At 43.2% G+C, this 140,807-nt stretch overlaps 2 protein-coding genes across 2 annotated transcripts; both read right to left on the bottom strand.

Annotated features, from left to right (window-relative positions):
* Positions 1-2,680: 2,680 nt before the first annotated feature.
* On the bottom strand, positions 2,681-33,086 carry LOC112233258 (voltage-dependent calcium channel gamma-7 subunit-like). Its single transcript, XM_024400761.2, has 6 exons — positions 32,885-33,086; positions 24,063-24,258; positions 17,462-17,551; positions 10,795-10,935; positions 7,426-7,571; positions 2,681-6,155 (listed from the first exon to the last, which is right to left on the bottom strand). Exons 2-6 carry the CDS (start codon positions 24,250-24,252, stop codon positions 5,685-5,687), a joined length of 1,038 nt encoding a protein of 345 aa, XP_024256529.1. The 5' UTR covers positions 24,253-24,258; positions 32,885-33,086; the 3' UTR covers positions 2,681-5,684.
* Positions 33,087-69,443: 36,357 nt separating this feature from the next.
* Positions 69,444-122,070, bottom strand: LOC112229855 (glutamate receptor ionotropic, NMDA 2D-like). Its single transcript, XM_042310455.1, has 14 exons — positions 121,696-122,070; positions 108,484-109,099; positions 102,861-103,127; positions 100,459-100,790; positions 86,817-86,931; positions 83,842-84,050; positions 81,968-82,136; positions 81,290-81,443; positions 79,520-79,645; positions 79,063-79,292; positions 78,231-78,391; positions 77,492-77,679; positions 75,273-75,505; positions 69,444-73,434 (listed from the first exon to the last, which is right to left on the bottom strand). The coding sequence occupies exons 1-14, from the start codon at positions 121,749-121,751 to the stop codon at positions 70,402-70,404; spliced, it is 5,889 nt and encodes a 1,962-aa protein (XP_042166389.1). The 5' UTR covers positions 121,752-122,070; the 3' UTR covers positions 69,444-70,401.
* Positions 122,071-140,807: the final 18,737 nt, after the last annotated feature.

Here is a 140,807-nt window from a genome sequence, read left to right as displayed (position 1 = left end):
TTCAATCCGCATCCATGCATTGGCTAAAATCATGATGTAGGACTTAGATATAATAGCACTCACAGCTTTCCAATATTTGGTTTTACATTTACGGTCTGTTTCTACTGAACAAAAATATAAACGCAATATGTAAAGTTTTGGTCCAATGTTTCATGAGCTGAAATAAATTATTCCAGAAATGTTTCATATGCACAAAAAGCTTATTTCTCAAAAATGTTGTGCACACATTTGTTTACATCCCTGTTAGTGAGCATTTCTCATTTGTTAAGATAATCCATCTACCTGACAGGTGTGGCATATCAAGAAGCTGATTAAAAAGCATGATCATTACACAGGTTCACCTTGTGCTGGGGACAATAAAAGGCCACTCTAAAATGTGTAGTCTTGTCACACAACACAATGCCTGAGTGATCAAGAGATTCATATCTGTATTCCCAGTCATGTGAAATACATAGATTTGGGCCTAATGTATTTATTTCAATTGACTGGTTTCATATGAACTCTAACTCTTAGAAATTGTTGCATGTTGTGTTTATAATTTGATTCAGTATTCATATATTTTATAGGCTATTTATACAGAAAATTGGTATAAAACCTAATAATTATATGACAATATTTTATTTTGACAATTACACCATTTCTGATACATCACATGCCTTACTTAGATGTTCCTGCATAAGTAAAAGTACAATTATAAAATTATGCCTCTACTGCCATTCGTTACCTGACCAATATGGCTGCCATTTTTACCCAATTCTGGAACATTGTGGCGTTTAGGACATAGCTCCTTCAGAAATGTAATAGGATCTCTAGGTATCAAATCAAATTTTATTGGTCACATACACATTGTTAGAAGGTGTTATTGCGAGTGTAGCGAAATGCTTAGGCTTCTAGTTATGACAGTGCAGTAATATCTAGCAATTCCACAACTTAATACACACAAATCTAAGTGAAGGAATGTAATAAGAATATATAAATATAGATGAGCAATGTCAGAGCGGCATAGGCATAGGATTCAATAGGTAGTATAGAATACCGTATATACATATAAGATGAGAAATGCAAGATATGTAAACATTATTAAAGTGGCATTATTAAAGTGACTAGTGTTCCATTTATTAAAGTGGCCAATGAGTTCAAGTCTGTATGTAGGCAGCAGCCTCTCTGTGCTAGTGATGGCTGTTTAACAGTCTGATGGCCTTGAGATACTGTAGAAGCTGTTTTTCAGTCTCTCGGTCCCAGCTTTGATGCACCTGTACTGACCTGGCCTTCTGGATGGTGGTGGGGTAAACAGGCAGTGGCTCAGGTGGTTACTGTCCTTGATGATATTTTTGGCCTTCCTGTGACATCGGGTGCTGTAGGTGTCCTGGAGGGCAGGTAGTTGGCCCCCGGTGATGTGTTGTGCAGACCGCACCACCCTCTGGAGAGCCCTGTGGTGATACAGCTCGACAGGATGCTCTCAATTGTGCGTCTGCAAAAGTTTGTGAGGGTTTTAGGTGACAACCTAACTCTCTACGATAAAGAATACCTGGGCTGTGTCCACTTGCACCCGGTAAGTAGCCTGTGAAGCCTTTCCTGCATGTGTCATGAAGCATCAGCTAGCAATCACGGCTAAAAATTTATATCATGTTCAAATGTAGGCTATCACCAACAGTTCATGGTATTGACTACAGTTTGTACAATGTTTGAAATACGTTTACTGTGCAATATGAAGTGATTTATAGCCTGTGGTTTGTCAATAAATGAAGTCAATTGAGAGATAAATTGCTGTTCATCCTGGCGTAAGTCATGTAAAACTTAATTGTGACAATGCATTGAATTCATGATGTTATGCATATTCCAGTCAAAGTGACAGGTAATTAATCTAACAGTCTTTGTAGGCCTTCTCATAGAATTCAAATTCTATTTACATAGGCATAAAACATAATGCAAACCTGAAATACGTGTTCACTGCCAGCTTTGATGGTCTGCAATTGTATTTCCAGTATATCCAAAGGTGATTAAGTATAGGTAATGTGTATAATTTCTCCGCTTAAGGCCCCCACAAGATCCGCTCGAGTGTAGCCCATGTACCTGATGCTGTCTGGCCAAAAATAGTATGACAAGTCGCTCGGATTCTTTCTCTGGTGAGATAGTTTCAGCCATGCGAATTGAAGGAAAGCTGGTGGGTGCACAGTTCAAAGTTTGGATGCTGGAATTATTTTGGATGAACGTGTGAAGGTAACCTTTTTTAAGTGATTTGTTTGACAATCAGATTAAAACATCAAGACTGGCTGTGTTCATGGAACATTAAAAGGTAACACATTTTACAGTTAAATTACATCTTTACTAGTCCGCCCCTGCACACACACACACACGCACACAAGGAACTGATACATTTCTTATGGCCTTGAATAAGTAGAGCTTTGTATTAACACACAAAAGCAGCAGGCATTACCAAGCTATATAAAATATGTCAGTATGTCAATCTCCAGTCCTGCTATTCATTCTCTACACCAGTGTGCAAACAGGATTTCACCTCAATATAGTTTAGCCATGTTGATCTTTTCAGCTCTAAAAGTTCCTGACATCAGCGGTAGGTTCTTGCAAGGGTGTGTATGTGTGTAATTGTGTGTGTGTGAGATTGTGTGTGCAGTCAAAAACCGTAAAGACATCTGACCACGAACATTAAGCACACACACAGATTTACCCCTAGGATTTATTCAATAGCTGTAGAACAATGACATGTTACTCAACAACCCCAGGCATAACATTATTCATGTTCTCAGGTATGAACAATCGCTCAGATTCATTAGTGCATTGCTTAGCAAAAAGAAAATGGCATTATTGTCATTATTACTACTAAATAGTACCATTGATTTTGTTGTAAATATGGGTAACATATTTACACTAATAATAATAGTAAGTAACAACAATAATAATTATCATATCATATTCCTAATAATAATGAATAGCTTTGATCTCTGCTACTGTTGTTAGGCACAGTTCATTTGAATAAGCTCAAAGACAGATTCGAAGAGAGCGCCATTACAAAAAGAAGAAAGAAATCGAGAATGAGTTGAGAAACGAGGCCTGCAAAGAGAAGAGACATTACATTAATGGGGATTTGAGAAACAAACCAAGACAAATGATCAATAAAGTTCAACAGGTAGTCATATATGAGGGGATGGAAAGCGAGAGGAGGAAGAAGTGAAGGCAATAAAAAGAAGCCTAAGGAAATCAATGAACAGTTGGGGGGGAGAAAAGGCAAACGTGGAGAAAAAAACAGAATCTTAGTTTAGCTACAGGAAACCCCAATCATCCTCAACTTCAATAACATTCATTGGCTAGTGAAGCCATATGGCTCTCTGAAAGCAAACCTCAATTTAACAGAGTAGTTTAATGAGGAAAAACAACAGAGGATAATACTTCATTGACAAAATACAAAATAGTTTTAGCATTTGTTTTAAACAATTCTTATAGCTACCCTTGTCACCTCTTTCTCCCTCTCGCTCTCTCCCTCTTTCTCTCTTTCAATTAATCAACCTTTCACACCAAATAATAATCGGCCTATAATAGGCCTATATTTTATATATAAATATATATATTACACTATAGCTTTAATACAACTACACCAATACGCTATTCTACCTGTTATGATTATAGAACAAGCTACAAATATTAGTTATCTTATCACTTTCTCTCCAGCAGGAGCCAGTCCTGTTCTTTGATATTGAATTCATATATTTGACTCTATAGTCAATTATAGGCTGTACATTACTGTCCTGGGTCCCAAACTAAATAATACTACCTTCCATCACATGTGTATGTGCATCTGCTACATAATGAACAATATAAATATTAAAAAACATTTGATCAAGTTATCTGATTGCAGGAAAAGATCTGGAATTCGTGAAAAACAATCACATCTTATTAGGAAAACAATTGGAATGCAATTCAATGTCTAGTGGGATTTGTTCACTATTTGTACTGTGATATTACAAGACTTTGTTATAAATCTATCCCCAAGTCAGGAATTGCTATCGGTCTTGTTCGCTACAAAAGTGTGCATGTCATGATACAAACGTTCAACCCGGATGCAGAGCTATCAGACTCACAGCAACAGCACTAGAGGGTGGTACAGAGACCCATTGGTCATGTTTTGCTCTCGTTTACATAGACGCCGTCTATGCTCTCACTGACATAGACGCTGTCTTGAAATTTATTTCTGTGCTTTATATTCGACCACGTTGAACTCATAGTAACCCCTTTCTTTCTTTCACATCCTCGTGTATGGTTTTATAAGTTGTCGTGTTGCATTTACTGACATTATTATTATTATAATACAAATGTTTATAAACATAGCTAATGATAATGGCCACAATCTTTATTTTGATATTAGTAGTAGAAATAGTAGTAGTAGTAGTAATTGTAGTTATAGCAGGACTGTTGAAGCTGGTGTGTGTGTGTGTGTGTGTGTGTTACATTTACTATAAGTATACCAATACACGTAGAATAGAATGTAAACATGTAGTACAGAGGGTAGGCTACATAGGCAGCATGTATTATATAACCCAGTCACAGTCAGAAGGAGAAAAGTCAACATTTCAAAACAAACACAGTCTTCACTTCATCAATCTACTCCATAGCTAAATGGGAAGCTCTTCTGGTAACTATAAAGAGAAGATACTCTACTGGTAATCAGCCATGTGCTACAGAATATGAACACTCAAGCTAATTAGCAATCAAAGGAAGATCCTAAGCCTCGCGGGACCTGCAAATATGCTCTCATTCTTGGTAGTAAAATATGTGGGTTTTTTTTATATTCTCAGTCGTAAATATTTATAAATGATGGAAAGTTATGGATTTTCTTTGTTACCATGACATTTTAGTCAAAAACATAACAACAGAAATTCAAGTGTTTTTATGGATTCCAAAACGGATGCTGAAGCCTGCGACCTGGACATGTATAGTAGAAGAATGCTAACTGCAGAGGAGAATCTGATATGTTACAATATGTACAGTTTGAGTCACAGAACCATCTTGAATGATCTTCAGAAGTCTATGGGAACATTCATCCAACAATGCCTCTCAAATACAAACAATACAATTAATACAATGATAGACCTAATCATACAGTAATACACATCTCATGAAAGACAAACATGGTTCATTTTTCAACATTTGTTTTCCCAGCACTTAAAGAAAAATGTCTATACAGTTTAAGTATAAATCTCTATGCATATACAATGTGTCCTTGATTCTTGTGTGTGTTAGTGCTTGAAATGCATCTAATGCGTATTCTTCTGAAACAGCAGCACTCTTTTTTACAGCCCCCCATACCTCTCCTCCCTCTTTTTCTTATTGTGTAAATAATTATCATATCCCCCCTCTCTCGTTTCCTCCCTCTCTCTGAAAGTTTGCTAAAATGTCTGTCTTCATCTGAGGCACAGCACACATTTTAAATCATCCTCCGCCCACCTCGTTCTCTTTCCCTCGTTCATTCCCTTCTTTCTCTTGATCTCCTAAATCTCCTTCTCTCATCCTCGCTTCCATCTCTCCTCCCACACTCTTCATGCGTGCATCTGTGTGTTTTGGGTGTGTGTATGTGCGTGTGTGTTTGCATCTGTCTCTGTGTGTTGCGCGTACAACAGAGCCAACCCCCACTCTGTCTACCCCCCTCCCTCATCCCTCACTCCCCCCTTCTAGCATGGCGAGGCACTCATGCGCATGTGTTGGTGGTAGCGGGGAGGGGGCTGGGCAGAGGGGGGCATGGCCATGGGCATGGACTGGGGAGGAGGCCCGCTGGGGTGAGAGGACATGGTGTGGTGGCTGGAGTGGAGGGGGTGGGAGGACATGGTGTGGTGGGGGTAGGAGGAGGAGGACTGCTGGTAGCTGGCGCCCGAGGAGGGGCCAGAGGACGGGGCCTGCTGCTGTTGCTGGGAGCTGCCCTTGGGCGGCGGGGGCGTCTGGTTCAGCTGGATGGAGATGTCACTGGAGACCTCAGACGCGCTGCGGCCCCTCTGCGGAGGAGGCCACGACTCGGGGTGAAGGTACTGGCCGCTGTAGTCGCTGCACTCGGACAGGCGGGGGCGGTAGAGGGACGGGTGGGGCCGGTACATCTCCTCCTCGGCGTAGCGCTTCATGAATAGGTACACTGACATCACCCCGGCGCCCTGGGAGAGAGCAGCGCAAGCACACTATGAGATACCGTGGCTCATATTACTACATGACATGAAACACCATCACAAAGAAGTGATGTGACACATTTGGCCATCATACATCAGACACACTATGAACCTCAGCAAAAAGAAGCTTAAATAAAAAATATATATTTTATATAAAAATGACATACAGTATTGGACTATGAAACACAACAAACACTGGAACATTTAAAGGTCCAATGCAGCCGTTTTTATCTCAATATCAAATCATGCCTGGGTAACGATGAAGAACCTTACTGTGACTGTTTTCAATTAAAGTAGAAATAGTAGTAGTAGTAATTGTATAGCACAGTGATTGTTTTCAATTAAAATGGTCAAGAAGAAACAAAAATAGCTTTTTAGCAAAGAGTCATTTCTCATTCAAGGATTTTCTTAGGACTGTCTGGGAGTGGTCTGAGTTGGGAAGGGAATACTGAAAACTAGCTGCTATTGGCAGAGAGGTTTGAAACTGTCTTAATTAATGGTCTATAAACTCCAAAACAGGCAGACCTTTCTAGCAGTCTTTTCAAACAGCTCTTACACTAAAAGTGCATTATAATAATTTTCACAACTTCACAGTATGGAAGAATATATATAAAACACAGGTACATCACGTATTTGACTGCACTGCGCCTTTAATAACAATGCAATACAACAGGATGTAATGTAGCATCCTGAAAGAGCAACACAATGTTTTGAATGAACATAAATACTAAACATTTTTATAACATTACATGCGTGCGTTATTTTTAACTGTGGAATATGTCTCTATGATGCACAAACCTCTGAAGGCATAACAGTGCTCAAACCACTTCTCCGTGTAATAACTCCTTATCAAAAATGCAATGTTGCGCCAAACAGCCGACACAAACATTTACATCCTCATCCACTATTCATCACTGACATCTTAGTACAACATCCTTGAAACTTGAGCACGTCAACGCCAATGCTAAGCGCTATTCCCCCTCCTCTTCCTCCTGCCACTGCAGAGGGTCTGGAAAAAAAAAGAAAAGCCCTCCAGCGAACAGAATATTCATGTGACAACAGCAGCGTTTTTAAGCTGCCGCTGTGACAGAGCTGTCGCCCTAAAGTGTGCGCTACTAACATTTATGAATATTGATGTGAGTTGGGGGTGGGGGTGGGGGGTCCTAACAGTGAAGCACTAAGCTAGTCGGTTAGCAGTTAGCAGGGGTTAATAGTTAGTGGTCGGGCGCTACGCTGGCAGGTGGACAGGTGTGCTGACCTCTTTGAGGAGGAAGGAGCTGGCAGCGAAGGCGAAGGACCAGCCGTAGTGGTAGTGGAAGAAGTGCTCGGGCTCACGCGGCCGGTTCATCACCTCGTCGTTGATGCTGCTGATGTAGAGGACCAGGCCCACCACCAGGCTCAGCCCTGAGAAGGAGGTGAGGACAGGGTGGAGAGAAAAAGGGAGGGAAAGAGAAAGCATGGAGGGAAAGAGAAAGCATGGAGCGAGGGGAGAGAAAGGAAGAGGGGAGAGAAAGGAGGAGGGGAGAAGCGGCGAGCAAGTGGAGGGGGGAGAGAGGAAGAGGAGAGAGAGAAAGAATGGAGAAGGGGAGAGAGGGAGTGTGCAGTGTTGAGGAGATTATAAGAAACAGTGAGCGAGAGAGAAAGGGTGATGGGGAATCATAAGTGAGAATGAGAGAGAGAAGGGTGGAGGAAAGAGAGCGGAAGGGAGGAGGGGAGGGACAAACGCCAGGGGCGAGAGTGGGTGGGGGAATGGGTCAGAGAGTGTGAACATGAAGGGTAGGGTGGGTAGTAGGGAGAGCGAGAGAGAGATTTGGAGACAGCAGGATACACAGAGAGCAAGATGGAGGGAGAGAGGTTGAGATGAAAAGAAAGGTGGAGAGACATAGTATTATTTTATACGAGTACATCTCTGACTGCTTATTGTCTTGGCATCCAAATAGATCCCCTTGACATAGAGGGCAAGACAGACCCGAAAGTGGGACAGTATGTGGCGTACACTCTTAGAAAAAAAGGTGCTATCTAGAACCTAAAAAGAACCCTTTGAAGAACTCTTTTTGGTTCTAGGTAGAATTCCAGGTATAATTTAGATTTAAAGTTTAATAGTAACATGTACAGGGTTGCAGGTGTGATTACAGGGTACAGTGAAAATCTTTTTGTTTTCACAACAATGCAGGTCAAAGTGAAATGTGTTTTTTTTATGAGAGTGTTATTTTATGAAAACAAGAATCATACATTATAGATAGTAAAACGTGATTATGATACATTGCTACTACTACAGCTGTAGTACACCAGACTAGCTAAATTAGTGCCACTGCTGAAAATAACCGCAGTATCTCAATTGTTTGCTCAGATAGCCTTCCAACAGCCACCATTGTTGCTACATGATTCTGCCTTCACACTGAAAAGAGCTCACATGGCCAAACATTTGAGCACATTTCCCCTGACGCATTAAAAAACAACAATAAAACAACTGAATAAGAAAATCCACAAGACCCCTTCTTGAACCACATTTTCATTATTCATTATTTTGAATAAATTAGCCTTATTATACTTTCTAAATGGAAACCACTGCCGGCATGCCTGCGAATTTGCGATAAACGAGGACAAAATAGAAGCGGAGTGATGGAAGAGAAAGTAAACCCCATTAAACTATGTGTCAGTGGTTTTCCCCAGCCAGCCAGCCTTGGCTTCTGCAGCCTCTGACCCCAAAACCCTCCACCACCATTAACCAGCACAACAACCCCACTACATAATCAGCCCTGACCAGCACCACAAAAACAACAGCAGGAGATTCAGGCAGCAGGCTCCAGCAGGCAGCAGTAACAGCAGCTGCAGTAGCAGCGACCGAAGCTCCTGGGAACCAGTGACCTGGCTCCCCCTTACTGTCTCAGCAGGGGGATCTGTGGCTAGCTGCTGCTAGCTCCTCGCCTGCTTCCCTCTCAGCAGAAGTCAGCCATTCTGAATGGGCGTGCTAGAAAACACAGAACAGAGAGCTATCCCTCTCTGAAGAAAGGCAGGCTGAACCGGAGCCAGTTTGTGACTTCCATTCTGTTTTTTCAGAATGGTTTGGGTTAGGATGTATGATCTTGATCTTGAATCAGGGTGTGAGAATGTTACATTTTCTATATTTTGTGTTGTGGAATGTTAATGAAATTGAATTAATTGGCAGCCATAACATCTTTTCTAGGGCAAAGACATTGAGAACAATGCCACGCTGAGCATCTATAGAGTTGTCCGTTTGTTCAAATGGCTTCAAAGAAACAGAGTGAATAACAACAACAAACTCAAAATTTCTCAAGTCCAGTCAATTTCTCAAGTCGTTTCTTGGGACCCATTATCTGAAGCTGTTGTGGTTTTACAATATTTTAAGTTTTTTTTTTTTCAATTCACAGCCCAGAATGTCAAGTTTCAAGTTTTATTAGTCAAACGAAATGCTTACTTGCAGGTTCCTTCTTGCCTATTCAACAAGAAGAAGAAATAATAAAATATAAAATATAATAATATGAACATAAAGTAAATGGCTCAGTAGAATAGAATACACATTTTAGCATAAGTACAGTGCATTCGGAAAGTATTCAGACCCCTTCTCTTTTTCCACATTTTGTTACGTTAAAGCCTTATTCTAAAATGGATTATATAAAAACAATTCCTCATCAATCTACACACAATACCCCATATGACAAGGTGAAAATAGTTTTTTTTTTAATGTTGGCAAATTAAAAAAACAGAAATACCTTATAAGTATTGAGACCCTTTGGTATGAGACTAGAAATTGAGCTGTTTCCAGTTCACCTCTGGTAAATTCAATTGATTGGATATGATTTGGAAAGGCACACACCTGTCTCTACAAGGTCCCACAGTTGACAGTGCATGTCAGAGCAAAAACCAAGCCATGAGTTCGAACACTCGAGGCTGTAATCACTGCCAAAGGTGCTTCAACAAAGTACTGAGTAAAGGGTCTGAATACTTCTGTAAATTGATATTTCAGTTTAATATTTTTAATAAATTTTCAAAAATGTCTAAAAACCTGTATTTCCTTTGTCATTATGGGGTATTGAATGTAGATTGATGAGGGGCGAAACGATTTAATCAATTTTAGAACAAGGCTTTAATGTAACAAAATGTGGAAAAAGTCAAAGGGTCTGAATACTTTCTGAATGCACTGTATAATACAGGAAAGCACATTTATAATTCAATATTTACACAAAAAAATACCTTAATTGAGTTAACTACTAGAAAACCATTACTTATTCAATTTGAGCCTGAATCAGTACAATCGTTCACTGCTGCAGGTCAGTGACATGTAATAAGGACAAGATGGGCACATAACTGCTCTGTCAGCAGCATCTCGTGCTAGGATAGCATCTGTGAGCAAGATCTGCAATACCCCCAAATAGAAACTGATGTAATCTTATAGACAACTGTGGATCAGGATATGCTGTCAGCCAAGCCACTAAACCAACAACCAATCAGGGGGGTTCCAGACCCAAACCACACAGAACCAACTTTACATACCATTGGCAGCTCTCATCCACCAATAAGTATCTTAAATACTGAACATCATTAAAACAACAGCCAATGGGAAACTTAATTTCCTTTCATCAAAAAAAAGTATGTGGCTCCGTACCTGAGAGGATGAAGAAGATTCCGGAGATGAAGGCCAGGATGGTGCGCTGTGGCCGGATGTGTCCAATGTTACTGATGACGAAGGCAGTGAAGACGAAGAGCAGCGACACCATGGGGAACGGCGTGGCTGTCCGTACCATCTCTGATGAAAGGATAGAAGTTAACAGGATGAGAGAAAGACAGAAGAAGAGAGAAAGATATATTGAGAGAAGGGAGAGTTAAGTAAAACAATTAAATTGAAAAAAATCAAACATAGTCAAAAGATTCAACATTCCTTACATCGTTTTAAACCAAGTTTCAGTGTCCCATTGGGATAATGAAACTTAAGCTGCATTCAGTGGAAAATACTTTCCGTTATAATCTACCTCTATTTATGAATTAATTAAGTTCATAAATAAATGAATGCACTATACATAACACATTGAACAAAAATGAATAGTCTAAACTGGTATACAAGTATGTGAATGATTTGTAGCTGTTATGTTGTAGCTGTTATGTTATAGCTGTTATGCTGTAGATATTATGTTGTAGCTATTATGTTGTAGATGTTATGTGTTAGATGTTATGTTGTAGCTGTTATGTTGTAGATGTTATGCTGGAGATGTTATGCTGGAGATGTTATACTGTAGATGTTACGCTGTAGCTGTTATGATGTAGATGTTATGCTAGAGCTGTTATGATGTAGATGTTATGCTGTAGCTGTCAATATGTAGTTGTCATGCTGTAGCTGTTATGCTGTAGCAGTTATGCTGTAGCTGTTATGTTGTAGCTGCTATGTTGTAGATGTTATGCTGTAGTTGTTATGCTGTAGCTGTTATGCTGTAGCTGTTATGCTGTAGATGTTATGTTGTAGCTGTTATGCTGTAGATGTTATGTTGTAGCTGCTATGCTCTAGATGTTATGATGTAGCTGTTATGCTGTTGATGTTATGTTGAAGCTCTAATGCTTTAGCTGTTATGCTGTAGATGCTATGTTGTAGCTCTAATGCTGTAGCTGTTATGCTGTAGATGTTATGTTGTAGCTGCTATGCTCTAGATGTTATGTTGTAGCTGTTATGATGTAGCTGTTATGCTGTTGATGTTATGTTGAAGCTCTAATGCAGTAGCTGTCATGCAGTAAATGCTAGGTTGTAGCTCTAACGCTGTAGCTGATATGCTCTAGAAGTTATGTTGTAGATGTTATGCTGTAGCTGTTATGTTGTATCTGTAATGTTGTAGCTGTAATGCTGTAGCTGTTATGTTATAGCTGTTATGTTGTAGCTGTAATGCTGTAGCTGTTATGCTGTAGATGCTATGTTGTAGCTCTAATGCTGTAGCTGTTATGCTGTAGATGTTATGCTGTTGATGTTATGTTGAAGCTCTAATGCTGTAGCTGTCATGCAGTAAATGCTAGGTTGTAGCTCTAACGCTGTAGCTGTTATGCTCTAGAAGTTATGTTGTAGATGTTATGCTGTAGCTGTTATGTTGTATCTGTAATGTTGTAGTTGTAATGCTGTAGCTGTTATGTTATAGCTGTTATGTTGTAGCTGTAATGCTGTAGCTGTTATGCTGTAGATGCTATGTTGTAGCTCTAATGCTGTAGCTGTTATGCTGTAGATGTTATGCTGTAGCTGCTATGCTCTAGATGTTATGTTGTAGCTGTTATGATGTAGCTGTTATGCTGTTGATGTTATGTTGAAGCTCTAATGCTGTAGCCGTTATGCTGTAGATGCTATGTTATAGCTCTAATACTGTAGTTGTTATGCTGTAGATGTTATGTTGTAGCTGCTAAGCTCTAGATGTTATGTTGTAGCTGTTATGCTGTAGCTGTTATGCTGTAGATGCTATGTTGTAGCTCTAATGCTGTAGATGTTATGTTGTAGCTGTTATGCTGTAGGTGTTATGTTGTAGCTTATATGTTGTAGCTGTAATGCTGTAGCTGCTATGCTGTACCTGTTATGTTGTAGCTGTTATGTTGTATATGTAATGCTGTAGCTGTTATGCTGTAGCTGATATGTTGAAGCTGTTATGTTGTAGCTGTTATGCTGGAGCTGTTATGTTGGAGCTGTTAAGTTGTAGCTGTTATGTTGTTGTTGTAATGCTGTAGCTATAATGCTGTAGCTGCTATGTTGTAGCTGTTATGCTGTTGATGTTATGTTGAAGCTCTAATGCTGTAGCTGTCATGCAGTAAATGCTAGGTTGTAGCTCTAACGCTGTAGCTGTTATGCTCTAGAAGCTATGTTGTAGATGTTATGCTGTAGCTGTTATGTTGTATCTGTAATGTTGTAGCTGTAATGCTGTAGCTGTTATGTTATAGCTGTTATGTTGTAGCTGTAATGCTGGAGCTGTTATGCTGGAGCTGTTAAGTTGTAGCTGTTATGTTGTTGTTGTAATGCTGTAGCTATAATGCTGTAGCTGCTATGTTGTAGCTGTTATGCTGTAGATGTTATGTTGTAGATGTTATGTTGTAGCTGTTATGTTGTATATGTAATGCTGTAGCTGTTATGCTATAGATGCTATGTTGTAGCTCTAATGCTGTAGCTGTTATGCTGTAGCTGATATGTTGAAGCTGTTATGTTGTAGCTGTTATGCTGGAGCTGTAATGCTGGAGCTGCAATGCTGGAGCTGTTATGCTGGAGCTGTTAAGTTGTAGCTGTTATGTTGTTGCTGTTATGTTGTTGTTGTAATGCTGTAGCTATAATGCTGTAGCTGCTATGTTGTAGCTGTTATGCTGTAGATGTTATGTTGTAGCTGTTATGCTGTAGTTGTTATGTTGTAGATGTTATGCTCTAGATGTTATGATGTAGCTGTTATGCTGTTTATGTTATGTTGAAGCTCTAATGCTGTAGTTGTTATGCTGTAGATGCTATGTTGTAGCTCTAATGCTGTAGCTGTTATGCTGTAGATGTTATGTTGTAGCTGCTATGCTCTAGATGTTATGTTGTAGCTGTTACGTTGTAGCTGTTATGCTGTTGATGTTATGTTGAAGCTCTAATGCTGTAGATGCTATGTTGTAGCTCTAATGCTGTAGATGCTATGTTGTAGCTCTAATGCTGTAGATGCTATGTTGTAGCTCTAGTGCTGTAGCTGTTATGCTCTAGATGTTATGTTGTAGATGTTATGCTGTAGCTGTTATGTTGTAGCTGTTATGTTATAGCTGTTATGTTGTAGCTGTTATGCTGTAGCTGTTATGTTGTAGCTGTTATACTGTAGATGTTATGTTGTAGCTGTTATGCTGTAGTTGTTATGTTGTAGATGTTATGCTCTAGATGTTATGATGTAGCTGTTAGCTGTTTATGTTATGTTGAAGCTCTAATGCTGTAGTTGTTATGCTGTAGATGCTATGTTGTAGCTCTAATGCTGTAGCTGTTATGCTGTAGATGTTATGTTGTAGCTGCTATGCTGATGTTATGTTGTAGCTGTTATGCTGTTGATGTTATGTTGAAGCTCTAATGCTGTAGATGCTATGTTGTAGCTGTGCTATGTTGTAGCTCTAATGCTGTAGATGCTATGTTGTAGCTCTAGTGCTGTAGCTGTTATGCTCTAGATGTTATGTTGTAGATGTTATGCTGTAGCTGTTATGTTGTAGCTGTTATGTTATAGCTGTTATGTTGTAGCTGTTATGCTGTAGCTGTTATGTTGTAGCTGTTATACTGTAGATGTTATGTTGTAGATGTTATGCTGTAGCTGTTATGTTGTAGCTGTTATACTGTTGCGTTTCTGTCATAGCTGTAATGCTGTAGCTGTCATGCTGTCGCTGTTATGTTGTAGCTGTTGTGTTGTAGCTGTTATGTTGTAGCTGTTATGCTGTAGATGTTATGTTGTAGCTGTAATGCTGTAGCTGTAGATGCTATGTTGTAGATGTTATGCTGTAGCTGTTATGTTGTAGCTGGTATGCTGTAGATGTTATGTTGTAGCTGTTATGCTGTAGCTGTAATGTTGCAGCTGTTATGCTGTAGCTGTTATGTTGTAGCTCTTATGTTGTAGCTGTTATGCTGTAGCTGTTATGTTGTAGCTGTTATGCTGTAGCTGTTATGTTGTAGCTCTTATGTTGTAGCTGTTATGCTGTAGCTGTTATGCTGTAGTGTTATGTTGTAGCTTTTATGTTGTAGCTGTTATGCTATAGCTGTTATGTTGCAGCTGTTATGCTGTAGATGTTATGTTGTAGCTGTTATGCAAACATCATGCTTGGTTTGCACTACATGCAAACCAATAACTCAGGCTTATGTCTTTTTTTATATCTGTCTGCTTGCTCTGCAATTATTTGTTGCCTTGTCTATTTGTCTATTCAGTAGTGCTGTTACTTGTATTGTAGTCTGCCACTTGTCCCTCATGCTGTTGCCTGTTCCTACAATGTTTTGCACTGTTGCCATAGATCTCCCATCATGTAGCGTTGTGATGTCCCGCTTGTCGTGATTGTGATTTGTCTCTGCCTATTTTGTTGTACTGTTGTCTGCCCTTAACAATGCATGTGCCATGTTGTCTTGTTGCCATAGGTCTCCCGTCATGTACTGTGGTGGTGTCTCTCCTGTCGTGATGTGCTTTGTCTCCACTGTCTGCTGATGTATCTGTGCTGTTTCCAAGTGTCTTCCGTGTGTTGTCTGTCTTGTCATACACTTTTAATCTTCGCCCCCTGCCCCACAGGAGGCCCTTTGCCCCCTGCCCCACAGGAGGCCCTTCGCCCCCTGCCCCACAGGAGGCCCTTTGCCCCTTGCTGTCATTGTAAATAATAATGTGTTACTAATTCAAATGAGTGAACACATGATTTATACAGAAAAAGTTTGTCATCTGCTTCACTTCCTTCCTTTCTTACATGACTATAAAGTCTTTATGAAGTAGTTACACAGGTTGACTTGGGATTGGGAGCAAGTGTACAGAAATACATGCTTTATTTAATATCAGCCCCCACCATCCGAATTCAATTGTATCACTTGTCAATCACAAAGAAAGGAAATCATATAAAATAACGATTAAGTAACATTCATTCCCAAGAGAAAATGTTTATCATTCCCTACAGTTTGTTAAGCCTGCAGCATGCTTTATAGAACAATTTACTGTAGTAAAGTCAATGTCCTTTGTCCTAGTGTGTCAGGTTCCATTGTGGTCTATACAGTCCACTTTTGGGCCACAATGTTGTACAGTTTATAAGGTTATCCAAGTTTCCACATCTTAAATAATTCAAATAAATTCAGCAAAAAAAGAAACGTCCCTTTTTCAGGACCCTGTCTTTCAAAGATAATTCGCAAAAATCCAAATAATAATAATTTCACAGATCTTCATTGCAAAGGGTTTAAACACTGTTTCCCCATGCTTTTTCAATGAACCATAAACAATTAATGAACATACACCTGTGGAACGGTCGTTAAGACACATACAGCTTACAGACGGTAGGCAATTAAGGTCACACTAAAGAGGCCTATCTACTGACTCTGAAAAACACAAAAAAAGAAGATGCCCAGGGTCCCTGCTCATCTGCGTGAACGTGCCTTATGCATGCCTCAAGGAGGCATGAGGACTGCAGATGTGGCCAAGGCAATAAATTGCAATGAGTGTTAGACGCCTAAGACGGCGCTACAGGGACACAGGATGGACAGCTGATCATCCTCGCAGTGGCAGACCATGTGTAACAACACCTGCACAGGATCGGTACATCCGAACATCACACCTGCGGGACAGGTACAGGATGGCAACAACAACTGCCCGAGTTACACCAGGAATGCACAATCCCTCCATCAGTGCTCAGACTGTCCGCAATAGGCTGAGAGAGGCTGGACTGAGTGAGGGCTTGTAGGCCTGTTGTAAGGCAGGTCCTCACCAGACATCATCGGCAACAACGTCGCACACAACGTGGGCACAAACCCACCTTCGCTGGACCAGACATGACTGGCAAAAGTGCTCTTCACTGACGAGTCGCGGTTTTGTCTCACCAGGGGTGATGGTCAGATTCGCGTTTATCGTCGAAGGAATGAGCGTTACACCGAGGCCTGTACTCTGGAGCGGGATCGATTTGGAGGTGGAGGGTCTGTCATGGTCTGGGGAGATGTGTCACAGCATCATCGGACTGAGCTTGTTCTCATTGCAGGCAATCGCAATGCTGTGCGTTACAGGGAAGATATCCTCCTCCCTCATGTGGTACCCTTCCTGCAGGCTCATCTTGACATAACCCTCCAGCATGACAATGCCACCAGCCATACTGCTTGTTCTGTGCGTGATTTCCTGCAAGACAGGAATGTCAATGTTCTGCCATGGCCAGCGAAGAGCCCAGATCTCAATCCCATTGAGCACGTCTGGGACCTGTTAGATCAGAGGGTGAGGGCTAGGGCCATTCCCCCCAGAAATGTCCGGGAACTTGCAGATGCCTTGGTGGAAGAGTGGGGTAACATCTCACAGCAAGATCTGGCAAATCTGGTGAGTGTCCATGAGGAGGAGATGCACTGCAGTACTTAATGCAGCTGGTGGCCACACCAGATACTGACTGTTACTTTTGATTGTGACCCCACATCCCCTTCATTCAGGGAAACATTATTCCATTTCTGTCACATGTCTGTTCAACTTGTCAGGAGGTTGGGAACTATTTTGCCTCATCATGTTTCCTGGGTAGAGCCTTTTGATGCATAAAGAAATGACACAATGACATGCAGGGGTTATTTTCCTCTACATTTCTCACTGTGGTCAGGTGTCATCACTTACTCAGTATATTTGCAGTGTTTTCGGTCACAATATCTATCTCAGCTTCAGTGGTGAAGTACTCTGATGCTACACATCTCCCCTTTTCAGGTCCTGAGAGAGAGAGAGAGAGAGAGAGAGAGAGAGAGAGAGAGAGAGAGAGAGAGAGAGAGAATGGGAGGGGGAGAGAGAGAGTGAGAGAGAGGGAGGGAGAGAAAGAGAGGGGGAAAGAGAGAAAGAGAGTGAGAGAGAGAGAGGGGGGAGAGAGAGAAAGAGAGAGAGAGAGAAAGAAAGAAAGAAAGAAAGAAAGAAAGAGAGGGGAAGAGAGAGAGAAAGAGAGCGAGAGAGAGAGAGAGAGAGAGAGAGAGAGAGAGAGAGAAGAGAGAGAGAGAGAGAGAGAGAGAGAGAGAGAGAGAGAGAGAGAAGAGAGAGAGAGAGAGAGAGAGAGAGAAAGAGAAAGAGAGAGAGAGAGAGAGAGAGAGAGAGAGAGAGAGAGAGAGAGAGAGAGAGAGAGAGAGAGAGAGAGAGAGAGAGAGAGAGAGAGAAAAATAGGCCCAGAGGGAGAGTGGTAATCAAGGTTTATAGTGGATGAGCAGAAGAGACACAAGGGGTGGAATGGAGAAGAAGTCATTAACATGGAATTTGGACAGAGAGGGGGACACTTAATCAGAGTGGCACGGAGGTGAACAGTCAGTGAGGAAAGCCACATTCCACACGACAGCAGCATCTTTCACCTTTCACCTTGTGTACCAGGCACCAGCACAAACAATGCCATTCCCCTGGAGGGCCACCAATATAACCCTGGCTAGAGGGGCATGTGTGTGTGTGTGTGTGTGTGTGTGTGTGTGTGTGTGTGTGTGTGTGTGTGTGTACATTTTTCCTTAAACCTTCCCTTCGACCTTAGCAGACTAAAGTCTCTGAGTCATGGGTAACAATCATTGTCTTACGTCAGATAGCGCGTTGATTCCGCGTGCACTGATCTGTCCAATGTTATACAACGGGTGGGTCTAACCCTGAATGCTGAATTGGTTAAAAGCACATTCCAGCTGGTGTCTATTCCACAAGTTACCACCGGTTAAATCTATGACGTTAAAATGCCTATTTACTCTGTTCCATCTGACTGTGCAATCCACTGTCTCATCAGCCCAGGCAGGGAAGTTATAAACTTCCTCTCCACTATAAAAAGCATCTAGACATTATCTCACATTTCTTTTAGACTAACATTTAGTTTTCAACTGTGGAGATTTGTATAGACCTTGCTGTCTGTCTCTCCAACATTTGCAACATTGTTTCAATATTCAAAATCGAAATCCACCTGTCCCATAGTAATGAATGTGTAGCGGTCGGGAGTCTGGACCAGAGAGGCAGGCAGCATTTCTCAGCCAGTCGAAATCATGAATCAGCTGGCATTATTTGTATGGATATATACAAAGAAATGTGAATTGAAAAAAGATCAAACGAAACGAAGTGAAGCTAGTTTGCAGTCTTTCCAGCTTCAGTTTGAAGTGATTGTGTTAGCTGTGTTGTTGGCTAGCTCCTCTGAACAACAGTGTCCTAATGAGAGAGCACATTTTCTATGCCAGGCGAAATCGTGCTTCATTAGCTCATTATGGATGTGTCCAAGTAAATGTCACGAGAAAACAGCTTAAACAAATGCAGCTGCTGTTGTTATTCTGTCTGCACCGTTTGACGTGACTGTAAGTTAGCCATAGTTGGCTAGTTTAGCAAGCAAGGGATAAGAATGTTGCCAGGCAGTATAGCAATGGAACATTTAGAACGAACGACTGGGTCACGTCTGTAGATACAGAACAAAAAGACTGAACGACTGGGTAGCATCTCTGGAAACCAAACCAATAGAACGAACGACAAGCCGGCTTGGGTGACAAGCCTAGATTTGTTTCGAGACTATATATTGTGGAAGGATGAAATAGTATGAATAAATTAATCCAAATAATGTTTTTTTATGAAAATATGTCAATCATTATTTGATTATGTTGGTAACCATTGTATAAAGTGATAATTGTATTGTATATTGTATAAAGTGATAATGCCCGAGAAGCCGGTGTTTGGAGAATATATTGGCACCGTTTGCCGACCTTCGACTTCGTCTCGGGCCTAACAACACCAGTGCCAATATTTCCTCCAAACACCGGCTTCTCTGGCATTATCACTTAAATATCTATCTGCGGACTGCAGTAACTACATGACGTACCCACTACACGCTGTGTCCACTACACTCCACACCCACTGCCATTGAGGTAACAGTACGAAGCCCATTAGTATTACATCATTACATGCCACGCCCACTAGCATTACATCACTGCAAGCATTATGTCACTACATGAACACTAGCTAGTTAGCTAGGAAGTAGACATATCTGCTGGAGCCAGACCCTGTTGAACCCCACTCTAGAGTGGTACTACTTGGTGGGTGCTGTGTGTATTCGATCGGTACTACACGCCGCGCCCACCAGTCTGCGGTCCGCAGACAGACCCTACTCGTATTTCGCAAAGGGTAATGGGATAGCTTGAAAGTAATCTGGCTACAATGGGCTGCCATCAATTTTACCAGAGATAGAGATATAATGATGAGATGCTTTTGTTTCCGCCCTAACAATGAGATTTTAAAAATTCAATGAGGGACAGATTTTGGGAAGAGAAAGGGCTCTCGCTTCGCCTCCCTCTGTCTGATATGACCTAGGTGACATTGCCTAATGAACCCACTTCACCCTCAAATAGTCCGAATTATTATAAACTCCGTGTAAAAATAGATACGTAATTGATTGTGAAGTTTTTTTGATGATGAAGTCTTAGTCGCTCAATTTTACAACTACAAGTTTGGTATTTCTTGATTTTGTCAATGTGCCCGACAACTAGTTTAAATATCTCCATGGCATTAGCTCTAAGCCAGTCACTTCGTATGAAATTAATAGGAAGCTAACCTGGTCCACACACTCAATGTTAAACACTAAGTGCTTTCTCCATTATCTAGCTACTTTAGCAACATTATTTTATCGCAACGAATACGTTTGGAGAAGCAACTAGGGCCTGATCTGCCGCCAGCCCAGCTGCTGCTGCTCTCACTGACCCCAGAGTAACGATTGCGGAGAAACATGTGGATCTACGGACTGATTTCTGATAACAGTTCCTATTAATTTGGGGGCAGCATGTCTACAACTTCAGGGCAAGCTACTGTAAGCCAGCGGTTTATTTGAAAGTAAAGATAGAGAGAGCTAGCTAGCTAACCCTTATCTTAGTAAGCTAGCTGCAATTGCAACAAGTTGGCTAAGCAGCTGATCAAGTCATGGTGACCGACATGGTTGCACATAATTTTAGCAAGACTTTGTTTTGATTTTCTCGCAAAGTTATTAAATCCCTGTCACGGCCCAGTGATATAATTTAGCCAACTATTCTACCTATTTCATAGAGTCATACGAGAGGACAATGATGTAAAAAAATAAAAAATACGAACTATGTTTTCATTTTTGAATGGCGGATGCTTGGGAATCCAACATTTTTGGGCAGAGTTCCACGTCAAGACAGATCGGTTGAGAGATCTTCACTAGTTACCATAGCCACAAAGTCATAATTATGGCTTAACTCAGTTTATTTCTACAATTTCTCTTCTTATAGTCCAGGTAGCCCTATCAGATATTTTTGTAGTTAATGCTGTATGTTAACTAATATACATGAGTTCTAACTTTTTTTTTAATGTCTTAGTTTAGAATTGTAACATTTATGCTCCCCGCATATAAAAACCACGAACACTGCAGAAAAGCTCAGAACGCATAAAACTCAGAACATATTGCCTGTTGGTGGTAATCTGGTGCACACCAAGTGGGACTTACATTTGTAGTATGGAAAACGATTGTGGTGATTTTTCTACAATATTCACAACATATTGAAACAACTACACTCTTTATATAATACAAATCTAATTTCATCAATTACATGTGGAAAAATGTATCCGAGTTAGCTTTATCAAACCAGCAGCAGATGAAACAGAAAGTGAACTCTCCTCTCCCTCTATCTGGTTTTAACTTCCGGCTATCTGTTTAGCTAGCTGGGTTTAGGATATTCAATAGCCCATCCAGTAACAAACTTAGCTAAATTATTGACATGGCAGCACACACCAAAAAATCTAGCTCACTTATTTTGCCAGCTAGAAAGAAATAACAAAAAATTCATTCAGAAACGTAGGAAGAAAATAGTGAACGGTGATAACAATGATCCTAAAAGAAAAAGAAAAAAAATCCCATTGAGCAAAATCAACAATGCACCCACCCAAAGAAAGTCTGGCTCCAGAGCTTCTCAGAAATGCCACCAGATCCGTTGTCGGATCCTTGGCCGAAGTGTTGCATTTCAGTTTAGCCCCCACTAGGCAGGCCATGTATAAAACTCCCCCAGAGTCACAACGTTACTGCAACGTGCAGACCCCACATATTCCATATTCCGTTCCTAAAATCTGCCAGTGTATGGAATTTCTTCGAGGTGCCCTCTCTCAGCGGTCAACCAACCTTTTCTGAGCCGAGATCACTTTCTGAATCAAAATGCAGGCAGAGATCTACTGCTCTGATTTTTCTTTAAACATGTCCTTTAAACATGTCTTTAAAAATTTAAGCCTATTCAACATGAACCTATTAAAAACTGTTCTGTAGCAATGAGGTTTGTGCCAAAGGCTACAGGCTCAATAAATTATCACTGCATATAGGCTATTCTTGAATTGCCCTGCCAATTATCATCACACTGGTAATAGATCATTTGTGTATTACTTGTGAGGCATGAATGAAAATATATATTTTTTTACTGGACTGATGGTGCTTCTGATGGTCAGTCTCAGTGGAGGGAGAGCGAGAGAGAGAGAGAGAGCAGTGGAGCGGCTGCCTCTCACCTTCCCTCAGCTCTCCCTCCGCTGAGTGCTGACTGACCAAAAAGGGGACACCTTCTTCGAGCTGATTGCCAAACTCGATTCACACATTATTTCTGACTCATGCATCAATTCATGATGTAACTCATCTGACCAGAGAAAGTGAAATATTCCTCGATATGAAAAAGACACAAGAGCGAGTGGATAGGGAGAGGATGTTTTATGGCTCATTAAAAGTGTTGAAAAAAGTGTTGACAGTGATGAATAAAATATTAAACATTAATAAAAACAGTGGTTCTTTCTCGCTAGTCTTGGTTTTTAAAGATTTAAAACTTCACACTAGAGTCGACTATCAACTGCGCCGTGGGCTTGTGGAAGCTTCAGACCAATGACGTAATACGACAGACACGGTGATCTGAGCTATCTGATTGGCCAGTGGTGGCCTATAGGTGCACTTGCTCAGGTCTCCAGGCCACCGGGGCGGCAGGGTAGCCTAGTTGTTAGAGCGTTGGACTAGTAACCGGAAGGTTGCGAGTTCAAACCCCCGAGCTGACAAGGTACAAATCTTTCGTTCTGCCCCTGAACAGGCAGTTAACCCACTGTTCCTAGGCCGTCATTGAAAATAAGAATTTGTACTTAACTGACTTACCTGGTTAAATAAAGGTACAAATAAATTTTAAAAAAGGTTAAAAATGGGAACACTTCGACTACCTGGCGCGCAGGGCTGCTCCACATTGCCTCTGCCTAAGAACAGCCCTTTGCCATGGTATATTGGCCATATGCACCACACCCCCTGGTGCTTTATAGCTTAATTATACACTGAGTGTACAAAACATTAGGAATACCTTTATAATATTGTGTTGCACCCCCTTTTGCCCTCAGAACAGCCTCAATTATTCGAGGTCGAAAGCGTTCCACAGGGATGCTGGCCCATGTTGACTCCAATGCTTCCCACAGTTGTGTCAAGTTGGCTGGATGTATTTTGGGTGGTGGACCATTCTTGATACACACGGGAAACTGTTGAGCGTGAAAAACACAGCAACGCTGCAGTTCTTGACACACTCAAACCAGTGTACCTCAAAGGTACTTATATCTTTTGTCTTCCCCATTCACCCTCTGAATGGCATACACACAATCCATGTCTTAATTGTCTCAGGGTTCAAATATCCTTCTTTACCCAGTCTTCTCCCCTTCATCTACACTAATTTAAGGGGATTTAACGGGTGACATCAATATGGGATCATAGATTTCACCTGGTCAGTCTGTGTAATGGAAAGTTTTGTACACTCAGTGTATGCGTTTCTGGCTTTGAGAAATAGGTGCTACACTCCTTAACCACACAGCTAACATTATGCCTAACCCTAAACTTAAATTAAGAGCAAAAAGCTCATTTTTATTTTCATAAATTTTTACGATATAGCCAATTTTGACTTTATGGCTGTGGTAACTAGTGACAACCGTTGAGGGATGGGCATCGCATATGAGTGACGCAATCTGACGTAAGACAATGGGGTAACAATAATATGTGTGTGTGTGTTAAGGAATGAAATCTGAAATATAGACTATGTTTATTCCAGTACCTGCCACAAAGCATTACAATAATGTATGTGTAGATGTGCTTCTGTACATATGAACTACTATTGATCCGTATTGCTTTCCTCACACAAAACCTGCCACAAAGCATTATGTGTATATATGTATACTATATGTTTATGCATGCCTCTGTACATATAAACTAAATGTGTATTTTTCGGCATACCTGCCACGAAGCAGACCCTCCACATGCCGGAGTGCAGGGCCATCCTGACCTCCATGCTCTGGTTCTGCTGCAGAATGACACCTTCCTCCATCAGCAGCCAGTAGTCTGTGGACACAGCCACGCCTACCAGGAGCAGGCCACACGCCCCAAACACCGAGGACAGGAGCGTGAGTGCCCGCGTGCTAAACATACTCGTCTGAGGAGAGAGGATAAGAAAGAGGCGAGAGGAGGTGAGAGGACAGGTGAGGTTGAGGGTTGAGTCTATTTCAGTTCAGCTAATTCAGTATATGAATGGAAACCCTGGTTGAAATGGCGTTGACCTCTCCCCTGGTGGGTTTTCTCATCAGGATAGCTCAACAGAGACAAACTTAACAGTGGAGGAACCACTCTAGCGTTGAGAAAAATGAAGAGAAAACTTCTCCAAGTGGCTGAAAGATCCCTTCTATCACAATGCTTCACATTTAATTGAAGATAATGAACCAGCATCACCTCGTTGTTCTGTCTTCAACTCATCTTAAAATAGCAAAGACTGAGGGAAGTGGAGGCTTATCCACCAGTGTGGCTACATACGGTAACTACTGGTACCTATCCGGTAAATAAAACATACATACCAAACATACCCTTGTAAAACTGACCATCCTACCAATCCTCGACTTCGGCGATGTCATTTACAAAATAGCCTCCAATACCCTACTCAACAAATTGGATGCAGTCTATCACAGTGCAATCCATTTTGTCACCAAAGCCCCATATACTACCCACCATTGCGACCTGTACGCTCTCGTTGGCTGGCCCTCTCTTCATACTCGTCGCCAAACCCACTGGCTCCATGTCATCTACAAGATCCTGCTAGGTAAAGTCCCCCCTTATCTCAGCTCGCTGGTCACCATAGCATCACCCACCTGTAGCACACGCTCCAGCAGGTATATCTCTCTGGTCACCCCCAAAACCAATTCTTTCTTTCTCTCCTTCCAGTTCTCTGCTGTCAATGACTGGAACGAACTACAAAAATCTCTGAAACTGGAAACACTTATCTCCCTCACTAGCTTTAAGCACCAGCTGTCAGAGCAGCTCACAGATTACTGCTCCTGTACATAGCCCACCTATAATTTTGCCCAAACAACTACCTCTTTCCCTACTGTATTTATTTTATTTATTTTGCTCCTTTGCACCCCATTATTTTTATTTCTACTTTGCACATTCTTCCACTGCAAATCTACCATTCCAGTGGTTTACTTGCTATATTGTATTTACTTTACCACCATGGCCTTTTTTGCCTTTACCTCCCTTATCTCACCTCATTTGCTCACATCGTATATAGACTTGTTTATACTGTATTATTGACTGTATGTTTGTTTTACTCCATGTGTAACTCTGTGTTGTTGTATGTGTCGAACTGCTTTGCTTTATCTTGGCCAGGTCGCAATTGTAAATGAGAACTTGTTCTCAACTTGCCTACCTGGTTAAATAAAGGTGAAATAAAAAATAAATTAAATAAATAAATAAATACTAGCTTGGTTAAACCAGGGTGAATGCTGCACTCAATGGTGATTCAGTCTGGATTAACTAGGCTATAGGTATAGTGTAACAGTGAATACATAACCAGCGATAAAATCAACACAGGGACCACATGACTGCCCAGCCCGCTGTGCCAGTGAGTGGAAATAACCTCACCATCAGAGAGCAGCGTGCAGTAAATTAGAGGTGAGGCTCCTCCACTGATAACTGTGTGGCTTTTTCTCACTCAAATGCTTCACTGGTGAGAAGAAGGAAAAAAAGAAAAACCTGCACGGGGAGGAGGAGAGGAGGAGAGCTACCGTGGTGCCGAACGAATGACCTCATCACTGCTTTGAGATGCAGCAGTGCACATTCAGCAATGTCACAATGGATTTGTCTCACTCATGATGACTCACCAGTTACAAATATTTGATATGGTAAAAAGCATCCCCGGACTGCCTACCTCGTGTGAACCCAGTCAACCCAGACCTTCAGAAAGTCGTTGAATAAACATTGTCACCTCAAGGAGAGAGTGACCGAGGGTAACGGGGGGACTGTGTACGTGTCAAGATTCCCTCAAGGCAACCAACTAGGATAGAGGAGGAGGTGGATAGGAGGTGCAACTGTTAGCATCCGTGGTGCTCAGTATTTGTGTATGACACATACTTGTGTCTGCAAGGTCAAACAGAATGTGAAGATGAATTTGAATGGGAACTGAGAAGAGGCTTCTTCTGTATAAACAATGTTGACTGTGCGTGTTAGACATGGCAGCCAGAGAGAGTAAAGACCGCAGTCTCAAACAGATACTTTGATCTTTTGTAGTAAAACGTCCAATTCCCTTTAGACTTAGGGGCTTTTCACACTACTGAGCAACCGAGCCAAGCCAAAACAACAATAGTTGTTGGAAACGTCCTGAAAAGCACAATATGAAAAGACAATATCCAAGCCAGCACAGTTTGTTCGGGACGGCACAATGTGTGGATAGGGTAATAGATACCACCTGGCCTTATGGATGGAACACATTAAGTACAGAGTACATTGAGTAAGAGGCATGGAACGTGGCCAGGGTCAATTCCTCATGGGTCATTCATTGTGTGCGCTAACGTTTTGAAGATAAGAGAAAGAACAATTCCTCAGATTCATCATTCCCTTGAAACACACTTGGTTTCAGTAACATGAAGAGACCTACAGTGCCTTCCAAAAGTATTCACCTTCCTTGGCACCCTATTTTGTTGCATTACAACCTGTAATTTAAATGGATTTTTATTTGGATTTCATGTAATGGACATACACAAAATAGTTCAAATTGGTGAAGTGAAATGAAAGAAATTACTTGTTTCAAAAAATAAATACAAATATAAACATTAAGTGGTACGTGCATATGTATTCACACCCTTTGATATGAAGCCCCTAAATAAGATCTGGTGCAACCAATTACCTTCAGAAGTCACGTAATTTGTTAAATAAAGTTCACCTGGGTGCAATCTAAGTGTCACATGATCTGTCACATGATCTCAGTATATATACACACCTGTTCTGAAAGACCCCAGAGTCTGCAACAGCACTAAGCAAGGAGCACCACTAAGCAAGCAGCACCATGAAGACCAAGGAGCTCACCAAACAGGTCAGGGACAAAGTTGTGGAGAAGTACAGATCAGGTTTGGGTTATAAAATAAGATCCAAAACTTTGAACATCCCACGGAGCACCATTAAATCCTTTATTAAAAAATGGAAAGAATATGGCACCACAACAAACCTGCCAAGAGAGGGCCACCTACCAAAACTCACAGACGAGGCAAGGAGGGCATTAATCAGAGAGGCAACAAAGAGACCAAAGATAACCCTGAAGGAGCTGCAAAGCTCCACGGCGGAGATTGGAGTATCTGTCCATAGGACCACTTTAAGCTGTACACTCCACAGAGCTGGGCTTTACAGAAGAGTGGCCAGAAAAAAGCCATTGCTTAAAGAAAAAAAATAAACAAACACGTTTGGTGTTTGCCAAAGGGCATGTGGGAGACTCCCCAAACATATGGAAGATGGTACTCTGGTTAGATGAGACTAAAATGGAGCTTTTTGGACATCAAGGAAAACACTATGTCTGGCGCAAACCCAACACCTCTCATCACCCCGAGATCACCATCCCCACAGTGAAGCATGGTGGTGGCAGCATCATGCTGTGGGTATGTTTTTCATCGGCAGGGACTGGGAAACTGGTCAGAATTGAAAGAATGATGGATGGCACTAAATACAGGGAAATTCTTGAGGGAAACCTGTTTCAGTCTTCAAGAGATTTGAGACTGGGACAGAGGTTCACCTTCCAGCAGGACAATGACCCTAAGCATACTGCTAAAGCAACACTCAAGTGATTTAAGGGGAAACATTTAAATGTCTTGGAATGGCCAAGTCAAAGCCCAGACCTCAACCCAATTGAGAATCTGTGGTATCACTTAAAGATTGTTGTACACCAGCAGAACCCATCCAACTTGAAGGAGATGGAGCAGTTTTGCCTTGAAGAATGGACAAAAATCCCAGTGGCTAGATGTGCCAAGCTTATAGAGACATACTCCAAGAGATTTGCAGCTGTAATTGCTGCAAAAGGTGTCTCTAAAAAGTATTGACTGGGGGGGTGAATAGTTATGCACGCTCAAGTTTTCTGTTTTTTTGTCTTATTTCTTGTTTGTTTCACCCCAAAAATATTTTGCATCTTCAAAGTGGTAGGCATGTTGTGTAAATCAAATGATACGAACCCCCCAAAAAATACATTTTAATTCCAGGTTGTAAGGCAACAAAATAGGAAAAATGCCAAAGGGTGTGAATATTTTCGCAAGCCACTGTATGTTTCTCTAAGATGGGGCATTGGGGTGGATGAGATTCCCTTGATAGTTAAAACCAACAGAATAAACCACAATTCCCATGCTGCAGCCTCAGTTAGGTTCCACTAGAGCTGGGCGATATGGACAAATATTCATATTGCGATAAATTGCCTGAATTGATGTGATGACAATAAATAGAATGATAAGTTTGCAACATTCATTTGCACCAGTTTTTTGTATTATCCTTCAAACTACTACTACTAATTGGATGGCTGTAACTGTCAATTGTGCAATTAACAATCAACAATATAAGCAAACTTGTTTCATGTTAAACTTGACTTTTCTCTAGTATAGGCTACATGTCGTAATGAACAATATCAGCAAAATTCCTGCGGTGTCCGGGAGCAAAATGCCACATGAATGGGGGTGAATAGTGAATGGTGCTTTAAGTTATAGCATGAAGGAGGAAGGGAATCAATGGAGGAAAGGACAAATAAAAGAAGGGATCAGTAGAGGAAAGTTTGGAGAGAGAGAGAAGCTTCAAGGGAATAATGTTTGAGGTCAGTGAGAGTGTGTATCTGTCCACTAGTATGGTGCTGAAATAACAGAAAAATAGATAGCATAAAACTAAGAGTTTGGAGAGACAGTGGGGGGGAGGGCGGGGATAGAGAGAGTGTGTGGCTGAGGGGGAATATGTTTGAGGTCATGGTTAGAGTGTGGAGCTGTCCACTAGTGAGGTGCTGAAATACCAGAAAACTAGATAGTGTAAAAACCAAGGACACTACTTGCCTATAGTCTCATGTATGGGTCCAAGCACACTACTGTACTGGGTCAGCTCCTTTTTGTTGCTTAATTAACAAATTTCAGACTTAATCAATTAGCTAGACTTATTAATTAAGGCAGTAATTTGGTGTCATTAATATACAGGTGTTAATAAGTGTGTAATAATCAGTGATGTAAAGTACTTAAGTAAAAATACTTTAAATACTACTTAAGTAGCTTTTTTCAGTATCTGTACTTTACTTTACTATTTATATTTTTGACAACTTTTACTTTTACTTCACTACATTCCTAAAGAAAATAATGTACCCAAAAGTACTCATTACATTTTGAATGCTTAGCAGGACAGGAAAATGGTCCAATTCATGCACTTATCAAGAGAACATCCCTGGTCAACCCTACTGTCTCTGATCTGACGGACTCACTGAACACAAATGCTTAGTTTGTAAATGATATCTGAGTGTTGGAGTGTGCCCCTGGCTGTCTGTAACTAAATAAAAGACAAGAAAATTGTGCTGTCTGGTTTGCTTAATATAAGTAATTTGCAATGATTTATACTTTTACTTTTGATACTTAAGTATATTTAAAACCAAATACTTTTAGACTTTTACTCAAGTAGCATTTTACTGGGTGACTCACTTTTACTTGAGTCATTTTCTATTCAAGGTATGTTAACTTTTACTCAAGTTTAAGAATTGAGTAATTTTTCCACCACCGGTAATAATATTAATAAGTTTGATCAATTAAGACCTTCCACCAGTGAATAATTCAGGGACTAGGCACTTTACTTGAGGTATTGTGCCCTGTAGCACACAGCATTATAGGGTTGTGATAAGAATCACATTATCCATTATCTTAACATGTCATGATAGGTCATTAGTAGTGAATCCAATGTCAGCATGCCTAAGAAAAATTGGTGTTGAAAATGTTCCACGTGTCATGACAGTGGTATAACTTGACATGAACCGCCATGACGTGTTGTGACAGGTCTCATGTAATTCTAATGAATGTGTTATGACCATGTCATAGAGGTGTTATGATATACATATTAGGTATAGTCAAATGGGACTAGGGTATCTCTCAATGACATTTAGCAGATCCAGCAACTTTCAAGGGCACACAGCTACATGTTTTAACGTGTGCTTCAGGCTTCTGCAGTTTATAGAATCAAATCGGGAGAAATACTTGGTGTACTATGCAGAGGCACAGTGCTTCATTGTGCATTGTCTCTCTAGAACAGCATTGCATTAAACATCGTAGCACAGCATGATGGAAAGAGGAAGGGAAAGAAGGGATGGATGAGGCAATTTGGAGCGATCATGGGTCCAGTGGACCAAGACAACTGCTGAGTGGTACAGAAACTACAACTCCCAAGGCAGCGGGACCAGCCCCACAGATGGTATTCCCAGCTAAGCGGCCAGGGAAGGCTCAGGATGGGGTGTCATTTTCTGTTGAGGCGGCAATATGTTCCCCTGTCAACAGGCTCGGCCAACTGGCATGAAGAATGCAGTATTTAAAGCAGGGATGGAAAAGTAGGTGGTCTGACATCAGCCTCTTGAATGATAAGAACCACTTACAGGAGAACAGCACAGTCATGTATTGAGTGCAGTACATTGTATGCATGTACAGAGTGCAGTACATTGTATGCATGTACAGAGTGCAGTGCATTAAAATGCATGAATGACAGAGATAATTAACATCAAATGTGCTCAATGTGGGAAGAAAAACTGTAGGGGGAGAGATATGGAGAGATAAAAAGAGGGAAAGAGAGAGAGATTGTGAGAGAGGGGGGGAAGACATGTCTGGGGAAAGACCTTGGCCCAAATAATGTTAGGAGAATCCAAGCGCTCTGACTCAGCCTACACACACACACAGGAGTGCCACATGCCTGTACATGGCCAACTATACCTACAGTTACAGGCACCAACCACCATTCCTATACCTACAGTTACAGGCACCAACCACCATTCCTATACCTACGGTTACAGGCACCAACCACCATTCACAAATACATGGACAGCCATGTCTGTTATCTTTAGCATTATATGCTGAGGCATTGAAGGCTATTAAGACTGCCTGAAAGAGACAGGAATAACCCCGGGCGGCAGGTAGCCCAATGGTTAGAGTGTTGGGCGGCAGGTAGCCCAATGGTTAGAGTGTTGGGCGGCAGGTAGCCTTGTGGTTAGAGTGTTGGGCGGCAGGTAGCCTTGTGGTTAGAGTGTTGGGCGGCAGGTAGCCCAATGATTAGAGTGTTGGGCGACAGGTAGCCTTGTGGTTAGAGCGTTGGGCGGCAGGTAGCCTTGTGGTTAGAGCGTTGGGCGGCAGGTAGCCTTGTGGTTAGAGCATTGGGCGGCAGGTAGCCTTGTGGTTAGAGCGTTGGGCGGCAGGTAGCCTTGTGGTTAGAGCGTTGGGCGGCAGGTAGCCTTGTGGTTAGAGCGTTGGGCCGGTAACTTAAAGGTTGCTGGATCAAATCCCCAAAATCAAATCAAATGTATTTATATAGCCCTTCTTACATCCTCTGATATCTCAAAGTGCTGTACAGAAACCCAGCCTAAAACCCCAAACAGCAAGCAATGCAGGTGTATAAGCACAGTGGCTAGGAAAAACTCATTAGAAAGGCCAGAACCTAGGAAGAAACCTAGAGAGGAACCAGGCTATGAGGGGTGGCCAGTCCTCTTCTGGCTGTGCCGGGTGGAGATTATAACAGAACATGGCCAAGATGTTCAAATGTTCATAAATGACCAGCAGGGTAAAATAATAATAATCACAGTAGTTATCCAGGGTGCAACAGGTCAGCACCTCAGGAGTAAATGTCAGTTGGCTTTTCAAAGCCGATCATAGCCCCAAGCTGACATTCTTCCCTTGAACAAGTCAGTTAACCCACTGTTCCCGGTAGGCAAATTATTGTAAATAAAAATGTGTTCTTAACTGACTTGCCTAGTTAAATAAAGTCGAACAAACCCATCCAAACATTTAAATTGGACACCCAGAGCCACACTTTCCCCCCCACTCCTTCGCTCTCTATCTCTCCTCCTCCCCTTCTCTTTCCTCCTGTCACACTCCCGTCAAAAACTCGACACACACACACAATTTTAAACATGCACATGGACCCAGATACACAACAACTAGGCTAGTGCAGCACACATCATATACCACCATCTTGCCCTCAGGTTCCCCAAGTAACGGGCATTACTTCGTTTGTCTCCCATACCAACTACATATCAAAATGTATTCCCGCTCTCTTCACACATACACATAGAGCTTTTACCACTCACTCCAGTGCGCCTATAGCACTGCATTGAACAACGCTCGCCAGTGGCAAATGCGACACGCAAATGATTCTAATCACCAAGACATGTCATGGGAGGGAATATTCATAAAGATAACATTCTCAGAGCCTACCACACGCACATCTTGCGGGGAGCGAGCGAGAGAGAGACCCGAGGCAGTATATTATACAACGACAGACAGTGCTTTTTCAGAATTTCAAACCCAAATGTCAGTTGAATGCATTTCCTGTGTGTATTCAGCCAGACTAAATAGACGCAGCAAATGTTACAGGCAGACTGACTGTAGCCAACAACACTCTGACAGACCGATATAACCACGAAACGTGTGAACTGCTATAACCCAAAATGGAAACTATGATGAGACATTTTTTAAGCCGGTTTATTAAATTAATGGTGATTTGTATAGCGCAATGATGACACATACTCACTAGGAACTACTCACCCTTTCCGACAATCCAAATGAATGGTGCAGCCGTCGAAAGATCCGCGCGCTAGGGAGCCTTTTCAGATTGTGCAGTTTTCCTTTTGCGCGCCCCTCTCCCTCGCTCTGTCTCTCCCTCGCTCTGTCTCTGTCTCTGTCTCTCTCTCTCTCTCTCTCTGTGCGACTCTCTCTCGTGTGTTTCCCCGTATCGCCCCCTCGCTTCTCTCGCTGTCTCTCTCTCTTTTGCCCCCCCCTCCTTTCAATCACTCTCTATTTCAGCACTGCGGAGAATCGGTTGAATGGGCTATACTGAGGACGGCGCGCGAGATGCGTGAGACCGGGGGGAAGCGGGGGGAAGCGCCACACAGAGCGAGGGAGAGATAGCATGACCGTGGAGAGTTGCGAGTGAAGACGTTCTACTGTTGCAATGAGACAGCCAAAAACACACGACACAGAAGCAAGCGGGGACACCCAGTTGGGTTGGCGATTACACTCACGCAAGTGCGCGCCCGCACGCAACAAGCAACACACACACACAGTAGTCAACGTGGTATTGAGAGAGAGGGTAATGAGGACAGTGATTATGTTACCAGAGCTACTTTACTTAGAAACGTTTACTTGATTCATCCATTTACAGTAACATTGCAATTGAAACAGAGAAAGAGCATGTATAAACCGCCCATGAGTTAGAGTCAAGTGAGGACGTACATTACGAAATCGTTTTTTGGGAGAGGAGTGATCATCACAGACAATGTGCATGGTTTTGAATCATATATCAATTATATGATATGATCAGAAATATATTTTATGCATACTTAAAGTGGCATGTGAGTGAGCTGCACTGGCATGTAGTGTGAGCTGAAGTTGTACCGTTGTAAGGGGATATTTGTATGTATAAGGGAAGGGAAGGGGAGGAGGGGTTAGCTATAGTGGCTCAGTTAAGGGTGCCGCTTCACTGCATGACGTACACCGCTCTGCTTCTATACCTACGGCCACATGCACAGCCGCACACACGCGTGCGCACACAGACACTGGCGATACCTGACTTCGTGGTCATCCAGATGTATAAATCGCCAAGGAGTGTGTGTGTGTGTGTGTGTGTGTGTGTGTGTGTGTGTGTGTGTGTGTGTGTGTGTTTGCATGCGCTCGTTCATGCAGTCACCTTAACCTTAACAGACTGATGAGAATGGTTGTGCGTCAACGGGGCATGTGGAAGCAGTGTGGTTGGTCAGCATTGGAATCGATCCCTTTCCAAACCACACACAACCACCACGTACAGGGCCGATTATACCGCCTATCCTTCCTAATAGACTGAAAGGTCACAAAGTAGAACAGAGATTATTTTATTGATGTAGGAAATTAGACCTTTCAACCGTATGGATGCTATCACCATAGCTGTCAATCATAGTCTGATCTGATTCTCTTTAACATTTAGCATAAAGTTTCCATTGAATTGCATGAGATGTTAGCCATTAGCTATTTCCAGATGCGATGTGGCTCATATTTAAGCAATAAGGCCCGAGGGGCTGTGGTATATGGCCAATATACCAGGGCTAAGAGCTGTTCTTTTCATGATGCAACGTGGAGTGCCTGGATACAGCCCTTAGCAGTTGTATATTGCCAATATACCACAAACTCCAGAGGTACCTTGTTGCTATTATAAACTGGTTACCAACGTAATTAGAGAAGAGAAATAAACGTTTTGTCATACCCAGTGGTATACTGTCTGATGTACCACGGCTTTCAGCCAATCAGCATTCAGGGCTCGAACCACCCAGTTTATAATAATGGATAACTCCCTGTTTTCTGTACTTGAATATAACTGTTCACTGCTATGGCACCTTTGCATAGATTAAGGTGATTGGGAACTGCAGTGGAATTTGAGCTTGGTCCCAGATATGTTTGTGCTCTCTTCCCAACTCCTACAGTGACAAACATATCTTGGACCAGGATTGTAGAATCCTTAAGCGCTGGTGAAAGAGCCAAAATCTGAGAAGACTAAAGAGACTATGTTATGCACACCAATGATGCATTGCCACAAACATGAGACGAGTAAAGGTAATCTGTGACAAAATCTAAAGAGTGAAAAACCAGAGACAACATTGGAATACAATCCTTAGGGCTAGGCCCCTTTTTTCTCCATTTCTGCCTGAATGACGAGCCCAAAGTAAACTGCCTGTAGCTCAGGCCCTGAAGCCAGGATATGCATATAATGGGTACCATTGGACAGAACACACTTTGACGTTTCTAGAAATGTTAAAAATAATGTAGGAGAATATAACACAATAGATATGGTAGGAGACAATCCAAAGAAAACCAACCAGATTTTTTTTTTTTAGTGACCATCCTCTTAGAAAGGCAAGTAAAAGGTCATATTGGAAATTAGCTCCCTGGATGCAATTCCTATGGCTTCCACAGGGTGTCAGCAGGCTTGTAACTTCAAAAACGAATAAGAAATATTAGTTTTAGTACAGCGACAAAGTCTTGGAAATTGGTGTTTGCACGCGCCATAAAGACAGTACGCACCTGCTAAAATCGGTTTTCTATTGAACATACTTCTTTCTGTAAGAAATATTATAGTTTGATTACATTTTAGGGTATCTGAGGGGTAGATTTTCGGATTTGTTTCTCTGCATGTTGAACGAGTGGATTATTCAAATCGATGGCGCCAACTAAACAGACTTTTTGGGATATAAAGAAGGATTTTATCTAACAAAACGCCACTACATGTTATAGCTGGGACCCTTTGGATGACAAATCAGAGGAAGATTTTCAAAAAGTGAGTGAATACTTAACGGTTACTTGTGAAAGTATGGAACCTTTGCCGGTAGAAAAATATTTTAATGTGGGGCGCCGTCCTCAAACAATCGCATGCCATGTTTTCACAGTAATAGCTACTGTAAATCGGACAGTGCAGTTAGATTAACAAAAATGTAAGCTTTTAGCCAATATAAGACACTTATATGTACCTAAATGTTTAATATCCATAATATTTATGATTATTTATTTGAATTGCGCGCCCTCCAGTTTCACCAGAAGTTGTCCCGCTAGCGGGATGCCTATACCTAAGTTAACAGAGGGGCTTTTGTAGGCTATATCGACCCAAACTCGATTTGAATAGAGAGATGTCATTTCCGGTCACAACTTGTTGACTTGTTTATGTGCTACGTGCGGTTAGTTGCTAACCTTACTTTGCTACCTGACAACTTTACGATTTTCATTTTTTAATTACTGTTTATATTTTTCGTTTTTCCCTCGCTCAACTTTTTTCATTCAACTTTTTCACCCCGGACGCTTTATCTGGACGTGGTTCGTCAGGACCTCCACCAGCCGAAGCTAAATAGTAACATTAACATGATGCCTTCTAATTGCAGTCGCTACACTCATACTATACAGGAGAACGATCGCCTTATGGCGAGGATAGCTGTGCTGCAAGACCAGCTTCAGACGCAATCGTTAGGAAAGGGACATTTAAGTGTAGGAAAGGATGAAACACTGTCTGTGCCACCAGTACGTGCAGATAGTAGTATAAATCCCCCTGCACAGTCCCCGCACCCGGACAATTTTCTCATGGCTTCTGGAAGGAAATGCTGTAGGAATGCTCAACCGGTGTTGCTCATCCAGCTGACAGAAACTTTCAACCGGTTCTCCACATTAAGAAACGGGTCGGAGTCAGAGGCCGAGCCTTCTCTGGTCTCTACTCCTCCCGTTACGGGGTCTGAGGCGCCGAAGTCTCCCACAATTGAAAACCCTAGTCATTGGCGACTCCATTACCCGCATTAGACCTAAAACTAATCATCCAGCGATCATACACTGTTTACCAGGGGGCAGGGCTACTGACATTAAGGCTAATCTGAAGATGGTGCTGGCTAAGGCTAAAACTGGCGAGTGTAGAGAGTATAGGGATATTGTTATCCACGTTGGCTCCAACAATGTTAGGATGAAACAGTCAGAGGTCACCAAGCGCAACATAGCTTCAGCGTGAAAATCAGCTAGAAAGATGTGTCGGCATCGAGTAATTGTCTCTGGCCCCCTCCCAGTTAGGGGGAGTGATGAGCTCAATAGCAGAGTCTCACAACTCAATCGCTGGTTGAAAACTGTTTTCTGCCCCTCCCAAAAGATAGAATTTGTAGATAATTGGCCCTCTTTCTGGGACTTACCCACAAACAGGACCAAGCCTGGCCTGTTGAGGAGTGACGGACTCCATCCTAGCTGGAGGGGTGCTCTCATCTTATCTACGAACATAGACAGGGCTCTAATTCCCCTAGCTCCACAATGAGATAGGGTGTAGGCCAGGCAGCAGGGTGTAGGCCAGGCAGCAGGGTGTAGACCAGCCTGCCAGCTTAGTGGAGTCTGCCACTAGCACAGTCGGTGTACTCAGCTCAGCTATCCCCATTGAGACCGTGTCTGTGCCTCGATCTAGGTTGGGCAAAACTAAACGTGGCGGTGTTCACCTTAGCAATCTCACTGGAATAAAGACCTCCATTCATGCCATTATGGAAAGAGATTGTGACATCTCACATCTCAAAATAGGGCTACTTAATGTTAGATCCCTCACTTCCAAGGCAGTTATAGTCAATGAACTAATCACTGATCATAATCTTGATGTGATTGGCCTGACTGAAATATGGCTTAATCCTAATTAATTTACTGTGTTAAATGAGGCCTCACCTCCTGGTTACACTAGTGACCATATCCCCCGCACATCCCGCAAAGGTGGAGGTGTTGCTAACATTTACGATAGCAAATTTAAATTGATCCCCCCCCACACACACACACACATTTTCGTCTTTTGAGCTTCTAGTCATGAAATCTATGCAGCCTACTCAATCACTTTGTTTAGCTACTGTTTACAGGCCTCCTGAGACATATACAGCATTCCTCGCGGAGTTCCTTGAATTCCTTTTGGACCTTGTAGTCATGGCAGATAACATTATAGTTTTTGTTGACTTTAATATTCACATGGAAAAGTCCACAAACCCACTCCAAATGGCAGAAAAATGTATCCATGCTTTTGTCACTTCTAGGTTAGACTACTGCAATGCTCGACTTTCCAGCTACCCGGATAAAGCACTAAATAAACTTCAGTTAATGCTAAACACGGCTGCTAGAATCTTGACTAGAACCCCAAAATTTTATCATATTACTCCAGTGCTAACCTCTCTACACTGGCTTCCTGTTAAGGCAAGGGCTGATTTCAAGGCTTTACTGCTAACCTACAAAGCATTACATGGGCTTGCTCCTACCTATCTTTCCGATTTGGTTCTGCCGTACTTGCCTACATGTTCGCTACGGTCACAAAACGCAGGCCTCCTTACTGTCCTTAGAATATCTAAGCAAACAGCTGGAGGCAGGGCTGTCTCCTGTAGAGCTCCATTTTTATGGAAGGGTCTGCCTATCCATGTGAGAGATGAAGACTCGGTCTCAACCTCATCTCTTCACTAGGTCCTATGATTTGAGTGTAGTCTGGCCCAGGAGTGTGAAGGTGAATGGAAAGGCACTGGAGCAACATACCACCCTTGCTGTCTCTGCCTGGCCGGTTCCCCTCTCTCCACTGGGATTCTCTGCCTCAAACCCTATTACAGAATCTGAGTCACTGGCTTACTGGTGCTCTTCCATTCCTTCCCTAGGATGGGTGTGTCACTTGAGTGGGTTGAGTCACTGACGTGATCTTCCATCCCCCCAGCCTTGTCTCAGGATGGTAAGTTGGTGGTTGAAGATATCCCTCTAGTGGTGTGGGGGCTGTGCTTTGGCAAAGTAGGTGGGGTTATATCCTGCCTGTTTGGCCCTATCCGGGGGTATCGTCGGACGGGGCCACAGTGTCTCCAGACCCCTCCTGTCAGCCTCCAATATTTATGCTGCAGTAGTTTATGTCGGGGGACTAGGGTCAGTCTGTTATATCTGGAGTATTTTTCCTGTCTTATCCAGTATTCTGTGTGAATTTAGGTATGCTCTCTCAAATTCTCTCTCTTTTCTCTCTTTCTCCTTTTTTCTTTCTTTCTTTCTTTCTTTCTTTCTTTCTTTCTTTCTCTCGGAGGACCTGAGCCCTAAGACCATGCCTCAGGACTACCTGGCCTGATGACTCCTTGCTGTCCCCAGTCCACCTGGTTGTGCTGTTGCTCCAGTTTCAACTGTTCTGCCTGGGGCTATGGAACCTGTTCACCGGACGTGCTCCCTTTCCCAGACCTGCTGTTTTCAACTCTCTAGAGACAGCAGGAGCGATAGAGATACTCTGAATGATCGGCTATAAAAAGACACAACCACAACCAGCTACAACCACTATAATTATTTTTATTTGACCCTGCTGGTCATCTATGAACATTTGAACATTTTGACCATGTTCTGTTATAATCTCCACCCGGCACAGCCAAAAGAGGACCACCCCTCATAGCCTGGTTCATCTCTAGGTTTCTTCCTAGGTTCTGGGGAGTTTTTCCTAGCCACCGTGCTCCTACACCTGCGTTGCTTGCTGTTTGGGGTTTTAGGCTGGGTTTCTGTACAGCACTTTGTGACATCAGCTGATGTAGGAAGGGCTTTATAAATACATTTGACTGATTGAATGATTGAACCTAGCTCAGGGAACACCAACAACACTAAGAGGAGAAGCATAGTCTCGTTCACCGCCCTCCTTCTGTCTTCCGCTTTGTATTCCTCTGTGCCCCCCCCAATCCATATCCCCCTCATCCTTTTGCTCTTTTTCCCAGTCTATTTTTAGATGCATGCCAGGGAAATCCAATACATGGATAGTGATATAAATAGCATGCGGTACATTGACCGCAACGCATTAGGTACACATGTAAGAAACATAGAAAACTGCTTAGAATTTTAGATCAATGTTGATACTTGAACCTATGCCAATGAATATGACTTTCCAGTATGCCATGATAAAGAGAACAACGGTATAACAGGAAATGTTACAACATAATTTTGATGTATATGAAGACACCATGTGCATCAAACGTGTTTCCACGTGTTTGTTTGGGGGGTGTGTCCTGTTGGAAATTCCCACTTCCTTATAAAGATTGTCTTCAATATTTCCACCTTGTTGCTGGGACAACCATGACTTCAAAGAAATTATATCAGAAGAAAAAGGTGGGAGAGTGAGAGGGAGAGAGGGAGGGAGATAAAACATTTTTTTAAATCTGCAAAAACAGAGGGGATAGATAGGAAGCTGGGAGTTCAGGATGGGTGAGGGAGGAGAAGAGGAGAGAAGGAGAGAGAGATGTGGTCTATGGAGAGAAAGAGGGAGGGGGATGAGCATGTACAATAAAGTGGTGAGAAACGTGGATGGGATACAAACACTTAAATGAACAAGCAGAGAGAGCTACAGTGTCTTGTAAAAGTATTCACCCCCCTTGGAATGTTTCCTATTTTGTTGCATTACAACCTGTAATTTAATTAAATGGATTTTTATTTGGATTTCAGGTCATGGACATACAAAAAATTGTCCAAATTGGTGAAGTGAAATGAAAGAAATTACTTGTTTCAAAAAAGTATTAACATTTTTAAAAAATGGATAAGTGGTGCGTGGCCATCCCACGGAACACCATTAAATCCATGATTAAAAAATCGAAAGAATATGGCATCACAATAAACCTGCCAAGAGAGGGCCGCCCACCAAACATTGCGGACCAAGCAATAAGGGCATTAATCAGAGAGGCAACAAAGAGACCGAAGATAATCCTGAAGGAGCTGCAAAGCTCCACAGTGGAGATTGGAGTATCGGTCCATAGGACCACTTTAAGCCGTACACTCCACAGAGCTGGGCTTTACAGAAGAGTGGCCAGGAAAAAGCCATTTCTTAAAGAAAAAAAGAAAACATGTTTGGTGTTCGCCAAAAGGCATGTGGGAGACTCCCCAAAGATGGTACTCTGGTTAGATGAGACTAAAATTGAGCTTTTTGACCATCAAGGAAAATGCTATGTCTGGCACAAACCCCAACACCTCTCATCACCCCGAGGACACCATCCCCACAGTGAAGCATGGTGGTGGCAGCATCATGCTGTGGGTATGTTTTTCATCGGCAGGGACTGGGAAACTGGTCAGAATTGAAGGAATGATGGATGGCACTAAATACAGGGAAATTCTTGAGGGAAACCTGTTTCAGTCTTCAAGATATTTGAGACTGGGATGGAGGTTCACATTGCAGCAGGACAATGACCCTAAGCATACTGCTAAAGCAACACTCGAGTGGTTTAAGGGGAAACATACCCCAAGAGACTTTGAGATGTAATTGCTGCAAAAGGTGGCTCTACAAAGTATTGACTTTGGGGGGGGATGAATAGTTATGCACTCAAGTTTTCTTTTTTTTGGTCTTATTTCTTGTTTGTTTCATAATTTTAAAAAATGCATCTTCAAAGTGGTAGGCATGTTGTGTAAATCAAACGATACGAACCCCCCAAAAATCCATTTTAATTCCAGGTTGTAAGGAGACCAAATAGGAAAAATGCCAATGGGGGTGAATACTTTTGCAAGTCACTGTACATCAACAGTAATGTATACATAGTAGCTACAGTGCCTTCAGAAAGTATTAAACCCCTTGACCTATTCCATATTTGTCTGTGTTACTGAATTCAAAATGGATTAAATAAATAAAACATTTCACCCACCTACAGACAATGTCCCATAATGGCAAAGTGGAAACATGTTTTTATTTTTAGATTTTTTTTAATACAGAAATATTTAATTAACATAAAAAATCACACCTCTGAATCAATACATGTTAGAATCATCTTTGGAAGCGATTACACCTGTGGGACTTTCTGGGTAAGTGTCTAAGAGCTTTGCACACCTGGCCAGTACAGTATTTGGACATTATTATTTTTTTAATTCTTCAAGCTCTGTCAATTTGGTTGTTTATAATTACTAGACAGCCATTATCAATTTTAACTTTAACTAGGCCACTCGGAAACAGTCAGTATCATCTTGGTAAGCAACTCCAGTGTATATTAGGCCTTTTAGGTTATTGTTCTGCTGAAAGGTGAATTTGTTTCCCAGTGTCTGTTGGAAAGCAGACAAGTCCAGGTTTTCCTCTGGGATTGTGCCTGTGCTTAACTCTGTCACATTTATTTAAAAAAGTAACATCTGTAGTCCTGGATGATGACAAGCATACCCACAACATGATGCAGCCACCACTATGCTTGAAAATATGAAGACTGGTAATGAGTCATGTGTTGCGTTGGATTTGCCCCAAACATAACGCTTTGTTTAAAGGACATAAAGTTCATTTCTTTGCCACAGTTTTTGCAGTTTTACTTTAGTGCCTTATTGCAAGCAAGATGCATGTTTTGGGAGAAAAATAATTCTGTACAGGCTTCTTTCTTTTCACTCTGTCAATTAGGTTAGTATTGTGGAGTAACTACAATGTTTTTGATCCATCCTCTATTTTCTTCTGTCACAGCCAGTAAACTCCAAAACTGTTTTAAAGTTACCATTGGCCTCACAGTGAAGTCCCTGATCAATTTCCTTCCTCTCAGGCAACTGAGTTAGCAAGGATGCCTGTATCTTTGTAGTGACTGGGTGTAATGATACATTGTCCAAAGTGTAATTAATAACTACACCATGCTCAAATGAATATTCCAAGTCTGCTTTTTATTTTACCCATCTCCCAATAGGTGCCCTTCTTTGCGAGGCATTGGAAAACCTCCCAGGTCTTTGTGGTTGAATCTGAGTTCACTGCTTGACTGAGAAACCTTACAGCTAATTGTACGTGTGGGGTACAGAGATGAGGTAGTGATTCAAAAATCATGGTAAATACTATTATTGCACAAAGAGTTATTCCATGCAACTTATCATCTGACTTGTTAAGCATATTTGTACTCCTGAACTTATTTAAGCATGCCATAACAAAGGGGTTGAATGCTTATTGACTCAAGACATGTCAGCTTTTCATTTTTATTCATTTGCACACAAAAAAAACATAATTCCACTTTAACATTATGGGTATAGTGTGTAGGCCAATTTTAAATTCAAGCTGTAGCACAACTAAATGTGGAAAAAGTCAAGGGGTGTGAATACTTTCTGAAGGTACTGTACCTGTATGTACAGACAGAGAACGAGAGAACGAGAGAGAGAGATGAGGGAGAGAGGTAGAGCAGTTTCATTCTGACTTTTAGATAGACATTTAGAGGAACAGGGAGGAGGAAGAAATGTAGAAGTGGTGGGGAGGGAGTGGAGGAAGGACGAGGAGGCAGGCTTGAGTTACTGAAAAAAGAGAGGTTTTGCTGCTTCAACAATTACTAAACGGAGTGGTCAGCATCTTATGAGTGCAGGCTTAGGAAGAGGGGAAGACAGAGAAAGAGTAGGAGAGGAAGAGAGAAAATAGGGAGGAGATGGGGTGAAATTGGAGGAGTGAGAGATGGAGGGAGGCAGTAAAGGAATGAAGTTTGGAATAAAAGATGGGAAGAGATGATGGGGTGAATGAGAGGATGAACAGAATGATGGAGAAGATGATGATGATGAGAACAAAATGGTTAGAGTGGCTCGTAAGAAAGAGAGAAGGGACGAAAGATTGGGAAAATGGAGGAGGAAATGACGGAATAGTTGGGGGGAAGGGGTGAAAAATTGGCCAGGGATTCAAAAGACGCATTAATCTTGGCGCAAGTTCTGTTTCAGTGTCTCTGAATATGTTGGGGGGGGCTTTCAATGCAGTAACACATACTGTATAATAATATCTAACAAATTCCACCAATCATATCCCAGAATGGAAGCAATAACAGAGTTGATCCTCTTAATTTAGTCCCACTGTGTAATATAGAATCGCTACTTTGTCGCAGAGAAAAACCTTCAAAGGACTTTGGATGACATAAGTAAATAAATAATAATATGACTTTCACAAGGAGAGAAAAAAACACATAGAGCACATACACAATCTGAAAAAAATGTTAGTTAGCTGTCAGACATCTTACTATACTGTAGATGCTGTGCTAATGAATACACATTAAAAAAAAGACAGAAAGGCAGACATGTAAGGAGGAACATACAGTATAGTGTACATACACAATCTGTCATATATGACATATGAATGCACATACACGTTGTCTAGCAGAAACGAACAGACAACACAAGTGCCTTCAGAAAGTATTCCTACCGCTTGACTTATTCCACATTTTGTTGCGTTACAGCCTGAATTCAAAATGGATGAAATATAATTTTTTTCTCACCCAACTACACCCAATACACCATAATTACAAAGTGAGTACATGTCAAGATTTTTTTGGTTTGCAAATTTGCAAAATGAAATACAGAAATATCTCATGTACATAAGTATTCACAACCTTGAGTCAATACATGTTTGAATCACCTTTGGCAGCGATTACAGCTGTGAGTGTTTTTGGGTAAGTCTCCAAGTGTCACGTCCTGACCTTAGTTCCTTTTTTATGTCTCCATTTTGGTTTGGTCAGGGCGTGAGTTGGGGTGGGCATTCTATGTGTTTTTCTATGTTTTCTATTTCTATGTGTTTGGCCTGGTATGGTTCCCAATCAGAGGCAGCTGTAAAAAGTTGTCTCTGATTGAGAACCATACTTAGGTAACCTTTTCCCACCTGTGTTTTGTGGATAATTATATTTCCGTGTGTGTTTGTGTGCACCTCGGTTGCGTCACGGTCTTTGCAGTTTACCTGTTTGTTTTTTGTTATTTTGGTTTCACTTTCATTAAAAGATGTGGAACTACATGTCCGCTGCGCCTTGGTCGATTTATGACAGGGAGTTTGAGGATAGAGAGTGTGACAGAATTACGCACCACAAGAAGACCAAGCAGCGTGTGCCAACCTGGAGGAGGAGTTGGACCGGGGAGGAGAGAATGGTAGAGGACAAGACCCGGTCACTGAAGCCTGAGAGGCAGCCCCCCCAAAAAATTTGGGGGGCACACGGGGCGTGTGGCGGAGTCAGGTTGGAGACCTGAGCCCACTCCCCGTGCTTACAGGTGACAGGTAAGGCCCCGTGCAATGGGGTGATGCGCACTGTGTCTCGGCCGAGTATTCACAGGCCGGTGTGCTCGGTGCCAATGTCCTGCATTTGCTGGGTGGAAGCTGGCATCTAGCCAGAATGTGTGTGTGGGGGGCAGCTATGCGGTCGTGACCGCCAGTGCGTCTCCACGGCCCTGTGTATCTGGTGCCTCCTCCATGCACCAGGCCTCGTGTAGGTCTCCCCAGCCTGGTGGGTCCTCTGGCAGCCCCACGCACCAGCCTGTCCGGCGCCGCCAGAGTCTCCCGTCTGTCCGGCGGTGCCAGAGTCTCCCGCCTGTCCGGCGCCCGTGGTAAGGGTACCCACTCCAGAGGCAGGGGGGACTCACTCCAGAGGCGCCACCTAAGTGGGCCAAGACTAAGGTGCAGTGGGGTCTACGTCCCGCACCAGAGCCACCACAGCTGTGAAATGCCCACCCAGACCCTCCCCTATAGGTTCAGGTTTTGCGGGCGGAGTCCGCACCTTTGGGGGGGTGGTACTGTCACGTCCTGACATTAGTTCCTTTTTTATGTCTCCATTTTGTTTTGGTCAGGGCGTGAGTTGGGGTGGGCATTCTATGTGTTTTTTTATATGTTTTCTATTTCTATGTGTTTGGCCTGGTATGGTTCCCAATCAGAGGCAGCTGTAAATCGTTGTCTCTGCTTGAGAACCATACTTAGGTAGCCTTTTCCCACCTGTGTTTTGTGGGTAATTATTTTTCCGTGTGTGTTTGTGTGCACCTCGGTTGCGTCATGTTCTTTGCTGTTTACCTGTTTGTTTTTTGGTTATTTCGGTTTCACTTTCATTAAAAGATGTGGAACTACATGCACGCTGCGCCTTGGTTGATTTATGACAGGGAGTTTGAGGATAGTGAGCGTGACACTAAGAGCTTAGCACAACTGGATTGTGCAATATTTGCCTGTTCTTTTCAAAACTATTTTCAGGTCTTGCTATTGTGTGTTAGCCAGTGACAAAACATCTCCATTTAATCCATTTTAAATTCAAGCTATAACACAACAAAATGTGGAAAAAGTCAAGCCAGTGTGAATACTTGCCGAAGGCACTGTAAGCAAATGCATGCATCCACATGGGGACACACATGACCAAACAAACAGATCACACGCCACACATTTCCATAAAAAACAGCCTTGAACACGCAACAGCTTCCATCCTCCCGCGTGAGGCAGAAGCCCCAGGAGTCAAGTTTTATTGGCAGAAGGGGCAGGAGCCTACGGGGCATTGGCAGTGAATGTGACTGACACCTCTCCATCTATGTACTGTGTGTATATACAGTGGGGAGAACAAGTATTTGATACACTGCCGATTTTGCAGGTTTTCCTACTTACAAAGCATGTAGAGGTCTATAATTTTTATCATAGGTACACTGCAACTGTGAGAGACGGAACCTAAAACAAAAATCCATAAAATCACATTGTATGATTTTTAAGTAATTAATTTGCTGTGGGACCACAGTCTCAAAGAAAACCATTAGTAACACACTACGCCGTCATAGATTAAAATCCTGCAGCGCACGCAAGGTCCCCCTGCTCAAGCCAGCGCATGTCCAGGCCCGTCTGAAGTTTGCCAATGACCATCTGGATGATCCCGAGGAGGAATGGGAGAAGGTCATGTGGTCTGATGAGACAAAAATAGAGCTTTTTGGTCTAAATTCCACTCGCCGTGTTTGGAGGAGGAAGAAGGAGGAGTACAACCCCAAGAACACCATCCCAACCGTGAAGCATGGAGGTGGAAACATCATTCTTTGGGGATGCTTTTCTGCAAAGGGGACAGGACGACTGCACCGTATTGAGGGGAGGATGGATGGGGCCATGTATCGCGAGATCTTGGCCAACAACCTCCTTCTCTCAGTAAGAGCATTGAAGATGGGTTGTGGCTGGGTCTTCCAGCATGACAACGACCCGAAACACACAACCAGGGCAACTAAGGAGTGGCTATGTAAGAAGCATCTCAAGGTCCTGGAATGGCCTAGCCAGTCTCCAGACCTGAACCCAATAGAAAATCTTTGGAGGGAGCTGAAAGTCCGTATTGCCCAGCGACAGCCCTGAAACCTGAAGGATCTGGAGAAGGTCTGTATGGAGGTATGGGCCAAAATCCCTGCTGCAATGTGTGCAAACCTGGTCAAGAACTACAGGAAACATATGATCTCTGTAATTGCAAACAAAGGTTTATGTACTAAATATTAATTTCTGCTTTTCTGATGTATCAAATACTTATGTCATGTAATAAAATGCTAATTAATTACTTAAAAATCATACAATGTGATTTTCTGGATTTTTGTTTTAGATTCCGTCTCTCACAGTTAACGTGTACCTATGATAAAAATTACAGACCTCTACATGCTTTGTAAGTAGGAAAACCTGAAAAATCGGCAGTGTATCAAATACTTGTTCTCCCCACTGTATGTCCAATATCCAGACACATCCATATGTATCTGATTCTAGTATTACCTCTATGGACTTCCATGCGCCTGGATTCATATAGATTGAATGGCTCCATACATTAGGGCTACTGAGGAATATTAAGCGGCTGTTTCAGAGTGTTTTTGGTCCATGACCCAGTTAGGGACTCGTGTCTGGTCAAATGAGAGGAACTCTGGGAAGCTGTGTTTTTAGCCGCTAGCTACTCAGCTCTGGCACATCTGTGACAGAAGCCTTTCGGACCTACAAATGTGTTTGTGGGGACTCAAAGGCTTGTGTCCTCACTTGGCCATGCGGTGTGGGATTGTGAGGACATAGGGATTATACATGTCCTCATTTTGGCATCCTTACAGTGTGTCTTTTAGGACTCAATGACCCGGGTCCTCACTTTGACATCTGCGGCTGTTTTCTGTTACAGTGTGTTTGTGAGGACACAATTACTCATGTCCTCACTTTAACATCTACGGTTTTTGTGAGGACTCAATGACCCACATCCTTACTTTAATATCCAGTGTGTTTGTGAGGACTTACTGACCTGTGTCCTCACTTTTCCAGTGTGTCTTGGAGGACTAAATGAGCCATGTCCTCACTTTGCCATCTGTGTCTGTTTAGATCTTACAGTTTCTGACAGTCTTTCATTCAGCTACTGCTCCCACGGTGAATGTGGTATTTCGTTCAAAAGGACCTAATAATTACTCCAACTTTGTGGTTCATTAAAAGAGGCACCATTATAACATTTGGTACCAGACAGTTACCAATTGTGTTGAATTATTTAAGGTTGCACCAAAAAGCCTCCATTGCCTCCTGAGACCACCGGAGTGATCCTACCGCTGCCAAGAATTTAGTGAGAGAGAGAGAGAGAGAGAGAGATGCAACAGGGACTCGAGCCAATGCTCCTAAGGTGCAGAGGCAAGCATCTTATGGACTGTGCCTCCGGGCAGAGGTAGTAAAATGCTCATATATGCCATGTTACGAAATTATTTGAAAGAAAACACCACTATTTCAATTTCAGACTAAAGTCAATGTCATCACATCAGTATAAAGATAGATTATTGATGTAATTTGGAGTATGTAATGACAGAGGGGGCGGCAGGTAGCCTAATGGTTAGAGCGTTGGACTAGTGACTGGAAGGTTGCAAGATTGAATCCCCGAGCTGACAAGGTAAAAATCTGTCATTCTGCCCCTGAACAAGGCAGTTAACCCACTGTTCCTAGGCCGTCATTGAAAATAAGAATTTGTTCTTAACTGACTTGCCTAGTTAAATAAATGTCAAATAAATAAATAAAAGAGGTGGCTCTAAAAAACGCATTGAGATCGTTAGATAACTATCTCGCCATTGCACACACACATGCGTGCACACACACACACACACACACACACACACACACACACACACACACACACACACACACAGTTCCTCTCTCTTTTACACATCCGACACACACATTATGCAACCTGCTTTAGGTCAAAATGAGAGCAATCTGTTCTTGTTAAACACCCCGGCGCAGGACTGTTTAATGGCCTTGTTAGGAGACACAGGCTCGTTTTTTAAATTAATTTGCACTGAAGTTTGCCAGCGTCGAACATTGAAGGGGGAACACCTACGAGACCAACGGTTACAACGCACCTCTCATTATCTGCCTTTCCCCATATATTATCCATACTAATGTCCCCGTACTACAGGAAAGGAAGGGATGATTTGTCTTCTGTTCTCGGCTTTCTCTCTATTGCTCTCTAATTTGAGGTACTGTAAGTGGTCAACCTTTTTTTAGGAGCCAGGTGTGTGCGCTCCTCCCTACGACACTGATAATGATTTGTCTATTGCACCTTTTGTTTTATATGCACTTTGCACATTTTAGGGCATCATGTTCTGAATAAATAAGATTGTTTTTTTGCATCTGAGCCTCCATTTTGTGTGGCTATCTATCCTTCCTAAACTCTCGATTTGTCTGTTGTGTACAGGGCTGCACATATGTGTGTAATTCTTGAGTTCCCTCCCAGGACTGCTGACCTGGGACATCAACCGTCAAAGTCCAATGCGGTGGTTTTATTTCCATATCAAATCATTTCTGGGTAACAACTAAGTACCTTACTGTGATTGTTTTCAATTAAAATTGTTTAAAAAAAGAAACTAAAATAGCTTCTTAGCAAAGAGCAATTTCTCAAGCAAAACTTTTCCTAGGACTGTCTTGGAGTGGTCTGAGTGGGGAGGATAAAACTGAAAACTAGCTGTTATTGGCAGAGGGATTTGGAACTCTCTTTCTTATTGGTCTATGGCTGCAGGGGCAGTATTGGGTAGCTTGGATGAATAAGGTGCCCAGAGTAAACGGCCTGCTCCTCAGTCCCAGTTGCTAATATATGCATATGATTAGTACATTTGGATAGAAAACACTCTGAAGTTTTTAAAACTGTTTGAATGATGTCTGTGAGTATAACAGAACTCATATGGCAGGCAAAAACCTGACAGAAAATCCAAACAGGAAGTGGGAAATCTGAGGTTTGTAGTTATCGAATACACAGTGGGATATGGTTCAAATTGCACTTCCTAGGGCTTTCCACTAGATGTCAAGCGTCTTTAGAAACTTGAATGAGGTTTTTTCCTGATGTGTGGCCGGATGAGAACTCTTTGAGTCAGTGGTCTGGCAGAGAGCCAGGTCCTGGTCAGGCACATTTCACATGAGAGCGACCTGCGTTCCATGGCTTTTCTACAGACAATGAAATTCTCCGGTTGGAACGTTATTGAAGATTTGTGATAAAAACATCCGAAAGATTGATTCTATACTTAGTTTGAAATATTTCTACGACCTGTAATATAACTTTTTGAACTTTTTGTCCGACGTTCGGCTGGACCTGCATGAGCGTTTGGATTTGTGTACTAAACACCCTAACAAAAGTAGCTACTTGAACATAAATAATGGACATTATCGAACAAATCAAACCTTTATTGTGGAACTATGATTCCTGGGAGTGCATTCTGATTAAGATCATCAAAGGTAAGGGAATATCTATAATGTTATTTCTGATTTCTGTTGACTCCAACATGGCAGATATTTTTGTTATTTTCTGAGCGCCATTCTCAGATTATTGCATGGTTTGCTTTATCTGTAAATCTTTTTTGAAATCTGACACAGCGGTTGCATTAAGGAGAGGTATATCTATAATTCCATGTGTAACACTTGTATTTTCATCAACATTTATGATGAGTATTTCTGTAAAATTGATGTGGCTATGCAAAATCACTGGATGTTTTTGGAACTACTGAACGTAATGCGCCAATGTAAACTCAGATTGTTTTGTATAAATATTAACTTTATCAAAGAAAACATACATGTATTGTGTAACATGAAGTCCTATGAGTGTCATCTAATGAAGATCATCAAAGGTTAGTGATTCATTTTATCTCTATTTGTGCTTTTAGTGACTCCTATCTTTGGCTGGAAAATGGCTGTGTTTTTCTGTGGCTTGTTGGTGACCTAACATCAATCGTTTGTGGTGCTTTCGCTGTAAAGCCTATTTGAAATCGGACACTGTGGTGGGATTAACAACAATATGACCTTTAAAATAGTATAAAACACATGTATGTTTGAGGAATTTTAATGATGAGATTTCTGTTGTTTTGAATTTGGCGCCCTGCACTTTCACTGGCTGTTGTCATATCGATCCCGTTAACGGGATTTCAGCCCTAAGAAGATCTAATTTACCCCCTGGTGATGTCACCAGGCAGGCCAAAGCTCCATCCCGCCAAAACAGGATGAAATTTCAGGCGTTTTTTCAAACAGCTCACAATTTTCACACTATTATTTCAAACTCATAGTGTGGAAATATATATTAAACACTGGTAAAACATGTTTTTGACGGAAGAGTGGCTTAATTCTGCTAGGAAATATCTGCTAAATATGTATGTATACTGATTATTTTGCATACAAAACATACACACTTGGTTTCTGTTATGTAAATATATACTCAAACACACACACACACACACACACACACACACACACACACACACACACACACACACACACACACACACACACACACACACACACACACACACACACACACACACACACACACATACTTTCTTTACACATACTGCAGTGTACACACTTTACCCCCCTCCTCTCACTGCCTGTTAATACACACAAATATTTACTCTTCATCACACGTCAACCTTGCACATACTCTATTTCCGGGCACCCTCATGCTCATGGCTAGACACACTCTTCCGCACATACTTTCTCTAGCTTGCATACAAGCCCACACTAACTCTCTTCACCTCTCTGTCACAGGTTCACACTCTCCTCTGCATAAACACACTCTTCCTTGCCAGCATGTGCACAAGTGCGTACACACACACACACACACACACACACACACTCTCCTTATCTCTCTCAGTCACATTTTCACCCCCCACCATTGTTCTCATTGCTCCACCTCATCTCATATTCTCAGTGTGGTGCAGTGAGGCCCTAGAGGGAGGCATTTCACTGGATCGTTCTGTGACTGTTACCATCTGAGACTGTTACCATCCGAGACTGTAGCCTACTATGCCCCCCCCACCTAACTCCTAATTTATGATCACTTCTGTATCTAAATCGATATAGTCCTGGGCCTGAGTCGGCAGCATTTCAGTGGCGGCGTTGACCAGATCCTTCGAAGGCGTCCAGGCGTCATGGGAATAGGGCTGAAATTAGCCTCGTTGTCGTCGTGCGCCGGGCAGTTCTCCAGGAATATGCGTGCGTATGGTGAGAGATTAATTCCACTGGCTACCGCCACACTCAATTGCAGAAGCGCGCATCTCTGCTGCACGGTGTCGGAAGCAGGGTACTGCACACTCTGCTGCGTTTCATACGCAAACCCCAACACCAAATGAGACGTAAATGTGTTGAGACAGCACAAGCTCATCAACGTATCCGAGGTCGCTGGTGCTTGTGTGTCGTGAAGGCAGCTGAAGCCGCTCTTAGTCCAATCAGAGGTCAAAGAGAGGGCTAAGATGGTAATTAGTGATCGAAACACTAATTTGATTTACTAGCATTAGGTAAGTACAGGAAGTAGGGATTCCCTGGTCCCATTCTGGTGGTTCTGCTGCCCTCTGGCGGAGAGAGGAAGACTGTGCTGCAAAACAGATCGAGCACACTACTATTATGACTCATACATAGTCAAAATCCATCGGCTCCAGTCCAGCCATCACATGTACATTTCGTTAGCTTCTTTGATTACAATATAAATTAAACATTTCACAGTTCAGAGGCCTTGTTAGGGCATTGGATATTATTCAATAGTTCCCTGATTTTATCTCATACATCATGTATATTTAAAGAAAGAGGTTAAAAGAACATATTCAACATAGTACAACATTTTCCTGTGTGAAGTCTAGGTAGACGAGAAGTAAGAAAATATCATCAAATACTAAGTTCCATCTCTTCAACATCAGATATGACCGGAGCAAATGCTGAGCTTCACAGACAGCATAAACCTGGGTCATACTACCACCCTCTGGTTGGCCTGGGCTACTACCGTTGACCTGCCAAGCTGTCTGTCAAATCAAAGTTTTATTGGTCACATACACAGATGTGCAGATGTTTTCAAAGGTGCTGAGAAATGCTTGTGTTTCTCTACAAAATACCTAGCCATATAAAATAATACACACATAATCCAAAAAGTAGAAATTAAGAAATATCAGAACGACCAATATCAGAACGAGCAATCACAGACTGCGGAATATACAACACCAGTCAAAAGTATGGACATGCCTACTCATTCAAGGCTTTTACTTTATTTTTTACTATTTTCCACACTGTAGAATACTAGTGAAGACATCAAAACTATGAAATAACGTATACGGAATCAAGTAGTAACCAAAAAAAACCACTTAAACACCCTTTGCCTTTTCTTTTTTTTTCACCTTTATTTAACCAGGTAGGCTAGTTGAAAACAAGTTCTCATTTGCAACTGCGACCTGGCCAAGAAAAAGCAAAGCAGTGTGACACAGACAAAAACACAGAGTTACACGACACAGAGTTACAAAGCTGATGACAGCTTTGCACACTCTTGGCATTCTCTCAACCAGCTTCATCTGGAATACTTTCCAACAGTCTTAAAGGAGTTCCCACATATGCTGAGCACTTGTTGGTTGCTTTTCCTTGACTCTGGGCTCCAACTCTTCCAAACCATCTCAATTGGGTTGAGGTCGGGTGATTGTGGATGTCAGGTCATCTGATTCAGCACTCCATCACCTTCTTGGTCAAATAGCCCTTACACAGCCTGGAAATGTGTTGGGTCATTGTCTTGTTGAAAAACAAATGATAGTCCCACTAAACGCAAATCAGATGGGATGGCGTATTGCTGCAGAACTCTGTGGTAGCCATGCTGGTTAAGTGTGCCTTGAATTATAAATAAATCACAGAGAGTGTCACCAGCAAAGCACCCCCACACCATCCTACCTCTACTCGATGCTTCAAGGTAGGAACTACACATGCGGAGATCATCCATTCACCTACTCTGCGTAGGTGGTTGGAACCAAAAATCTCAGATTTGGACTCATCAGACCAAAGGACAGATTTCCACCAGTCTAATGTCCATTACTCGTGTTTCTTGACCCAAGCAAATCTCTTCTTATTAATGAGGTCCTTTAGTAGTGGTTTCTTTGCAGCAATTCGACCATGAAGGCCTGATTCATGCAGTCTCCTTTGAAGAGTTGATGTTGAGATGTGTCTGTTACTTAAACTCTGTGAAGCATTTATTTGGGCTGCAATTTCTGAGGTTGGTAACTCTAATGAACTTATCCTCTGCAGCAGAGGTAACTCTGGGTCTTCCTTTCCTGTGTCGGTCCTCATGAGAGCCAGTTTCATCATAGTGCTTGAAAGTTTTTGCAACTTTACTTGAAGAAACTTTCAAAGTTCTTGAAATGTTCCGCATTGTCTGACCTTCATGTCTTAAAATAATGATGGACTGTTGTTTCTCTTTGCTTATTTGAGCTGTTTTTGCCATAATATGGACTTGGTCTTTTACCAAATAGGGCTATCTTCTGTATACCACCCCTACCTTGTATATGAATAGATATGAATAGAAAAGGTGTGTACATCAGTAGTTATAAAGGATGAGCCATGATTAGAATACAGTATACATATAACGTGGGTAAAACGGAATGTAAACATTATTAAAGTGACTAGTTTTCAATGACTCTATGTACAGTGGGGCAAAAAAGTATTTAGTCAGCCACCAATTGTGCAAGTTCTCCCACTTAAAAAGATGAGAGAGGCCTGTAATTTTCATCATAGGTACACTTCAATTATGACAGACAAAATGAGAAATGTTTTTTCAGAAAATCACATTGTAGGATTTTTAATGAATTTATTTGCAAATTATGGTGGAAAAAAGTATTTGGTCACCTACAAACAAACAAGATTTCTGGCTCTCACAGACCTGTAACTTCTTCTTTAAGAGGCTCCTCTGTCCTCCACTTATTACCTGTATTAATGGCACCTGTTTGAACTTGTTATCAGTATAAAAGACAGCTGTCCACAACCTCAAACAGTCACACTCCAAACTGCACTATGGCCAAGACCAAAGAGCTGTCAAAGGACACCAGAAACAAAATTATAGACCTGCACTAGGCTGGGAAGACTGAATCTGCAATAGGTAAGCAGCTTGGTTTGAAGAAATCAACTGTGGGAGCAATTATTAGGAAATGGAAAACATACAAGACCACTGATAATCTCCCTCGATCTGGGGCTCCACGCAAGATCTCACCCCGTGGGGTCAAAATGATCACAAGAACGGTGAGCAAAAATCCCAGAACCACACGGGGGGACCTCGTGAATGACCTGCAGAGAGCTGGGACCAAAGTAATAAAGCCTACCATCAGTAACACACTACGCCGCCAGGGACTCAAATCCTGCAGTGCCAGACGTGTCCCCCTGCTTAAGCCAGTACATGTCCAGTCCCGTCTGAAGTTTGATAGAGAGCATTTGGATGATCCAGAAGAACATTGGGAGAATGGTCAGATCAAACCAAAATATAACTTTTTGGTAAAAACTCAACTCGTCATGTTTGGAGGACAAAGAATGCTGAGTTGCATACAAAAAACACCATACCTACTGTGAAGCATGGGGGTGGAAACATCATGCTTTGGGGCTGTTTTTCTGCAAAGGGACCAGGACGACTGATCCGTGTAAAGGAAAGAATGAATGGGGCCATGTATCGTGAGATTTTGAGTGAAAACCTCCTTCCATCAGCAAGGGCATTGAAGATGAAACGTGGCTGGGTCTTTCAGCATGATAATGATCCCAAACACACCGCCTGGGCAACGAAGGAGTGGCTTCGTAAGAAGCATTTCAAGGTCCTGGAGTGGCCTAGCCAGTCTCCAGATCTCAACCCCATAGAAAATCTTTGGAGGGAGTTGAAAGTCTGTGTTGCCCAGCAACAGCCCCAAAACATCACTGCTCTAGAGGAGATCTGCATGGAGGAATGGGCCAAAATACCAGCAACAGTGTGTGAAAACCTTGTGAAGACTTACAGAAAACGTTTGACCTCTGTCATTGCCAACAAAGGGTATAGAACAAAGTATTGAGATAAACTTTTGTGATTGACCAAATACTTTTTTTCCACCATAATTTGCAAATAAATTCATTAAAATCCTACAATGTGATTTTCTGGATTTTATTTTCTCATTTTGTATGTCATAGTTGAAGTGTACCTATGAGGAAAATTACAGGCCTCTCTCATCTTTTTAAGTGGTAGAACTTGCACAATTGGTGGCTGACTAAATACTTTTTTGCCCCACTGTACATAGGGCAGGGTGCAGGGTGGTAGCCGGCTCGTAACAGTGACAAAGCAGGGTACTGGGTGGAGGCCGGGTAGTGATGACTGTTTAACAGTCTGATGGCCTGGAGATAAAAGCTGTTTATCAGCCTCCCGGTACCTGTTTTGATGCACCTTTACTGTCTCCGCCTAGATGGTAGCAGGGTGAACAGCCGTGTCTCGGGTGGCTGGAGTCTTCTTGGCCTTCCTATGAAACCGGGTGCTGTAGATGTCCTGGAGGACAGGCAGTGTGTCCCCGATGATGCATTGGGCTGACCGCACCACCCTCTGGAGAGCGCTGCGGTTCTGGATAGTGCAATTGCCGTACCGGGCGGTGCTACAGCCTGACAGGATGCTCTTAATGGTGCCTTTGTAGAAGTTTGTGAGGGTCTTAGGGGCCACGCCAAATTTCTTCAGCGTCACTCACAGAGGCAGGGAGCTGTGATGCAGTAGTGGTCTCCCGGGCAGGAACACAACACTAATTGCATATCAATGCCTGTTTTCCATGGCAGACTCATTAACAAGCTCTTCAGCTCCTCATAATGGCCAATATTTAGAAAATAAACCTCAGGCGAATAGCCTGTAAATTATTAGACCTCTTTCAAACCTGTCCTGTAGTTGTTTTCATGTAGTATGCTAAGTGCGAGGTTTATTAGAGGATGTTTGTGGGGAGAATATGAATACTGTGTTACTATTGACAGTGTGTTAATTTATTTACCAGAGTGAGTTGATGCCAAATGGATGCTGTCAAATCATCAACAACAGTGTTGCCGAATGTTCAGTTCAATTCAAATCTTTGCTTGAATGGGTTTTGGGGTGAGAGGTCTTTAAAAAAGTAATGAAGAAAAACCAATGAGGTTGAAAGAATCCATAGACCTGTCTCCTTGGATCTTTATCTCTCCCCATGTCTATCTCTCTAGCTCTCTGTCAGCTTCTTGCCCTTCCCACACTCTACACCACTCCACCCCCCTTCTCTCCCTCATGTCTCTAAGCCCTTTTCTCTATCTGTCACAAAGTCCCCCTTTTCCTTCCTCTCTTTTTAAACTCTTCATTACTCTTTTTTTTTTGTGTGTGTGTGTGTGTGTGTGTCTGTCTTTTCCTGTCTCCTAAACTCCTTTGCACTGTTCAGGGTTTACTTTGGCCTGATTTCTGCTCTAGTTTGTCTAGTACGAACAAGAGGGAACAGGCTGTTCAGCCAATATATACCACAAAAGTGTGTGGACTTGACTATTTCAGCAACACACAAATATCGTTATTTTTTAAACAAGCCTTAGAAAGTTGGTTGCAATTTCAGTTTAATCCACCTGGAAAAAAAACAGAACAAATAATACAACAAATATTGGTTAAACTCAAATATACTAATTGATCAAAAAAACATAATTTTTCGATAGAAAAAAAGGTATTACCGGTAAAATAGTAGTTGCAATTTCTGAGGCAGGTAACTCTAATGAACTTATCATCTGCAGCAGAGGTAACTCTGGGTCTTCCTTTCCTATGGCGGTCCTCATGAGAGCCAGTTTCATTATAGTGCTTGATGGTTTAAAGTTTAAAGAAACCTTTAAAGTTCTTGAAATGTTCCGCATTGATGGACCTTCATGTCTTAAAGTAATGATGGACTTTCGTTTCTCTTTGCTTATTTGAGCTGTTCTTGCCATAAAATCAACTTGGTCTTTGAACAAATAGAGCTATCTTCTGTATACCACCCCTACCTTGTCACCACATAAATGATTGGCTCAAATGCATTAAGAAGGAAAGAAATTCCACAAATTAACTTTTAACAAGGTACACCTGTCAATTGAATTGCATTCCAGGTGACTACCTCATGAAGCTGGTTGAGAGAATGCCAAGAGTGTGCAAAGCTTTCATCAGGGCAAAGGGTGGCTACTTTGAAGAATTTCAAATGTAAATAATATTTTTGGCTTACTACATGATTCCATATGTGTTATTTCATAGTGTTGATGTCTTCACTATTAGTCTACAATGTAGAAAAAAGTCCAAATAAAGAAAAACCCTGGAATTAGTAGGTGTGTCCAACCTTTTGATTGGTACTGTGTGTACATTAATATATACACTACCGTTCAAAAGTTTGGGTCACTTAGAAATGTCTTTGTTTTTGAAAGAAAAGCAATTTTTTTGTCCATTCAAATAACATCAAATTGATCAGAAATACAGTGTAGATATTGTTAATGTTGTAAATGGAGCTGGAAACATCTGATTTTTAATGGAATATCTACATAGGCGTACAGAGGCCAATTATCAGCAACCATCACTCCTGTGTTCCAATAGCACATTGTGTTAGCTAATCCGAGTTTATCGTTTTAAAAGGCTAAATCATTAGCAAACCATTTTGAAATGATGCTAGCACAGCTGAAAACTGTTGTTCTGATTAAAGAAGCAATAAAACTGGCCTTCTTTAGACTAGTTGAGTATCTGGAGCATCAGCATTTGTGGGTCCGATTACAGGCTCAAAATAGCCAGAAACAAATAACTTTCTTCTAAAACTCGTCAGTCTATTCTTGTTCTGTGAAATGAAGGCTATTCCATGCGAGAAATTGCCAAGATACTGAAGATCTCATACAACGCTGTGTTCTACTCCCTTCACAGAACAGTGCAAACTGGCTCTAACCAGAATAGAAAGAGGAGTGGGATGCCCCGGTGCACAACTGAGCAAGAGGACAAGTAAATTAGAGTGTCTATTTTGAGAAACAGACGCCTCACAAGTCCTCAACTGGCAGCTTCATTAAATAGTACCCTCAAAACACCAGTCTCAACGTCAACAGTGAAGAGGCGACTCCGGGATGCTGGCCATCTAGGCAGAGTTCCTTTGTCCAGTGTCTGTGTTCTTTTGCCCATCTTTTCTTTTTATTGGCCAGTCTGAGATATGTTTTTTTCTTTGCAACTCTGCCTAGAAGGCCAGCATCCCGGAGTCGCCTCTTCATTGTTGACGTTGAGACTGGTGTACGCCTATGTAGATATTCCATAAAAAATCAGCCGTTTCCAGCTACAATAGTCATTTACAACATTAACAATGTCTACACTGTATTTCTGATCCATTTTATGTTATTTTTATGGACAAAAAATGTGCTGATCTTTCAAAAACAGGGAAATATCTAAGTGACCCCAAACTTTTGAACGGTAGTGTATGTAGGTATGTATGTATTTTTTATATATATATATATACATATATATTTACAAAAAATATATATGGGGGATTGGAAATTATGCAGAAAATTACATCTATTTGCAATATTAAAGCTGATCTACCCCTTAAAATAAAATATTCATAATAATCTGCCCTGCTAGAGCTTCCCCGGTCAACTGTAAGTGCTGCTATTGTGAAGTGGAAATGTCTAGGAGCAACAATAGCTCGGCCACACAAGCTCACAGAATGGGACCGCCGGGTGCTGAAGCATGTAGCACATTAAAATCGCCTGTCCTCGGTTGCAACACTCAATTCCAAGCAGTGGTGGAAAAAGTACCCAATTGTCATACTTGAGTAAAAGTATAGATACCTTAATAGAAAATGACTCAAGTAAAAGTGGAAGTCACCCAGTAAAATACTACTTGAGTAAAAGTCTAAAAGTATTTGGTTTTAAATATACTTAAGTATCAAAAGTTAAAGGTAAAGTATCAATCTTATCAAATTCCTTGTATAAAGCAAACCAGGCAGCACCATTTTCTTGATTTTTTTAATTTACAGAAAGCCAGAGGCAGGCTCCAACACTCAGACATCCTTTACAAATTAAGCATGTGTTTAGTGAGTCTGCCAGATCAGAGGCAGTAGGGTTGACCAGGGATGTTGTCTTGATAAGTGTGTGAATTAGACCATTCTCCTGTCCTGCTAAGCATTTAAAACGAGTACTTTTGGGTGTCAGGGAAAATGTATGGAGTAAAAAGTAAATACTTTTCTTTAGGAATGTAGTGAATAGTAAAGTAAAGTACAGATACCCCGAAAAAACGACTTAAGTATTACTTTCAAGATTTTTTACTTAAGTACTTTAGACCACATTTAGAAACGAAACATGACAATTATTATTATTTTTTTTCTTTCTACTGTGTTATTGACTTGTTAATTGTTTACTCCATGTGTAACTCTGTGTTGTCTGTTCACACTGCTATGCTTTATCTTGGCCAAGTCGCAGTTGCAAATGAGAACTTGTTCTCAACTAGCCTACCTGGTTAAATAAAGGTGAAATAAAATTAAAATAAATAAAAATGTGAAAAATAAGCCACGGGAGTATTTTGAGTGAGAATAAAGACGACTTTCGAGTCGTAAGACATGTATAAAAGCAACAGATACCATTAATAAGAAGGGTCTAGAAGCGCTTTATATGGTGAGCTACCGAGTGGCTAGTACAGGTAAGTCCCATACTATTGTGGAGGACTTAATTCTTCCTGCTGCCACGGATATGGCTGGGACAATGCTGGGGGAAAGGCCAAAAAAATGATACAGACAATGCCTTAATCAAGACATAGTTGAGTGGTAACGCGCGTGCAAGCAGTTGCTCCCGACGCCACTTGGATACACTGCAGCATCCGCCGAGAGGCTCTTGCTGCCAAGGGAATGCCTAATAGCTTGAAAGATGTTTTGGACACTACAGTGAAAGTGGTTAACTTTGTTAAAGCAAGGCCCCTGAACTCTTGTGTATTTTCTGCATTATGCAATGATATGGGCAGCGACCATGTAACGCTTTTACAACATACAGAAGTGCACTGGTTATCAAAGTATTGACACGTTCTTCTAACTGAGAGAGGAGCTTAAAGATTTCTTTACTAACCATCATTTTCACTTGTCTGACCACTTGCATGATGACGAGTTTCTCACAAGACTGGCCTATCTGGGTGATGTTTTTTCTCACATGAATGATCTGAATCTAGGGTTACAGGGACTCTCCGCAACTATATTCAATGTGCGGGACAAAATTGAGGTTATGATTAAGAAGTTGTAGCTCTTCTCTGTCTGCATTAACAAGGACAACACACAGGTCTTTCCATCATTGTATGATTTTTTGTGTGCAAAAGAACTCAAGCTTACGGACAATGTCAAATAACGATTTAGCGAAGCACCTGAGTGAGCTGGGTGCGCAATTACGCAGGTACTTTCCCCAAACGGACGACACAAAAAAATGGATTCGTTATCCCTTTCATGCCCTTCCTCCAGTCCACTTACCGATATTTGTACAAGAGATCCCCATCGAAATTGCAACAAGCGGTTCTGTGAAAATGTTGTTTAATCAGAAGTCACTGACAGATTTCTGGATAGGGCTGCGCACAGAGTATCCTGCCTTGGCAAATGGCGCTGTTAAGACACTGATGCCCTTTGCAACCACATAACTATGTGAGAGTGGATTCTCGGCCCTCACAAGCATGAAAACTAAATACAGGAACAGACTGTATGTGGAAAATGATTTAAGACTGAGGCTCTCTCCAATACAACCCAACATTGCAGAGTTATGTGCATCCTTTCAAGCACACCCTTCTCATTAACCTGCGGTGAGGTATTCACAATTGTTGAACAAATAAAGGTTTTATATGTAAGATGGCTAAATAAAGAGCAAAATATTATTATTTGTGCCCTGGTCCTATAAGAGCTCTTTGTCACTTCCCACGAGCCGGGTTGTGACAAAAACTCTCATTCTTATGTTTAATAAATGTATCATATAGTGTGTGTGTCGCAGGCTTACAATGGTAGCAAAAAACAACATTTGAGAGTGTGCTGACCCTTGTGCTAGAGGGGGTACACAGCTGGAGGTCGAATGTTTGAAGGGGTATGGGACTATAACATTTTGGGAACCACTGCTCTAGACAATTCTACGCCTCTTACTTTGTGGCAACAGTTTGGGGAAGGCCCTTGTAACGGTATTCCTGTGGTGAAGTAGAGGCGGACCAAAATGCAGTGTGGTTATATTGATTCATGTTTAATGGAAAAGATAAACACAAACACTACAAAACAATAAACGTGGAAAACCAAAAACAGCCCTATCTGGTGCAAAACACAGAGACAGGAACAATCACCCACAAACACACAGTGAAACCCAGGCTACATAAATATGGTTCCCAATCAGAGACAATGACTAACACCTGCCTCTGATTGAGAACCATATCAGGCCAGACATAGAAATAGACAAACAACACATCCAACATAGAATGCCCACTCAGATCACACCCTGACCAACCAAAACATAGAAACATACAAAGCAAACTATGGTCAGGGTGTGACAGCCCTTTCCTGTTTCAGCATGACAATGCCCTCGTGCACAAAGCGAGGTCCATACAGAAATCCATACAGAACTTGACTGGCCTGCACAGAGCTCTGACCTCAACCCCATCAAACACCTTTGGGTGCCTAATCGCCCCAACATCAGTGCCCGACCTCACTAATGCTCTTGTGGCTGAATGGAAGCAAGTCCCTGCAGCAATGTTCCAACATCTAGTGGGAAGCCTTCCCAGAAGAGTGGAGGCTGTTATAGCAGCAAAGGGGAACATGCTTCCATATTAATGCCCATGATTGTGAAGTTTGACACTCGACGAGCAGGTGTCCACATACTTTTGGCCACGTAGTGTATGTGTTCTGTCGTCTATATATAGAAAAGAATACAGTAACGTGCATAGCGCATGTTACATACATATGTTACACAACAAATTCCTTCAGTGTAGACTCCTTCGATATTAGTCAAATTGACATTATTAGAAGTACTTATCATTTTAAGTGGCGATATAACTTTTGTATTGCAATAATGGACAATTGTACACGGAGTATAGCAAACATCAAGAACACCCTCCTAATATTGAGTCGCACCAGCCTTTGCCTTCAGAACAGCCTCAATTAATTGGGGCATGAACTCGTAAGAAAGAGTTCCACAGGGATGCTGGCCCATATTGACTCCAATGCTTCGCACAGTTGTGTCAAGTTGTCTTGATGTCCTTTGGGTGGTGGACCATTCTTGACACACACAGGAAACTTGCTGAGCATGGAAAACCCAGCAGCGTTGCAGTTCTTTACACAAAGCGGTGCACCTGGCACCTACTACCATACCCTGTTCCAAGGCACTAAAATCTTCTGTCTTGCCCATTCACTCTCTGGAGTGGTACACATACACAATCCATGTCTCAATTGTCTCAAGGCTTTAAAAAAAAAATTCTATACCCTGTCTCCTCCCATTCATCTACACTGATTGAAGTGGATTTAACAAGTGACATCAAGAAAAGATCAGAGCTTTAACCTGGATTCACCTGGTCGGTCTATGTCATGGATGGAAAAAGCAGCTGTTCTTAATGTTTTGTACACTCAGAGTCCACTGTAGTTGAAGTGCAACAACGATACTAAGAATTTTAAGGGGCGATTATGGTGAAAAGTACAACAATAGCACTTACTGAGACGTGCTCTCGCCTTGAGTTGCCGTTGTTGCACCTCTTCACGGTAGATTATTACGTCTGCCTTGCATTATGGCTCTTATTCAAAGACTGTCTGCCTGAATAACAAGTCTGTCAGATTATTGCATCAGAAAGTGAGGACGATAGACATTGAATAATAATAGGCTACATCCACATCCATCTCAAGGGAGAAAACATTACTTTACTTATAAGGCAAAATGTGAATACAGTAGATCCTACATATGGACTGGAGCACCAAACCAACAAACTATCAAATCAATTTAAATATTTAAATATAAATATATTCAATATTCTGAGGAAGTAATGTAATGTTTTAAAATGTATTTTATATCAGTACCCCATATGAAACAAAATCCCAATCCTGCTCTTACATTATGTTATAGAACAGTGGTTCCCAAACTTTTTATAGTCCCGTACCCCTTCAAACATTCGACCTCCAGCTGTGTACCCCCTCTAGCACCAGGGTCAGCACACTCTCAAATGTTGTTTTTTTGCTATCATTGTAAGCCTGCGACACACACACTATATGATACGTTTATTAAACATAAGAATGAGTGTGAGTTTTTGTTACAACCCGGCTCGTGGGAAGTGACAAAGAGCTCTTATAGGACCAGGGCACAGATAATAATATAATAATAATCAATAATTTTGCTCTTTATTTAGCCATCTTACATATAAAACCTTATTTGTTCATGTAAATAACTCACCACAGGTTAATGAGAAGGGTGTGCAATGTTGGGTTGTATTGGAGAGTCTCAGTCTTTTCCACATACAGTCTGTGCCTGTATTTAGTTTTCATGCTAATGAGGGCCGAGAATCCACTCTCACATAGGTAAGTGGCATCAGTGTCTTAACAGTGTGAATTACCAAGGCAAGAAACTCTGAGCGCAGCACTATCCAGAAATCTGGCAGTGGCTTCTGATTAAATAACATTTTCACAGAACCGCTTGTTGCAATTTCGATGAGGCTCTCTTGTTCAAATATCGGTAAGTGGACTTGAGGCAGGGCATGAAAGGGATAACGAATCCAGTTGTTTGTGTCATCTGTTTTGGGAAAGTACCTGCGTAATTGCACACCCATCTCACTCAGGTGCTTCACTATATCACATTTGACATTGTCTGTAAGCTTGAGTTCATTTGCACACAAAAAAAAATCATACAATGATGGAAAGACCTGTGTGTTGTCCTTGTTAACGCAGACAGAGAAGAGCTCCAACTTCTTAATCATTGTCACACCCTGACCGTAGATGTGATGTGGGTGGGTATTCTATGTTGTATGTCTAGGTGTTGTGTTTCTATGTTTAGGCCTGGTATGGTTCCCAATCAGAGGCAGCTGGTTATCGTTGTCTCTGATTGAGGACCATACTTAGGCAGCCTGTTTTCCCACTATGGGGTGGGTAGTTTTCTGTTTCGTATCTGTACCAGACAGAACTGTTTCGGTTTCGTTCGTGCACGTTGTTGTTTTTGTATTTTTCAGTGCTCTATTAAAATAATTATGAACACGTACCACGCTGCACCTTGGTCCTCACCTTCTTCCACCTACGACGATCGTTACAGACCTACCCACCACAAAAGGACTAAGCAGCGTGGTAAGAGGGAGGAATGGACATGGGAGGACATTCTGGACAGGAAGGGATCCTACACATGGGAGGAGATCCTGGCTGGAAGGGATCGTCTCCCATGGGAACAGGTGGAGGCAGCCAGGAGAGAGGAGGCAGCAGGAGAGGTGAACCAGCGGTACGAGGGAACACGGCTGGCAAGGAAGCCAGAGAGGCAGCCCCAAAAAATGTATTGGGGGGGGGCACACGGGGAGTGTGGCTAAGTCAGGTAGGAGACCTGAGCCAACTCCCAGTGCTTACCGTGGCGAGAGGTTGACTGGGCAGGCACCGTGTTATGCGGTGAGGTGCACGGTGTCCCCAGTGCATAGCCCGGTGCGCTACTTCGCAGCTTCTCGTATCAGCTAGAGTGGGCATCGAGCCAGGAGGAATGAAGCCGGCTCAGCGCATCTGGTCTCCAGTGCATCTCCTCGGCCCGGGTTATAAGGCACCAGCCCTACGCACAGTGTCCTCGGTTCGCCAGCACAGTCCAGTGCGGTCTGTTCCAACCCGCCGCACTTGCAGGGCTACAGGGAGTATCCAGCCAGGACAGGTTGTGCAGGTTCGGTGCTCGAGACCTCCAGTGCGCCTCCGCGGTCCGGTCCATCTGGTGCCTCCTCCACGCACCAGGCCTCCTGTAGCAGCCCCAAACACCAGGCTGTCTCTCCGTCTCCTCCCTCCAGGTTCTCCCGCCTGTCCAGGGCTTCCAGAGTCTCCCTCCTGTCCAGAGCCGCCCGTCAGTCAGGAGCTGCCAGAGCCGCCCGTCAGTCAGGAGCTGCCAGAGCCGCCCGTCAGTCAGGAGCTGCCAGAGCCGCCCGTCAGTCAGGCGCTGCCAGAGTCGCCCGTCAGTCAGGCGCTGCCATAGTCGCCCTTCACTCCGGCGCTGCCAGAGTCGCCCTTCACTCCGGTGTACCACGCTGCACCTTGGTCCTCACCTTCTTCCACCTATGACAATCGTTACAATCATAGCCTCAATTTTGTCCCACACATTGAATATAGTTGCGGAGAGTCCCTGTTATCCTAGATTCAGATCATTCAGGTGATTAAAAACATCACCCAGATATGCCAGTCATGTGAGAAACTCGTCATCGTGCAAGTGGTCAGACAAGTGAAATTTATGGTCAGTAAAGAAAACTTTAAGCTCGTCTCTCAATTCAAAAGAATGTGTCAATACTTTGATAACCAGCGCACTTCTGTATGTTGTAAAAGTGTTACATGGTCGCTGCCCATATCATTGCATAATGCAGAAAATACACGAGAGTTCAGGGGCCTTGCTTTTACAAAGTTAACCACTTTCACTACGTCCAAAATGTCTTTCAAGCTACCAGGTATTCCCTTGGCAGCAAGAGCCTCTCGTGGATGCTACAGTGTACCCATGTGACGTCGGGAGCAACTGCTTGCACTCGCTTTACCACTCAACTATGTCTTGATGAAGGCATTGTCTGTATCGTTTATTTGGCCTTTTCCCCCAGCATTGTCCCAGCCATATCCGCGGCAGCAGGATGAATTAAGTCCTCCACAATAGTATGGGGCTTGCCTGTACTAGCCACTTGGTAGCTCACCATATAAGACGCTTCTAGACCCTTCTTATTAATGGTATCTGTTGCTTTTCTACATGTCTTACTACTCAAAAGTCGTCTTTATTCTCACTCAAAAAACTCCCGTGGCTTATTTTTCAAATTGTCATGTTTCGTTTCTAAATGTCTGCGCAAGAGTGAAGGTTTCCCGCGAGAGAATAACGGTTAATGTGATTGGATGTTAATTCTTTGACTAGGCTAGCTGTATTTGACATTGTGTTGTTATTTCGCTCTACACTAGATGTTTTAATTGTATTTTTGGCAGTGAAACGAGGCTACTCAGGTGTGAAAAAAACCTCAACCAAATGTATAGCCCCGTTGGAAAATATAAACGTACTGTTTGAAAATGTGAATTAAAAAATATATTTATAGTTTTATTTAAAAAAAAAACGTGAATCACATTTTTATTTGGCGTACCCCCAACGGCATTGCGCGTACCCCGTACTCCAGTTTGGGAATACCTGTTATAAACGATCCAACTAATCATTTTTAACTTCAACTGGGTGGTTGATAACTGATCTCCTCACGGTGAGGGGTGATGGTAGAAAGGCACTCTGGTACAAAATGGCTGTCAACCAACCTCCATTAAGGTGTTTAATAGTGGCCCCAGCCATCTCATAACAATGCACTGTACTGTAAGTGCTCCAAGATCTGTTGAGAAGCTCCATCTCAATTAAATGTGTTATGGCATTAATGAGCTTCCATATAAGTCGGTATGTGTGTATGAGTGTGCATCGTCCAGAGCTGGTACATAGTAAAAAAAAAACCCATTTCAGTCAACACTTTGGACCTCTGTTTCAATTTACCACAAATCTATTCTTATTGTTGTTGCATCGTTGAGAGGTGAACCTGCAAGTAAGCATTTCATTGTAATGTGAACACCACGCGTACGTGTTCCTGTGCATATGACAAATGACTTGTAAAAGAATTGAACTGGACGCGAACCATTTTCATGTGGTGCCTCTGTGTGTGAATGAGAACACCTATCTTTAATACCTCCATTACGGTGTCACTTGCTGTGATAAAACATTGTACTTTTTCTAAGGACAGGCTGTGTTCCGCAAACAACATGTCCTCGTGGAGATATGTGAACAGATAACTTTGTCTCTCCATGTTTTCCCAATCATCCCACCCGCATCCGCTCCTCTGACGCCGACACAAAGACAAATCTAAACGGACGGAACAGGTTTTAATATGAAAATTATTTTTTATTCTGTTCTGCTTGCAGTACAGCACAGTATCGTCTTTCCAGTGGTGCGGCAGCCCAACATGACCACTGTGTTCTGCTCCAGTATGGCACATTGATTCTCACACAGTGACGCAGTGCAAGTCCGTCTGGGACACAGTGTGGCGTAAAGACCGCGCCGGGTTAGCGGATAGAGACAGCGCTGGACCGGGCGCTACAGTGGGGATTAATATGGAGGAACACAGTGTTTTTGTTGAGTTCAGCACGACAGATGCATCTTTGCAGAGTGAAAGCACACACCACAGTCCTGGTATGGCTCACGATGGATAGTATACTGCTGCATGATGCAAAAAAAAAGCCATTTGATGCCCGCTAGGCTATATTGTGTATAAAGAAGTCACTGTACACCTCAACACATTGGTCCAGTTGGATTCCAGGCCCCAGTATCTCACCAGACGGTCATGTTGTTGGACAGGCTATGCCCTGGTAAAATACCTTAGAATTCAATAGTTATTAATAACGTGTTTACAACCAAGGCCCATACTCACACTACTACAGTGACACGGTCGTCAGACACACACCTCAGTCACATCGCAAATATCATTGTTAACTAATCGTGGTTGTTGGTCAGTAAGAACATAGTTAAGTACTGGTCTCTGATTTCACTGGGTTTTGTGGAGACAAACTTTAGTAGACAAACTGAACGTATAATATCTTACCTTTGAAATATATTATTATATATAGATATGCTATTATTGAGATGAAATAAATATTCACCGATTAAAAAGAACAGTTTACAATTGCAGACACTCATCAACACAACAAATAGACATAAGGGGCAGATATTTCGGTTCATTTGTGGTACAAATACCTTGGCAGGTAACGTTTCGCCCACAGTTAGCCTCGTCATTGGATTCTTGTAAGCTGTTGATTGTAACAAGCAAAGCACTGCTTCCATTGTGTTCCTATAGCTCTTGGGTTAGCCAGGTTGCAGGAATGAAAAACTATACTATTAGCAACAGCGAGCACTCCCAGTTGTGGGTGCATTTTTCCTTCACATCTTATCTAATGGCACTGGAATGATAAACAATATCCTCATATCAAGATGCTGAACAATAATTGATCTAATGCTACCCAACTCCACAAATATATATGTGATATACATCTAGATATTCAAAGAAATGCAGACAAAACTTTACACGACACAATTTTGTGTTAACTTTTTTTTTTCTTCCGCTGAAGTATGGCTCAGATGCAGTCGCAGACAGACGAATGAACCGAACAGACTATATGGAGAAGATGGAACTAGCCTTGTGGGTGACTGACAACATGCAGTCGTAGCAGTATTCACTCTCCGCTACTCAACTTCCTGTTGCTTACGCTAATGCTAAAGGTGGGTGGATAACGGGCTGATTTGAAAGTACGCCTTACTATGCAGGTATCAGCTTTGCAGTCAAATTGCTATAAATAAGCTAGCTCTTGATTACAGATTTACACACGCATCTCTGGTAGCATCTTTTAGGCACCTATCATGTTGACATCATTACTGGGACACAGAGAATTCATTCTGAACATCTGTGCGGCCACATGTCCGACAATTCAATCTAGCATTTACCCAATGGTTTTCCACATAGTGCCACCCCCCCCAAAATGCTACAATCTTAAAGTGTCTTCATCGTTGCAGCAGACTAGGTCAAGGCTACATTCTGTCTTATGGGGGGAAAGGCTGCCAATGACGTTAGGTAGTTGAAAAACGTTTCGCGTGTACCCAGTATAGTACAGCACAGTGCTTACATTTTGTCATAATTAATACATTTGTCTCATATTATAATAACACATAGTAAACTAACCTTTTTAAAATATAAAATGCATGAACTGTTGGTGTGCAGGTAATGTATTGCTCAAGAGGGACATGAATGGGAGAGTACCTGTGGTATAAACAAAACGGCATTGTATGTAAGCTCCACTGAAGTTTGGCACAGTATAAGGTCAGTCACAGTCGACTTACCCTGTTGTCAAGAATACAAACACAGTAAAACACAGACACACAGAATATCAAATATAAGTTTGAGAGGGTGAATGGGGAAAACAGAGAGGGCTAGCTGCTATTCTATTCTCCCTAAAAGTGAAATATAGAACATACATGACCCCAGACTTCACAGTTCTGTGAAAGTTAAAGGAAAGTTAGGGGTTAATGTTAAGGGATGTAAATGAAATGTTTCTGCATTGGAGCCCTCAGTAGGGAGGTCTATGAATGAGTACCTGAGCCCTCAAGAGCAAATATAATTTCACAATAATAACCACTTCACTTCAAGACCGAAAGACACGCCGTGTCAAGAGGACGGCCCCATTTCTGAGATCCCACTTTGGACACCAATTTCATTGAACCAACAATACATGTAGTGTTTCAGATACTCTGACCGGAATGAAGAGAGCCCCAGTAAACATGACATTGCTGTGCACTCCCTCTCACTGGACAATGGGGGTTGTGCAAGAGTTGTAGGGGGCTGAGTTACAGGACAGCTGTTGCCACACAGTCATGACCCAACGTTTCTGAATAGGTCAGCGGTTCCTACCCAGGTAGGTGTCTATGATTCGCCTCACACCTCGCTCTCCACACTGGAGAAGTGTGCGGACCCCCTCCGTGAGCAGAGGCTCTTGGCCTTGAGGGGCAGGTGAGGTGACTGTAACCTTTGGGGCTGGGGCACTGAGCGCAGTCTCTGGTACAGGAGTTTGGCACTAGCAGAAGCCATAGAAGACGGCTGGGGGGCGCCTGGGGTGGAGGATACGACAGAGGGAGACGAGACCGAAGAGGACGAGGTGGGAAGAGGGACGTGGATGGGATGGGATGCAGAAGGAGGGGCAGGAAGGGCTGGGAGTGTTGGTAGAGGGAGGGAGGGGATGAGGGATTGCGATGTAGAGGACTGCCGTATGCGGTCCGTCCTCTGTGTTCGCTGGATGCTGAGGTTGGACTGGCTTCCCGATATGGGTTGAATCTGGGTCCGGTCGGGTTTGGAGGAATGCCGTTTGGAATTGGCGCTGCTCCCGAAACGTTGACAGTGTAGAAATAGCTCCTCCTGGCTACGAGAGCTCACCTTGGCCCACTTAGAGTGAGCGTGTTGATGCTCGAGGGCAGATTGGCAGTTGCAAACCACATTACCGCGCCCTTTGTCCTTCCTTTTCCCTTTCTTCTCCTCCTTCACGGGAAGCTTGTCCACGGACCAGTATCTTCGAGGAGCTGGTGGTGTCGATGGAGGTGGAGGCCACTGTGTACCACCTATCCTCCTTGAACCCCAGGCTCCACCTGATCCCCAGCCACCTTCCCCTGCTATCCCTGCTTCCCCACATCCCTCCCCATGCCTCAGTAACGAGTCATCCCTACTGTTTATGCTGCCAGCTTTTTCTCTGGCGGGATAAGTGCCGAAAAACCAACCTCCCCCTCCTATGCCCCCAACCGCCCTACCCTCATGACCATCCCAGTACCTTTCAAACTTTCCGAATTCTCCCGAGGAGCCGTCGTCGTCGGAATAGATGCCCACCACCTTATCGCGTTCCCTTTCGGACTCTGATGCGGCCCTTCTTCTTCTTTCGTGTCTCGTCTCTTGCTCCACTTTTCTCCTTTGCTCCTTGGAATCGTCATCCTCATCTTCGGAATCCCACTCATGAAACGACAGACCTTCTTTGGTGTGAACCTCCACTCTTTCGTTCCTTCCCAACAGGGGGCGCTTCTCCCCTTCTTTCCCTAGGGCCTCTCTATCTGAACCCTTACTCCTGCGCCTGGACGAGAGAGGGATCAGTGGTAGAAATGCAGATGAAGGAGTCTCTGACGATGGGTTTCCCGCTCCCCAGAACTTGACAGCGGTTGAGGGTTTACTGGAGCTCTGGTACTGCTTGCTGGAACTAGAAGGCCTATCTGCATGCCTGTGGCGAGAGTGAGGACTTCTGTGCCTTTCCTTGCCTCTAGTGTCGTCTCCATCATCTCTTTCCTTATCCTCTCTCTCTCTCCTCTCTTCATCCCTTGGAATATCCCATCCGTAACTTCTGATAGAACCTTCACTCTTCTTCCGCATGGAGTCACGCCTCGGAGCAGGGTAGGATGAGTAGGCCTCTTGCATTATCGCTTTGAGCTGCCCTCTCTGCTCACCACCTCCCTCCTCGTGCTCTGACCGCTTCCCCCGGTCTCTTCTCTTCACCTTCTCCTCTCTCTTCCTCTTCTTTTTCACTTTACGCCGCTTGCGCTCCCGCTCTCTCTCCTTCTCCTCTCTCTTTTTTTTCTTCCGCCCTTTCTTCCTCCTCTTTCTCTCCCTTTCGCTCTCTTTGTGATGCCGTTTCTCCTCCTTCCCCTCGGCCCTGGTTCCTGTTCCTCTACATCTTTCTCTCTCGCCCCAGGAGGCCCACCACTCCTGCAGCTGGGCTAGCTGGCTCCCTGCCCTCTCTCTCTCATACTGTAGACGAGGCTTGCGGGGTGGCACAGGCGGAGGGGGCGGACTGCAAGGCAGTGAGCGAGAGGACATGCGTCGGGATTTGCCCTTTCTCCGTACTAGCAGGAGGCTAGACTCCTCTGTCAGCTCATCAGAGTCGTAGATGTCCTCGACATCTCTACTGCCAGCCCTGTACTTAAAACTCTGGGACGATGTGTATGAGGTGTTGGAGGATGAGGGTGAGTTGGAGCGGGAGAGGGAGACGGAGGATGAGGACGAGGATGAACTGGATGAGGTGGAGGAGCAGGAGCTCGAGGTGTAGAGGGCGGAGTGAGAGGGAGTGGTAGGTGTAGTGTGGGCAGGGGACGAGACAGGGACAGGCAAAAGGAGTGGGGGAGGGCGACGGCTTCGCCTGCCACCTCCATCCCTTGCACCGTACCGCCCTCCCCCTCTTCTCCCCAGGGGGAGGATGTTCTCATACAGAGGCCCCCCGGAGCCCTTTCTTTTAGGGAGGCTGCCTCTTCTCCAAAATAGAGGCCGATGTGGGGATGAGGGGAGAGCTAGAGGGGGCTTGGACATGAAGTGCCAAGGGGGCGGTCCTTTAGAAGGTAGCCGTGGCATTCCTGAGGACTTTGTTCCCCTCTGGTTCATTTTGGGGGTTTGAGAGCCACCTGTTTGTGGGTCAGCATTTGCCCCTAAGCCCTCTGGATCGATCGGGCCATAATATCGCTTGTATTCATCCAGGCCCCCGTCCCCTCCGCCGGCTCCCCCAGCCCAGTGAGGGGGCAAGCCCTGTTGAAACTGTGCCATGTCTGGGATCCCACCGCTGCCACCAATAGGCTTGTCCGTGCTGGGCTTGGGACGGTTCCAGCGGTCTACCACAGCCAATCTGCGGTCATGACGAGGCAGAAAAGTGGAGCACGGCATAGGACCCTCCGTAAGGGGACTGTTTGATGGCCCAATGGCCATTGCAGAGTGCCCAGTAGTTGGAGGAGATGCAGCGGGAAGCATGCTGTATGCTTGCGGTTGTTGCTGCTGCTGATGCATCTGCTGCTGCTGCACCATAGCAAGAGTAGTGTTACAGGTTACAGCCGCTGAGATGTGGGACTGGGGTGGAGGCGGCATTGTGGGAACACTATGATATAGGGGAAGTGTGTTTTTTAGGCCTCCAGAGATGGTTTCATCTTTAAACTTGCAGCAACTGTACATACCCTGGGTAGAGAGGGAAGGGAAAGCTCATTAGGGTACATCTAGCAAACTACACCACCCAGTATCCCTTGATGAGAATATTGATACTTATGAAAGTCGCTTAAAAACATGTGAGTTGAGTAAGTCTCGTAAAACTAGGTAGCAGAAATGTGTCCCCATAGAAGACTGAATACACTTACCTCAGTGTCTGCATTTATGGTGCACTCAAGCTTCAGTTCAATTTATCTTTTTAAACTACCACCTAGTGTGCTGTGTACTCTGGAGCTCCCACTGCACTGCTCAAACACTAAGTCACAACTGACTCTTTACAAAAAGAATAAGCACTTTGTGATATCTGCTGATGTAGAAACAGCTTTATAAATACATTTGATTGATTGATTGAATAATCTGTCCTTTCTCTCCCCTCCAGCATAAAATGTGACGTGCCATGAATATGGCGGATGCTGCTCTAGGCAATATCTCTACTCTGTACTCTGGGAGGTGGAAACTAACCACAAAATACTAATGAGGGTGGAAGAAGAACTTGTGACAGGTCTAATACTAAGAAATTTACTGCTTTAAAAGACTGATAGGCAACAATTATCGATTAAGTGCGTTGAACGGCGGGGCCATGTAAATCATAACAGCTTTATCACCTTTACTTGAAGGTGATTCATTCAATACCTATACGTCTTAATGGAAAACGAGAGTCATCGCACTAATCTAATCACTACCACCAGCAGGGGTATCACCACCACCACCACCACCACCACCACCACTACCACCAGCAGGGGTATCACCACCACCACCACTACCACCAGCAGGGGTATCACTACCACCACCACTACCACCAGCAGGGGTATCACTACCACCACCACTACCACCAGCAGGGGTATCACCACCACCACCACTACCACCAGCAGGGGTATCACCCACCACCACTTCCACCAGCAGGGGTACACCACCACCACCACTACACCAGCAGGGGTATCACTACCACCACCACTACCACCAGCAGGGGTATCACCACCACCACTATCACCACTACCACCAGCAGGGGTATCACTACCACCACCACCAGCAGGGGTATCACTACCACCACTACCACCAGCAGGGGTATCACTACCACCACCACTACCACCAGCAGGGGTATCACTACCACCACCACTACCACCAGCAGGGGTATCACTACCACCACCACTACCACCAGCAGGGGTATGACTACCACCACCACTACCACCAGCAGGGGTATCACCACCACCACTACCACCACTACCACCAGCAGGGGTATCACCACCACCACTACCACCACTACCACCAGCAGGGGTATCACCACCACCACTACCACCACTACCACCAGCAGGGGTATCACCACTACCACCACTACCACCACCACTACCACCAGCAGGGGTATCACCACCACCACTACCACCACTACCACCAGCAGGGGTATCACCACCACCACTACCACCACTACCACCAGCAGGAGTATCACCACCACCACTACCACCACTACCCCCAGCAGTAGTATCACCACCCCTACTACCATCACCACTACCACCACTACCCCCAGCAGGGGTATCACCACCACCACCATTACCACCACTACCACCAGCAGGAGTACCACCATCACTACTACCACCACTACCACCAGCAGGGGTATCACCACCACCACCATTACCACCACTACCACCAGCAGGGGTATCACCAACACCACCACTACCACCACTACCACCAGCAGGGGTATCACAACCACCACTACCATCACCACTACCACCAGCAGGGGTATCACCACCACTACCGCCACCACCACCACCAGGGGGCATCAGTATCACCACCACCAACACCAGTCAGTGACTCACCCTGCTGAGGACCAGTAGGAAGTCCATGCCCCCGGAGTGGCCCAGGCATTGCCTGATCTTCCAGTACACCAGGTGCTCCCAGGAGAACACCAGCAGACTGAGCCCCATGGCCACCAGCAGCATGTAGAAGACGCCCGCCATGTTGTCGATGTCCAACTTGGAGCTCATCACCTCAATCTTGTCGTTGTGACAGATCCCAGAGAGCCACAGGCGCTCAAGCATGTCGATCTCGTCTGGCGGGGGGAGAAGAGGGGCCGGGAGGCAAATAAAAAACCACGTGAAGGTGTTATCTGCCTTTGTTATGAGACAAGCAGTGTTTTATACCTGAAAGGGTGGAGCTGGGAGATATGTTGCATGGCGGGGGGCGAGGCGAGAATGAGGGAGAGAGGGTGAGAGAGAGGCAGAGGGAGAGAGAGAGAGACAGAGAGAGAGACAGAGAGGAGGAGAGATAGAAGCTGCACAGCTTTGATGGAGGTCTGAAATGGCCAGGATACAGAATGTCCCATGCTAAGAGTGACCCCGACAGTGCTTCAAGATGAAAGGAAGCGGACAGTGATAGGACTCCGCACACTAATCATTAGTACCTTATCAAAAACAACTGTTACACTGTCAAGGAATAATGAAGGAAAAGCCAGAGCTTGTACTCAGTGGAGAGCAGATAACGTGCATTGAAATGACAGCCACATCTGTGAGCTAAAGCCCTCTGCATTGCAAAATGAGCTACTTAAAGGAAGTTTTTAAATCCCTGTTCATTATAACACTGAAACATTCAACTATATTAACCTTAGGTTAGTTTCCCCTTGTGGGACACCCAATTGTAAAGCCCAAGGTACATGGATTAGAAAAACAGGAATTAACCGTGTTGACTGGAATGTCATAATCCACTCCAATAAAACTCAATAAAAAGGATTCTACCAAACAAAAATATTCTTCCAAGAATGTGTAGCTAAGAATTCACAGTCAGAGAGTTAGTGATCTGTCTGATGACATTTTGACATTTACATTTGAGCCATTTATCAGACACTCTTATGCAGGGTGATTTACAGTTAGAAGAAACCATCTTAAAATAGCTGGGTGAGACAACCACATATCTCAGTCATAGTAAGTACATTCCTCCTCAATAAAGTAGCTATCAGCAAAGTCAGTGCTAGTAGAGGGGGGAAAAAGTGAAGTGCAAATGTTAGTTCACGAAAATCACTATACTTAACTGCCAATTGTGTTTTCAACAATGGATTCTAATTTGCATGATCATAAACTGTGGCAGACTCCTAATCTCATTCATCATATTTCAATAAGCACCACCGTCCCCCCCGTCCCCCCCGCTCTCTTTTCACATTCAATCCTAAATCACGACAGCAGCCTGAACTCAGGGCGTCATAACCCTGCTTTGAGATCTTTACAAAGAGCTGCAACATCCTCTTGTATTAGTGAAGGAGCAACCGGGCCTTTTAAATCACAGAACCAGAGCAATTGAGTGACAGAAAAAAAGATTCATTCGAAAGAAAAAGTCCCATAATAGGAACACCAATTGTAACATGAACAATACAAAATATGATACAGCACTGGAGAATACAATGCGTGGAAATCTTTAAGACCTCGTATAACATGATGATTAGTGAAACATTCTGGGGTGGTTGCACAGACCCAGATTAGGCCTACAGTCCTCATGCACTGTAAGTTAACTAGACACTAGACATGCAGGTAACTGCCAAAATAACGGAAACACTTGAGTAAATGAGGGATGCAAAGTATATTGAAAGCGGGTGCTTCCACGCGTGTGTGTTTCCTGAGTTAATTAAGCAATTCAAATCAAATTTTGCAATGCAGAGGGCTTTAGCTCACAGATGTGGCTGTCATTTCAATGCACGTTATCTGCTCTCCACTGAGTACAAGCTCTGGTGGCCCAACGCCCTATTAAGACACTATGTTGGTGTTTCCTTTATTTTGGCAATTACCAGTAGGTCTACTGTAAAATGTACAGTATGTAGGACAAACTGTAAAACCGTGAATATACGTACAGCATTCAACTGAATTAAGCAGTAAGTACTGCAGGAAAGTGCTTTTTTTTCTCTCACTTCAATCCACCACCAAAAGCAGAGAGATAGATTGATGCTGCCAGCCCGCCACTAACAAGCCAGCACATTTATCAACTTCTCCTGCCTGTCCCCAATCCCCCTCTCCCTCGTCCATCTCTCCCCCACTCCTCTTTCTCTCCTCACCGTCTCCCACCAGCTGCAGTAGGGCCAAGTCCACCGGGCGTTTCCAGCGGGTGTTCTTATGCAGGGCGATGCCGTAGCCCGTGGTGGCGAACACCTTGCCCGAGCCAATGGTCATCACCTTACAGCCCTCATCCTTCCGCGCCATGTAGTTTAGCACAGCCGCGTCATAGATGAAGGCATCTAGTTTGCTGAAGGGGAGGGAGGGAGAGAGAGAGAGAGGGGATAGAAGAGGGGATGAGAGTGAGATGATAAGTGAGAATGCATCATGTGAGGTTTAATAACACGGTACGTCAGGTCCGGGTGAGGAATAGGCTGCTAGTGGTCAAGTCGTCGAGGGGAAGTGATTGTCTTTCCTCTGCATGAGGCGTACAATTTGTTATAAATACCCTCATGCTTCCAACATAAGTTTATGTATGTTTTGTCTAATGTAAGCAGAATCCATATTTTGCACTACAAGACACCAGCAGAGAGACAAACACACATACAGTACAGTACGATAGGACGTCCCAGGGAGATAATTGTTGCTAAGCGTTTGCTATGCCGGGTTGTGTTCATTTGAACACATAACGGGAAAAATAAATGCAACGGAAAACGAAAATGTGCGTTTCTTATTGGACAAGTCTAGGTAGTCCCTCCCTGTTTCAGTCTGTTTTCTTTCCATTTGGTGCCTAATGAACATGGCCCTGGTTGAATGCAATGAAATGAAAGGGATGTCATCTTCACAAACACACAAACTGACCCAGTCTTGAGGTTGTCGATGGCCTCCTCCACGCCCTTCTGGTTGTTGCGGATCATGAAGTTGTGCATGTTGGCGTAGTTGCTGCGGATGTTCTCCTCCGTGCTCCCATTGGGGACGGTGCCAAATCGGAGCGGGGGGTACTGCTCAGTGGGCTGCTGGAACTGAGGGGATAGAGGAAGAACTAGAGGTTGATGTGGGGATTCAGGGTAAATGTTGAGTGACAAGAGTACATTACATCGTAAAAAATGCATGCATAGAGATCTAAGGAAGTTGGACAGGTGGACAATACCCCAAGCAACGTGTCATGAAATCAAAGAGCTGACAAAACACGAGATCATTTCAAAAGGGTTGCGGCTCAAATCTCCCACACCAACTCAGCAAGTTGAGCGTCTATCTTTTGAGATGTTATTGTGATTTCTGGCTGTACTGTCCAGTGCCCACCCAATGTCCTTAGAGCTCATGTAAAAAGGCTTCTTCTATTTCCCCCCCAAAGTACAGAGATCTTCAGAAAGGGAGAGAATTGAGAGGGATGAAAGTTAGAGATGGATCATTGCATAAGTTGTCTGAAGGTGGCAGCAGAATTACCACTAGACCAACCTTCAGCACAACAAAAAACGTCTACTTTTATTGACTTCCAGGCGCTACCCCGATTCTCCACCTTGCACATTCCCATCATGGATTAACAATAATGGAGACTCCCTCCAGCCAATGCCTTCACCAATCCATAGACAGGTAATGTGCAAGTGGAAAAAATGGAGGCACCGCTGTGGTATGGAAACAGACATTAGGGCCATCTTGGCCTTGGATCAGAACGGCCTCCTCACTCGCACACCTTCTTGTCGCTGAGACCAGACACAGTGTCGATGTACTCCTCCTGGATCATGAAGGCTGCCAGGTTGGCCGTGTAGGACGCCAGGAAGATGACAGCGAAGAAGGCCCACACCAGCACCATGATCTTACTAGTGGTTCCTCTGGGGTTCTCCACAGGCACTGAGTTATTGAAGACCAGAGCCCACAGCAGCCAGATAGACTTCCCTATGGTGAATTTAGAGCCCCCTGTCTCTGGATAGAGAGAGATAAGGTGGACAGACAGAGGGGGGAGTGGGAGAGACAGTGAGTGAGAAAGAAATAGAAAAAGAGAAAGAGAGAGAGAGAGAGAAATGGACATTGAATGGAAAATAAATATCCCCAGGTTACTCACAATAGCATATAACTCATCACAACCATTTAAATTGCTTCAATGGTGATAACCTGAAATAATAATGACCATACTGTAATAAATGACTTACTCTTTGCACTTTGCAGGCTGCGGTTGTAGCCAACAGGGCTGAAGAACTCGAAAATAAAGACTGTGACGGCGACCACGGACAAGCACATGACGAACATCATCACCCACACAGCTGGGCTGTACGGCTCTGAAACATCACATCACAAAGACAAGGGTTCTGTCCCAAGGTTCTCACTAGCTTGCTACTTAGAATGAAGCTATGGATGCATCGCAAATTGCCCTAAAAATTATTCAAAACTCCAGCCACCCTAGTCATAGACTGTTGTCTCTGCTACCACACGGCAAGCGGTACCGGAGCGCCAAGTCTAGGCCCAAGAGGCTTCTAAAACAGCTTCTACCCACAAGCCATAAGACTCCTGAACATCTAATCAAATGGCTACCCAGACTATTTGCCCACCCCCTCTTTTACACTGCTGCTACTCGCTGTTTATTATCTAATCATAGTCATTTTAATAACTCTACCAACAGTACATTTACCTCAATTACTTCAACTAACCGGTGCCCCCGCACATTGACTCTGTATCGGTACCCCTTGTATATAGTCTTGCTATTGTTATTTTACTCTTGTTCCTTTTATTTCTTATTCATATTTTTTAAACTGCATTGTTGGTTAGGGGCTTGTAAGTAAGCATTTGACTGTAACACTGTAATTACATGTAATTATTGTGTTTCATGAAATGAAGAGTTTTTTGTTATTACACAAGTGGAATAAGGAACCGTCTCATTTTTGGAGGTTCAGATTCTGTCTGACCCGAGTCATATAGGAGTAACTTACAAGCTCAAAATGGTCGACGGTCTCAAGAAAACGACCTTACAGAAAGGGTCAGGCTTGAAGATCCAAGATTTTCTTGGCAAGAGATTACTCTGGGCTCATGCCAGCTAAGACATACTGAGACCAAGCCAAGGACCCTTAGGTTACAATCAAATCAGTGACCCTTGAATCAGACGAAATGGCCTTGGGGGAAAAAAACAAAAGAAACTCCAGGTTGCACACAGTACAGGTCCAGATTGTCTACTAAATCTTACTTGACAGATAGATAAACATCCATGTTTGAAATGGATCATTCAGAGGGGGGAAAAAACGACATACATTATGTGCCGATTGAGTGTCTGAAACTAAGACCACATCCAGTCTGTGCTACTTGAGTCGCTGGCTGAGCGAGCTTGTTTCACTTACAGCACAGCCGCCTCCTATGGCCAGATTACTGTGTAATACTGAGTCATATCTGATGAGCTGCCATTACACACTGTATTATCTAAGATCTGGCTGCAGATATAGACGCACCATCACGTCTCAATCGATGGCTGTAGGATTAAAATGCCGGCCTTGTCTGCAGCCTGAGTCTCTGTCTCTACATGCTTGGGAAAAGTCTGGAATTAGGCTGACGCGATTTGAAATGTAGAGGTGTTATCTTAGAGACATATTTTACTCTGAAATATCTTGACCCTTCATTATCGAGGGAGGGAGGGAGGGAGGGGGGAGGGGGGCGGCATAGCCCATTGGAATAGTGAATTTTACCAAAGGCTACAGTGAAAAATACAAATATCGACGTTTTTATGGCCTTTGTTTCAGATGCCTGTGAAAACCATGCTTGGCAACTTCGATACTAAACCAAGAGGGAGAAATCACAAGGTTTTCCTTGTTAATGGGGGGTAACATTGGTTGGGGTATGTCAGGTATTGTGTGTTACAATAGACTCTTCATAGCCCATCATAGGCCCTTCATATGCCCTTCATAGGCCTTCATAAGCTCTTAGTCAGCCCTGCTCACCAAGGAAGGCCGACGGCGAGACGGTGCCGTTGCTACGGGAGACCATGACGCTGATGCCCGTCTCCACGAAGGGCACGGAGAACTCCACAGCCTCTGACCTCTCCTTGTTGACTGTCAGGGAGCCAATGGCCATGTCGGCCCGTTTATAAACCACCTGGTGGGCGGGAGGGGAACTGCAGTTAGGAACAGAAAAAAATGGGCCCATTCACGTTCACAGGCACTCACTTCCAGCTGTCTCAGTAGTAAAATGGTTACGTTAATGAGATCCTAGAGTGAGTTGTGCAACTAAGGAGGAAAAGGGACACCTGCACCTGGTAGTAGCAGGAGCCTAGCCACCCAGTGGCTGTATAAACACAGCAACACACCCTTAGCTGTGCTGTCACTGTGAATGTGGGTTGACACATCCCCATCTCTTCTCTGTTAGCCACCCGTATTAATCCCGGCACCCAGAGGGGGATTGTCTTCCCTGGAAATAGCGAGGCATTTGCCCAAGACTCCACGCCAAACACTCCCGAGTTACTTCGCCATGGGAATGCTAATCTATTTGACAGTTCTTGGTCTCATTCTGTCTCCCGTTTACTTTCAGGGGATTTTGAGGAGGAATTGCATGGCACCCCTTGAACACGTTTTTTTTTAATGCGAAAAGAAAGAGAGAAGAAGAAATACATGACCCCTGACCTCCCCGACCATGCCATTCCACTGCCCATCACTCCCCCTCTTCCCGTGTCTGCCATTGGTCACCAGGTAGAGGTCATAGGAGAAGCCCACTATTTTGGCCAATCGCTTGAGGACGTCAATGCAGAAGCCTTTGCAGCAGTGCTTCGATGATTTCTCATCCACCGGCACACTGTGGTTACAGATAGAGCGAGGAAGGGAAGGAAAGAAAGACAGGGAGGGAGATGTTAGAGACAGGAGGCAGAGGAAAGAGAGAAACAGAAGGGAGACACAGAAGGGCAAGGAGTGAACGTATGAATTATTAGCGAGAGCTGTAGTTTCTGGATCAATACTGCCTGTAGTTGGACTGCTCAGTTTTAGAGAAGGGAGGCAAATCAGGACAGACAGGAGAGGATGAAGAGGACTGCATAAAAACTGGATTAATTGTCATTTTTCAGGGTGGGTTATACTCAGCAGGGGACGAGGAGATTTAACAGGACATACGTGGACTCTTTCTAAGCATGTAGCTTTTACAATAGGAATGTCGACAGAAAAAGCCTATTGACATATTAAAAGTTAAGTTTAACTGGGCAAATATCAATGTGTGGTCCCTCCCTGTATGCCCACTATGATAACCAACCAGTCAGCGCAGGTATTGCGATTCCAATGGAATGTTAAAAGCAGGCTGATTAACTGGGGAAATCTCTCTGAGCCAATACAATTGATGGAACTTTCCGCGGGCTTTGTTACCAGACGTCTTATCAGAGACAGGCTGGGAACACATAACCCACTAAACAGACCTCCAGAGACCAGGACAGACTGTGAAACACCGAGTGAGAGTTTATAAACGAGTACAAGAGAGAATAAACAACAGCATGTCAATGAAAAAAAAACTGGCAAAGCATGTGGTTACTGGTTAGACTACGCTGCATCCCAAAAATGTAAGTTTTTTTTAAATATCTCAAAGTATATTTCTACCTTGTGTGCAGCCCGGGAGCTGTTTGTCAAAATCAAGATTAGAGCAATGAAGCTGATGATGTCATAGGGTCAATGGGCACCATTGTGGTGCACGGCATAGATTTACTTTAACAATTATAAAGACATTTTCAAAGTCTAAAGGGTTTATTACTTATTTACTGCAATTCAGTTGCTAAATCTTTACAAATTCCCTGCAATTCTTTTCCCTGAATGGCTTGAGGGGAGGGAATGTAACCATGTGACATCATAGGTAGAGTGGAGTAAAACATTGTGTTTGAAACACACTCTCAATAAACTATATCAATAACAAGGAGCAACATAGCCAACCACAATTATCATTTTTCTATGACCCTTTAGGCTTATGATAGTTACAACATTTAAACTATGTTGGTTACATGTTGGTCATGGTTAAAACATCTACATGGTTAGACCATGGTCAGTCATGGTTAAATATCTACATGGTTAGACCATGGTCAGTCATGGTTAAATATCTACATGGTTAGACCATGGTCAGTCATGGTTAAATATCTACATGGTTAGACCATGGTCAGTCATGGTTAAATATCTACATGGTTAGACCATGGTCAGTCATGGTTAAATATCTACATGGTTAGACCATGGTCAGTCATGGTTAAATATCTACATGGTTAGACCATGGTCAGTCATGGTTAAATATCTACATGGTTAGACCATGGTCAGTCATGGTTAAATATCTACATGGTTAGACCATGGTCAGTCATGGTTAAATATCTACATGGTTAGACCATGGTCAGTCATGGTTAAATATATCCATGGTTAGACCATGGTCAGTCATGGTTAAATATCTACATGGTTAGACCATGGTCAGTCATGGTTAAATATATCCATGGTTAGACCAGGGTAGGTCATGGTAAAACATCCGCCCCAGTAGCAGGCCTTACTTGGTGGTGTTGAGTGGTAGTCTGCAGGGTACCGAGTCCCGGATGCAGGAGTTGGTGCCTGGGTCGGCTGGCTCCACAATGACAAAGGGCCTCTCCTCCAGGGTGACCACCTTGAGGTGCTGGGTGTCATCCAGAGGCTTGAGGAAGGAGCCGTAGCGTGAAAAGGGCTGGATAATGAGATCCAGAACACCGTTCTGCCACGTGCCAACCTGCAGGAGATCATTTAGAGCCATTTAGGAAGTACACTTGTAGTAGTACAGTTTTTGCACTATTCCTGACATTTAATCCTAGTAAAAAGTCCCTGTCTTAGGTCAGTTAGGATCACCACTTTATTTTAAGAATGTGAAATGTCAGAATAATAGTAGAGAGAATGATTTATTTCAGCTTTAATTTCTTTCATCACATTCCCAGTGGCTCAGAAGTTTACATACACTCAATTAGTATTTGGTAGAATTGCCTTTAAATTGTTTAACTTGGGTCAAACATTTTGGGTAGCCTTCCACAAGCTTCCCACAATAATTTGGGTGAATTTTGGCCAATTCCTCCAGAGCTGGTGTAACTGAGTCAGGATTGTAGGCCTCCTTGCTCTCTCACACTTTTTCTGTTCTGCCCACAAATGTTTTACAGGATTGAGGTCAGGGTTTGTGATGGCCACTCCAATACCTTGACTTTGTTGTCCTTAAACTATTTTGCAACAACTTTGGAAGTATGCTTGGGGTCATTGTCCATTTGGAAGACCCATTTGCGACCAAGCTTTAACTTCCTGACTGATATCTTGAGATGTTACTTCAATATATCCCAATAATTTTCCTCCCTCATGATGCCATCTATTTTGTGAAGTGCACCAGTCCCTCCTGCAGCAAAGCACCCTCACAACATGATGCTGCCACCCCCGTGCTTCACGGTTGGGGTGGTGTTCTTCGGCTTGCAGGCCTCCCCCTTTTTCCTCCAAACATAACGATGGACATTATGGCCAAACAGTTCTATTACTGTTTCATCCGACCAGAGGACATTTTTCCAAAAATTACAATCTTTGTCCCCATGTGCAGTTGCAAACGGTAGTCTGGCATTTTTATGGCGGTTTTGGAGCAGTGGCATCTTCCTTGCTGAGCGGCCTTTTAGATTATGTCAATATAGGACTCGTTTAACTGTGGATATAGAACCTTTTGTACCTGTTTCCTCCAGCATCTTCACAGGGTCCTTTGCTGTTGTTCTGGGATTGATTTGCACTTTTCGCACCAAAGTACGTTCATCTCTAGGAGACAGAATGCGTCTCCTTCCTGAGCGGTATGACAGCTGCGTGGTCCCATGGTGTTTATACTTGCGTACTATTGTTTGTACAGATTAACCTAGTACCTTCAGGCGTTTGGAAATTGCTCCCAAGGATGAAATAGACTTGTGGAGGTCTACAATTTTTTTTCTGAGGTCTTGGCTGATTTATTTTCATTTTCCCATGATGTCAAGCAAAGAGGCACTGAGTTTGAAGGTAGGCCTTGAACTACATCCACAGGTACACCTCCAATTGACTCAAATGATGTCAATTATCCTATCAGAAGCTTCTAAAGCCATGACATCATTTTCTGGAATTTTCCAAGTTGTTTAAAGGCACAATCAACTTAGTGTATGTAAACTTCTGACCCACTGGAATTGTGATACATTGAATTATAAGTGAAATAATCTGTCTGTAAACAATTGTTGGAAAAAATGACTTGTGTCATGCGCAAAGTAGATGTCCTAACCGACTTGCAAAAACTATAGTTTGTTAACAAGAAATTTGAGGAGTGGTTGAAAAACGACTTTTAATGACCCCGACCTAAGTGTATGTAAACTTCCGACTTCAACTGTATATGGATCGTGATGAGGAAAAAGGAAACCTTTTGTGCGACGCACATTTCTCTTTTGCTCACTGCCTCGGTTTGCGGTACGTGTGGCATGTGCTAAACACTTGAGAGTGTTTCGGTGTCTCGGCGGTCAAGCTTACATTGGAGACTGCATACTGGGGGAAAATAAAACGCAAAAATGAACGCAACCTGTGTTGAAGTGATTCACTAATTAATTCAAGTGAGTGCTTTGAGAGAACCATTTCCCCAGTTCTTCTTCAGGGTTACTTGAACTCGTCAGGTTCTAACATCACTACAATGTATTAGACGTATACCTGTCGACCATGGAATGTTTGTTTATATTATTATCCTAATATTTGGAATCAGGGTTATTTTATACTATAGGGAACAGTAAGTTACAGTATTTACGGATCTATGGAGACTACAGACGGACAGTATATCATTTGTGGTCATGTGTAAACGTGTATCCGACCAATACACTTTGATTTGATTTGATTTGAAGCGGTCAGACTTTTCCCATTACATAATGTGGTCTCGGGTCAAAAACTGGTCCCAGAGCTCAATCGTCCACGGCTTGTTCACTCACCCTTACTGATCAGAGCCCAGAGCACTCAGAAGAGATAGGAAATTAACTGAAGGAGCACTACTACAGAACCCATGTTATCACACAGCTGCAACTGGGTCAGATTAACCCACCTTGACAGTACGGAGGCATATCACGGTTCATGCTGAACAAATTCCTCCTGTTGTGAATGGATACCATGGAATCACCAGGCCTTGAGGCAACAACGTGGGTGAACGTACAGAGTGCTGAAAGGTTAGTTGAAAACAGCAGGAATGGAGTGAATGGAGAGCTGAGGCAAGTGCATGGGCTCTCTCTCTCTCTCGGGGGAACAAACTTTAGACGTCGAGTTAGCCAGTTAACGACAGCTAACAAGGTTGACAACACGTTAAATAAGGGGTAAGTAGACACATCCGATGGACTGTGATAGTGTGGTAAGGGTGGTTAGCAAGTTGAGGGGAGAGATTGTGTGTCCGTGTGTATGAGGATAAGTTCAGCCAGACTTGATGGGTGTGAAATGGTGGTTAGCGAGCGTGTCAGATAATTAGCGGTTAGCACGCCTACTCACTGACCTCCTCCCAGCCTTTCCCCTCGGAGTAGGAAATCACGTCCAGCACTGGATTAGACAGGTAGCCATCACTGTTGAACGAGTAGTCCCGGCCACTCAGCGTAATGTTACTGAAAAACCTGGAAGACAGGAAATGGAGTGTGGGAATGGCAGACAGAAAGAGGGAAACAGAGAGAAATAGAGAGGCACACTAAACAACTTTCAGCACAAACAGACAGAGAAACTGAGAAACTGAGAAACAGGAGACGGAAAAACAGAGAGACGGAGTGGCATGCTAGACTTTCAGCAAGATTCGAGTTTTAGCTGGAAGTGACAGGGAAGGCGATGAGAGTGGCAGCGAGAGTGGCAGAGCGAGAGAGAGAGAGACAGAGAGAGAGAGAGAGAGAGAGAGAGAGAGAGAGAGAGAGAGAGACAGAGAGAGAGAGAGAGAACGAGAGAAGCAGGGGACACTTAATACTAGATATCTTTCATGTGTCTTCAGCTGCAAGCTTTGTAGTTGAAAGACTAGAGTAGCAGAGTGGCAGGGTGAGAGACAGCAGGCTGTAGCTGGGCAGTTAGGCACTACACTAGAGATCTCTCTATGTCCCAAGCTGCTTGTTATTATGTTCCAGCCATTGTTCAGTTACAGGTAGCTACGTGAGAGGAACATGTAAATAAATCAATGACTTGATGAACAAAACACGGAAGCTTGCCATTGGAGTAGCCAAAGTTCTGCAAACGGCAAGTCGTTTCTGCTTATCACGTGAATAATGTGCAGAAATTGTGAGTGGTTGAGACTTGCAAAGACTGCAGTATGCAGCAATGTAGGGCAGGCAGGCTATTTTCCATCATCTTCAGTGCATCTGTATCTCGTTGATATCGAGAGTGCTAATGGTTTCCTGGCCCTGCCCTGATAATCAGGAGTAAAAGCTATAGAGCAAAACTACACTAGCTGTTGGCTTTCATGTTTTTCATGTTGCTGTTAGGGGCAGTCTGTCGGTTACCGAGTCTGAGATGCTTCCGTGTCGCCATGACAACACTGCACCTAAAAGCACCATTCACAGAGGACGCCAGTCAGATAGAATGTTGAAAAACCAATGCCAGTTCGCTTTTTCTCTCCCTTCCTTCAAAAGGCATTTGGAATTTTTCTCGTCAGCGCTTTCTTGTTTTCATGATGCAGCAATCGCTGATTGAAGATGCCCTCATTTCCTTTCATCCAGCCATTCTTTACACAAGGCTGTCACATAGAAAGCCTACCACACAACATGAGATGTTTGTCTGCGTCTCACCCACTGCCCTCTCTCCAACTTCACAAGAGTATTGAGCTGAATTATGACCTATAATTTATGGATATTTCTAGATCCATATAGCAGGAGAAATGATTCACATTCTGGCACATGATAAGGCAGGCTGGAGCCCTACTTCTAGGGGCTGTGCTGATCTTCCTATCCATCCTGTTGCTACTGTATACAGTATATGAGGGGCAATAATGGAATGCAACGTAATGGAGTGCAATGCAAATGAGCTAGAAGGCTGTATATGTTTATAAAGGATGTATGAAGGAGTCACAAAGGGAATTATTACTTTTCACACATGATTTGTCAAACCAAGCCAATTAAGAGAATACTGACAGATAAAATTAAAATCCAATAGAAAGCAGAAAACACCCTTGGTCTCTATTCTACAGTCAAATGATTATTTCATGGTTTGGAAAAACAGAGAAGAAATTCTGCTGAAAAATACAAAACTATTCAGTGGTTGCTTTTCTTATGACAAAAGACAATGTGTTAATGTTAGCATTCACTTGAACTCTGCAATGCCACTGATCTCTCTTGGTGAGTGCCATGTTGTCATGGCGACCCACAGTCATTGACATTACATGTGTTTCCACAGATGCCGAACATTGTGAGGTGAACAAGCTACGGAATATTTGAATATAGATTTGTCTCTCGTACCGTAACAAAGACAACTCATAATGGCTAATGCATTCAGACAGATAAATATGGAGGGAGGGATAGAGAGAGAGAGAGAGAGAGAGAGAGAGAGAGAGAGAGAGAGAGATGGATATGGGGAGTAGGGGTGAAGGGTTTGAGGAGGGGGGTTACTAGCTATTTAAACATCATACAACATTCACATTAATGTACTCTCTTTAGAGCTGCATTTGCATGCCCCCCCTCCCCCCTTCTATTAGATTCTCCCATGCCTCACTGGTGCCAGCTCCTCCATTAGGAAACGGGACAGTTCATGTGGTGGGAAGGGGGGTATGGGAACTGTTTGGTGTGTCCCTATGCTGTTGACAGTGCTCCTGCCATGATAGTGATGGCTCGGGAGATACAGAGAGAGGCCAGAGGAGCTTTGGTGCCTGGTTGGGTTCGTGGCTGTGTGTGACTGCCTCCAATATTTCTACCCTGCATTTGTATTTGAATTCATTAAGGATCCCCATTAGCTGCTACTCTTCCTGGGTTCCAGCAACATTAAGGCAGTTATGTACAATTTAAAATTGTATATAACACTTTTCACAACACATTAAGTGTGTGTGCCCTCAGGCCACTACTCTACTTCCACATATCTAAGCCAACACAATCAATTATCCTATTTACATGTAAAACGATGAAGCATCAGATCCCTTTTAGAGAAGGGAGGAGGGAGGAGAGAGATGGGGGGGGGAGAGAAGGCAAAGGGAAGAAACGGAGTGATGAGAAAAAGAGTGAACCAGGGAGGAAGAGAAGAGAGAGAGAGAGAGAGAGAGAGAGAGAGAGGGTTGTGAAATTACAATAGATGGGAGAGCGTGGGAGGGAAGGAGAGAGGGATGGAGGGGGAGAGAGAAGGAAATTAGATTGAGGATGAGATTGAATGGTGTAATAAAAACAAAGCATAAAGAGCATAGCAGTGGGAGAGAAAAAGGGAGGAGAGAGGGGTGCAGGGATGACAGAGGAGCAGAGAGGTACGGAAGGGGATGCAGATGAAAGATAGAAAGAATTGTGAGAAAAAGAAGGGAGAGCGGTGAGAGGTAGATAACTGTAGTTTTACCTTGACTGGTCAAATAAATGCATTAAAGAGACCCATTATAGCTGACACATTAACAATGAATGAAGTAGGTGGTAATTAATACACAAATTGGTACCATTTAGGCCTTTGGTAACAAGTTATTGCCTTCAGAAAGTATTGACACCCCTTGAAATTGATTACATTGAGATTTCTTGTAAAAATGTCAAAGTGGAATTGTGTTTTTTGAAATTTGTACAAATTAATAAAAAATGAAAAGCTGAAATGTCGTCAATAAATATGTAATGTCAATACGTATTGTTATGGCATGTCAAAATAAGTTCAGGAGTAAAAATATGCTTAACAAGTCACATGATAAGTTGCAGGACTCACTCTGTGTGCAATAATAGTGTTTAACATGATTTAAAGAATGACTACCTCATCTCTGTACCCCACACATATACTATTATCTGTAAGGTCCCTCAGTCGACCAGTGAATTTCAAACACAGATTCAACAACAAAGACCAGGGAGGTTTTCCAATGGCAGTAAAGAAGGGCACCTATTTGTAGGGTAAAAATAAGAAAAGCATACTTTTTAATATTCCTGTAAGCATGGTGAAGTTATTAATTACACTTTGGATGGTGTATCAATAAACCCAGTCACTACAAATACACAGGTGTCCTTCCTAACTCAGTTGCCAGAGAGGAAGGAAACCGCTCAGGGATTTCACCATGAAGCCGATGGTGACTTTAAAACAGTTACATAGTTTAGTTACAGAGTTTAATGGTTGTTATAGGAGAAAACTGAGGATGAATCTACAACATTATAGAAACTCAACAAAACTACACTAATTGACTGAGTGAAAAGATGTAAGCCTGTACATCATTTTTTTTCTTTCAAAACATGCCTCCTGTTTGCAACAAGGCAATAAAGTAATGCTGCAAAAAATGTGGCAAAGCAATTAACTTTTTGTGATGAATTCAACACATTACTGAGTACAACTCTCCAAATTTTCAAGCTTAGTGGTGGCTGCTTTATGTTGTGGGTAATCTTGTAATTGTTAAGGACTGGGGAGTTTTTCAGGATAAAAAAATCTACGGAATTGAGGCAAAGGCAAAATCCTAGAGGAAAACCTGGTTCAGTCTGCTTTCCACCAGACACTGTGAAATTAATTCACCTTTCAGTAGGACAATAACCTAAAACACAAGGCCAAATCTACACTACAGTTTCTTATCAAGAAGACAGTGAATGTTCTTGAGTGGCTGAGTAACAGTTTTTACTTAAATCTGCTTGAAAATCTATGGCAAGACCTGAAAATGGTTGTCTAGCAACAACCAATTTGACAGAGCTTGAAGAATTCTTAACAGAATAACGGGTAAATGTTGCACAATCCAGGTGTGCAAAGCTCTTAGCGAATTGCTCAGAAAGACATACAGCTGTAATCGCTGCTTAACTTAACTTAACCCTAGCCCTAACCCTTACTCTAAACCTAACCATAACCGTAACCTTAGCAAGCAGTTTGCTTACCAACAGAGAGTACGACCATCTGCACAGCATCTACAGATTGAACATCCGGACTATCCAGATGAAGTATGACCATGCCTTTGTGGCTATAATGGAATACATCCTCAGCAGTTCGTTTAATCCCCCAATGCTAGTCAGTAAACTAGCTTGATTAGCATAGACAAGTCATGTATTTTAACTTGATTTACATGGACTCAACATGGCATGCACAGTACCTTTAACTTGATTCACATTGACTCAACAAGCTATGTACAGTTGAAGTCGGAAGTTAACATACACTTAGGTTAGGACATCTACTTTGTGTATGACACAAGTAATTTTTCCAACAATTGTTTACAGACAGATTATTTTACTTATAATTCACTGTATTACAATTCCAGTGGGTCAGAAGTTTACATACACTAAATTGACTGTGCTTTTAAACAGCTTGGAAAATTCCAGAAAATGATGTCATGGCTTTAGAAGCTTCTGATAGGCTAATTGACATAATTTGAGTCAATTGGAGGTGTACCTGTAGATGTATGTCAGTGCCTACCTTCAAACTCTGTGCCTCTTTGCTTGAGATCATGGGGAAATCAAAAGAAATCAGCCAAGACCTCAGAAAAAGAATTGTAGACCTCCACAAGTCTGGTTCATCCTTGGGAGCAATTTCCAAACACCTGAAGGTACCACGTTCATCTGTACAAACAATAGTATGCAAGTATAAACACCATGGGACCACGCAGCCATGGGACCCTGACTCAGTTACACCAGCTCTGTCAGGAGGAATGGGCCAAAATTCACCCAACTTATTGTGGGAAGCTTGTGGAAGGCTATCCAAAATGTTTGACCCAAGTTAAACAATATAAAGGCAATGCTACCAAATACTATCTGACCCACTGGGAATGTATAAAGTATAAACACCATGGGACCACGCAGCCGTCATACCGCTCAGGAAGGAGACACCTTCTGTCTCCTAGAAATTAACGTACTTTGGTGGGAAAAGTGCAAATCAATCCCAGAACAACAGCAAAGGACCTTGTGAAGATGCTGGAGGAAACAGGTACAAAGGTATCTATATCCACAGTAAAACGAGTCCTATATTGACATAAGCTGAAAGGCCACTCAGCAAGGAAGACGCCACTGCTCCAAAACCGCCATAAAAAAGAAAGACTACGGTTTGAAACTGCACAAGACCGTACTTTTTGGAGAAATGTCCTCTGGTCTGATGAAACAAAAATAGAACTGTTTGGCCATAATGACCATCTTTATGTTTGGAGGAAAAACTGGGAGGCTTGCAAGCCGAAGAACACCATCCCAACCGTGAAGCACGGGGGTGGCAGCATCAAGTTGTGGGGGGGCTTTGCTGCAGGAGGGACTGGGGCACTTCACAAAATAGATGGCTTCATGAGGAAAGAAAATTATATGGATATATTGAAGCAACATCTCAAGACATCAGTCAGGAAGTTAAAGCTTGGTCGCAAATGGGTCTTCCAAGTCGACAATGAACCCAAGCATACTTCCAAAGTTGTGGCAAAATGGCTTAAGGACAACAAAGTCAAGGTATTGGAGTGGCCATCACAAAGCCTTGACCTCAATCCCATAGAAAATATGTGGGCAGAACTGAAAAAGCATGTGCGATCAAGGAGGCCAACAATCCTGACTCTGTTTCACAAGCTCTGTCAGGAGGAATGGGCCAAAATTCATCCAACTTATTGTGGGAAGCTTGTGGGAAGCTTATTGTGGGAAGCTTATTGTGGAAAGCTTCCGATGGTTCAGTCTACGCTGATTAGTTGAATTTGTCCGCGAGGCGGCTGAGCGGAGCGAATTTGAAACAAGTGGAGAAGTAAACAAGGAGACTGAGTTGTGAAAATCTAACGATAACAATTTACGTGAGTATAAATGTTGCGATTGTAAGACTTGCAGACTTGTTTACGTGCTGCTGTGCGTTTTGTTGCCAACCTTACTTTGCTACCTGACAACTTTTTAACTTTTTAATTACCGTTTATATTTTTAGTTTTTCCCTCACTCAACTTTTTTTCATTCAACTTTTTCACTCCTGACGTTTTATCTGGACATGGTTCGTCAGGACCTCCAACAGCCGAAGACAAGTAGTAACATTAACATGATGCCTTCTAATTGCAGTCGCTGTACTCATAATATACAGGAGAACGATCGCCTTACGGCGAAGATAGCTGTGCTGCAAGCCCGGCTTCAGACGCAATCGTTAGGCAAGGGTAATTTCAGTCTAGGAAAGTATGAAACAGTGTCTGTGCCACCAGTAAGTACAGATAGTAGTATAAATCCCCTCGCACAGTCCCCACAGCCGGACAACTTTCTCATGGCTTCTGGAGGGAAATGCTGTAGGAATGCTCAACTGGTGTCGCCCATCCAGCCGACAGAAACGTTCAACCGATTCTCCCCATTAAGCAGCGAGTCGGAGTCAGAGTGTCACGCCCTGACCTTAGAGATCCTTTTTATGTCTCTATTTTGGTTTGGTCAGGGCGTGGGTTGGGGTGGGCATTCTCTGTTTTGTGGTCTATGTTTTCGATTTCTGTGTGTTTGGCCGGGTGTGGTTCTCAATCAGAGGCAGCTGTCTATCGTTGTCTCTGATTGAGAACCATACTTAGGTAGCCTTTTCCCATCTGTGTTTTGTGGGTAGTTATTTTCTATTTTGTGTGTCTGCACCAGATAGAACTGTTTCGGTTTCGCTCGTTGTCTTTGTTGTTTTGTTATTCAGTGTTCAGTTCTATTAATAAATCATGAACACTTGCCACGCTGCACTTTGGTCCACTTCTTCATGCAATGATGACCGTTAGTAGAGACCGAGCCTTCTCTGGTCTCTACTCCTCCCGTTACGGGGTCTGAGATGCCGAAGGCTCCCACCATTAGCTCTGACAAATTGAAAACCCTAGTCATTGGCGACTCCATTACCCGCAGTATTAGACTTAAAACGAATCATCCAGCGATCATACACTGTTTACCAGGGGGCAGGGCTACCGACGTTAAGGCTAATCTGAAGATGGTGCTGGCTAAAGCTAAAACTGGCGAGTGTGGAGAGTATAGGGATATTGTTATCCACGTCGGCACCAACGATGTTAGGATGAAACAGTCAGAGGTCACCAAACGCAACATAGCTTCAGCGTGTAAATCAGCTAGAAAGATGTGTCGGCATCAAGTAATTGTCTCTGGCCGCCTCCCAGTTAGGGGGAGTGATGAGCTCTACAGCAGAGTCGCACAACTCAATCGCTGGTTGAAAACTGTTTTCTGCCCCTCCCAAAAGATAGAATTTGTAGATAATTGGCCCTCTTTCTGGGACTCATCTAGGACCAAGCCTGGCCTGTTGAGGAGTGATGGACTCCATCCTAGCTGGAGGGTGCTCTCACCTTATCTACGAACATAGACAGGGCTCTAACTCCCTTAGCTCCACAATGAAATAGGGATAGGGTGCAGGCCAGGCAGCAGGCTGTTAGGTTTTGACCTTTCTAGGGAGTTTTTCCTAGCCACCGTGCTTCTTCACCTGCATTGCTTGCTGTTTGGGGTTTTAGGCTGGGTTTCTGTACAGCACTTTGAGATATCAGCTGATGTACGAAGGGCTATATAAATACATTTGATTTGATTTGTTAGCCAGCATAGTAGAGTCTGCCACTAGCACAGTCAGTGTAGTCAGCTCAGCTATCCCCATTGAGACCGTGTCTGTGCCTCGACCTAGGTTGGGAAAAACTAAACGTGGCGGTGTTCGCCTTAGCAATCTCACTAGAATAAAGACCTCCTCCATTCCTGCCATTGTTGAAAGAGATTGTGCTACATCACATCTCAACATAAGCCTACTTAATGTTAGATCCCTCACTTCCAAGACAGTTACAGTCAATGAACTAATCACGGATCATAATCTTGATGTGATTGGCCTGACTGAAACATGGCTTAAGCCTGATGAATTTACTGTGTTAAATGAGGCCTCACCTCCTGGTTACACTAGTGACCATATCCCCCGTGCATCCCACAAAGGTGCAGGTGTTGCTAACATTTACGATAGCAAATTTCAATTTACAAAAAAAACAAAAACGTTTTCGTCTTTTGAGCTTCTAGTCATTAAATCTATGCAGCCTACTCAATCACTTTTTATAGCTACTGTTTACAGGCCTCCTGGGCCATATAGAGCATTCCTCACTGAGTTCCCTGAATTCCTATCGGACCTTGTAGTCATAGCAGATGATATTCACATTTTTGGTGACTTTAATATTCACATGGAAAAGTCCACAGACCCACTCCAAAAGGCTCTCGGAGCCATCATCGACTCAGTGGGTTTTTGTCCAACATGTATCTGGACCTACTCACTGCCACAGTCATACTCTGGACCTAGTTTTGTCCTGTGGAATAAATGTTGTGGATATTAATATTTTTCCTCATAATCCTGGACTATCGGACCATCATTTTATTTAGTTTGCAATCGCAACAAATAATCTGCTCAGACCCCAACCAAGGAGCATCAAAACTCGTGCTATAAATTCTCAGACCCAAGGACGTCAGAGGACAAAAATCAGTTAACCACCTAACTGAGGAACTCAATTTAACCTTGCGCAATACCCTAGATGCAGTTGCACCCCAAAAAACTAAAAACATTTGTCATAAGAATCTAGCTCCCTGGTATACAGAAAATACCCGAGCTCTGAAGCAAGCTTCCAGAAAATTGGAACGGAAATGGCGCCACACCAAACTGGAAGTCTTCCGACTAGCTTGAAAAGACAGTACCGTGCAGTATCGAAGAGCCCTCACTGCTGCTCGATCATCCTATTTTTCCAACCTAACCTAATCCAACCTAAAAATAAGAACAATCCTAAATTATTTTTGATACTGTCGCAAAGCTAACTAAAAAGCAGCATTACCCAAGAGAGTATGGCTTTCACTTCAGCAGTAATAAATACATGAACTTCTTTGAGGAAAAGATCATGAACATGAAAGCAAATTACGGACTCCTCTTCAAATCTGCGTATTCCTCCAAAGCTCAGTTGTCCTGAGTCTGCACAACTCTGCCAGGACCTAGGATCAAGGGAGACACTCAAGTGTTTTAGTACTATATCTCTGGACACAATGATGGCAATAATCATGGCCTCTAAACCTTCAAGCTGCATACTGGACACTATTCCAACTAAACTACTGAAAGAGCTGCTTCCTGTGCTTGGCCCTCCTATGTTGAACATAATAAATGGCTCTCTATTCCCCGGATGTGTACCAAACTCACTAAAAGTGGCAGTAATAAAGCCTCTCTTGAAAAAAGCCAAACCTTGACCCCGAAAACATTTTTAAAACTATCGGGTTATATCGGGTTAAATCTTCCATTCCTCTCAAAAATGGTCGAAAAAGCTGTTGTGCAGCAACTCACTGCATTCCTGAAGACAAGCAATGTATACGAAATGCTTCAGTCTGGTTTTAGACCCCATCATAGCACTGAGACTGCACTTGTGAAGGTGGTAAATTACCTTATAATGGCGTCAGACCGAGGCTCTGCATCTGTCCACCTGCTCCTAGACCTTAGAGCCGCATTTGATACCATCGATCACCACATTCTTTTGGAGAGATTGGAAACCCAAATTGGTCTACACGGACAAGTTCTGGCCTGGTTTAGATCTTATCTGTCGGAAAGATATCAGTTTGTCTCTGTGAATGGTTTGTCTTCTGACAAATCAACTGTAAAGTTCGGTTTTCCTCAAGGTTCCGTTTTAGGACCACTATTGTTTTCACTATATATTTTACCTCTTGGGAATGTCATTCAAAAGCATAAAGTTAACTTTCACTGCGATGCGGATGACACACAGCTGTACATTTCAATGAAACATGGTGAAGCCCCAAAATTGCCCTCGCTAGAAGCCTGTGTTTCAGACATAAGGAAGTGGATGGCTGCAAACGTTCTACTTTTAAACTCGGATAAAACAGAGATGCTTGGTCTAGGTCACAAGAAACAAAGAGATCTTCTGTTGAATCTGACTATTAATCTTGATGGTTGTACAGTTGTCTCAAATAAAACTGTGAAGGACCTCGGTGTTACTCTGGACCCTGATCTCTCTTTTGACGAACATATCAAGACTGTTTCAAGGACAGATTGTTTCCATCTACGCAACATTGCAAAAATCTGAAACTTCCTGTCCAAAAATGATGCAGAAAAATTAATCCATTCTTTTGTTACTTCTAGGTTAGACTACTGCAATGCTCAACTTTCCAGCTACCCGGATAAAGCACTAAATAAACTTCAGCTAAATATGCCTGCTAGAATCCTGACTAGAACCAAAAAATTTGATCATATTACTCCAGTGCTAGCCTCCCTACACTGGCTTCCTGTTAAGGCAAGGGCTGATTTCAAGGCTTTTACTGCTAACCTACAAGGCATTACATGGGCTTGCTCCTACCTATCTTTCCGATTTGGTCCTGCCGTACATACCTGCACGTACGCTACGGTCACAAGATGCAGGCCTCCTAATTGTCCCTAGAATTTCGAAGCAAACAGCTGGAGGAAGGGCTTTCTCCTATAGAGCTCCATTTTTTTGGAATGGTCTGCCTACCCATGTGAGAGACGCAGACTCGGTCTCAACCTTTAAATCTTTACTGAAGACTCATCTCTTCAGTAGGTCATATGATTGAGTGTAGTCTGGCCCAGGAGTGTGAAGGTGAACGGAAAGGCTCTGGAGCAACGAACCGCCCTTGCTGTCTCTGCCTGGCCGGTTCCCCTCTCTCCACTGGGATTCTCTGCCTCTAACCCTATTACAGGGGCTGAGTCACTGGCTTACTGGTGCTCTTCCATGCCGTCCCTATGAGGTGTGCATCACTTGAGTGGGTTGAGTCACGGATGTGGTCTTCCTGTCTGGGTTGGCGCCCCCCTTAGGTTGTGCCGGGGCGGAAATCTTTGTGGGCTATACTCGGCCTTGTCTCAGGATGGTAAGTTGATGGTTGAAGATATCCCTCTAGTGGGGTGGAGGCTGTGCTTCAGCAAAGTGGGTGGGGTTATATCCTGCCTGTTTGGCCCTGTCTGGGGGTATCATTGGATGGGGCCACAGTCTCCTGACCCCTCCTGTCTCAGCCTCCAGTATTTATGCTGCACTAGTTTAAGTGTCAGGGGGCTAAGGTCAGTCTGTTATATCTGGAGTATTTCTCCTGTCTTATCCGGTGTCCTGTGTGAATTTAAGTATGCTCTCTCTAATTCTCTCTCTAATTCTGGCATGAGGACTCCTTGCTGTCCCCAGTCTATCTGGCCGTGCTGCTGCTCCAGTTTCAACTGTTCTGCCTGCGGCTATGGAACCCTGACCTGTTCACCGGACGTGCTACCTGTCCCAGACCTGCTGTTTTGAACTCTCTAGAGACAGCAGGAGCGGTAGAGATACTCTCAATGATCGGCTATGAAAAGCCAACTGATATTTACTCCTGAGGTGCTGACTTGTTGCACCCTCGACAACTACTGTGATTATTATTATTTGACCATGCTGGTCATTTATGAACATTTGAACATCTTGGCCATGTTCTGTTATAATCTCCACCCGGCACAGCCAGAAGAGGACTAGCCACCCCTCATAGCCTGGTTCCTCTCTAGGTTTCTTCCTAGGTTTTGGCCTTTCTAGAGAGTCACCTAGCCACCGTGTTTCTACACCTGCATTGCTTACTGTTTGGGGTTTTAGGCTGGGTTTCTGTACAGGACTTTGAGATATCAGCTGATGTAAGAAGGTTTATATAAATACATTTGATTTGAAAGGCTACCCGAAACGTTTGAGCCAAGTTAAACAATTTCAAGGCAATGTTACCAAATACTAATTGAGTGTATGTAAACTTCTAACCCACTGGGAATGTGATAAAATAAATAAAAGCCTAAATAAATCATTCTCTACTATTATTCTGACATTTCACATTCTTAAAATAAAGTGGGGATCTTAACTGACCTAAGACAGGGAATTTTTACTAGGATTAAATGTCAGGAATTGTGAAAAACGGAGTTGAAATATATTTGGCTAAGGTGTATGTAAACTTCCGACTTCAACTGTATCTTTAACTTAATTTACATGAACGCAACAAGTCTTGCACCTTTTAACTTGATTCATATGGACATAAGTCATGTATCTTTAACTTGATTCACAAGTTAGCATGGTTCAACACAGGAACATGACTCATGTTCTGGTTGTGATTCATGGCTCATTACTTTATTCTGACACATACTGCATACGGACGGACACAGACACACAGCATGTACCCATGGCTCATGTATCTTTCAGACAAATGTACTGACTGAGTGACACGAGAGGGACTTGGAGGAGTCACCTATGAGACACGGTTGACAGGCAGCAAAAGACAGACGGAGGGAGATACAGAGACTTCTCATACACAACTGAGAACTAGACAGGGAGAGAGAGGGAACATGAGGGCGAGAGAGAGAGGCAGAGGGGTTGAAGTGTTTCAGCTGTTGATGGGGAGAGAGAGGCAGACAAGGGGGGAAGGGGGGGCGAGACAGACACAGAGAGATAATCAGCGATGACAGAGAAAGGCAGAGAGAGAGAGAGAGGGATAAGGAAAGACAAAGAGGCAGATATAGACAGAGACAGAAAGAGAGAGGGGGAGAAAGAGCAGAGAGAGAACGAGAGAGAGAGCGAGAGAGATTGAGAGAAAGAGAGAGAGAGCAGAGGGAGAGAGGGAGAGAGAGCCGAGAGCAGAGAGAGAGAGAGAGAGATTGAGAAAAAGAGAGAGAGAGAGCAGAGGGAGAGAGGGAGAGAGAGAGAGCCGAGAGCAGAGAGAGAGCGAGAGAGATTGAGAGAAAGAGAGAGAGAGCAGAGGGAGAGAGGGAGAGAGAGCCGAGAGCAGAGAGAGAGAGAGCGAGAGAGATTGAGAAAAAGAGAGAGAGAGAGCAGAGGGAGAGAGGGAGAGAGAGAGAGAGCCGAGAGCAGAGAGAGAGAGAGAGAGCAGAGAGAGAGAGCAGAGAGAACAGAGAGAACAGAGAGAGAGAGCAGAGAGAGAGAAAGAGAGAGAGAAAGAGAGAGCAGAGAGAGAGAGAGAGCAGAGAGAGAGAGCAGAGAGAGAGAGAGCAGAGAGAGAGAAAGAGATAGAGAGGGAAAAGCAGCCAGCAGCAGTATGTGACACTCCTCTGCCACAGCTGAGCAGTTCTCCCCCCTGAGAGTTCTGAAGGAGCACCTCCGCTCGCCTCACCTGATCCTGTCTGGCACCCTCTGTGTCTGGTTGCCATCTGTCTGGCAGTTGCCCGCGAAGTAGTGTGGCCCTCGGGCCCAGCCGTACTCCTTCCTCAAAGCCATGGCTCCGTGGGTCAGCACAGACACCCCTTTGGCAATCCTCCTGCGGGGCTCGTCCCTCCAGCCCTGCGGCCGCACTGCGAACAGGGCCTTGGGGAGGCCCTCCAGGCCAAGGCCGGACAGGGCTGGCCCCACGGCGAACCACATGTGGGAGTGTCCGGCCTGACCCGAGGCCCAGGCAGCCTTGAAGATCAGTGCGGCCTCCTCCTGGGAGCAGTAGAGGAGACGCACCTGGAAGGAGGGGGGGGTTAAGTAGGAGTCTTGTTGGACCAAACTAGGTCAAATGATGTCAGTCACACTGTGGCAGTTTCGGGGGATTGCTGACCCCGTTCACTGCCCTCTTTGAAAACATTTCAATTCAGACCATTTCCCACTCAGACTACAGCAGTGGACAGTTTTTGGGGGTGAAATTTCATATCGTTACATCATTTATTTTTCTCTTTGTCCATTCTCCTATTTCTTATTTACATATATATCAAAAAGACCATCAACAGCAGGGTTTCCATTACATGGAAGAAAAGACTGAATTCAATGTCCCAGGTTGAACTATCTGAATTATTCCAGTTCATTTATGAACTATTCTGAAAAACTGGCAGAATATCTTAGCTTATTTTCCAAGACAGGTGATTGGAGTGTCTTTCGGGTAATTGGATACCAAGACGATTCTGTACTAATTAGTGTCTAATTCATTCTTAGCAGGAATTAAATCCGGCATAGACTGCACAGCAGGGTCCCCGGGAACAAGGTGGAGAAACACTGTCCTGTAGTTCAGGTACACTGCAATGAAAGGACCGCAAAGACAGGACGACGGCATGAAACACAACAAAGGTCCCCCACAGTCCTGTGGCTGGCGTCGCGGGTTGAGTTACCATCTGCAGCACATCTATACAGTCTGATGGCCTATGGACTTTTTAGCGCAGACTGGGATTGCGCAAGGACTGGGGTGGATACACAACTGCATGCTTACCTTTTCAGTGTGGGATCAACTCCCAGTCCCACAGCTATTCTCTCCCCGTCTCCCTTCTACCTTCAACCGTGTGTCGTGGAAATTCTTACACGGGGACCCTCAAAGTCAATCTTAAACGAATCATCCTTTATTTGTCAGAGCGCTGGAGAGGTTCCAACCAACTCAATGCACCATAGTACACAAGTCCATCGGGAGCTCTGCCTGGGCAGTCCCTGCAGTTGTCTTATATACGGCTATGCAAAGACAAGTTATATTTGCATGATTTAGCATAATTAAATCGTCATTACCGTTTTGTTTCATTCATGTGACAGACCAATACTGGTTCATAACACGTGACAGGCCAACACCTCACGAGGCTTCTTCTCTCTTAGCAGAGACCTTGAAACTGAGATATCTTTCGTTTGTTCTCAAAACAAGCTCTGGGCATACTGCCAAATTGCAGCTACTGCTAGTGAGGACTTGTACAGTCCGCCATTTGTATGAACACAGAAATTGGTTTACAGAACAGCACATGAATAGAACACAGAAATGAGTTCTAAGAAAAGCACAAACATAAAAATCAAAAGAAAGAAAAAGAAATGAACATGAAAATGACTAAATGATTAAGAAGAGGGAATAAAAGGGTCCCCAGTGGAGACCCTGTGGTATAGTGGTAACACGCCCACTGCTAGCACATATACAGTTGAAGTCGGAACTTTACATACACTTAGGTTGGAGTCATTAAAACTTGTTTTTCAACCACTCCACAAAGTTCTTGTTAACAAACTATAGTTTTAGCAAGTCGGTTAGGACATCTACTTTGTGCATGACACAAGTCATTTTTCCCAACAATTGTTTACAGACAGATTATTACACTTGTAATTCACTGTATTACAATTCCAGTGGGGTCAGAAGTTTACATACACTAAGGTGACTGTGCCTTTAAATAGCTTGGAAAATTCCAGAAAATTATGTAAAGGCAATGCTACCAAATACTAATTGAGTGTATGTCAACTTCTGACCCACTGGGAATGTGATGAAAGAAATAAAAGCTGAAATAAATTATTCTCTCTACTATTATTCTGACATTTCACATCCTTAAAATTAAGTGGTGATCCTAACTAACCTAAGACAGGGAATTTTTACTAAGATTAAATGTCAGGAATTGTGGAAAAACTAAGTTTAAATGTATTTAGAGAAGGTGTAAGTCATTTTCTGACTTCAACTGTACATGCCTGGGTTCAATCCACAGCATCGGTTCTTCCTGTGTCTCCCCTCTCCATCAGTATCTCCCTCTGCTTCTGTACCATAAAAAAAGTACAGCAAAAAAAATGTAAAGGCTGTAGCCGTCTCACCTGCGCCTCGTTCTCCTTGAGCAGCCTGCGTGTGCGCGTCCCTCCCGGGTCGTCGGTGACGTTGAGCATGACCACGCCCTTCTTCTCCCAGCCGATGAAGGATCCGTCCGTCAGGCCCTCCACCATGGCCAGGAAGTCCTCGTAGCCGTGGTGACGTGTGGCCACCACGGAAAAGGAGGTCCAGTCGAACTCCTCCAGCACCTCGAAGATCACGTCCAGCTGCATGGCTGTGGAGCAGGTGAACTGGAGGTAGATGGAGCCGCTCTCCTGGGGGAGGACAACAGGGAGAAAACGGTTTGTTAAAGAGTGAAATGGATTTTTCAGGACCAGGAGAGGGACAGAGAAAGAGGTCGCAGTGAACTGTCTACCTGAGGGTTGTGTTCAAGTGGGAAGACATTTTTTTGAAGCTGAGCGAAATGGGGAGGTGGTATGTGAACAGAGTTATTTTTCTACTATTGCCTCCTGAAATATGTATATATTTTTTTACATAAATAAAAATATTCCGGGGGGGGGGGACATGTTACCAAGAAAGAATTGACAAAAAAAATATTGTTATTTATCTTTTAAAGTGCTAAATTGTTATATTATAGTCAATGGGTACAGTAGCAGAAAAACTTAGCTTCGGCATCCAGGTGTCCACTGCAGAGGACATTTCTTGATAACCTCTTATTTTAGCTCTTATTTCACGTGAAAAAAGTATTACACGTTCCTGACAACTCACTTAACTATTCCTGAGATATTCACTTACTAGAAGCAATTTGAATATCAAACTCACAAAAATTATAATTTATAATTACACACACTTCTTACAAAATTTCCATAAAATGTGCTAATTTTCACAGCAGCAATTTTTCTAAGAACCAGGAAGATAAAATTGTCAAGGTCACATCCCCATACATGTGATACCATTGAAAAGCCCAGAATGTCCTCTCAAATGGACAACAGGACTCAATACAGTGGCTTGTACGGCCTCAGAGATATGGACCAAGAACGGATGTCCACTAGAGAGGACACAAATGAATTGCTGTGTCTCAGGAGGATAGAGGAGGAATCAAGGCCTCGCATTCACAATGAGTCTCAGAGTAGGAGTGCTGATATACAATCAGTTTAGCCTTTTAGATCATAATGAGTACGATACATGGACAGGAGAGACCTGATCCTAGATCAGCACTCCTATGCTGAGACGCTTTATGAATACAGTGGAGTCCAGTGTTGTGTTCAATAGGGAGAACACATTCTGAAACGAGGAAGTAGCATCTCAACGCGTCATACAAGAACACAGATTCGTCCTACTGAACATAGTCCATGTTAAGAGTAATGTAAAATAAGAATGACAATGTGAGCATAATTCAATCCTACACGCACTGCAGTGGCTTAGTCATGATGGAGGCCTATTTAAACGTTGGTTAGAAAGATCCATTAAAGTTGTGGTGCATCAACTTTCTTACCTATTCAGTGGCTTACATTCATGCCATAGCAATTTTACCCCATGGTTAAATAGGCCTAGAATTACACAATGTCTATGGGTAGTATAAAAACCCTTCTTACTGCTGATACCCCCCAGGTAGACTCCTTTCAAAGCTTCCTGTTTTCAGAGTAACAACTACACGCGTAGGTAGTAGTAGTTTTAACCCAAAGACACCGCGCAAACATCGATATGGCCATTTTAATTGGATTCCAGTCTCAATAGCCTTCCTCCCTTTCTTGTTCTTTTCTCTTTGTCTGTCTTGTGTAGACATGTGACAGGGTGAAGTCTTTCCAGTACAGTCCAACAGTATGTCCCAAATAGCAACCTATTCCCTTTACAGTGCACTACTTTTGACCAGAGCCTTATGAGCCCTGCTTAGAGGTAGTGCACTATGTAGGGGATAGCGTGTCATTTGGAACACACCCAGTATGTCCCTGTGTTTTGATTTGATTTGGGGCATTTTAAACCAGATGTGGGTTCAATTAAATGATTCGTTATTCACCGTGCCACTATTTCCATTTTTATAAAAATGTCAATCTTATCTTTACCTCTGCATTGTTAGAAAAGGCCCCATAAGTAAGCATTTCACTGTTAGTCTACATCTAACAGTGAATCATTTTATTTGATTTGAAATTCTGTATTGTACTGTAGGCCATGATTGTTTATGAAAAAGACTAGACTTCCTCTCCTTGTCTCCTTTCTTTCATCGTCACTGATCTGACCAGATTGGACAGGTAAAAGTGACATGAGGAAAGCCTACAATTGTCCAGTTCTTTTAGATTAGATTTGGATAAGAACAGATGGAGGAATGGAAGACAGTGTCCTGAAAGGTTTAAGTAGTGGATAAGGTTTCTAGACCCTTGTACATAAGACAGATAAAATAACAGAGCCAGAGATGGGCACAAGATACTTACAAATGTTTCTTGTTAGAAAATACAACCTATCAAAGTAAAATGCAAAATACTTTTGCCAAGTAATGTATTTCAATAAAATACATGCAAGTAGCCCCATTAACAACAACAACATTCTCAGTAACGATTACAGAAATGTTTTACTTGCTATGACTTTGATGTGGTTGCTTATCTACCTTAGCTGAATGTACGGACTGCTGTGAGACGCTCTGGATAAGAGCGTCTGCTAAACGACCAAAATGTGCATTTGTAAAAATGAACGCTTGCAAAGCACACTGGGTATTGTAATTCTAATGAGCTCTAATCCCAAACAATTAGTATTTTAATTAAATATGGCCTTGTTTGTGGGCAGAGCTCATTAGAATAATACCCAGTGTGTTATGCGAGTGTTAATTCTTTCCATTTTTGGTCATTTATCAGACACTCTTATCACACCCGAGTGCCATCAGAAAAGTATTTTGTATTGTCCCAAACTCGATCCCGTGGACCGCAAGTAGTACACATGAAGTTTTTCTGCCCTAGCACGACACAGCTGTTTCAAATAAACACATATTGATGGTTAGTTGATTACTGTGCAGTGCTAGGGTAAACAAAATATATATATGCACTACTCTAAAGTATCTTGTTACAAAATACATTGGATTGTACATCAGGACAGTTACTCAAAAGTCATTTGAATATGTATTTCAAATACATGGAACGGAAATGAAGCCCACATCGCTGAACAGGGAGATACAATTTAGAAGGAACTATGCACTAAGCATATGTAAATGACCCCTGTTGAACTCACTCACTATATACATTTTTTCAGAGAGCTACAGTGCATTCGGAAAGTATTCAGACCCCTTGACTTTTTCCACATTTTGTTACGTTACAGCCTTATTCTGAAATTGATTAAATTGCTTTTTTTCCCTCATCAATCTACACACAATACCCCATTATGACAAAGCAAAAGCTGTATCTCAGAAATGTTTGCAAATGTATTAAAATGATCAAGTGTAATATCACATTTACATAAGTATTCAGTCCCTTTATTCAGTACTTTGTTGAAGCACCTTTGGCAGCGATTACAGCCTCGAGTCTTCTTGGGTATGACACTACAACCTTGGCACACCTGTATTTGGGGAGTTTCTCCCATTCTCCTCTGCAGATCCTCTCAAGCTCTATCAGGTTGAATGGGGAGCATCTCTGCACAGCTATTTTCAGGTCTCTCCGGAGATGTTCGATCCGGTTCAAGTCCGGGCTCTGGCTGTGCCACTCAAGGACATTCAGAGACTTGTCCCGAAGCCACTCCTGCGTTGTCTTTCTTGGCTGTGTGCTTAGGGTCGTTGTCCTGTTGGAAGGTGAACCTTCGCCCCAGTCTGAGCGCTCTGGAGCAGGTTTTCATCAAGAATCTCTCTGTACTTTGTTCTGTTCCTCTTTCCCTCGATCCTGACTAGTCTCCCAGTCCCTGCCGCTGAAAAACATAACCACAACATGATGCTGCCACCACCATGCTTCACCGTAGGGATGGTGCATTGTTTCCTACAGACGTAACGCTTGGCATTCAGGCCAAAGAGATCAATCTTGGTTTCATCAGACCAGAGAATCTTGTTTCTCATGGTTTGAGAGTCCTTTAGGTGCCTTTCGGGAAATTCCAAGCAGGCTGTCATGTGCCTTTTACTGAGGAGTGGCTTCCATCTGGCAACTCTATCATAAAGGCCTGATTGGTGGAGTGCTGCAGAGATGGTTGTCCTTCTGGAAGGTTCTCCCATCTCCACAGAGGAACTCTGGAGCTCTGTCAGGGTGACCATCGGGTTCTTGATCACCTCCCTGACCAAGGCCCTTCTACTCCAATTGCTCAGTATGATCGGGCAGCCAGCTCCAGGAACAATCTGGTGGCTCCACATTTCTTCCATTTAAGAATGCTGGAAGCCACTGTGTTCTTGGGGACCTTCAATGCTGCAGACATTTTTTTGGTACCCTTCCCCAGATCTGTGCCTCGACACAATCCTGTCTCTGACCTCTACGGACAATTACTTCGACCTTATAGCTTGGTTTTTGCTCTGACATGCACTGTCAACTGTGGGACCTTATACAGACAATCAAGTAGCAGAAACATTTCACGGATGATATATGGAAACAGGATGCACCTGAGCTCAATTTCGAGTCTCATAGCAAAGGGTCTGAATACTTATGTAAAGAAGCTATTTCTGTTTTAGTTTTTTATATAAACTAGCAAACATTTCTAAAAACTTGTTTTCGCTTTGTAATTATGGGGTATTGTGTATAGATTGACGAGAAACCTTTTTTTAAATCCGTTTTAGAATAAGGCTGTAACGTAACAAAATGTGGAAAAAGTCAAGGGGTATGAATGCTTCCTGAATGCACTGTGCACAATTAACAAAGCCAAGTGAGACTTGAACGGAGCCTCTAATTGTCGACAGGTTCACAGTTGGATATGTGTACAAAAATAGGTTAAGCATGAAATTATACAATTGGGTTTGAGAAGAAAGACTGATTAAAGGTGCTAGGCAAAAAGTCCTAAATGGGACTGCGTGGCCAATAAGCACATAAGTACACTTAGACAGGATGTGCCATTGAGAGAGTCTCTAAAAGGTAAGGTTGTGCAACCACTCTCTCTGTTGTCTGTTTCATCAGTGGCTGAGTTTGACCTTTGGAGACCAAGTGTTGAACCTTGCCAGCAATCAGTGACATTAATTGTTCAATTATAGTAAGTACTAGGCAGACACAAAAAGCAGCAGGACTGTGGCCCTCAAGAACTGAAGTAGTGTTCTCCTAATCAGACCACACTGTATACAGCGGGCAAACATTGTTGCAAAGATCAAATCAAATCAAATTGTATTTGTTACATGAGCCGAACACAACAGGTGTAGACCGTGAAATGCTTACTTTACAAGAACCTTAACCAACAATGCAGTTCAATACTAGTTGTATAAGGAGGACGTTTTGTGAACATCTTTTGAGTAACCAGATAGCAACCAAAATACAAGGTCTTTCCCCATGACGCCTCTTTACCTGGTTGTAACAGAGACCAGATGGTTGCAATCTGGTTTTATGATGTCTTCTCAACCAGAAACCCAGTTTACAAGCAGAAAATGAAGAAGTCATGTGCCAAATTAGTAAGGCTTCAAACACACAGTAACTCAAGACTTATTGTGGAAAATTCAATTATTCTGCCACGACAGAATGGTTGATTACTTGAAGTCCATTAACAAGGGAAAGGTCACAGCCAGGTAGTTACCTGTGGCTCCCTGCCCAGGCCGGCCCCTCCTCCCACGGCCACAACGGGCACTCCGGTCTGGGCCGAGACAAACTCCATCATGGGGGCCAGGGGAGCCTGGTTGTGTGGCGGGGGCCTCTCCTCCTCGAACACCAGGCCCTGGAGTGGCGTGGTGGCCAGCAGCTCACACAGCTGCAGCAGAAGGCTCGCCGGGCTGCTCTCGTTCACCGTCAGGTAGATCACGTTGGCCGGGCCATACTGCGTCATCACGCTGTCGCCCACCAGAGCCGCCGATGCAGACGCCAGCGTGGCAGATGCCGACACCGTAGCCAATGACGACGAGGCCCCCCTTCCCTGAGGCCCCCCCGGCCCGCCCACTGCGCCCGTTCCCCCAGCAGCGGCCGTCTCCGGGAGCAGGGAGGAGCCCGAGTGGACCACAGCGATGTTGACTACGCCCAAGTCCCTCTCTCTCTCCCGGGGGCGGAGCAGGAGGGGAGGGGAGGAGCGAGTGGGCCCCGTGCAGGCCAGCACGGCCAACAGGAGGGAAAGGACAGGCTTGGCCGCCATGGGGGAGGGAGGAGGGGGGGCGCAGTTTGGTGGGCGGAGGGGTGGCGGCGGTTCACAGGCGAAGAGGGACCTGAAGTGGAGAGGGGAGAAGAAAGGATAAATTAGTGAGGAGAGGAGCAATGATACGCATAGAAGTAAGTAGGAGCTGCAGTGGCGAGGGATACTATTGAAAAACTATCAAGAGGAAGAGAGGGGGGAGTTTAGGCGTAATGGGAAAAGGGGAGCTTTCCACTGTGCCTCATCTACAAAGAGCAGGTTTCAACAGGGAAGGGGGAGAGAGAGAGAGAGAGAGAAAGAGAGAGCGAAAGAGAGAGTCGCAGTGGGGCAGAGAGATTGCGCTAGGCAGGGGGGGGGGGTGAAATGTGAAGGGGAGGCCTGCATCACCTACCATACGATCGATCAACATCAATTAAGGTCAGTGTAAGCGTAAAGCCAAGTACAGTGAACTACAGAGGAACATAAGCTCACTGCTTAGGGACTAGAGTAGGAGTGCTCACCCCTTGAACTCAACCCTCCCCCTACGGGACATCAGAATTCATTACCCCAGGAGCTGATTCATGGTTCGGTCCCACACCATTGGAGAGCTTTAAAGCTAAGCTATAGGTATTTGCAGCCATAAACCACCAACGGGTACTGTACATCTAAACGGACTGGGCTAAATTACAATACAAATAAAACTGTGGCGGAAGGAAGAGTTAAGTCGAGGTAGGTGTGTGTATGCACATTTTTTTTTAAACAATTGTGGTTGAGGTGGGGTAATGCTCCGTGCAGTCGAATCAGGCTATGGGACTGTACGCGAAACATAAGGAGATGTAAAGCAATGAATCATTTTGAAGTCGCTTAGCGTGCCAATCCCCCCCCATCCCCCTTCCTTCTCAACCCCCCTTTCCATTCACTCTCTTTAATTAACCCTCCCTCTCCCCTTGGGGCACACACAAATACACACAGTCGAAAACACACTCTCTCCAGATCACTAACGCGCAGAGCAACGTGCATACACAATCAGCATCTGGCCATCCGTCTCCTAGAGTCTGTTATTTCTCCTAGCGTCCGTGGCTAATGTCATTGCTTTGAACCAGAAGGCTTGCTGACGTAATGTTCTCCTCACACCCCCAAACCAACAGCTTCTTCCTGCCTTGTTCTCTCACTCTCTATCTAATTCCATTTTCGCAACCCTCCTTTTGATGCCGAGTCATCATCTGAGGAAGAAATGCACAAAAAAGGGGGATCACAATGAAGTGATCAGTTTGGGGGAAAGGGGGGCAAACAAAAATTAACCGTAGCAGTCGTGGAATAGAGAGAGCAAATATAGGGAGTGAGCCAGTGAGCCAGATAGCCACAGTGGCTGGAAAGTGAAAGAGAAGGCAATATAGTAGGGCTAGTGGATATACTGTATCTAGGGGACGGTAGTAGAGGGAGGGTAGAAAGAGAAATATTTAACACTACCCTCAATATACCATTCAGACAGAGCCAGACCTCAGCCCGAATGAGTGAAAAATGGCTCACCCGAACCCGGCCTGTTGCATAATTAAGGTGGATATTACTACTGCCTACCCCAGTTAAGCCTATGGGCAGAACCTGCCATGAAACCTAATGGCCTCACCCTTTTTCACAGGGAGAAAGACTCTAAAATATGTTTCCCCGATACAGCGCAAAGGGCAAGTGGCTGAGTCCAGTACAGACTGTATGAAACCAGTACAGACCATATGAAACCAGTACAGACCGTATGAAACCAGTACAGACCGTATGAATCCAGTACAGACCGCATGAAACCAGTACAGACCGTATGAAACCAGTACAGACCGTATGAAACCAGAACAGACCGTATGAAACCAGTACAGACCGTATGAAACCAGTACAGACCGTATGAAACCAGTACAGACCGTATGAAACCAGTACAGACCATATGAAACCAGTACAGACCGTATGAAACCAGTACAGACCGTATGAAACCAGTACAGACCGTATGAAACCAGTACAGACCGTATGAAACCAGAACAGACCGTATGAAACCAGTACAGACCGTATGAAACCAGTACAGACCATATGAAACCAGTACAGACCATATGAAACCAGTACAGACCGTATGAAACCAGTACAGACCGTATGAAACCAGTACAGACCATATGAAACCAGTACAGACCGTATGAAACCAGAACAGACCGTATGAAACCAGTACAGACCGTATGAAACCAGTACAGACTGTATGAAGCCAGTACAGACCGGTACAGACCATATGAAACCAGTACAGACCATATGAAACCAGTACAGACCATATGAAACCAGTACAAACCACACAGCTGCTGTACTCAGTCCGCAGGCCATAGGGATTCATCTAGTTCAAACCGTATGAAACCAGCACACACCAGTACAGACACAGGTTCTGCACTCAGTTCGAAGGGGATACGGCTAAATCCAGTAATCCGCACGACAAACCATACATACGGGTTCAATCATTCCAGGCTAGCATTCCATCCGTTGTCCCTAACACCAGTCAGCTTGTGTTGTCACTCCCCGGGCCTCTCATATCCAGGAGTTTTATGGTCTTCCACTGGCATGGAGTGCATTGTTTGTTGCCTATGTTAAATGGGCCCTGTGGTATCATGGCTGTAGAGTGGTATAGGGGTTAGGGAAATGGCGTTGGGAGAAGATGATTAGAATACAGGTCAGAGTTGCTGTACGCTGTGGCTCCCCAGAGATTACTGTCAAACACACAGCTGTATGAATGGATAATGAATATCCTGGCATGCATGAGCAGTTTCAGCTGTAAATACTGGACGGAACACTGTAGCCGCGTTATCTATCCAGACATTAGCATAGAGGGTTTACATCCTTGAACTCCTCCCCATATCTATTTGTCTTGGTTGTCAACGGCTTACAGTCCTAATAGGTTTTACAACATGAATGGATGTCCTTATATTTCCCCTCCAAAAAAAACCCTGCATCTTGTGTTGACGGTCATATTGCACGTTCAGCTCCAACATGAATCTTCTGTGATGATCATTTAGCATGGTCAGCTCAAAACGCTCTCCGGGAAAACAAGATAACCGGTAGCCATTAATAACTGCACTGCCCATGAAGGAAACGGACGGGCAGAGCCCACAGACAGCGTGATCGTGTCCAGTCTCTCTTTCTGGCCGTCTAAGTGTTGCTAGACTCTCTGCTCTTGTCCAGAGCAGCACAAGGGCTTATGAGGAACTGTCTGTCCCTGTCTTACTCCAAACGGCATCCACCAGCACTGTGGCACACCATTAGCAGGAGTGTGATGTACATGTAGATGTGCTCAAAGCATCTCATGACCCATAAGTCAGGACCCTTCCTAATAAGCTTAAAAGGTGACTTGACTAGCCCCCTGACACACAGAAGGACATTCACACACACACACACATGCTCTCGCACGCAAACACACACACGCTCTTCATACCCACACAATCGTATACACACTCACACAGAGTAAGATTCAATTCAATTTTGTCAAAGCAAACTGCTTTTCAAGGCACTCCGTGACTCCATGTCTGACAGAATTAGAATTCCACGTAGCTAAAGACGTCTTCCTCCTGCTACAGCATCTACTGTAGGTACAGCTCGATGCACTTGTAATATATACATTGTCAGACAGACTGACGGTTACGATATTTATCTTATTCTATTTATATATATATATATAAATATAACAACCATTTTTTTTGTTTAAAAAAATTCCCTCGAGGTGATCTGTCTTGTCTCCAAGGAAGTCCCAGGAGAACAACGGAACAAAAACAGGGCTCCCTGAGCTTTAACCACGTAAACATACCTCGTTTTCTTTTACAACAAAAAAATGTACTCCAATTCCCTCACACTGAGCACAGCAGTTAGTTATGCAACACTACTTTTAAGTAGTTAAGACAAATGGTCTGAAGGGTTTGCTTGGATGAAATACAAATCATTACTTTACGCACTAGTATTTCTCATTACATTTTGCACCAAATAAGGACACACAAGAAGCAATATTCATCATTTCCTACTGATTTTTGTGGCTGTAAATAAAGAACATCGCATTCCAATTTATTGGGGATGTGATGCATTACCTCACGCATCGGCTTTGCATGAAAGTAATTTGGTGGTGGAAATTGTACTGGGAACAAACCTTGCCCCATAGCACTCTGCATACAAAGGAGCAATATTATTTCTATCAATAATTGCTACTCTAAAATACATATCACATTACATTTGCTGAGGGTCATTGGTGACATTCTTCATTCCCCATATGCTGCGGCTATGGATGGTGGGAGGGGAAGGAATCAATGAATGCTGGCCTGCTCGGAGGAAGCACTGAGGTATTTAACAGCGTCTGCTCTCTCCGCAAAGAAGTCATCAACAGGCTAACCGGTGACCTTGCTAAGAATGTTTTTAATAAACATGACCTTCATTAGATTTAAAGAGAAGCTGGTGAAGGGAGTTATGGGTAAAGGGGCAGAGGATGATAAGATATATTTTTCCAGGAAATGACTGGGGAAGAAGGAAAGGTAAAATCAGGCAAGTGGGAGAGCGAGAGAGGGTGGGAGGGGAGGTGGATAAGACGAAGGAGAGACATGAGGACAGACCAAGGACGGTGGGTGGGGTGGGGGGGGCCCAGTGGGTTATAAGATGCTGAGGGCGTCTCTTGCTCCCTCGACCCCCCTTGGTATGTTCCTTCTGCCTCTCTCTTTCTCTCTCTCTCTTCTCTCTACCATTCCATCTATCTCCCACTCCCTCTCTATCTATCCCTGGCCTGTCCCTCTCTCCCTCTCCTATCTATCACACTCCCCTCGTTTGTTTCTCCTTCTTTCCTCTCCTGCCTCTCTTCCCTCTATCCTACTCCCTCCCCTTCCCTTGTGGCTCCCTCAGTCTGTCACACGCTTCTAAGGGTTTCATGTCTCCAGAGTCCCATTTGGCCAGGCCTAATGAGTTGGTATTTAGCTGGCTCACGATCCTCAACTTTGACCCCAGGGGAGCTGGCGGATTACAGGTCTCCGCCGGTGGGTGTCTCGGTTGACACGCCACAATAAAGAATCAGCAAAGGTGCCTATCTACACGCCCCATGCAGTGCCACCAAAGATGAACGACCTGTTGCATTCCCGGGCACAATGTAAACCCCCCCAAAGACTGACCTTATTGTTACACAGAGCTTTATGACCAGCTCTATTAAATCCATGTGTCTGACAGTAGAGCCATCTATTTGAGGTATATTTATGTAAAATGCCATGGCTGTAGTTTTGTGGTTTGGTGCTAAGGTGGAATTAAAGTTGTTGGAAAGGTAAAGAGAGACAAAGAAATTGTCAGGGTCTGTACACAAACACACCTATCGCAGGGAAAGTACACCTGGGAAGAACGAAAGACAATAGAGAAGAAAAAAACTAAACTATACCAGAGACAACACACACACACACACAACTCTTTATTTCAGTCTCTATAAATTGTCTTCCTCTTATGCCTCATTCAGCTCCCTCGCTCTCTCGGTTTCTCTCTCTCTCTCTCTCTTTCTCTATTCCTAGACATGTTCTGAACATACTGTACTGGGTTTTGAGCCAAAAACCTGCCTCTGTGAAAAAGGTCCACAGACGTATTCATCGGCTCTGTCAGACTCGCCCAACCAGCTGCCAATCAAGCAACAAACCAATAAACCTGCCTGTCAGTAGAACTGACGAAGAAAAAGAAAAAAACACAGCTGATCCGAGATGTGTAATCATTTGTGTTGGTCGGTGTCGTAGAGTAGCTGACTGAAGCTCAATTGCTCTCCTTAGAGGAAGCGAAATGAAGACAGACGTTTCCAGTTGTACTGGTACAAGAGGCTGTGTGTGGCCTAGCAGGTCGAAGCAGTGACTTCATCAAGCCAAAGTGTGCAAATGAAATGTCAATTTACATTTGGACGAAGGGGGATTTACGATCAATGCCGTTAGCCAAATGTTAGCTCTCTACGATAAGGGAGACGGAATTTACGACCCGATTAAAACGCAATGTTAACAGAAAGCAAACCAATCTGTTCCACAGTGTTCTCAACAACTATTATAGCTAGTATTATTTAGAGAGTATCAGCCCCACCATCGTCAAGAATAGAGACTCTCCATACCAAACTGTTTGCCCAAGCTTTAAAAAACAATGACAATCAAGGTTGGGGTCTCCTGAATGCATTTGATCAAGATGACACCCCCCCAAACATGTAACCTGAAGACTTTGGAAAGAGTGCCAAGCTCACAGTAAAGAACAAGTATTAATTCACAGGCATTTTTTCTCTTCTCATTATCGTGAGACATTATCAGGTTTTGTGCTTTAGAAGTAGAGTAGAGATTGCAACACCTACACTATAGCCATGATATACACAGGCCTATTTGCAATGGATAGATACTGGCTGGTTGCACTGTAGATATGCAAACAGTGATACAAGAGGCACCATTAAACACCCGTTCTGGGAGTCACCGAGGCAAAGAAGCTTGAGTCGGTTGTCATTGAAAAGTCTTACTAGCTACACACAGCCGATAAAAACAGAAAAGGAGCATTAATGAATGTTGAAAGTTAATTTGAACATTAGATATATCGGCTCCCAGATAGGCTTGTGTTAAATGAGACGGCGCCTTCTTTGGCCAATGGGATCTGATACCGAGAAGGACAGCCTTTAGGCCTACATTTAGCCTAGCCTACTGTAGGCTAACTGACTAGGCTACGTAGCCAAACGGCGACAATAGAGCATTTGGGATGAAGATGTGGCTCCGGAGTTTCGGAGTGGCCTTCAAACAGGGTCTGGGTGAGTCGAAGGTGAGGTTCCCGATCACATTGTTCTGTCACGTACGTTCAGGCGGTCGTCTTTGGATGCGACCTTAAGGCAGACCCCCACCCCCAGCTCACTCCTTTGACGTTAAGTCGGTTCGAAGGCTTATAATCCCCCCCAAAAAATTCAGTCAGGAAAGCTGAGAAGGTCTCATGGTGGATCCCCTGGGTGTAGCCAAGCCAACCAACAATTTCACCACCATCACCTTGACCACCATCACCATGGAGGAAAGCCAGGGCCACTTGGCTTGTCGCTAAAGAAGGTGATGCTAAAATGGCCTCCTTTCCTCCGCTAAGCAGAACAGGTGATTTCAGTCCAAGGCCCCCACTAACATAGCTAACAATGTCATGCAGCCAACAACAACCATTCATTCATACACAAGTGACTCAATGAAACACCTCAGACTGAGTGCAATTCTCAGGGATGAATAATCACTTTTGTGAAGGTGTACTCGATATGAAAGGACATCCTGCTTTCTGTTCCTTGTCTGTGGTAGGGTTTGTGTTCATTAGGCACCAAATAGTAGAAAACAGGCTGAAACAGGAAGGAACTACCTGGACTCGTTTTCTGTTGCTTGAAACGTTTTCCATCGTGTGCCCTAATGAACACAACCCACCCCTGCCTGGAATTTGGAAGCACAGAGCTGAATCCTCAGGTGACACTACAGGTGCAGCCCTCCTTCTCTTCCTCCTCTGTCTCCTACTCAGTGGACCTGAACGTCTGAGTGTCACATTACTCTGGTGATTTACTGTGACAAGTCCCAACAAGTCGAGAGTTACGCAGAGCTGAAACAACTGTCTGAAAGAAGCCTCCCCTGAGTGACTTGGGTCTGCCATTGTCAGATTTGGTTCTCTACATAAAAGGGTTCCTCTGGGATAACAGTCATTCAGAGGCCATGATATCAGCTGATGACAAAACGGTAAGATGTGTTTCAACATCCTTCCCGGATGAAATGGATGAAATGGAGCATTTTGGATTAGCCCTAGCTCCACAATCGGTTTCACTGGGAGAAAGAAAACGAAATTAGAATGTGTGGACTGTTGCATATTGTGTGTGTGAAAATTGATGACACGTGAAACTAGGTTCATTAGAGTCCAATAGCAAATCCCACCCGCTTTCATGCACACAATGTCCAGTCCAGAATAACTAACAAAAGAAAACACGTCGGGTACAATGTCATCAACTGAACAAGGAGTTTTTCGAGCTACAGTCAAGATTCCATGCTGTCAAGCACTTGAGAAACCCCGAACATGGAAAGTGTCCCTTCAAGGCTATCTATCGCATAATGATCAATGAAAACCCCTGTTTCAACTTGCTCTAGGATAGAAACAAAAGGCATACAATATGAGTTTTCACAAGAATCAGAGTGTGCCCACGGACCGTTTAAGGATGCAAATGTTATTTAAACATGCCACTAGCCTACAGATCAAGCATTTACTCAATATACACCAGTGGGGGTCGGTGCCGTTTATGATGAGGGAGGACCATTTTAATTTTCATGAGCATGGCCTTGTTTCTATTCCAGCATATTGGATGACTGTCATTCATATTCCATTCACCCAGCTCAATGTAACATCGAGAGGTTTAGGCTCCTCCTGTACATGATACTCGAAATTGACCCTTTACCCATCATGAGGTTGCTACAACCTAGCCTACGAATTAACGTTTTACAACGTGGCACAGGTCGAGAGACATTAGAGTTCATCAAGGTGACCGACGGTGACACACATTCAACACCACCTTGCACACTCTTGCCTGCATCTAGTTCCATCTAGGTTATAATCATTACTCCAACAGTTACAAACGAGAGTTTCTATTGGACAAATTCAGGTGTGTTTATCCCCGTTTCATTTTGTTTGCTTCCGTTTAAGAAACTTCTTTTTTTTTCAACCGAATTCGGCAGAATTAATAGCCACATAGCCTATAGGGTGTGTTCATAAATTCACTCTGGACGGCCAGAGTGAACTCACGAGTTCGTTGTGGGCGTTTGTAAATTCAGAGAGCTGTCAGATTATACGTTAGTAAATTCAGAGCGTTTAGCTTTCGGAGCGTTCAGAGCACACACTGGACTCTCTGGCCGACGATTAGGGTTGATCCGAGCATCCTGACCTCAAAACGTCAGTGAAGAACTTGAGTTAACTGGCTAAAGTTGGCTAGCTTGCTAGCTACTTCCAGACACAAATTAGAGAACACCTCACTCTGTCCATTTTACTCGCCCTAGCAGAGCTGGTTAGGCTGTTTTCATGTTATCTAGAGTGTTGGTGACCGTAACTGAACTGCTGGCAAAAATTAAATTACGTTATTTTGCCGACATTTACTGGCACCGGTCATATTCAACGGGTGTTGCGCGTTGGTAAATTCATCAGTTATTCTGCACTCGGGCACACTCAGACTAGATTGCTCTGAAATCAGAGTAGATAGCAAGAGTGAACGAACCCATAAACCACATAATCACTTTGCTCGTTGTATGTATAATTACTTCTTACATCTACGTTCTCTCCTCCTCTGACCTTTAGCCTTTTGCTTGTGGACTTCAATGCACAATACAACAGCTGTCTATTATCAGGGGGGAAAAACCTTTCCAAGCCAAACTTTCCTACCATAACTGCTACACACAGTCTACATCGTTTTCACTAGATTAAGGTCATAGTCAACATAGCTACTAGAACTAACGCATTAGTTAACCCGCTACAATCATGCAGTACAGTTTATAGCAAGCAGTTAGTTACACCGGTGGGCTCCGGTGGCAATAAATGAATAAAAACCAAAGGCTTACCTTGACTTGGAAGAGTTCCCGTGTTGGATAGTCATAGCCAGCTAGCTAACATAGTATCCCTCTCTGAACCGGGTGTTTCAGTAGAATAAACTACCTAGCTACATTTGCTAGCTAAGTAAGTGAAAGTTTAAAAAAAAAATATATATATATATATATACAGTGCATTCGGAAAGTATTCAGACCCATTGACTTTTACCACATTTTGTTACGTCACAGCCTTATTCTAAAATGTATTAAATACATTTTTTACTCATCAATCTACACACAATACCTCATAATGACAAAGCAAAAACAGGTGTTTAGACATTTTTGCAAATGTATTAAAATACATAACAGAAATACCTTATTTACATAAGCTTTCAAACCCTTTGCAATGAGACTCGAAATTGAAATCAGGTGCATCCTGTTTCCATTGATCATCCTTGAGATGTGGTAAATTCAATTGATTGGACATGATTTGGAAAGGCACACACGTGTCTATATAAGGTCCCACAGTTGACAGTACATGTCTGAGCAAAAAACAAGCCATGAGGTCGAAGGAATTGTCCATAGAGCTCCGAGACAGGATTATGTCGAGGCACAGATCTGGGGAAGGGTAACAAAAAATTGCTACAGGTCCCCAAGAACACAGTGGCCTCCATCACTATTAAAATGAAGAAGCATGGACCTAGAGCTGGCCGGCCGTCCCAAACTGAGCAATCGGGGGAGAAGAGCCTTGGTCTGGGAGGTGACCAAGAACATGATGGTCACTCTGACAGAGCTCCAGAGTTCCTCTGTGGAGATGGGAGAACCTTCCAGAAGGACAACCATCTCTGCAGCACTCCACCAATCAGGCCTTTATGGTAGAGTGGCCAGACAAAAGCCACTCCTCAGTAAAAGGCACATGACAGCCCACGTGGAGTTTGCCAAAAGGCACCTAAAGGACTCTCAGACCATGAGAAACAAGATTCTCTGGTCTGATGAAACCAAGATTGAACTTTTGGCCTGAATGCCAAGTGTCACGTCTGGAGGAAATCTGGCACCATCCCTACGGTGAAGCATGGTGGCAGCATCATGCTGTGAGAATGTTTTTCAGTGGCAGGGACTGGGAGACTAGTCAGGATCGAGCGACTGATGAACGGAGCAAAGTACTGAGAGATCCTTGATGAAAACCTGCACCAGAGCGCTCAGGCCCTCAGACTTGGGTGAAGGTTCACCTTCCAACAGGACAATGACCCTAAGCACACAGTCAAGTCTCTGTATGCCCTTTAGTGGCCCAGCCAGAGCCCGTACTTGAACCCGATCTAACACCTCTGGAGAGACTTGAAAATAGCTGTGCAGCGACGCTCCCCATCCAACTTGACAGAGCTTGAGAGGATCTGCAGAGGTGAATGGAAGAAACTCCCCAAATACAGGTGTGCCAAGCTTGTTAGAAACTCCCCAAATACAGGTGTGCCATGCTTGTTAGAAACTCCCCAAATACAGGTGTGCCATGCTTGTTAGAAACTCCCCAAATACAGGTGTGCCAAGCTTGTAGCGTCATACCCAAGAAGACTCAAGGCTGTAATCGCTGCCAAAGGTACTTCAAAAAAAGTACTGAGTAAAGGGTCTGAATACTTATGTAAATGTGATATTTCAGTTTTGAACATTAATGAGGAGGAAAAAAACAATTTAATCAATGTTAGAACAAGGCTATAACATAATAAAATGTGTAAAAGGTGAAGGGGTCTGAATACTTTCCAAATGCACTGTAATACGAAATATAGCTAGCTAGCTCACGCTCTCTCTTGCTTCTCCTTCATTTTGAAATTAACTATTGTCTTTCTCTTTCCTTGAGTCAACTACTCACCACATGTTATGCACTGCAGTGCTAACTAGCTGTAGCTTATGCTTTCAGTACTAGATTAATTCTCTAACCCTTTGATTGGGTGGACAACATGTCAGTTCATGCTACAAGAGCTCTGATAGGCTGGAGGACGTCCTCCGGAAGCTGCCATAATTACTGTGTAAGTCTATGTAAGGGGGTGAGACCCATGAGCCTCCTAGGTTTTGTATTTGAGGTCAATGTACCCAGAGGAAGACAGAAGCTAGCTGTCCTTCGGCTACACCATGGTGGTACCCTACAGAGTGCTGCTGAGGCTACTGTAGACCTTCATTGCAAAACAGTGCATTTTAATAAATTATTTGGTGATGTGAATATATTTTGTATAGTTTTATCTAAAAAGGATAACTTTTTAATGTTTCACTATTTTATTTTTATGAAATTCATTGAGGAGAATGGTCCTCCCCTTCCTCATCTGAGGAACCTCCACTGAAATACACACATCAGTGCAAGTAGGATAGTTCGCCTAAAGAATTCTGACAAGATCAGAGCAAATTACCTTGTGCACAGCTCAGAATTGCAATTCAAAGAGCTGTCTCCCAATGAATATAGTGGGGAGAACAGCTGACAGATGGGTATTGGGTACATACAGAAAGCTCTAGGATTGATTCAACATCTGAAAGCTGTCTTGGGCAAATAGCAGGAGATGTGGCAGGGAAAAGGCTACAAAGTGTTCTCCCTGGACAAGAAAACAATAGAAAGGACAAAGGCACACATGCGCATGGTCGACATGGCATATTAATGAGGAATGGTTATGTACCCAGATACACATGCGGATTTTGGTGAGGTGAGAAAGGTCCACATTTCTTTCATCACTAATGTAAGTTATGTGTGGTGACTCAGAATGTGTGTGTGTGTGTGTGTGTGTGTGTGTGTGTGTGTGTGTGTGTGTGTGTGTGTGTGTGTGTGTGTGTGTGTGTGTGTGTGTGAATAAAATCCCGTGCCGGTGTGTGTATGTACAGTAGGCTATGCATGTGCAATGTGAGTCTGGAAATAGTCAGAGCTCTTAGAGTGTGCACGCGCATCAATGACAGAGGGGTCAAAGTCTCGCGCACCGGCCGGTTGTCGCCTATCCATCAAGCTAGCTACCCATACGAGTCGACACATATATAGCCTCGGGAAACGCTACCTCACTATTCCGGTCCCCGTGTATAACATTCAGCCGAATTTGAAGGGCAAATCTTGGAACACTTCTTAAAGAAAACCTAAACATATCAGCCTCACAGCAAGGAGTAAAATACTCACTGTTTTTCAGGAGCCCGACACTCTCTTCTCCCCTCGTCTCTCCATCCACAATACATCCATTCCTCTTCTGACCATATCCTGCGGGTGATCTCCCGATGTGTAGCCTATATATTGAAATGTTGCACCGATACACAGTGTCGAGCTTTTCTGTACTCAGCGAACCTACATGTTGCTGACTACCTCTCTTCCTCCCTCTTTCCCCTCTCACCAGTTATTTGGTTAAAATTCCGTATATACGCCTCGTCACCTAGCAACCTCTCTCTTCATCACTCCCGCGACACGTGTTGAATGCTAAACTTGTCGTTGTGGAACATTTTTTTACGAAGCAGTAGATACACACTCAGTGGTGTATCAGTATGCAATCAAGATATTTATTAAAACTCTCTCTGCCTGTCTCCCTCCCTCCCCTCTCTTTTTCCCCCTCCCCTTAAACCCATATGTAAACCTCTATCCCTCCTCCCTGCTCCCTCATCTCCTCTCTCTCTCCAAGCAAAAGAGAAGCCAGTTTATAGCCTACCTTAAAAAAAACACTAAAGATAATTCAAGCCTCGCGCTTTGCGGTTATGTTTGTCCTAAGGGAATACGTGATAATTGCTATTGTGAGTTTATAATATTCAACTCTGGGCTGAACTTTTTCACTGCAAGGCGATTTTGCCACTTGAAATTATTACACACAGATAAAGAACTTAATAATGCATATGTTAGAGATACACATATAAAGAATCGTGCTATTTAATTACTGTAATCCTGTCTGCATTTATCTGGTAATTATTTGATATCACAATATTAGGCTTTTGCAATTGTTCTACTTCTGAAAGTAAGTACTATAATTAGCCTTTATAGGAAATAACAGAGAAAAAAATCTTATTCACCCCTTTTCATCTTTTCTGCTCAGCACCAGCCATTTTGTCCTCTATGCTGGACATCACATTTTTGACTGTAGCAGAGAAGAAGAGAGGATGTGCCTATGTACCATGCATACACACACCTTTTATATATTGATGTAAGCATTGTGTGTGTGTGTGTGTGTGTGTGTGTGTGTGTGTGTGTGTGTGTGTGTGTGTGTGTGTGTGTGTGTGTGTGTGTGTGTGTGTGTGTGTGTGTGTGTGTGTGTGTGTGTGTGTGCGTGCGTGTGAGAGCCTCTGTGTCTATGTCTCTGTTTTGTTTGAAGTGAATCCACATTCACGGTGAAACCTCTTGTTTTCATTCGTAAAACACAGAGCTGCCACGCTGCCGACCAGTTCTGTGAAATGTTAAAAATAGGCCCTAATTAACAGAAAACAATAGAAACCCATGGTGGTTGTTTACCCTGTTGTTTTGTGATAGGAAGACAGGGCATTGGCCTCTCTCATCAGGAAGTTGAAGAAGACAGAGATGATAACAGGAGGAATATTGTGATGAGGTAGAGAGATGTGAGGCTGGAGCAAGTCTTTCATGACTGGAACACAAATCCAGGGAAATCTGAAACAAGCTGCCACAGGTGGAACAACACCAAGTGGATATAAAACCAATATGGCTTTAATACCCTACAAACACTATCATGTCTGTACAGTCATTGCTTCTGAGTGTGTTACGAATACCTAAAGGAGATAAAAGCTAACCAAATCCTCTTTAGCTAACCAATCTATTCATTTTAGAGAATAATTACAGACAAATTGTATTGGAATGCAGCCATGAAGAAATAACTGTATTTCTGCACACTTCTGAAGGCTGTGCCTCGCTATTGGGATTATACAATTAAAGCAGCATATTAGTTCTTTGTTAATAATTGAGTTACAGCAACCAATATTCTCAAAGAAATATGACAGCACACTTTTAATTTAGTCTATGGTGGAATTTAACATCTGAATTCTCCCTTTCTCTGTTCTGACTGGGAATACAATGTAGCTAATTGCCTTTCGTTTTTCAATAAAAAAAATACACGCAATTGACACATTTCTTTTTTTCTCACCGTAGAAAAAGAAAGGTGAGGCAAAATGATTAAATAAAATGGTAGCTTGACTGAAAAGTGAAGTGGCAATACAATTAGCTATTTAACAAGGTTCAAAATCAAAGTTTGTCAGATGCTTTCAGATCTCAAAAGTGGTCTGATGTCAAGATGATTCGTCAATCCCAGGTAAATAGAGATGATAAAAATAGAGATTGAGGCCCATACACCTGGATATGGATATATAGCTAGAACAAATGGCTTGGGGCGTTAACCCATTCTGGAGGTCCGAAAACTATCACTTTAAGTCTTGTGACACTACTTGCCATCAAAATATCCACATTTGAAGCACCCCAAAATTGAATCAAAAATGTATTTAGGTTGCAATTCCACGAAACATGTCGCAATACAAAAGACAAAAACGCCAGGAGGAAAAACAATCACAGTACTCTCTCACCACCAAACATCCTGTAGATCCATATCTGCATATCTTGGGCCAAGTGAAGGAAGCCTCCAAACAAATTTGGCAGGAGACATTGCCAGTTCATTGGGAGAATGATACGTAAAACTTCCAGGCTTGGTGAGAATAGAATCTAATCGATGCACCAAGACAGAGACATCCAAGGCATGTCAGTATCTCTGCAGACTTAAGAATGGAGACGTGCAATACACTTAGGCGTTTAGCACATATAGCCTTGATTGAAGCATCCACTGATAATATGTCTGTTACTAATGACACAATTAAGAGAAAAGAGCACGATCCCTCCTTCACTCACTCATTCCCTGGCTCGTTAACTCACTCAATGTTCCTATAACAAGCTTACATGGCATCCACAGCGAACTTTGTTGTAAGTGCACATCTCTTCAGTATAGTAAGTCAAACAAAGATGTGTGTTTACGTTGCACAACCCAAACCCTACCAACCCATGACTCGTTAGTTGTTTTCTTTCATTTACTTCAAGCGTTTGGGGTTCCTGCCTAGTGTGTTAGATGGGTGGGAGTTTCACTTTTTGGACAATTACATTGGATCCATTGCACCAGGCAAGCTCAAACAAGCGCAGCTAAAGTATTCAAAAGAAAATTAATACGATTGACACTATATCTATCAGCAGGCCTTCCAGCCTACAGCCACAGCCGAGCACAGCTGTGAGGAATAGTCTCTCATTAAGAGCTCTATGCGTATCTGTCCAAGCTAAAATGACTTTAAAGCTTTAGCAGTTTCTCCCTGTCCATGGTGTTGAAACAATTGCAATGTAGCATCACATTTTAAGACGCATTATTACTCAAGGGTGATGATGCAAAGTGAAACAATAATATATGTATGTGGAACTGTCTAACGTGCTGAAACGGTGCCCGGTTTTCACAGGCTTTGTCCCTGGTTTAGTGTTGGTTGCTTTCCCTGTCCATGGTGCTGAAATGTTTGCCATGCAACGTTTGTTATACAACGTTAGCGACGCACATTTACAATGAATCATTACTAAAGTGCAATGTTAATAGTAAGTGTTTCATAAAACACCACAGTCTGTTGAACCTTTTGAGAATCTGGGGGCCCATGACACATTTTTTAGTCTCCAGAGGGGGAAAAGGTTTTGTCGTGCCCTCTTCACGACTGTCTTGGTATGTTTGGACCATGATAGTTTGTTGGTGATGTGGACACCAAGGAACTTGAAACTCTCTACCCGCTCCACTACAGCCCAGTCGATGTTAATGGGGGCCTGTTCGACCCGCCTTTTCCTGCAGTCCACGATCAGCTCCTTTGTCTTGCTCACATTGAGGGAGAGGTTGTTGTCCTGGCACCACACTGCTAGGTTTCTGACCTTCTCCCTATAGGCCGTCTCATCGTTGTCGGTGATCAGGCCTACCACTGTTGTGTCATTAGCAAACTTAATGATGGTGTTGGAGTTGTGTTTGGCCACGCAGTCGTGGGTGAACAGGGAATACAGGAGGGGACTAAGTACACAGAGTGACCCCAGTGTTAAGGATCAGCGTGGCAGACGTATTGTTGCCTATTCTTACCACCTGGGAGCGGCCCGTCAGAAAGTCCAGGATCCAATTGCAGAGGGAGGTGTTTAGTCCCAAAGTCCTTAGCTTAATAATAAGCTTCGTGGGCACTATGGTGTTGAACGCTAAGCTATAGTTGATGAACAGCATTCTCACATAGGTGTTCCTTTTGTCCAAGTGAGAAAGGGTGGTGTGGAGTGCGATTGAGATTTGGTAGAACTGATTTAAGTTTGCCTGCATTAATGTCCGCGGCCACTAGGAGCGCCACTTCTGGGTGAGCATTTTCTTCTTTGCTTATGGCCTTATAGAGTTGGTTGAAAGGGGTCTTAGTGCCAGCTTCGCTTTGTGGTGGTAAATAAATGGCTACAAATAATACAGATCAGAACTCTCTTGGTAGATAGTGTGGTCGACAGATTATCATAAGGTACTCTACCTCAGGCGAGCAATACCTCGAGACTTCTTAATATTAGACATTGCGCACCAGCTGTTATTGACAAAAAGACGCACAACTTATCATAAGGTACTCTACTCTACCTACCCCCTCTGTTCTGCCGGTGCATGGAAAATACCGGCAGCTGTATATTGTCTGTCTCGGTGAAACATAAGATGCTACAGTTTTTAAAAAATTAAAAAAATTACCCCCTTTTCTCCCCAACTTCGTAATATCCAATTATTAGTAATTACTATCTTATCTCATCGCTACAACTCCCGTACGGGCTCGGGAGAGACGAAGGTCGAAAGTCATGCGTCCTCCGAAACACAACCCAACCACGCCGCACTGCTTCTTAACACAGTGTGCATCCAACCCGGAAGCCAGCCGCACCAATGTGTCGGAGGAAACATTGTGCACCTGGTAACCTTGGTTAGCGCACACTGAGCCCGGCCCGCCACAGGTGTCACTGGTGCGCGATGAAACAAGGATATCCCTACTGGCCAAGCCCTCCCTAACCCGGACGAAGCTAGGCCAACAGTTGATGTTGAGATGTGTCTGTTACTTGAACTCTGTGAAGCATTTATTTAGGCTGCAACCTGAGGTGCAGTTAACTCTAATGAACTTATCCTCTGCAGCAGAAGTAACTCTGGGTCTTCCTTTCTTTTTAAAAATTCTGTTTTTAATTTTTTTTACCCCATTTTCTTCCCTTATTTCATGGTATCCAATTGTTTTAGTAGCTACGGCCCGCCACAGGAGTCGCTGGTGCGCGATGAGACAAGGATATCCCTACCGACCAACCCCTCCCTAACCCGGACGGCGCTAGGCCAATTGTGCGTCGCCCCACGGACCTCCCGGTCGCGGCCAGTTACGACAGAACCTGGGCACGAACCCAGAGTCTCTGGTGGCACAGCTGGCGCTGCAGTACAGCGCCCTTCACCACTGCGCCACCCGGGAGGCCCCAGGTGTTCCTTTCTTGTGGTGGTCCTCATGAGAGCCAGTTTCATCATAGAGCTTGATGGTTTTTGCGACAGCACCTGAAGAAACATTCAAAGTTCTTTAAATTTTCCTTGATTGACTTTACTTTATGTCTTAAAGTAATGATGGACTGTTGTTTCTCTTTGCTTATTTGAGCTGTTCTTGCCATAATATGGACTTGGTCTTTTACCAAATAGGGCCGTCTTCTGTATAACACCCCTACCTTGTCACAACACAACTGATTGGCTCAAATGCATTAAGAAGGAAAGAAATTCCACAAATGTACTTTTAACAAGGCACACCTGTTAATTGAAATGCATTCCAGGTGACTACCTCATGAAGCTGGTTGAGAGAATGCCAAGAGTGTGCAAAGCTGTCATAACAGCAAAGGGTGACTACTTATAAAATATATTTTGATTTTTGTTACTACATGATTCCATATGTTTTATTTCATAGTTTTGCAAAGGGGTTTTCTAATGATCAATTAGCCTTTTAAAATGATAAACTTGGATTAGCTAACACCATCACTCCTGGAACACAGGAGGTTGCTGATAATGGGCCTGTGTACGCCTATGTAGATATTCCATAAAAAAATCTGCCGTTTCCAGCTACAATAGTCATTAACAACATTAAGAATGCCTGTTTTTGTGACCAATTATTATTGTTACTTTAATGGACAAAAAAATATGCTTTTCTTTCAAAAAGGAAATTGCTAAGTGACCCCAAACTTTTGAACGCTAGTGTACATATATCAGCTTTAGAGCAACATTGGTTTTTGGGCAGCAAAATGGATATTAACGATTAGCTTAACTCTGCAAAAGCTCTAGGAATCTCAGCCTGTCTGCTTTCGGCAGATCACTTTTATACATTCCCTCTCCGTGAATAAGTCACATTATTTTCAATCATCTGAAATTTACTTCTTACCACAACCAATCATTGAAATGCCATTTTTCAGACCTCCCAATCACAGAATCTCAATATCTCCCTGATAAGGATGGCTGCCATTTCTTCGGTTCCCGACCTGAAATAGAAGTTTCCCCAAAAGTCTAATCAGTGTCTTCATCCCTTGAATTTATGTTAAAATAAAATGAATTCAATATGCATTTACCTTATCAATTCAGTTTTTTTAAGTGCAGACAGGCAGCCAGCCAGGCGGACGGACGGACGGATAGATGGACGGCAAAAAGAGGTAAACAGGTCAGAAGACAGTCAGTCAGAAAGACAAACAGATTGAAAGATAGACACTCAGAAACTCTGTAAATACAGCTAATAACCTTTAACCCCCCCCACTCAGTGGATGAAGGATCCTAATGCGGCGTGAAACTGTAATCCTCTCCAGTTTTATAGTCTTGGTGAGTTTAATCTTTGCGCCACAAGCCCACGACAACTTCCTTTTATTTGCATGGTTGACTATATAGTTGGACGTCGTTTCCTCCTGGCAGTTTCCGCTCGTCAACCATAATGGACAAAATGTCGGAATGGATTCAATGAAAGGCTACCTCTACGCACCTGTGAATCAAAGTACATATTAATCTATTCCCCAAGCCCATTTAAGTGGCCGTAAATGAGGAGAATCAGAGAGAAGTCAAATCAAAAGAAAAGAAAAGTCTAATCACACATCTGGTCAAGTTCTTTGTCATGAGTCAGAGGACTTTTACATGAGCCACCAGAGATATTGGACTGTCGCCTGAAATGCCTTACAGTCAATATACTGTACTATGTACTGTGTTGGGCCTATGTAGTTCAGATTGGTGTACATTAGTAGTTTGGGTTAGATTAGCTAGTCCCAAATCAGGTCCTGATGTGCCCTTGAACATTGCTGTTTTTTTATTCACACTAGTCTGTAGGACTCACATAGGATGACTGTGAGACGTTATCAAGGTCTAAATGTGAAGATCAGTATCTCATCTTGAATGTGTGTCATCAACTTGATTCATTGATAGATCAAGGTTAAGATGAATACCAGTTTCCCAGAATGTAGCTCAGGGGAGACTGGTTGGATCATATAGAACCTCATTGTACCTGGATGTATCTGTTCACTGTCTGCTGAATTCCATGGATGTATGGCATTTTGGGATATTCGATGCCTGATCAGTGTTCCATTATATTTTTCAGGTGAATTATGATTTCTGTTTGCTATTGGGAACTTCTTTGCATGTTTGTTGACTTTGCGGCATGGTAATGATGGGGCTTTGTATTCAGGACATTCTCTGGTAGGGTCTTAACTCTGGTAAAGGTGACCTAGCCTTTTTGTTTGTTTATATTTAATTCAGACCGCTTGTTTTATCAAGATTTAATGGGAACTTTTGGATGTGGTTGGCGGATGTGGCTTCTGTTGAATTATTAGATCTAATATGTTGTTACAAACTTGCATAAACCACAAACATGATATTTTACAGAAGTAAAATATTGGTGTAATTGATCAGTGCAATAATAGTGTGTTGTATAGGAAAATAAAAATATTTAAAAATAAAAAAACACAAGAAAGATTTATCAAGAACGATTCATTCAGCTAATGAATAGTCACAGCCACACAGTCCAGTGAGCAAATTCACCATATACTGTAACTGGAAAAACTTAGTCTTACCAGAACCCCTGATTGAGTATTTGAAAGAAAGTCTCAAATCCAAATAAACATTTGTAATCCAATGGTAAAACCCCACAAAAAAATAAGAAAAAAATAGTCCCGAAGGAATCCCAAATTTAACGTCACTAAATCCAACAGACCGTGTAACGGTCCAACAGAAGGTGATGGCTCTGAACCACTCAATATTTATTTTCAACTATTTTCCTACATTGTATTCATTAGCCGGATTCTGTTGCAAAACGTTTGGTCTGATGCAACATTTTTTTTTGCAACGGAAACTGTTTACTCCAAACGGAAAACGTTTTGCAACGAAAACAAGTTTCTACTGGACAGATTCAGGTAGATCCCTCCCTGTTTCGTTCCGTTTGCTCTATTTGCTTCTGTTTGGTGCTTAAAATAAACGGTAACCCGTTCCAACCAAAAGTTTTGCAACGGAGTCTGACTTATGAATACACCCCTGAAGTCCCTCTTAATAGCAAACAATGTTAGGCTCTCTCCAAACAATGGTGCTTCAGCTTAATTCAATATGGCACCTGCAGCCTTAAAGGCCTACTGCATAATACTCAATTATCAGCACAATGCAGTGTGCTAACATAGTCTTGGATAAGCATATAAATTAGCACATTATTGTTGTATTTTCACTTTATGCTTTTTTATGTGGCAATGTTCTTGTTAAAGAAGTGCTTATAAGAAGAAGAAAAAAATAAGAAGGTTGACACTTTGTATACTCTCAACTATTTAATGAAAAGAACCAACATTTCCCCAACCCAGAAATGTGTTTATCTTTGTGGTATGTGAAAATTGAGAAAAATCATGAGTCTATTCATTTGCAATAGACCTTATCAAGGGATGATCTAATTTCTGGCCTAAGATAATTTTAGACTCCCCTTTCTATCTCCTACCTAATATCTCAGTTAAACCCATTTGCTGTTGGAGCGAACCTGGAATGAAACCTTGCTGCTATCATACTGATTTGCATTCAATTGGCGCCGTTGGTATCTAAGATTAATTAGGAACTAATTATGTGGGCATATGGAGTGAGAACCGGCATACAGAGTATGTATAGTAACTCTTCTAAGATCCAACACCTTGAATACCTTGCCTTAAACGCGTTACGCCTCACTCAAATATGGACCTTGTATTTTTACCTCTTTCTTCCTCTTTCCCACTGACACACACGGGCCCCATTCTAATTCCTTAAACGTGTATGATTGGACACAGTGAACGTCAGGGCTCCAGAGTGCTCCACCATGGCTTTCACCTATCACGCCATTCCTAATCAGAGATTACCTCAGGGACAGGACAAAGAAAGGATGCACGTTTAAAGAATTTGAACGGTGCCGGTGGTTGCCGTTCTGTGAGCAGAGCAGTTTATTCCATGTCCCGGGGACAGGGTGTACCCTGTCTGCCTCTGGCAGTCTGTTGGCATCAGTGCAGTTGGTTACTGTATCAGCCCACAGTTACAGCTGGCGAACAGCAGGTGGCAGCACTATGTTGTTGTTGTTTTTGTCGCCCTGCAGGCTGTCCTCTCAGTGTTTGATTAGTGAGAGTGGAGCTGTAGGCTCCTCATAGGCTCTCATGGAGTCACACAGACACAGTTCCCCTCTCTATCTCCTGGTGTATACTCACCGCATAGACACTCATACACTTAGAAATGTCCATGTGCACACAACCTCATTATACGGGCAAACATAAATGCATGTGTGCGCACACATGCACACTCACACAAACACGCTCACACATAATTTACCATGAACATACACACACTAACACAAAGTCCCCCACACACATACACAGATATTGCCATTTAACCTAAGGATCCCATTGGTGCACTTGCTTTTGCACACACATGATCAAACATCAATTATCATGCACACACACACACTTCTGAGTGGCGCAGTGGTCTAAGGCACTGCATCTCAGTGTTAGAGGCGTCACTACCGACCCTGGTTTGATTCCAGGCTGTATCACAACGGGCGCACAATTGGCCTAGCGTCGGCCGGGTTAGGGTTTGGCCCGGGATAGGCCGCCATTGTAAATAAGAATTTGTTCTTAACTGACTTGCCTAGTTAAACAAAGGTTACATACAAATAAACACACATTTACAAATTCCCATGCACGCACACACACAGTCTTGTATACAGTGCCTTCTGAAAATATTCAGACCCCTTGACTTTTTCCACATTTTGTTACGTTACAGCCTTATTCTAAAATGTATTCAAAATAATAATAATTCTCAGCAACACAATACCCTATAATGACAAAACGAAAGAAGGTGTTAAGAAATGTTTGCAAATGTATGAAAAATAAAAAACAGAAACACCTTATTAACATAAGTATTCCAACCTTTTGCTTTGAGACTTGAAATTGAGCTAGGGTGCATCCTGTTTCCATTGATCATCCTTGAGATATTTCTACAACTTGATTGGAGTCCACCTGTGGTAAATTAATTTTATTGGACATGATTTGGAAAGGCACACACCTGTCTATATAATGTCCCACAGTTGACAGTGCATGTCAGAGCAAAAGCCAAGCCATGAGGTTGATGGAATTGCCCTTAGGGCTCCGAGACAGGATTGTGTTGAGGCACAGATCTGGGGAAGGGTACCAAAACATTTCTGTGTAGCATTGAAGGTGCCCAAGAACACAGTGGCCTCCTCCATTCTTAAATGGAAGTTTGGAAGCATCAAGACTCTTCTTAGAGCTGGCTAACCCTGCCATACTGAGCAATCAGGGGAGAAGGGCCTTGGTCAGGGAGGTGACCAAGAACCCGATGGTCACTCTGACAGAGCTCCAGAGTTCCTCTGTGGAGATGGGAGAACCTTCCAGAAGGACAACCATCTCTGCAGCACTCTACCAATCAGGCCTTTATGGTAGAGTGGCCAGACGGAATCCACTCCTCAGTAAAAGGCAAATGACAGCCTGCTTGGAATTTGCCAAAAGGCCCCTAAAGACTCTCAGACCATGAAACACAAGATTCTCTGGTCTGATGAAACCAAGATTGGACTCTTTGGCCTGAATGCCAAGCGTCACGTCTGGAGGAAACCTGGCACTATCCCTACGGTGAAGCATGGTTGTGGCAGCATCACGCTGTGGGGATGTATTTCAGTGGCAGGGACTGGGAGGATAGTCAGGATCGAGGGAAAAATGAACGGAGCAAAGTACAAAGAGATCCTTGATAAAGATCTGCTCCAGAGTGCACAGGACCTCAGACTGGGGCGAAGGTTCACCTTCCAACAGGACAACAACTCTAAGCACACAGCTAAGACAATGCAGGAATGGCTTCGCGACAAGTCTCTGAATATCCTTGAGTGGTCCAGCTGGTGCCTGGACTTGAACCCGATCGAACATCTCTGGAGAGACTTGAAAATAACTGTGCAGCAACACTCCCTGTCCAACCTGAGAGAACTTGATAGGATCTGCAGAGAAGAATGGAAGAAACCCCCCAAATACAGGTGTGCCAAGCTTTTAGTGTCATATCCAAGAAGATTTGATGCTGCAATCACTGCCAAAGGTGCTTCAAAAAAGTACTGAGTAAAGTGTCTGAATACTTACAGTGGGGCAAAAAAGTATTTAGTCAGCCACCAATTGTGCAAGTTCTCCCACTTAAAAAGATGAGAGAGGCCTGTAAAAAGTACACTTCAACTATGACAGACCAAATGAGAAAAAAAATCCAGAAAATCACATTGTAGGATTTTTAATGAATTTATTTGCAAATTATGGTGGAAAATAAGTATTTGGTCACCTACAAACAAGCAAGATTTCTTGCTCTCACAGACCTGTAACTTCTTCTTTAAGAGGCTCCTCTGTCCTCCACTCGTTACCTGTATTAATGGCACCTGTTTGAACTTGTTATCAGTATAAAAGACACCTGTCCACAACCTCAAACAGTCACACTCCAAACTCCACTATGGCCAAGACCAAAGAGCTGTCAATGGAAACCAGAAACAAAATTGTAGACCTGCACCAGGCTGGGAAGACTGAATCTGCAATAGGTAAGCAGCTTGATTTGAAGAAATCAACTGTGGGAGCAATTATTAGGAAATGGAAGACATACAAGACCACTGATAATCTCCCTCGATCTGGGGCTCCACGCAAGATCTCACCCCATGGGGTCAAAATGATCACGAGAATGGTGATCAAAAATCCCAGAACCACACGGGGAGACCTAGTGAATGACCTGCAAAGAGCTGGGACCAAAGTAATAAAGCCTACCATCAGTAACACACTACGCCGCCAGGGACTCAAATCCTGCAGTACCAGACGTGTCCCCTGCTTAAGCCAGTACATGTCCAGGCCCGTCTGAAGTTTGCTAGAGAGCATTTTGATGATCCAGAAGAAGATTGGGAGAATGTCATTTGGTCAGATGAAACCAAAATATAACTTTTTGGTAAAAACTCAACTCGTTGTGTTTGGAGGACAAGGAATGCTGAGTTGCATCCAAACACCACCATACCTACTGTGAAGCATGGGGGTGGAAACATCATGCTTTGGGGCTGTTTTTCTGCAAAGGGACCATGATGACTGATCCGTGTAAAGGAAAGAATGAATGGGGCCATGTATCATGAGATCCTTCCATCAGCAAGGGCATTGAAGATGAAACGTGGCTGGGTCTTTCAGCATGACAATGATCCCAAACACACCGTCCGGGCAACGAAGGAGTGGCTTCGTAAGAAGCATTTCAAGGTCCTGTTGTGGCCTAGCCAGTCTCCAGATCTCAACCCCATAGAAAATCTTTGGAGGGAGTTGAAAGTCAAGTCCGTGTTGCCCAGCAACAGCCCCAAATCATCACTGCTCTAGAGGAGATCTGCATGGAGGAATGGGCCAAAATACCAGCAACAGTGTGTGAAAACCTTGTGAAGACTTACAGAAAACGTTTGACCTTTGTCATTGCCAACAAAGGGTATATAACAAAGTATTGAGATAAACTTTTGTTATTGACCAAATACTTATTTTCCACCATAATTTGCAAATAAATTCATTAAACATCCTACAATGTGATTTTCTGGATTTTTATTCCTCATTTTGTCTGTCATCATTGAAGTGTACCTATGATGAAAATTACAGGCCTCTCCCATCTTTTTAAGTGGGAGAACTTGCACAATTGGTGGCTGACTAAATACTTTTTTGACCCAATGTATGTAAATGTGCTGTTTCTGTGATTTAGAATAAGGCTGTAACCTAACAAATTGTAGAATGTCAAGGGGTCTGAATACATTCCTAAGGCACTGTAACTAACCTAGTGAAGACACACAAATCAGTCTCATTCAAAATCCTATTTTTGCTAACCCCTAACCCTAACTCTAATCCTTACCCTAACCTTAACCCTATCCTTAACCCCAAAACCTAACCCTAAAATGAACCCTAATGTCACACCCTGACCTTAGAGAGCCTTTTTATTTCTCTATTTGGTTAGGTCGGAGTGTGATTTGGGTGGGCATTCTAGTTTTTCTATTTCTTTTTTGGCCGGGTATGGTTCCCAATCAGAGGCAGCTGTCTATCGTTGTCTCTGATTGGGGATCATACTTGCGCAGCCTTTTTTCCACCTTTAGTTTGTGGGATCTTGTTTGTGTGTAATTGCTTTCTGCACAGCATGTAGCTTTACGTTCGTTTTTGCATTTTGTTGTTTTTTCGGTGTCATTTTAATTAAATAAAAATGTACACCTAGCCCGCTGCACCTTGGTCCAATCCATCTCTAAACGATCGTGACACCTAAACATAATTCTAACACTAATTCCAACCTTAGCCCTTAACCCCCTAGAAATAGTATTTTACCTTGTGGGGACTAACAAAATGTCCCCAGCTGGTATAAAACATTTTTTTCCTATTCTTGAGGGGACTTCTGGTCCCCACAATTATAGCTAAACACGTCCACACACACACACATGTCCACACACACCCCTCTCTCTTCTCCTCTCTCTCTCACTCAGCCAGACTCTGTCTAACAGATGGGACAAGGGCACTGCCAGATCCCGGTCACCTGACAGAGTCCAACAATCTGATATGTGAGAGAGAGCGCAGGAGGAAGGGATGGGATTGATGATGACACACAGGGCTAAGAAGACCCCAGACACAGACAGACGGACAGACGGAGACAGAGACAATAGGAAAAGAGGGAGATGAAGATAGAGATGAGAGAGGGGGAGATCAAGAGCCTCTCTTTAGCTAATGGCTTTGATATTACAACCTTGGTGACATATTCATGACATGTATTTTGCACAGTTAGCAATGCAAATCAGTGGACGACGAGGAGCCACAATTTACATGCTAATACGTTCTCGTTTAAGTGTGGAATGTTTTACATGCAATATCATTTTTTGAAGAGAGCACTTCTGCATGACTAAGGCTGTGTGGTCATAATTGTGCACAAGCTTCTAGTCGAAATTAGTCCCAATTTTATGTTAGACATGTCACAGCAAATTCTACATTTTTTTAAAGTAAATTTGTGTCCCTGGTAAAGATGCAGAGGAATGGTAATAAAGTATTTCATTTTACAGTTTTTCAACTTTGATTAATTTTATAGTTGTCAATTATGAGTCATGCCTCTATGACAAGACACATATACTGTCTGTAAAGTATGTCCCAGGGACCAACCAGCTTAGCCTGCTACAGCCTGATAGTAAACTGTCCTATTGTCCTGTTGTGTTCAGATTTGTCATGTAAATCACATTTCTTCATTTGTTTTCATTCATTTGAATTGAAGAAAATTGAATTGGGAAATTGCCTGTATGTATGTGTGTGGGCAGAGAGGGGTCTCGGTTTCTCCTTCCTCATCAATATCATGATTTCCCTTTTCATCTAAAACCTTTATGAACCAAATTAAGACCAATGTACGGTATGTAAATGGTTTCAGTGTGATTAAAATCCTTTTGGATGTGTGGATCAGGTATGAAGCTGTGAGATTTGGCATTACTCATGATAGGCTTGGAAAATAGCATGAAAGGCATTTAAAGGATTAGTGTAATGATGAGTGAAGGTAAACAAATCACATTGAATCAGATCTGACTGGCTCTCTATCTCTGACACACACACACACACACACACGTACACACACACACACACACGAGACAAATCTGCCTAAGATAGCTAGAAGGAATGAGATAATTGGATGAAGCGTGTGTGCGCGTGCGTGTATGTATACAGTTGAAGTGGGAAGTTTACATACACTTAGGTTGGAGTCATTAAAACTCGTTTTTCAACCACTCCACAAATTTCTTGTCAACAAACTATAGTTTTGGCAAGTCGGTTAGGACATCTACTTTGTGCATGACACAAATACTTTTCCCAATTGTTTATAGACATATTATTTCACTTATAATTCACTGTATCACAATTCCAGTGGGTCAGAAGTTTACATACACAAAATTGACTGTGCCTTTAAACAGCTTGGAAAATTTCAGAAAATTATGACATCATTTGAGTCAATTGGAGGTGTACCTGTGGATGTATTTCAAGGCCTACCTTCAAACTCATTGCCTCTTTGCTTGATATCATGGGAAAATCAAAAGAAATCAGCCAAGACCTCAGAAAGAAAATTGCACCTCCACAAGTCTGGTTCATCCTTGGCAGCAATTTCCAAATGCCTGAAGGTACCACGTTCATCTGTAGAAACAATAGCTACACTTTACATACACTCAAATACTATTTGAGTGTATGTAAACTTCTGACCCACTGGGAATGTATAAAGTATAAACACCGCTCAGGAAGGAGACGTGTTCTGTCTCCTAGAGATGAACGTACTTTGGTGCAAAAAGTGCAAATCAATCCCAAAATAACAGCAAAGGACCTTGTGAAGATGCTGGAGGAAACGGGTGCAAAAGTATCTATATTCACAGTAAAACGAGTCCTATATCGACATAACCTGAAAGGCCGCTCAGCAAGGAAGAAGCCACTGCTCCAAAACCACCATGAAAATGAAAGACTACAGTTTGCAACTGCACATGGGGAGAAAGATCGTACTTTTTGGAGAAATGTCCTCTGATCTGATGAAACAAAAATAGAACTGTTTGGCCATAATGACCATCGTTATGTTTGGAGGAAAAAGGGGGAGGCTTGCAAGCCGAAGAACCCCATCCCAACTGTGAAGCACGGGGGTGGCAGCATCATGTTGTGGGGGTGCTTTGCTGCAGGAGGGACTGGTGCACTTCACAAAATAGATTGCATCATGAGGCAGGAAAATTATGTGGATATATTGAAGCAACATCTCAAGACATCAGTCAAGAAGTTAAAGCTTGGTCGCAAATGGGTCTTCCAAATGGACAATGACCCCAACCATACTTCCAAAGTTGTGGCAAAATGGATTAAGGACAACAAAGTCAAGGTATTGGAGTGGCCATCACAAAGCCCTGACCTCAATCCTATAGAACATTTGTGGGCAGAACAAAAAAAGCATGTGCAAGCAAGGTGGCCTACAAACCTGACTCAGTTACACCAGCTTTGTCAGGAGGAATAGGCCAAAGTTCACCCAACTTTTGTGGGAAGCTTGTGGAAGGCTACCCAAAACGTTTGACCCAAGTTAAACAATTGAAAGGCAATGCTACCACATACTAATTGAGTGTATGTAAACTTCTGACCCACTGGGAATGTGATGAAAGCAATAAAAGCTGAAATAAATAATTCTCTCTACTATTATTCTGACATTTCACATTCTTAAAATAAAGTGGTGATCCTAACTGGCCTAAGACAGGGAATATTTACTAGGATTAAATGTCAGGAATTGAAAAAAAATGAGTTTAAATGTATTTGGCTAAGGTGTATGTAAACCTCCGACTTCAAGTGTGTGTGTGTGTGTGTGTGTGTGTACATGTACGTGTGTGTGTGTGTGTGTGTGTGTGTGTACATGTACGTGTGTGTGTGTGTGTGTACATGTACGTGTGTGTGTGTGTGTGTGTGTGTGTGTGTGTGTGTGTGTGTGTGTGTGTGTGTGTGTGTGTGTGTGTGTGTGTGTGTGTGTGTGTGTGTGTGTGTGTGTATGTGTGTGTGTGTGTATGTGTGTGTGTGTACATGTGAATGCGTGCAGGCATGTGTTTACATCTCAGAAAGGATTGAGAGCAATCGCGGCACAGCTGTGCGAGAGGGAGAGAGAGGCAATTTATCAGCAATGAGTGTCTGAAACACGTGTCAAACATCTGGAGACATTGGGCAGTACCCTCCACATGGCTACTTCATTTGGCAATAGTGGGGCACTCACAGCCTTACTGATAAATCCTCTCACACTCACACAGAAATAGCCAGATGGAGGGATTGAGAGAGAGGAGAGGATGAGAGAAAGAGAGAGAGAAAAGGAGACAGAGACTGTAAATGAGTGTGCAGGAGAGAAAGAGGAAGAAAGAGAGAGAAAGAAAGAAAAGAGAGATGAAAGAGTTGTGAAATAATCTAGCAGGAAATGAATGCACTTTGAAGATCAGTACTGTTCCAAAGGTTCAAGGAGAGAGTGCACAGCCTACAAAAAAAAGTCAACCATATTTTTTCCATAAAAAAAGGTATTTCCCATCAGATTCCATATTGCATTATAATATCATGACGTTGTTAGATAAAGCAGGTCTGAGCATAAACATGAAAACAACAGATCTTAGGCCTAAGTTGCCAGCCTCTCCATGCTCAGCCAGGCGAACCAGCCACATAAATAGACACAACAAGACAGGCAAATGAGGCTAGCATAGCATAGTGTAGCATAGCCCAATTAAAACGCAGTGAGCAGTAATGCGGTTGATGCTACATGCCGTACCAAAGAGGTACCAATGAGATGCTAACGATTACATGCTTGAAATAATACTTTGATACTCCGAGAGGGCGGGGATGGAGGGGGAGGTTGAAAGGGTTCACTCGGGCTTAGTTCAAATATGCAACATCTAAATATAGCACCTAGAGTCTGCTACTTAACAGATTAAAATTAATTAAGCTTGCTTTTCCTGGCTCCAAAAGGGGAAATTAAATAAACTGGAACGGGGTCATGTTGGTTCTCAGATGTTTTTATGTACAGTAGAGAGAAGGTTTGTAAAACATGTATCCCTTTTCAGATATTTTATGTATAGCCTACAGACACTGTCTGTTTCAATCTCGCTAAAATGGGTGAAATGGTGTTTCAGTAGATTTTAGAGAGTCAAATCATTCCCAAGCTGATGTTCTACATGCTGTTCATAAAGGGAATACAACAGCTACAATTTTATGATATGCAATCTGAAAGGATTTAAAATGCTTCTCAATTCACAGCCAGTGGCTTACTGGTCATCTGGCTAGAGCCAGCATAGCAACAAACTGTTAAGCCGCGAACAGCAGGCTGCTATCAAATAGCCTCCTATAAATAGTGTTGGAGCCCAGATCTGATTCTGACTCTGGGGCATTTAAAAACGGAACAAGCCACCACAATCAGTAAAGACCTTACCAACCAGGGATGATCGTTAAATCACCAGTAAGCATTTAGGGAAATTCTGTGGCCGTTAGTTATCCAAATGTGGTAGTAAACAATGAAGTTGTATTACAATGCTACTCCTTCAAATCACAAAATGAAATGTTATTGGTCACATACACATATTTAGCAGATGTTATTGCGGGTGTAGCGAAATGCTTGTGTTCCTAGCTCCGACAATGCAGTAGTATGTAGCAATTCACAACAATACACACAAATCTAAAAGTAAAAGAATGGAATTAAGAAATATATCAATATTAGAACGAGCAATGTCCGAGCGGTATTAACTAAAATACAGTAGATGACAGTATATACATATGAGATAAGTAAAACTGTATGTAAGCATTATTAAAGTGACCAGTGATTCCATGTCTATGTACACAGGGCAGCAGCCTCTAAGGTGCAGGGTTGAGTAACCGGGTGGTAGCCGGCTAATGATGGTCTTTGATGCAACACACTGAATACACACACCAACACATCTTTGTCAAGCTTTTCCAGCTGCTATACTGCAAGAAAAAAAGAGACATTAAAACTGCAAAAGGAAGAAATCGGAGTCTACTTTGTATGCAAACCTATTATATTTTTCCTTTGATGTAAAAAAAAAAAAGACATCATGACCTGGAACCAACTACTGTTCAAACCAAAAATAATTTATTGTGAGATGCAGTCATCTCCCAATGAATGTAATGACTGGGACTGCTGTAAATGGATGCCCTAGACCAGAACAGATAGATATCCACAGCTATAAAAATGAATTTATTTTTGAATTGGGACTGGTGAA

Source organism: Oncorhynchus tshawytscha, linkage group LG31 (assembly GCF_018296145.1).
Source record: "Oncorhynchus tshawytscha isolate Ot180627B linkage group LG31, Otsh_v2.0, whole genome shotgun sequence".
NCBI classification, from domain to species: Eukaryota; Metazoa; Chordata; class Actinopteri; order Salmoniformes; family Salmonidae; genus Oncorhynchus; species Oncorhynchus tshawytscha.
The sequence above is the reverse complement of the archived record's forward strand: the minus strand, read 5'-3'. Positions and strand labels throughout refer to the sequence as shown.

What these genes read in the sequence shown, in the direction of transcription:
- LOC112233258 (XM_024400761.2), bottom strand. Translation starts at nt 24,252, where the DNA reads ATGTTTAGCACGCGGGCACTCACGCTCCTGTCCTCGGTGTTTGGGGCG. An exon ending in AAACACTGCAAATATACTGA is followed by an intron (nt 10,936 to 17,461) that starts GTAAGTGATGAC and finishes TCCTTTCATCAG; the next exon opens with AGATGGTACGGACAGCCACG. An exon ending in GCTCCTTCCTCCTCAAAGAG is followed by an intron (nt 6,156 to 7,425) that starts GTCAGCACACCT and finishes GCTCTCTCCCAG; the next exon opens with GGCGCCGGGGTGATGTCAGT.
- LOC112229855 (XM_042310455.1), bottom strand. Translation starts at nt 121,751, where the DNA reads ATGTATTGTGGATGGAGAGACGAGGGGAGAAGAGAGTGTCGGGCTCCT. An exon ending in TGTCGGGCTCCTGAAAAACA is followed by an intron (nt 109,100 to 121,695) that starts GTGAGTATTTTA and finishes TCTCCACTTCAG; the next exon opens with GTCCCTCTTCGCCTGTGAAC. An exon ending in AGGGTGCCAGACAGGATCAG is followed by an intron (nt 86,932 to 100,458) that starts GTGAGGCGAGCG and finishes CCTGTCTTCCAG; the next exon opens with GTTTTTCAGTAACATTACGC.